Genomic DNA, 144,179 nt, shown 5'->3' on the forward strand with positions numbered 1-144,179 from the left:
CTCCTTCCCCATTCTCACAGCTCAGGGAGCCAAGCACTGCAAACTCCCCTGAGCATCAAGCTCCAGACTCCAGCAAGCCCCTTGAATCCTCATCTTCTTAAGGCAATTCCCTAGCAAGTGACCTACTCTTTCAACGCTTTACCTTTGTGGTTCTCAAAGCCCTTTATGAATGTTCATCAAGCTTATGTTATAACACCTATGGTGGGTTAAAACATTGCTACTTTCCCAAGGGTGGAAAACATCCAGAACTACCAGCTTCTGGTACACATAACTTGTGACCCAAAATAAGCACTATTAAAAATGCAGTGGTGGGCTTGCTTTTGTTTACCGCCTAGTAAAAAAAGAGTATAGAAGTAAAAACATTTTCAAGTGTGCCACCACAGCTATGAGAGCAAGAAACTTTTTACTTGCTTGTGCTTGTTTGCCTGAAGGGAGCTGAGACAACTTCACTAAAGATGCAATTCAGGCAGTTTGGTCTGTAAGTAAAACAAAGTACACACCATATTGGATGACTCATAGTGAAATTGCAAGAGCAGATGAAATCAGTGGGAGCCATGAGCTTTTCCGTAAACAATTTCAGAGTCACTGACACCAAAGCACAAGGCAGTTCAGTGTTAGGCACCTGTTGGGGAAGATACAATTAAAATACATGACATTGTGAGACAATGTGTTGAACAGGCAAACAGCAGTGTGGGGACCAGCACAAAACAGCATTCGTAACATCTTTAGATCAATGTGAACAACAGCATGTTAATATAAAGGCACATTTCATTCCCTCTGGATTGGATACTTCCCAGGAATTCCCCTCCCGGGGGTATTTCAGTGGAGAGGACCCAATGACTAGGAGGTTTGGGACAGGAATGAGGAGAATGCAACCACTCCCCGTTATCATTTTTCCCACCCACCCTCCCACGGTGAGGAGCTTTTCTTCCTCCCAAGGCTTTCACAGGAGCTCTGAAGCAGCTGGCAAGGGGAGGCATGCCAGCTACAGCTGTGCTGGAGGGGGCCCTTAAGGGGGGCTGCAAAGGCAACTGACCTCAAGCTCTGACCTTCTGCAGGGGTCCCTGTGGTCTGCTGGCAAACTTCTAAGGTAAATTAAACTGTTCTTCAGGGTGAGGGCAGAGGAAATTGTGTTTTCCTGAGCGATCTGCAAAAGGACTATCATGACCTACCAGTATCAATACAAAGTAAATTAGCTGTGATTAAGTTTGCCTACACAATTTGTCCTGTCAGCTAGGGACCTCACCCATCAAATTTTAAATCCCATGACAGCAGGTTACTGCAGTGTTGAGTCTACAGAAAGTCAAAGTGTAGGTGATTTCAAACCTAGAACAGACATGGTTGTTAGTATTGGGTCAAATAACTAATTTATTGGACTGCTACTTTTTCATATGGCAGCTGGACAGCGCTGTTCCTCCTGTCTGGTGTGCATTCACAGCCATGTCAAGCAATCTCCACTCAGGAGAGGTTTGACATTGAAAGAGATGCAATATTTTAAACTGGAATTTGAGGAACCATGCAGACCTTTGGTTTGGATTAGACTATTTCTTGCTGAGTAGAAATTGGTCCTGTATTTGGCCAACGTCACTGACTCACGTGTTCATCCAAAATGCTCTAATGCATATGTCCATCTATGTTCATAGAGTACAGATAAACATGTACTGACTTTGGTGAGCCTGAAAAAAGTGTTTGGCAAATGAGTTTCAAAACCACAAAACCACTGATCCTCCCAAAATTTGTTGAAGAAAAAATAGCACCTGGTATATTTCAGTTGGGTACTGGATTTGTCAGCTAAATCAGGACTTGATTTTGCTGCTGCAAGCTGTAATGCTAAAATATACCACTTGTATAGGATGCCCTCTGTGCTTTACATCTACAAATTATCAACCCAGTGAACTATTACTGTAATCATATTAAATCAAGGAATACTAAATTATCAAAGCTTTCCTGACTAAGCCAAAGCTATACAGCACTTGGGTGACAGTGACAGTTGAAAAACAAAGACTAAGAACACTGACTTCCAAATTATTATTCCTGTCTCTAGACAATTCTTGTATGTAATGGAGATCAGGTAAAAGAATGGTAGTGATGCAGATCCGTGTTTGCATATGCTCAGACAGTTGTTATTGCTATGCTGCTGTCTTTGCAATAGCAGCTTAAAAAAGGGATGGGATTGCTTTAAAAAGCCCCACCCAAAACCAAGACACCCCTAATTGTGTTGTGAAACCTGGCTATTTTTTCATAGCTCCTTTGTCATTACTAAAAAGTTTGTTCCTTAAAATAATGAATTGTGATACAAACAATATTTAAAATAAATTTTTATTTATTTCAGTTAACAACCCATAGTTATGATCTTATATAGTTAAAAATTTTCTTCATCTCTAATTTAAGAATTCAGTGTATCCAGATTTTTAATGTAATATTTGTATTTGACCACTGATTTTTATAATGCTGTCTGGTATTCAGTTTTTCTGGTATGTATAATCATTCAGCAATTTCAATTGTGACTGATGGAGTCAGGAAAATTTCACTTTCAACCATATTAGGTTCTTCACACTATTTTTCTCCCAGCTAATTGTAATTTTAATTAGATTGAGCAGCAATTGATTGCACTGATGTACTATTCAATTAATTCCACAGCAATGACTGAGGTTATTTGCTGAGTGACAGCACCAGAGTACACCAAATTTCATAATAATTACGTACCAGTTCTATTAGAAACAGTAGTCCATCATCTTGTATACCCAAATTCTGATTTTAAAGTCACACCTATTTAGGTATTCTTAACCTATTTCCTATTAGAAAATGAGGATAACTTCATTTGTGAAGTGTAGAGATCATAAGCTCTGCAACATTAAGAAGGAACTTTAAAAACTGACTACACAAAACATCTCAAATTTAAATTTTTCATCAGAGGCAGGTGGAGTCTTGGTTTATTGTTGTGTGCCTATTGTGTTTTGCCTCCCATTATTGTAGATCATGTAGATACAGGGAAAATCATCTAGTGATCACACTACTTATGGTCTTGTCTTTTAGTTCTGGATTGAAAAAGAAATAGAGACTACACTTCTGTATTTTCTGAACCAGAAAAAAACAGACTATGACCATTGTAGATGATGTTTGATCTGCATGGATTGTGCATCTGTCTAGACTGTAGACTAAAATCTTGTGCACTGATCAGTAAGAGTCTGCATTACCCATTCAAATAGGAAATGTTGCATGAAGGCAAAATTCATGCCAGCATATAACAACAGAAAATGACTTACACTGTCTGACCTAATTCAGAATCATCAACCTCAAACATTCAAAAATCCAATCACGACACCAATCATGGAACTAATGTAAAATCCTGATATAAAAGCACATTGATTTTTCTTTCAAAGGTTTCTAAGTTCACAGAGAGCAGGATTCCAGACTTTCCCTAGCAGTCATGAAGGATGAAAACATTGTTTTGAAGGTTGCACTTCTTGCATGGTCTTATGCTTCTTGGGATCAGTGCTCTGACACATACATTCTGTAAAACAATTAAAATAATTGGCAAAACAGCTTTCAAAGGCAGGGCCTGTGATTAGTCACCAGTTATTAGAAAATAATTGGAAGGCTAATGAGGAGCATTTGTTGCCTTCTCTGCAGTTAACTAGAGCATTGTCACTCTGTGAAATTGACACCAGTCAGACCTCTAAAGGGTGAAGTCAGCTCTTTGATATGAAGTTGATAATTAGGCTGTAGACATAGTAGAGAGCCAAGAAAGTTAAGTCAGTGTGATGTCACAGGATTGTTGTGTTGCCTTCAGTCACAACCTGCAGCTGCTTTTTCAACCTCTTGGCCCAACTCAGTCCCACCCCCCCCTGCTCCATTTGCCCAGGCTCATGGTAAGGTAACGTGTCTGTGGATCTGCAGCACATCACTTGCTGCTTTTTCAGACCATGGCTGGTGTACCAAGCTGGGATGGGCAGAGGAGACATCCTGTCCAGGCACACAAAAGCTGCAAGGTTGTGGCTGTGGGTCCTCAAGGAAGCTGCCATGGAACTTGGCCCATGGAGTTTGAGGGCCCATGGAATGAGCTTCCCTGCATCAGTAAACATACACTTGGAAAATGTTCCTCCCAAGCAAAGAAAGCACTGGTCCCTGGCCTTATACAACTCATAAATTGGTAATGCAGCCTACTGAATCTCCAGGTAAGATAACCTCCTCTGTTTCTCGTCTGTTGCCTCTCCCTACACATTTTTCACTCATGAGAGGGGAGTAGCAGTCCTGAGCAAAGTCCAATGTGGGCAATACCATTTTGCTGACATAACTTACCACAGCTGTGGAATGCCATATCTGCACCACTGGGTCTGCACAGCTGTGGCACATGTCAGGGGGCTGTGCCCCTCCCTTGAAATGGCTGCACTTCATGGCTGGAAGATGCAATGACTGTGTCTCTGCACTGTGCAAAACAGCCAACACTAGATGGAATTTGGTATTTAAGTGCAAAATGGAGATTACACAGCAGAGTCAAAACATTTAACAGAAATATTTTGAATTTCAAAACTGTATGAAAGATCAGTTTTAACCTTTGAATAGAGTTCAAAAGATGTCCCTCAGCACACATCCACTTTTAAATAAACAGAAGAATCAAGGGCCCTGACATTTCCAAAGCCCAAAACACCGGTTTGTTTTCCTTACATAAATACTTTGAATCTCAGCAACTGTCTACAAAAGATAACGATAGAATTTGTCATAGTTAAATGTGATCTGCTGATAAATTTAGCTTGCAGTTTTACAGCACCTTTGGGGAGCTTTGGTCCATTGAATAGAAGAATTTGGATGTATTGTGAGCTCTAAGGACACGCTCTTCCCCTCAACGTTTTTCATAAATGTCATTGAAGATGCAGCAGCCATGCAGTAAGTGAGAAAAGCAGCTGCCTTACCGCCAGGTTGAATCAGAATCATAGTGCAAATATACTTAAGTGACTCAGCAGTAACTAAGTGAGTATTTGGGATTTACTCTCCCCTGATAGTGGTCATGTAATTCCCCTTCATCTACATGGGAATTGAACATATGTTTTAAGCAGAAACTAAATATTTAGTGATGTAAACCCTTCAAGATTTTTTTTTTTGAGAGAAAATATACTGACAGAAGTTTTCTGTTATTTTCTGTTATTGTTGTTTGTGTCATTAAAATTAGCATTTTTTCAGGTTAAGGAGAATTTAAAATCCCCTTTTTTCTTCCCCAGAATGCCCAAAGATTTTTATCTTTCCATTTGTTATTGATACAGTATCAACAATCACACATGTATAAATGGAGTTTATTAGACTATTGTTATCTTTAAAAGGCAGTTTTGAAAATCAGGAGTAGGGGCTTTTGAAAGAGGTTAATCACAGAATCGTAGAATAAATTGTTTTGGAAAGACTTCTCAGATCATGGAGTCCAACCTATATTAACTTAGATTAGGTATATTTTCATCCCAATAGACTAACACAGAGTGACAAAACACCTTTTGCTGTCTACCTCTGAACTGGACAATGTTGTTTTCCAGATTTTCAACTTACCAGTCCCTCTGTCTCACATCCCTGCTAAAGTGTATCCCTATGGGAGTAGGTATTAGTTCAGACTCTAGATAGAGCAGCTGGTGAGAAAACCTGATGCATCTGGAGAAAAGATCAGGTATTTGTGCAGAAGGAGCCACATCTGGGAGGTGGTTGTTCTCTCCTGCCGCATTGTGTGTAAACACATTAGTGTGGTTTGGATCTGCATGGCTGGGATCCACATGTTCGCATGCCCATCCTGTGGAAGCCACCGCTCTGCCGGGCCGGTGGTAAAGCCCAAGCAGCAGCACACAGGGGAAAGAAAATGGGTAGTCATGAAAAAAGAAAGGCAAAAAAAAAGTAAAGAACTATAAGCCAAAAGACATGCTATTATTTTTTTTTTAGTGCCTTGTGCAAAACATGAACATCAAGATGAATTGACTGCCATTATATAATTGCAAAATAGGTCTATCACACAACCTCTGGGTCTGGGGTTTGCATGTAGCCCTATTTGAAACAGTGGTATGAGGCATGCTGTTTCTTTGCCAAAGACATAGATACATATTTCTATTATTCACCCATTTTTTTCTCTTTTTAGTATATAGTTATGGCCTTAGGCTGGGAAAAATATTTATGCTCTTCTCTACGGTGTATATGTTTTGTAAGGACAGCACCACTCTTATGCATATGCAAAAGTGCATGCTTTACATATTTACTTTCTTTATACAAAAGTGTGCCTGCCACATCATGTACTGCTTTCACTTCTGTGCATATTCCCCCCAATTTATCATCTTCTCATATTTAGAATGTAATTCTCACTCAAATCACAAGCAGCCAGCTCTTCTTAATAACAGTTATTTCAGAGATAACAGCTAATTATGACATTTTAAAAGGCATACATTAATATTTCAGTAGGCTCAATGTTTTGAAATACTACTCAGGGCAACATCTTGGTTGTTTTTGTGGGGAAACCTAAGGATTCATTCAGCAAATAGGCAGTTAAAACATCCTTCAACATATAAACCCTTGCAAACACTTTTTACAGTGTATTCTGTTTGTCATAAGCCACACTTTGGAAAAAACCCCAGCTTTAATGGATCTCTTCTTAATGCAATTAAGTATATTTAACAACAGTATGCTTCAGAGTCCTTAAATTAGTCCTTTGCCTCAAGACAATGTATTCATCCAAATCCCTCCCTAAAACATTCTTATTCTGCAAATCCTATTAGCATTAATCTGCTAAAGTTAGGTGTGTTTTATCATTTTTTTTCAGATACCTGGAAAGCTTTGAGAGCTACCGCTCATTCAGCAGCTAATGGTCCCTTCTAGAGGTCTTAGCCCAGAAACTTCGAAGGGTCCATGCCACCTTGCCTTGGACATCCTCAATTCAACAGCGAATAGGGAAAAAACCAGAGGAGGATTTATTGTGGGATGGCATTAGCAAAGGTGTGGTAAGAGGGACAAAACTTGAGACCAAAACCTAACTGTATAGTATAAATGCAAAGGATGGAAGGGATAATTCACCTCTCTTTTATCTCTTCCACAGTGCATTTTGTTCTAGAAACAACAGAGACTTTTATCTGAAAGTCCTTGGATGACCGATCCCATTTAAATTCAGCCTAAGCCTGTGCAGGCTGGAGTGATGCCTAACCATGCTGTGAGGTGGAGCCAGCAGGGACCCCAAATATTTTCCAGCTCTAAAAAAGCATGGTCAGATTATTGTTTCAAAAGGAAGATTAATACCTCTCTGAAGTGAAATTAAATGCATGCACAAAAACACAGGAAAGGGGATTTCTGTTCCTCCCCGAGGTGCATACAAAGTCTTTCTTGGAAGAAAGAGGTGGCTGCATTTTCCTTTCAGGTTTATCTCACAGGCAAGTGAAAGGCACTTGGAACTTCCCAAACCACCAATTAAGTGCTGTAAGAATTTGTAAAAGTTAACAAGGGGAAGAGGGAGTTATTTGAGGATTTCTAAACCATTTTAAGCAGGAGCATGGAAAGATGGCCGAGCACACATCTTTGTCTCAAGATCTCACTACTATATTAAGCTTGGTCACAGAAAACAAGGTGGCAGGGTTGCTGACTTTAATTTGGATTCAGAGTGGTGTTTCCTAGTCTTGCCTCCAAAGCCAGGAATTGTCTCCTGAGAAGAACCAGTATGGATAACACTCCAGCCTCCTCGCCCTCGGAGCTGCCATATTTCATATGTAAAGATGTATGTATTCGTATGTAAATACGGCATGTAAACATGCCAAAGGTTTACAATATTTTAGAGTGGCTTCCCCCTTCCTTCCTGCCCACCCCGAGGGATAATATTTCCCCATAGCCTAGGGACACTACTGGGGGGAGTGTGCCAAGGGGAAAGCACTGGAGCTGGCAGGTTGGCTATTCCCACTAGAGACCAGGGCCACGATGGGATGCTTCTGTCCTCTGCCTTTAATCACTCGTGGAGATCTTTCCCGTGAGTGGAGAGGCACAGCAGGTAGCACGGGCTGGACATACACCCAGCCACGGGGCTTTGTTTCAGAATTGGCTTACTCCAGAGACTGGCCTGAAGTGTGTCAGGGGAGGTTTAGGCTGCATATTAGAAAAAGTTTCTTCACCAATACGGTGCTTGGGCACTGGAAAAGGCGCCCCAGCACCAAGCTTCACAGAGTTCAAGAAGCATTTGGACAGTGCTCTCAGCACATGGTGGAGTTACTGAAGTGTCCTGTGCTTGGCAAAGAGTTGGGCACGATGAACCCCGTGGGTCTCCTCCAACACAGGATATTCTCAGAATCTGTGGCTTGGGGTGGCTGCCGTGCCCACACGCTCTGCCGAGGGCACAGCACCTACCAATTACCGCCCGACCGGCTGATGTACTGGGCACCGAGGCTGAAACTTCGCCCCGGGCCGGCAGGGAAAAGAAGGGCCGGGAAGAGAAGAGCTACGGCTGCGGCCGCCCCGCGGCTAATGGGCGGCGGCGGGAGCGCCCGGTATCGCGGCTGGAAATTCCCCGGCGGCAGCGGCGCCGCGCTCCCGGCCCGCGAAGCGCCCGGCCCGTGGCAGCCCCGGGGCGAACCCCGGCGCGGCGCATCCCCCGGCCCAGCCCCGAAGCGCGCACATCTCCCCCATCCCCGGGTCTTTCAGCGTTCGCCAGTACTTTTCCCGGGCGCTTCCGCTCCCAGCGGGGCAGCTTCCCCGGGTCTCATGGGGATGGAAGGGGAAGGAGGTGTCAGGGCGCTCGTCACGGGCAGGGGCCCCTTTGCCCCGCCCCGCGGTCCCGGAGAGGTCCTCCCGCAGAGGGGAGGGAGCCACCCAGGCTGTCCCTGCCCGTCCTTCCTGCGCTGGGGCGGGGGAGCAGCGGCCCTCCCGGCGGGCAAGGGGGAGCCCGGAGAGCTCCTCCCGCGCGATCCCGGCAGCGGCAGCGGCAGGAAGGGCAGGGCGGGGGCGGGGGCTGTGCCTGTGCCGGGGGGGGGCGGTTCGCGGAGGAGGGGCCGCCGCCGCCGCCGGGCGCAGCAGGCAGAGGGAAGGCAGGGAGCGGAGCTGCCGCCGCCGTTGCCGCCGCCGAGGGCCGGGGCCTTGGACGCGTCCGGTGAAGAGCGCGGGAGGAGAAGGAAGGGGAAGCGGGGGGAGCCAGCCGGCCCCTCTCGGAGGACGCGGCCCGCATCCGCCCGGGGAAGGACAGAGGGAAGCGGAGGGGGAGCGAGCGGGCGCCGCCGCCGAGGAGACAAAGAAGCGGAGCCCGCCTGGGCTGGGAGCCTCCCCGCCGCTGCTGCCCGCCCCGCTCCGCTCCCCGCCGGCCGGCCGGAGGTGAGCGCGGCCGCGGGCGGGACGGGGATGGGGCCGGGGCGGCGGCTGGGGCCCGCCGCAAACTTGTGTCGGCCGCGGGGGACGACGCGGGGAAGGGGCGTCGGGAGCGGGGGAAAGGCGGGTGTCACCTGTGCGGCCGAGGCTCCGCGGCCGCCCCGCGCAGGAGGGGCCGGTACCTGCCGGGGGCGGCCCGGGGGGCCCGGAGCGGGAGGAGTGTTCGTTGTGCCACGTCCAGTTGGGGGGGGGGGGGCTGGGGGCGGCTCCTCTTCATCCTCCCGAGTTGCCGCTCGTGTGTGTGCGTGCGTGTGACAGCCGCTGCTTTGTGCCGCCCGGCCGGGGGGTAGCGCCGGGCCGGGACGCCACCCCCGCACCCCTCGCGGGGCTCCGGTGAACAGGGGCGGTGGATCCGGCGGCCGGGGCAGCGCCGGGGGAGGCGGGCAGCGCCTCCCGGCCGGAGCGCGGCGCACCCCGAAAGTTTCCCGGGCGGGAGCGGGAGCGCCGCCGCCCCGCGCGGGGACCGGCGAGCGAGCACGCCGGGCTGCGGCGGGGACATCGCCCTCGGTCCGCTCAGTTCGTTGTTTTTCCGTCACCGACTTTCGACTTCATAGGGCTGAGGCCGCGGATTTTCTCAAGGAGCGCGGTGCGCTATGGCCTCGGTCGATGCCAGTATAGGTAAAGGACATAAAGGTAAAATTACACCTCACGTAATGAGTGTTCAGTGAAGCGCATCCCTGCGTGTTTTGGGAAGAAAATTACTGAAGTTTATAAGTCTTCTCGCCCTGTTTTTAATTAAAAATCTGCCCAGCCTAACAGCTGCCCCTTGCTGGCAGGGTAGGCACTTTGGCCTATCTAAGATCAGGTTGCCAGATCGGGATTCAGTTTTGTAGTTCAGGTCTGACCTGCAGCTGGCTGATCATGAGAGCTCTCAGCTCTAGTTTCTATGTTAATATCTTCCACTATTTTTTAACAGTGAATGTGATTCTCTGTGTGCATAAGGGTTTTTCCGTGGATTCTGTGTAGTATTTCACTCTGAACTACCGTGTTTTTGTAAAACAAAGAGAAACCTTTTGTTGTTTTAAAAGTTGTACAGTGACTGAAAGTCGGCAACAATTTAAAGCGTTCTTCAGCTTGAACAGCGTTTCTTCCCATGAAGCTTTTTTCTTCTGAGGAACGTACTGCTGCTGTTCTAGCAGCTTAACGTGGGAGAATTAGACTTATCTTTCATGAAATGTGGTAGTGGCCCTTTGTAAAAACAAATTTTCATGGCCTAACCATGCGTGGTTTGTATCATCGGGAGTTTGGACTGGTAACTTAATATGGAGGAATTTGAAAGGACTCACTGGGTAGGAGATTATGAAGTATTTCTGTTTGAAAGTACTTGTTTTGTCGTTGCTTTTTAGGAATCTGAAGCAGCACCACATAGATGATGTTAATGGTACTGTGTTTTCATTTTTAGGATTATAATTTCTGATGTAATGTTGCTTCTCTGAAATATTGATTTCACAACTCTGGAAATCGAAAGCCTCTGTCTCACCCAAGTGTGTTTAAGAAGTTAAGCAGATTGCTTTGTCTTTGTAACTGACTTTCTTCTTGTGACTTTGACAGAAGATGTCACTTTTGGGAACAGTGAATAAATGTAGCAATAGAAGGCACCCGTACCATGAAGATCAAGACTGTAATTAGCAAATATTTTTATATAGGCCATGAAACGGAGACAGATTCATTATAATGTTAGCTCTTGTTGCTGTTGTTCTGTCGTCGCAACATTAGCTGTTGCATTTGCCTCCTACTTCTACCAGATTACAGTTCGATTGCTTTTGTGAAAAAAAAAAATTATACACAAAATCTCTTTTGCATTATTTTCCCAAAACTAATAGCGGAGTTAGCCCTTGATAGTGTGGATGATCCTTTTTACTACATCCAGACTACTGAACATATGATAAATTCAGAAGTTCAGCCTTTGCCTTGTTGCCTTACAGACAGGGAACTTACCTCCCTTTCCTCTCTTCTCTGTTTTCTTGGTTAGCTGTCTGAAAGCTTAAGGAAAGGTGTTTGCACTCTTCCATGTCACCTCACATCTTCTGCTATATAAAGAAGAGGGACAAGGTCAGCCGTGTCTGCTGCTTTTCCAGCCTTTGTTTTATCTGTGCCTTGTGTTGCTGTTGGTATGTTAATCCTTTGCAGTTCTCATGGCTTTCCTCAGTAGAAACTATAACAGTAGCAACTTGAAAAGTGATACCCAGATAGCTCTGTTTGCTGGTCGTGGTCTTGAGCAGCAGCAAAACTACCCAGAGTATCTGCATTTCTCATGCTCCTTGAGCATTAAAGCTGCTTCCAGACTCATGGAGACAGGTGCTGTATCAATTTACTTGCAGCAGGTTTGAAATCAAAACCAAGGCATCTTTGAATGTAAAGCATACGTTCTAGAAAAATATTTTCTGTTTGTATTGAGGGACTGATGGTTTCTAGGCTGTGGGTATTCCCAAACCCCACTCCTGCTGTGTTTTGAGGAAGGGGAATTGCTGATGTGGATTCATTAGAGATGTTTGAGGGAGTTTGAAAACTGAAACCAGGCACTGCTGTGTTTTGGTTAGTTCAGTCAGCCTAGGGGTGAGGTGCTGGGTGCTCGTTGCTGGACACCCTGCTCCCCCAAAGTAGGTCATCTGGTGTGTCAAAAAGACAGAGAATTGAGGCACTCTGCAGGAGAGCTGCTTTCTCCTTTTCATCAAATAATAAACTTAAAGGTCCTTTGTCCTTGTATTTACTAGGTATACAGAAATGTTGTAGAACAATAGTTTCCAGGGAGTGAAAGTCAGGCATTCTTACTAGTTCCTGAAGTGAACGATGTTTAGAGAGCTGGGATGGTGTTTGCAGTGTGGGAAATAGCATTGTTTTGTCATCCTGAGGTGAAGAAGTGAGGCCTGCGCTAATCATTGCACCCTGTTGCACCATTGTCAATTCTTTACTACATGAGATCCTGGTACACCTTTTGAGAAATGACTTTTCTGTTTGTTTTGCTTTGCAGATTTCTGCATGTTGGCCCAGGAATCCAAAAGTTATTTCCATTTTAGGTAGTTCCAATTTAAATTTTTCCTGCAAATTAATTAGGCCGATTAGTTTTCTCATAATAATGTAGTCAATAGTGTTCTGCCCAATTAAACTGTTGCTCTGTTCTGTAGTGTGTAAAGTAATTCTTCAAAATGGTAAGTTTTCGTTTTATTTTATTTTCCTTAAAGTAATCTTCTTTTCCCCCTCATAAGGATTCTTAATTTTCATAAATGCTAATGACATGAGTAAGTTGAAAGTGCATTGCAATATGAAATATATATTTTTATATTCAGTTAAGTGTCTGTGACACAACAAATCAGTTTGCTTCTTGCTATTAAGGAAGTTTATAGTTTAAACCCAGCATAAATAATACATTTGTGTGCCTGACAGTGTACATTTTTAAGCTTTCATAGAGTATTGAGAATTTTAAGAATTCGGGTGCAGAGGAATAAATCTTAGAGATTAGAGAATAGCAACTGATTGCATTTTAAATTACTGCAGCTATACATAAAACCCTGGTGTCAAGTAAAGTTTTAGAAATACTCATACTACAAAAAACATTTGTTAGAGTAGAAGCTCTGGCATGCTGGTATAGTCTGTACTTGTTCACAATTGTAGAAACAAACTTTGTGGCTTTGAGGCTTTTTTACACTGTAGGTTTGCTTATGCTGGTTTTGGTCCTGATCTCCTTCGCCAGTATTAATATGGTGACATATAACTAGTGATTGATTATTTGGTGGAGCAGACAATGTGGTAAACATGGGGCACTTGGCAGATCCCAAATTCTCAGAAGTGTTGCTTCTCTCTTAAAATCGTGACAAAATGCAGGTGCAAGATCAAATTGTATATGGGTATATTTTTACCTTACCCAGTTTTCCTCAACTCATATCAGTTACTGTATGCAGAGTACACACAGCCATAGAAACAGACGTGAAAACAGGTAGTGAGATAAACCACAGATAGAATATAGTAGAAATTTTACGGGACAAAAAAGGTAGTATTTTACAGAATCAGGTAGCAATTGTCTTAGGCTATCTCCTTTTAAAAATATATTTTATAATTAATTAAATTAAATACAAACTTTGTTTCAAATGAGATGTTTAATCAGAAATGGAAATATAGTTAGGGAGCCTGTTATTTTCAGCAGTTGTGCTGTTTGGATAGGTGGGGTAGGTGGGGCATTAATAATCAAAAATAAATGAGCAGGCCTTCAGTTTATTACCTATTTGATAGAAAGGCAGATTATAGCCTTCTGAAGTGTTTGAAGTTTTTACATTCCAGAAATGATCAGAGTATTTGAGGGCCTTAATGAAGAGAAGCGACACGAGTGTGAAAGCAGGTACTGAAGTATGGAGAAGCTGGAGACTGTGGATACTCTTCCTGATGCAGTCCTCTGAGTCGGGGTCACATCCTCTTACAGTGTCAGAAGCTGCTTTTAGCCAAGTCCTGTCTCTTGCCTGTCTTTCCCTATGGGTTACACTGGGTCAGCTCTGTGTAAATACAGAGGAGCCATCAGATGCTGCTGGAGAACAGGAAGAGGGTCAGCAAAGGCAGGTGCTTTTTGCTTATGCTGGGGTGAGATTATTGGTTCTGCTAGCAGTGCATAATTTAAAAAGTATGTGTTCTGTTTAAATAGAAGCAAGCTCTTGGAAAAAAAAAATTGTCAATTTCACTTTGAATTTAACTGTATTGTTCTTTTTTATATTATTTTCAAAAAGTCCTTAAACCTTTCTTTCAAAATAAGATTAGATCCTTGCAAGGGTGGGAAGGTTTAGAAAGGAATAATGGTATTCGTTAAGCATATAGCTATAAATGAAAGATAGTAGGATTTTCTAACTCATCCTTGTCAAATTTAGGTTGGCTGAAATAATGCTTTTTTTGTATACCAATTAAGTATTAGTTAACTATACAGTAAAATATAACACTAAATTCCTTCAGTCTTTTCATAGGTTTGGGAGAGAAGAGGGATACTATGTCCTGTTAAAACCTAATCTGTATATGGTGAGTTAAACTGCTCTAAATTTTCTAGAGCATTCTGGACTAATAAACGTTTCAAGGAACAGCAATAAATGAAGCCTCCTGTTGAGCAAAACCTGGCACTAATACCAAAGCAGAGTCCCAAGCATTGATCATACTGATCTCTTGGTTTTAATGCAGTGAGAACACCCTCAGCATGCCACGGCTGCAAGGTTTTTCCTTCCTGGTATTACAATTGCAGTGTACCCATCACACTTGTTTTCTCCCACATCCGTTGTGTGTTGGACTTGGCTCCCAGTGCCATCCTGGGCCACTGCTGTTTCAGGGGAGCTGACTTGTTAGTTGACATCCTAATGATGTTTAGGATGACGACAAGGAAAGTATTTTTCAACCTTTTAGTGCAGAAGGAGAGATACGTGGCTCTATGATATGGTCTCAGGCTGAATTTTGATAGCTGTCATGACAACAAATGACACGTTCGTTTCTCTGAAAGGATGGTGTCCTTCCAGACACACACTGAGTGTTATCAAATTTGACAGGTCTTGAATGATGGCATGTCAAGGATTTTGGATTCCCCCACAGGAGACTTGGGCTGCTGCAAATGCACACTGCCACCTGGCTTAGCAAAACTTACTTTAGGTTTTTTCTTGGTTTGAGTTCAAGGTTTTTTTAGTTTGTTTTTACAAGTATCCTTTGAGTTTTCATTTTAAGTAGATTTAATGTTGGTTGAAAATTTAGTTGGTAATTTTAGATTGAAAATTTGTTTGCTAAATAGTAGGAGAGAAAAAAAAGGTAGTTGAACTTCATCCAGTCACTTCAAAAACGCATGTGTTTTAAATGCCTTTAGTATTTTTAGTAAAAATTTCAGCAAAACCAGAATGATAGGGTTTGAGTATTTGTTAGGTTGGAAACAAGCACTCTGTTCATTGATTTTTTTTTTCATTTTATGTTAATGCTGTCAGTCATTGATGATGCAAACACTCCATGGTAGTTCAGTTGCAGAGTGCAGGGCCAGGAGCTGACACCTGTGTAGATGGGCTACAAACAGGGCCAGTCAGTGACACAGATGGCTTATTTATAGGTTTGGCTGTTGTTTATTTGTAAGGTTGCAGTCTCAGTTGGCCTGGTGTTTCTGGTTTAACTGGACTGAAGGAGTCCTGAAAGTTGGGTAAAACCATATAAATGCTGTTTTTTGTGTGTTTTGTATTGGAATGTTAAGATGGATTATGGTCTGTCAGTATCTAGTGCTCTGGTAACTGACTCAAATGACCTGCAAACAGCAGCTTTTCTTGTGTGGTGGTGTAGTTATTTATTTATAGTTATGAATTAGTTTTGTTAGCAATACTGTCTGGCTATACCTGTAATATAAGTGAAATGATAAGTGGTACTATTTAGATGCTAGGAAGAAAGTACCATGTTTGCATCTTTAATTAGTCCTTTCTACCAGAACTTGGAACTCTGTGTTTGTAGCAACTTTGGAAATGTAAGTGAAAACATAGCATTTCTCCCAGTGAGTATTGAAATTTTGTAAAAATCCCTGCTATTTTTTCAGCTTTGTGGTTTTAATTAAGAATGTTTTTGTTCCAGTCATAAAAGAAGTTGGTTATGGTATATCTTGTTTAATTGTGCTTTCCATTAATCATTGCATGTTGAATGCAAAAAATGTAGGTGGCATTTATAGGTATAAAGATGGTATTTTTACATCATAAAAAAGAGTGAAGCCATTTAGAGTATAAACATCCTGAGCTTTACCTTTCCCGCCTTTCAGAAAAAAGGTGAAAAGGAAAATTGATGATCAGTCTCCTTCCTTTACATTTTCAGGTCTGTTGGCAGTCTTTCTGCTAGTGCTGCATGGATAATATAGAAATAATTATATTGTGGACTATTCATAAATTCACACTGTTTTGAATTCCATTTAATTCAAATAGAGAAAGAAATAATGCTAATATCCCAAATAATTAATGCCATAATAAAGGATCTGCCTTCCACTTGACACTAAAGGACTTATGTTCTGTTACATCAAAAGACCTAAATCATTTTGAGCATTCAATATTAAAATTCTAGTTCATGAATATTAGAAATTTAATCAGATATTTCCGTAAGGATGGTGTGGATTGTGTTGAGTTTAAACACTGGTAATCACAAAGCTTGTGTTTAGCACAAGTATCAAAATATGACACATCATTTTTATGAGCTTTGACGCTCTTAAGGGATGCATGGGGAATCATAATGAAGTGAAATGTTATAGACTTCCTGTGGTACATAACTGTTAGTCTGGATAATGTCATTACTGTGACAATGTTTGTCTTCCTCCGTTATTCTTGTCTTATAATACTCTTGGTTGTAATCCTTTAGGATCTTTTCTGATTTTATTGACAGGAGATTCTGGATATTTATTTTATTCTATTCAGGTATTTCTTTCACCTCTCTGAAAGACACAGTGTCAAAGCTTTACAAAGTTTCATTGTTTGTTTTGTATCCCAACTTCTCCCTCCATTTCTGTGGCTCTGTGAGAATGCAAGCATGTGCTCAGTACTAGTAGTGTTCCTATTGGAGTGAACGTCTCTTATTTACAAAACACAAAGCTGAGCCATATGCACATCTTTTTCAAGACAAGAACCACTGCTACGTTGCAGGTCAATTCTTTCCTAGTTACACATTCTTTACTTGTCACAACATGTATACTGAATTATGGAACTTCTGCTGTAGTGTCACACAGCCAGCTTATTTTCAGAGACAGAGTTTGCACCTATACATTGTGTATGACATTACTTTTCCAGCAGTCCCATAAAGCCAGTGTGGCTCCTAGTACTTTAGGATTGTTTAATGAATAATAATACTGAACTCTTATAGAACATGTGTGGATCAGGCAGTGCTTGATATAATGCCTGCTTAACTTGATGGAAAAGGAAGTTACTCCTTTGAGGGGAAACAAGGAATTAGTTAGTTTGGCATTTTATTTAAAAACGTGGAAACCTAGAATTTAAAACCGAAAGCAAAAATGAATGAAAACAGGAAAAAATGGGAAAACTAAAATGTGATGCAAGAAAGGCTCTTGAATGCATTGAGGATTGTAATGCCTATTCTGGAGGAACCCAGGTTTGGCAGATCATGGAAATTCATAACTTTTAAAATGCTTCCCCCCCCCACCCATGTTTTAACTGTATTAGATTGTTTAATGGTGCAGCTAGACCTGATTTCAATATTCTGTTATAAAAGTATTTTCAGCTTGCCCTTGTGTTTTTTCTGTTCTGTTCTTTGATATTTTTTTTCCTTCTTTCCAGATAGATAATTTTAGTGGTTAAGTAGTTGGTCATTTGGATTCCTTTGAGCTAATATAAGTGATATACTTGTGGTTAAAAGAAGATACCATACATTACTGCAATCTGAATTAATGGCCATTGACTTACTCTTCTGTAGCAATGGCATACATACCATTACTGAGTGTACATAGCATTTGAAGCAGTTTGGTATTTAGTAGAGTATACTGTGCTTGCTAAGCAGGTAGTAAAATTTTAAATGCTTCATTCTTCAAAAGTAGCAAGAATCTGATGCCTGAATCTGATGCGAGTCATGAATGCAGGTGAGTCAAGGTGGAGTTGTGCTAGGAAGAGGTCATTTTTCCAATGCTGCTCCCTAGTCTGCCTGCCTGTTGCCCACCTGACTGGTAGCAGCCCCTGGCTCTTGTTCCTGTGCCATTTTCCTGCCTTTCCTGCCACAGGCTTTTTTTGAATGTGAGGGATGTGCCTAGGATGTGCCTATCAGGATGTCATACCTGATATTAAGCAGCTGGATTTCAGTGGATTTTTAAATTGTTGATACTATTGTTCTAAAATTGTGGCACCTACTAGATATTTAGAAGACCTCCACAAAACCCAACAGCAATCAAAACTCCAAATCTCAATATTAGTATTTGCACTTGGTATCAATATAATTCATAGTTTTGGCACTTGTGTACATGCACTTTAGATTTTCTTAGGGAAGTGCCATTTTATTTTATGAATCTGTAAATACTTAATTCAAGAAAATCTCTGATTTAGTTTGTGCACACCTTGATTATTTTGCTGTCTAAACTGATGGTGATCATCTTTGTCTTTGCTTTGTTAATCTTTTCCCTCCACCTTTTCCATTACACAGTATTTTGTAGATAATTAGGGTTGGGAATAGCCTTGATTGTAAGTGGACATGTTTTTGGATTGTCTGTAATCCCTTCATGTGGCAGAAATATTTAAGCAAAGAAAATAAAATATTAGATAAAACGAGAAAAAAAATGTAATCTGTCTAGCATGTGGGAATGAGTAAGATTTGACTGTAACATTGCAGGTACATGATGTGCAGAAGTAGAGTTGATGAACTTTCTGAAACAAGGATATTCTTGAACCTGTGCTTACAGTATTTCTGTATTATTGTTTTTAACTTCCTTCTTCTGTGAATATATTCTGGAATTGTGTTAAGAGTATTGGGGTGAGCTCCCCCAATGGGTCAGTGTATATATAAATCTTTCCTTAAATAAGAAGAAACATTTTTACATTGAGAAATGTAATAAATAAATATTCTGCATTGTTTTTCTGGAATTTTTGGTGGCATTGATTTGAAGTTCTGTAAATTTATGGAAGGCTGAAAAGACTGTGTGTAACTGTTTTGTGGAGAAATCTGTTTTCCTGCAGCTGCTGTGTGCGATATGTTGTCTTGCATCATGCAGCCCTTTGCCCTAATAGCTCTTTCAAAGCATCCAAATCTGCGTCCTTACCCCATCTTCCTTCTGTTCCCTTTGCAGTACCGAGCAGCAGCAGTCACTGCCTCAGAAAGCCACATCCTGTGGTTAATGCACTCTTTCCAAGCAGCACAGGGGCTGTCAGGTAGCTGAATGGCGTCCAGCTGCTGTGCTGTGGAGCCCTTTGTCTAACGATCTGCTGTTAAAGTTCCCGTGGAGGCTGTTACTCATGTATTCTTCATGCCGGAAGAGTCTTTCCATTAAATTAACAGCTGTGAATAGGATTTGGATGAAGATATTTTTGTTAGTGTTTTGTTGGCTCTCTATTCTAACGAAATATTTAGTTGCATACAGTTATAGAAATGAGGTTGTCTGATGACTTATATCTGCTCAGGGTAGGAGAAAGTGTAGGGTGCTTTACAGGTTATTCTGCAGAATATCATATTCTCATTTTCTACCTTCATAGGTATATGCTTGCAACTTGGTATTTGGGAATGATTAATTAAATCTGAACTTAATGTGGTCCAAATTGGGGTAGGATTTACCAGTATGAACTGTCTTCAGGCTAAGATGAATTGTATAAAAATTATACTGGACTTTCACTATACATCCTTCTCCTCCTGCTTGTCCACTCTGTAGTGTGGGAGAGCTGCTATAGAGGGAATTGTGTGATGAGGTTCAGCACTGGATCCCGGTGTCATAGGGTTTTGGGGGAATGGTGGAAGCAGTATTATTTCAGTTTTTTCTGTTTTCCAATAGCTGGATATTCTTTTTTGTAATATTTCTTCAGATCATTGCTGTTCTAAAAAGTCTGTGTTGTTCTGTACTGAAATGAAATGTAGCCTGGGGTTTTCAGCTTGTAGATGTGCTGTAATATACTTACTGACAGCTGCTGATTCTGAGGACTTTATATGCAACAATGATCTGAAATGTATAGATTTTAAGGGCAGGTAAAGGAAAGAGAGTTGGAAAATAGAAATCTTGAGTTCAGGAAGGGTCAGACAAAGGATATGTGATTCACAGTTAGTAGCCTCAAATGTATATGTACATTTTAAAAAGTTTTGTGTGGACATACTTCCAAGATTGTTTTTTAAAGCAGTTGTTTTGTGCTTATCAGCTTTCGCTGCAAAGTGAACATAATATAGATTGCTGAGTCATTGACCCTTGTAACTAGCAATTTGTATATCTCCACCTTGTTTAGCTTCATACCAAGAAGCAGTAGAAATGTGATTTCTATATGAAATCGCTAGGTGAATATACTTGTTCACAAAGGAAAGACTTAAATTTTTCTCAAGTATGTCTAATTTTTTATCATTATGTATGGACTTACAGAATGTGCTCAGCTGGGATTGATCACTGGTGTGTGAAATGACCAAATTATAACAATGGAGGGTTTTCTGAGGTGGGTAATATATTTTCATATGTAGCTTCCAGCAATGACTTTAATACACTGAAGGCCACACTTTCAGTGCTTCTGTTATTGAAATGTAGTGCTCTGATCGTTTTTCTGCTGAACTTCAATTTAGAACTTCATCTGGAAAACATCCAAGGAAAAAGCATCAAAGCAAAATAATAATTGTCTTGGAATGCAGGAAGATCTGTAAGTATAGAATTGCAATAGGTAGCAAGAGCTTGAAAAAGTGCACAGGACACCTTAAAGGCTCAATCTGTAAATAAGAAAGGGAAAGGCTGGCATGTACCTTGATGTTGTAATAGTTTGCTAACCTTGCATACAGGAAGTAAACTTCTGCATTCTTACTGTTTATAGCTTCATTTCCCATCTTGAATCTTTTGGCTTTGTTTTACCTACAGGATTGTTACCACTTTACTGGTAGATGAAGTATATTGCCACTTGCAGAGCCCTGAATTGGTCCTCTGCTGCACTTCAAAGCCACCAGGTGAACTCTTCCAAATATTTAATCAACTGAGTTGTGCTACTCAAGCCACTTATGAATGTGTTTAGTTAACTTTACTGAGTTTTGGATTTGGAACTTTGTAAAGAAAAGCACATATAGGAAGAAGAAAATGATGATTAAAAGAAGTGAATGCGCAGTTGAGAATTGGTTCTGGCTCTTCAGCATTTTATATGTGCCAGTGTAAGAATGGTTTCTCTAGTTTTCTGTCAGTTTAGTAATGGCTGTGGGAGGATAGTGAAGTGTGTGAGGCTTCAGTAGCTGACAGCTTTTTTGTTTCCTACAACTACGATTAAAAGTACCATAGAAGTTGAATTTCACACTGCTTTTATTGGAAGAATGATTAAAGAAGAAATGTAATCTGTATTATCGAGGAGCACGTCTATGTATCATGCTGAAGTCATTCAGATTTTCCTTTCTTTACAGTAGGTCTGGACCTGTCAAACACAGATTTTGGTGGTTCTTGAATTGTCCTGGCAGCGTCAGCAGATGGTTTCAATGCCATCTGCAAAATATATGGAAAGTTCTGTAAAGTGCAGATTTTCTAGGGTTTTATTTGGTTTTACTATGCTTTGCAGTGAATATTAAAATGTTCAGGAAATTTAGTATACTTTATTTGTCTGCTGGGCAGAGTAAAATTTCACTGTAGCATGTGGAAGGCACTTTTCATCCCACCCACAAGCTCAGTGTACCTGAAAAACCCAATTATTGGCTGTGGAATGTGTTGGGGAGTGATTTGCTCTTCAGCCTAAATCTTAGCAGACATGGGGATTTTCTTCACCTCTTGTATTACAGAGAACTCTTCTGCTTGCTTTAGTTTCTACATTGTCTTTTCAGTTCAGCCCACGCATTTTTCTTGCTTTTCTAGGAATAGCTTCCCTAGACGGCAACACCAGCGACTGGCAGCTCTGTGCTTGTTATGCCGGGGGAAAAAGCCCTGGCTTTCTCAGAGCACACTGCCTCTAGCAGCAATGAGCAGATACACTCAGCGTTAGGAGACGTATGTGGCAGGTGTGTGGTAGTCTTGTCTCTGCATGGCTGAAACCCTCCTCAGCTGCAGCAGTGGATCCTGGTCTGAGATGAACTTGTTGGATTAGTGTAGTGGAAGAGTGTCTGTGCTATGTTACATATCCCAGTCGATGCTGCTGTGAATTGTTCTAGGTGCTTGCAAATATACTCTTCCCAGCTATGGTTGAAATGCTCCTGATTTTCTTCTTTATCCATAGAAATGTTGTGGTAGGTCTGGATAGGACTCTGATAATAGAATCACCTGTATCTCCTTGCTATTTTTTTTCTAAGTCACCTCTGCATATTTGGAGAAATAGAGCACATACACTGTCTCTAAAACAGGTATTTCCATGGAATATGCACATGGAAAGTTTGTTACAGATTATAAGATCCACCCCTCTGGAGTGAGATTATTTTCTTGATTTCTGTGTCTGTTTGAAAACTTAGTATAACCCCTAAAGCACGTCTTGTCAACAGTTACTACTCTCTGTTAATTTTCATCTTAGGGGTAAAAAGATGTGTGTTGGGATAACTTAGTTTCAAGATGCAATATGAGGTTTAAAGAGAGGAACTGTGTGTGCCTGCCAAAAGGGGAATGATTCTCTGTTTCTTTGTATCTGTTATTACATCCTTGGAAGAAAAAAGCAAGGAGGAAAGTTGTTGTGATCATGTAGTGTTACTTGATTTCAGCTTGCTAGTCTGCATTCTCTTTCTCGGAAAAGAAAGATAATTTAATCAGAAATTGCAAATAGTGGAAATTGGACACCCCTGGAAAGTAGAAATGATAGTAGAAGGATGAATTAGTTGATTTCTACCTACAGCACAGGATTCACTCATTTTGGCAACAGCGAGATGTTTAGTTCAGCTCTGCCAATTTTTTTGGAAATCTTAGTCTAATTTGCTGAGCTTGGAGACCATGTGATTATTTCAGCCAGCAGGAGAGCCTTATTTCTTTTGTCAGGTTTTTTTTTTTTAAATCTGTTTCCTAACTCTTTAGGATTTTGTTTGGGAGGTTTTTGTGGGTTTTTTTTAATGTTACTTCATCATGTGCACCATTAAACATTTTATGTAGGAATGAGAAGTAATTATTTCTTCTTCAGTTGGTTCACACTGGAATAGCCATAAAACCCTTGATCCTGCTTCTCCACTATTCTGCAGCTTGTAAATCATTTACTTCGTGCTCCAAGTGCAATGTGTTTGTATAAATCTACTATTGATGTTGATCTATCATTTCTACTTCAGTCTCACTTAAGGCAAGTGCAAATAACCTTACAGAGTTGCAAAACAGTAGGGAAATAAGCTGCCACAAGCTAAGGCATCAGATTTATTTTCTGGGGCAAATGAAGAGATTCTTTGAAGCCTGATCAAAGCCCAGGCTCTCCAGTTATGCATAGTATAAAGCTGGTGGCGTTTGAGCAGAATTTGTTGGCTTCAGGAGTTTTGGTATTGTTTTCTTTTTTTTTTTATTGGGTCTTTATATCTCTGGAACACATATTCAACATATTTCTGGAAATGACAAGTGTACTGCCATATGGCATACCAGATTTCAAGCCACTCTGAGGTGCATGTGTGAATTTTAGAGTGCCTGGAAGAAATGAATGAAAACCACATTCTCAATTTTATCTATTGCTGAGCTCTGTAGGCAGAGAAATGGGAAGGCTTTGAAGTAAATTCTGCTGGAGGGATTGTGTGCTTATTTCTGAGCCACCATCCTAATGCAGCAAGGTGTAATGTAATTTATGTTTCAAAATATGCACTAATTTCAGCAGGGCTGCCAGTTTGTGTGCTGCTGTGCTATTCTGGGAGATTGTAAGGAATACTGAGCATTTTTTTGCTACTGGCAACTGTTACCATTTTCAATTTTTCATTTCCAACCCTTTTTTTGTGCCTAAACCTCTCTTTAATGCCTGAACTTAATTCTTCAGTATTGTTGAACTGTTAATTCTGCATATGCTCTGCTTCCTTAAAAGGTTCCGTATTGATTATACTTTGATTAGATTTCATAAGATTTTGTTGGTTAGTAAAAGCTGAGGCAGCATTATAAAAGGTATTTTTACCAGGTTTACTTTTCATTCTGGGGACTTTACGTAAACTTTTTAAATGCAAAAAAGATGTTTAGGGAACTTGTGTCAGGTTTTGGTTATAAAAGGCAACTCTTCTTTGCAGAGGGCAAGATATTAAGGTAGTTCCTTATGATCAGTTGTGCAGTCAGCTTACACAGTTCTGTGAATTTTCTTCAGAATCAAAGACAATTAATTTTGAAGTTTTTTAAATGTAGAAAGGGGGAAGAAATGTACTTGTGAGATAGGTAATTTGAGTGATTAATATTTTGCCACAGTAGTTGCTTAGCTGTTAGAATTTGGTAAAATTAATTATTTCTTGCTCTAACAATCAGTGAATGTTCACAGGGGAAATCATATGCTACTAAATCCTTTCCTCCAAGTTTTTCTTTTAAAAAGTGTACCTTGATACAGTAACTGTTCATGACCACTTCCAACACACCGCCTCATGCTCTTTGATTTGTGTGAAATCCTAAGGCTTTTCATAAAATTGAGTTTCCTCCATGTTAGGTCATCTCCATGATTCAATTTAACTTGCTGTGTGCCAGTTAATTGATGTTTCTGACATTGAATGGAAGAGTATGTTGTGTGTTCCAGTTGTTTCAAAAAGGTGATGGCTAAGGAATAATCTTGCAGGGATATAAAGCAGGGGTTTTACAGGTGTTTATAATTACCAATGTTTCTGATGTTCTCACACAAGGTGGAAAAATGTTTTCCTTCTTCCTAGGAAATACTGATTGTTAGGTCTGTGACATTTAACAAATCATTTTGCTGAGGTTGGCTGTTCTGATGAGTTGAGAAGCAGGAAGCTGTGGTTCTTGCCAGTGGCAGCAGGAGGGCCAGGAGCTGCCCTTGGGATCTGTGTGTGTGCAGTGCTCCTCCAGCCCTTGGGACAGCCCTCCCTGCTAGGAGGCCACACTCAGGAGCCTGAACAGGCACAGAGTGGGGGGTTCCTAATGCTGGGAGCATGTCCTCTTGGTGATGTCCTCTAATGTCCTCTTGGGTGACAGTGGGCAACTATTGAAAATTTATGGAATTTTCAAGGAGAAAACAATATCCCTTCTTTCTTTCTGAATGTTTTTTGTTTTTGTTTGTTTTCTTCCCTGATGTGTGATATGTTTTCAAATGATCTACCTCTTTCTGACATGACAGATTTTTAAAAATTATTTAAGCAAACTCTTTTTTAAATACAAAATCTTAGTTCATATCTGTATTCCACTTAAACACTTCTGGAGTACAGAAATCTCCCAATAGCAATAAATCATTGTTCTTTGCTTTTGAAATTCTGTGAAACCATGTGTAGCACTAAGGATATAATCAGTGAAAATTTTTGATTTTAAATCAAGAATTTGGAATTTTTTAAATGCAATTTCTGTGTGTTTTGGTAGGAATAAAATAAAGGACATTTTAGAGTTTTTAACTTTACCTGCTTTATGCACAAACAATTTTGAAACTTAAAGTTTTGTGTCAGAATGGCAATACACTTCACAAATTGCCATCCATATAGAAACTGCTTTTAGATTAGTTTAAGAGAGGGATTAGTACACTGTGAATTTGTTAGGTAGTCCTCTTTCTTCATACATTTGTTTCAAAACTATTTCCAACTTTTCTGGAAATTCTGTGTATATTCATATCTTTTTTAAAGATTCATTTCTTTAGAAAAATTCACCAAATGGAACACGTAGTCAGCCATTTGAAGAATCCCTTATGATGAACTTTTCATTATGTGTCTCTGACTTGGATCAGAATTAGCAACAAACATCTCCTCAGTTCTTCCCTCTCTGAAAGACTGACTTGAATTTGATAGCATTTTGTTTTATCTTTCAGGATTAGAGTTTAAGTTGTCAAATACAAAACCCTAGCTAAAGCCTGAGCTCTTCTGGTGTGCTGGTCATTGCAGGTGGTTTTTCCGTTATTGTGCATAATTGTTCTTGAATGTATTATCTCTCAAATTTCACTGTATCAAAATCAGTGTTTGTTCCAAGGCTATTACCAGCCAACCCTTATTTTCTAATTGTTCTGTAATAACTGGGGGTTGTTTGTCATCAGGTAAAGTTAAAACTAAGCTCTGCATAGGTCTTCTGTGTATATTTTTCCTTACCTTTGTCTTTTTCCTTTTCTTTTCCTTCCCTGTCTTTGTTCCTCTTAAAATTTTGGCTGTTCTTGTCTTGTGTCTTCATCTTGTTTTTCACTGCTTGATCTTCTCATGTGAGTTATCTTTACCAACCACTTACTAAAAGACTATATATGCTATCTATATTCTTGTTTTGAAAACACCAGCAAAGAGCAATTCTGAAATAAGATTGTGATTGCATGCCCATCCAAGCTTTATTGCTTGGTAGATATTGCAGGTAATGGCACTAAGGAAGATATGATAGCATGTGTTAGCAATCAAAATGTAGCACTGGTAGATTTGTAATCTCATTTATGTGTTGGTACTGTTCAAAGAAGCTCTGTAGACCTGAACCAGAATTCTTGCTGCACTTAGGCCATCAATTTACACATATTTCTGGTTCTTCAAATTTTCTTTGAAATGATAGATGTGTGTGGTTGGCTTGTTTTGTTTTGTTTTGGGTTGGGTTTTTTCAGTGAAGAATTGTTTCATAACATTTGGTGGTAATTAGCCTGCGTCAGTCATTTGAGATGGGAGGGGGAAATCCTGCCCTGCTGAGAATCACAGAAATTGTGTGATTCTGATTTTTGAGGACCTCATGATCTCATTCCATTTTTTGTTAAAGCTTTTGTATAGATACACAAGATGCCATTCAAAGTTTGTGGATGTGTGTGTGTTAATCTAATGGCTTATTCTTTAATTTGACATTATAAATTTGAGTGGTTAACATGTGCCAATAACTATCTTCTCTTCTGCTCACCAGTGTAGGTTGTGTTCAAGTAGCAGGTCCATGCAGTCCTCCTGCCTCTCTGCTCCAGGGAGAGCACTGATAGGAAATAAGTTTTTTTGCCTGTGGGAACATTGGAAGGCTGGACAAAGAAATAGTACATCCTCCTTTGAGCTGATTCTTCCTTCAGGCTTTATTCAAACAGGAGGCATTTTTGTCATGTGACAATTTTGAGTTTGGTTCTCAGATGCAAAGTGCTCATTTTGAAGATCCCTTCAGGTTGTATTGTGCAGAAAAGAGGAGTCATGTTTCTGTGGTGAACCCAGCTAGCTTTTTTAGGTGGCAAAGCTAAAACTGGCTTCTGAAACACAAGCTAAGCAAAATGTGTAACATTTATCCTTACAGTTTATAATTGTGGCAGTATCTACTTCAAAAATTTGTTACATAGGTATAGAATCCCATGCTAGAAATTTTGATTAGTATGTCCTCTGTACGGTTGCTCTTTTTTCTGTCTTCTGTTTCCTTTGCATCTCACAAAGTAAAATAGTAAATAAACTGCCTTGAGATGATTTGTTTAGAATATTTTTTGAAATGTTGAATATTGATTGACTCTTCTTGAGCTCATTAATGCCTATCATCAGCAGGAAATATAAGAACTCTGATAGAAAAAAGATTGCACATGTAAAGTTACTACAAGCTAATAAAATACAAGGTGAGAATTTTTTTTTGCAAAGGAATGAATGAATGTTATATCCCATTTATGGTGTCAGAACCAGTAGTAGATGATGCATCATGCTTTTTCTTCTTGATATTGTATTGTCATGGTAGGTTTATTTCTATTTCCTGGAGTATCACCAAAATTTTGAGTCCTGTTCACACAGCATGTCTGTTCCTGGGCTGGTTTTTTTTTTTGGTTTTTGTTTTTTTTGTTCACCACCATATGTCAAATGTGCTAAGAACATGAAGCTTATTATACTGCTTTCTTAAGGTACCTAGTGCTTCTAAAAATTCAGTAGCTATAATTTGAGCACTTGATATGTTTGCAGTCTGTAGGTAGGTTCTAGTTTTGAAAAGACTTAATTTTTACTGGGAACTGTTACTTTATGTTTCTCAAGCAAGAAAGCAATTGTGGCAAATGTGATACTGCTAATTTAAATAAAAGATGTGTATGCTTTAGCAATTAACAATGAGTTTTTGAGACTGTTCCTCTTAGGGTTCATGTAATAGACTTTGTGTTCTGAAGCATGTGGGATGCTTGTGCTCTTTGTAGTTTGAGATGTGTAACTTCCCTAAAGGATACGTTCTTGTTATAGGATCCATATTTGCCATCATAGTCTGAGAGGAATGGTAAATTACAAAGAAAACCAGTATAATTAAAATCATGCAGAAAGGAGAAGAAATTGTTCTGACTCATTTAATGGCAACCAGAATTTTCCAAATTATTTAAGTATACAAGTAAAATTTAGTGTTTTCACATCTTTATTCATTCTAAAATATCAGAGATTATATTCTTTTTAGGCAAAAGATGTTTGGATCGTGAAGCCAGTGTCTTTGTATTTCTCTTAGTGAAGCTTCTGTTGCTGCAGGTCAATAAAGCGATTTTAAAGTGTATGCAGAAAACCCCATGGAAATACACTAGAAAAGCCCATGTGATTGAGTAATATGCATGGAAAAATGCCTCCGCCTTCTTTTTCCTTTTGTCACAGAAAGAAAAAAAGCAAACCCCAACCTCATGTTATTGTCTTTTAATCTCTCCTGCACCTAGAAAGCTCTGGCCCAGATCTTCCCATTTTAATTGTGGAATTTGAGTTCCAACCTTGAAATTACTTAATTACCCTCTCTCCCCCATCAGCATCCTCTCTCTCCAAGTCTGGAATTTATCTGTTTCTCAGGTTGTCAGTAGGCATGTAAAGGACAAAATTTAATAAAACTGTAACTAGAATTGTTTATAATAAAATGACTGAAATATTTAGAAATCTGTTCTTTGAGCCTTTCTGCCCTAGAAACAAAGCATTTGTCATGTGTGTTTGAAAGTGGACAGCATATGTTTTCTTGGCTTTTGTTTTTTAGCAACAGATCATGTGTTTAAATGGCAGCATGACATTTTGGTTTCTAGCCTGCATGAGGAAGATGATTTAGTCAGGTTAGCAATTGAGAAAGAGCTATTCAACAAGGCTCTTGTATACTCTTTAGAGAGAGCTTTGACTGTTTTGATTGCCTACTACAAATGAGGGATTTTTTATTTGTTTTCCTTCTGGTTTTTTTTTGTGTTCCCAAAAGAAAGGACATACTTGGACATCTATAAATGTTTGGGTTTAGGTAGCTGAATGAACTTGGGAAATACTGTATGCAGAGAGATACACATGATTATTATGTGTCTGTAAATAAACTGCACTGAAGTGATGAAGCATTCAGAGCTTCTGAAAGTTGTCTAAATTTACTTTGAAATATTTAGCAATGATAGTTTTTAAAACCCAGATAGGATAAGAGCTTATTTTTAAAAACTTCATCTTTTCAGTACCCTTGAGGTTGGTGAGGTTTTGCTTTGATCTCCCCTTCCTATTTTCCAGCATGAAGTAGCCCTGTGTCAAAAGGTTCCTTACCCAGGAAATCTTTAAAAAACAGCAGACAGGCAAAATCAAACAACCCTTAGCAAACAAGAAAATGAGAACTGGGACACCCATTGGAGTAAACATTGAATTCACCTGGTGGTTGTTGTTATGGTTTACATACATTTTGAGCATTGGCACAGGAAAAATTTCTCTACTACAAGCAGAAGGGACAGTTGCTTGAGAACTATGAAATAGCAACTGGCTTCTTCAAGGGATGGTGAGAAGAAGAGGCATTTCCCAAGTCTTTCTAAAATGCTTGGCAGAGAAGGGTAGCTCTGAATTTTCTTTCTTGTAAATGAAATTTTATTAAGCTATGATTGCCATCTATGTCATACTATAAAGATGGTTGAAAAATGTGCTGATTCTCATTTCATTCAGTTTATTGTCATACCGTATGGGATTTAAATGAGACCTAATGGAGTAGTAATTGGATTTGATTGGATTTGCAGTGCCTGTGTGACATGAAGGAGGATTCATGGTACTGTGCTCAGTCTGTTGTAGAGACCAAATGCAAAAATCAAATCTCATACAAAACTGGAAACAAATGGATTGATTGAATATATCCTTTAAAAAAAAAAGGAAAGTTGAGGAAAATTGTAGCTGAAGAATTGCATTCGAGGCTTTGTCAAAATGCTTCTGATAGGCTGATTGCATGATTCAGTTGGGAGATATTTTTATTTAACTGTATATTTTCATATATATATTTTAACTGTATATTTTCAATGTATTAACTGCATACTGTATGTAAATACAATAAAGTTACTATTAGTTTAGAAGTTTAGTTAAAATTATTGTGTCTGATATTCTGTTATGCTTTAACAGCAGAAAACATATGGGTTACTGAATTGAATTTGGTTCAAACTGGTAACATCCAAAATTGCTGCCTTACAAAGAGGTGTCTATGAATACCTCTGAAAAAGGCTTTTGAGACCAAGTACCCTAAGAAAATATAGCTGCTCTTCATTGGCACTGCTTCTGAATTAAGGCTATCTTGAGTTCTGGAGTGCAACCCTGCATTTGTGTATTAGGTGTTTCTTGGAATTTCTTTTTGAATTAGCTCTATACTCTAGAGTGTACCAGATTTTGACCAAGATAGTTTCATGTTTTTAGATTTCTCTGAGTATTGCTAATGACTGTATTCTGTTTGGAAAAAAACAACCAGAAACAAAAAATGCACACTTCTAATTTTGTGAGCCTTAGTGTAAGAAGCACAGGTTTAGTATATGCAATCCTAAATATAGCCACATTAATAATGAATGCTTTACTCCCTCCTGAATTTTGTGCTGTCTTGATACCAGAAGCACTTGCAATATATATATAGTGAGTTAGATCTTCACCGCTGAAAATGTTCTGGACAGATCAGATTTAGATACTTTGTCTAAACCAGTCTCCTATTTTTGATCATCATACTTGTATTTAAAGGTTTATTCATCTATTCATAATAGAGATAAGGCTTTCTAGGTAGCATGCATTTACTAACCAACATAAATTGCTTCAGTTATTTGGCACACACAATTTTTTCTTTAGTTTCATAGCAGTCTCTTGAATAGCTTCATTTAGAAAACAGGTAAACTTACATTTTAATATGTCTGCAAAGAAAGTATTTTAATTCAACAAAGAAATAATAAGGAATTTTTTTCTATTTCCCATTCTCCTTGATCTTTGTCTGTTTTAAAATAACAAAAAACAGAATCCTATTGCAGGGTTACTAAATAGAATTTGCCACATAATTAGGCAGCAACACATACTTCCAAAGAAAAAGGGAAATCAGCAGTTAAAATGGTTTAAGTAAAGCACCAAGAAGTCATACTATTAAATGAAAATGCCCTTTGTCAATGAATGCCATTTGTCAAAATGAGGGAGAATATTCTTTTCTTTTAGGTAAACTTCAGATAAATTTATTTTGTGCTTCTGGGAAGTCAGCATGTTATATGACTACTGTTAATGTTTTTTTGGGAAAAAGAAGTTTTGGAAAAACCAAAATGGTAGTTGAGGATGGAGAGGTAAGCAGATATCTTTATAATTACTTGAGTCAATATGTCTTTTTTCAAAGAAGTGGACCTGGAAGCTATTATCTTGAGGGCAAATTTGGACAAGGTAATTGGCTTTGACCTTTTGCCAGATGTCTAGCAGTTCCTTTTCCCCTCTCCCTTGCATCCAGATAAATGTCATGCCTTTAGGTTTTTGTTCCCTTGTTCTGGTTTCAAGAGTGGAGCTGCTTATGTAGCTAATCTGCGCTTAAAATTATTTCCACTTCCAACCCCAGTAGGACTCTTTTGGGGTATTCAGACAGAATTGACATAATTGGATTTCTGCCCAGATACTGTATTTAGATAGCTTTGGAGATGTCATTAATTTGACAGCTGCCATAGGAAATCTTTGTTTTGACTATTGTTACAGGGTCTGCAATGTTTCTATTGCATTTTCATTTGTAGTCTGCCACTGAACCGCTGTGATTAAAATGAGTATAATAAGACACCATCGAATGTGTACAAGACATGAAAGGGAAAAAATACATGCTAAAAACCTCAGAAGGTAGGCTTTTGCCAAATTTTATTTGGGTATGATGAGATTCTGGAATACGTAGTTATCTTCCAAACACCAGTAACAGCACAGCCTGCAGCTAGAGCTGCTGTGTGCTGTGATGGAACCAAAGCTGCATTAACACTTCTCTTGTTACCAACCTAAAGCAAAGTTTCTGTCTGATTCAGACAAAAACTGCTTCAGCTGCTTTTCTGATGGTTAACTTGGAAGAAAAAACAGGTTTTTTGGGGGACTGTGTTCTTAGGAAGTGGAGGTCCTAGCAACTCAGCAAAGTCATTTCCAAAACGCAACATGGATCTAAGGATCTTTGTCCTGCACACTGAAAGTGGAGATTTTGGGAACTGCTATTCTACTATGTTCAAAGAGGATGGTCACTGTACCAGCTACCAACCTGTATAAGTGGCAAAGCTGCTTCAAAAGTCTTGGACTTCTTTCTGCTATCCTGTCCAAGCCCAGTGGCTCGTTCATGCGGACAGTACTTCACATGCGGTTTGTCTTAACAGAATAGGGCAGAACTTGGAAGATCTTCAGTGTCAGATACTCTGCTTGGACAGTAATGCCTAGAGCATCCTTATTCTTGGTGGTTGAGCATCTGGAAGAAGGATAAAACCCAGATACCTTCAGTGAACAGGCTTAGGCGTGGGGAGCAATGGCTCTTGGTGATGGCAGCTTTTGCTGGGGAGTGCCCAACCATGCCTTGTTCTGTCAGCGTAAATTAATCACTTGCCACTTTGCAGTTTGAGTTATCAAGAAGTTTCTGATGGTGCTTTCCTTTAAGACATCAGTCCGAATCTGCTCTATGCATTTCCTCTAGTTCTCTGTATCTGCCTGGTGGCTTCAAACACAAACACTGACCTTGACCTATCCCTCTTAAAATCACCATTGCCATATATTTTTGCAGCAAGCCAGTGGTGGCAGTATTCTTTTAAATTCAGACAGTGCTGTGTTGAATGTACACATAGGAAAGTGTTTCTTCAGACTAAGAAAGAATGAATAATTTACCGGAATAGAAACTCTAATAAGGATTTCAGCCTTTAACTTTAAATTGCCAGAAGGCTAAGTCTGTCTTACTTGACTCTCTGTGGCCCCTGGTACAGTCCATTGTCTGTTACATCTCACCCCAAAGCAAATAATCTCAAACCATGTAACTGTGAGATTTGCTTATTTCAAGTGTTAGTCATCTTAGCCATGAGTGGTAACCAGTTGTGTCTGCCTAGTGTTTCTCTGATACTGAGTTAATGTTACATTCTTCTGTGGTAGCCAATTCACTGGAATATGTGGCTTTCAGTTCTCTAAAAGGCATCTGTGAATCTTTTTCCAGTGGAGGTGTTAATTTTCAGTAATCTACATGTGCAGATTACTAGATTACTCTAAAGAGTATATTAACATGCTGTTTGTAGTCATCTTCCACAGCCCTGAAATCCACAAGTATTGAGTTAAAAGCTCTGACTCTACTATAGAGGTTTGGAAGAACTGGTATAATTCAGTGGGTTGTATATGTCTTTGCATTTAAAATGTTTTACATAAAGATGCAATAGGAAGAACAGAAGGAACTATTTGGGGTTGGTAAATTGCTAACCACTGGGGTCATCCTCAAAAATTCTGAGCTGATTTTATATTTAATGGAAAAGACTGTTGTCATACCGTTTTTACAAACAAAGCATTAAATTGTTGATAAGAAAAAGGCTGAAGCTCAAATGGAACCAGTTATTAAACTGCTTATGTTTAAAGAACTAGTTTATGAAATTCTTACTAATGATAGATGCTAAGATGTTTCTAAAAGTCATATCTGTAATTTGAATAATAAAGCATCCTATTAAGGAAACCAAAATAATTCTTATGCTCAAACCACAGCCTGAGAAGCTCACTTAGTGAAGTATTGCCTGGGGCTCCAGTCCAATCCTTTCCTTTCCCTAGAGGCACTGTGAGACAAAGTTTAAGAACAGTCTTGGTGCATACAGTTCAGTTTCTGCTTATCTATAAGCAGTTATAACTGGCAATGCAGATCTTTTCACGTATATTTGTAAGGGTTCTTGAAGTGGTTAGAGCTGTCCTAAGCATGAATCAAGACCTTTTGTTTCTTTTCCTGTGTGGGCTTTAGGGATATTTATCCATATCCTTACACAGCCAGCTTGTAAACCCTTAAAGAAAGAAAATAAGAAAAGTTGTGAGCTCTGTTTTCTTACTGCAGATAAAGAAAAAAAAATAGGGTATTGATATAAAATGGAGTTTAAATACTTCACTTTTTACTGATAGTTCTTGAATAGGAATGCTGAAAAAAACTGGAGCTATGATGGTGGCACAGCATCTTTATTGTGAGGTTCCTTTAGCTTACAGAGTGACTGGTCACAGCGTGCATTTATTTTGGTGCTTCATTTTTGGTTTGAACAACAGATGTGTGGGGTTATGGTCAATGGGGGTTTTGAGACTGCAATATTGCATGTCTTCTCAAAGAGTTTATAGCCTTCCTGTCAGGGGAAACTTTCTGGTCACTCATTCATTAATTTTTGACTGTGCTTTATGGGGTTTTTTTTTGTGTTTTTTTTTGGTTTTTTTTTTTTTCATGCAGGGGCTGCCACGGAAGTTTGCAGCTTGGCATAATCAAATATGAATTAGATCATTATCAGCAGATATCAAGATAGAAAATCCTGCTTAATCCAGGAATTTTAAAAATTGCATATTACAACAGGTTTAGGTAGTAATTTGTTATCAGTATTTGGATTTTTTAATAGCTCAGACTTTTGGGGGAAAGCTAGAGAATGTAAAAAGCATATGATTTCTCTTAAAATAATGTGAATTTGTACAATATATGTTGCAGAAGTCTCAGCAGATACATCCATTAACAGATGTAAGCCTCGTCATTTCTTTCTAGTTTAAAAAGATGCTGGTCATCCAAATGATTGGAAGATATGCATACAATAAATAGGAATCTTGCAATAGGAGTTAGGTTTTGAAAGAAAATATTTATTAATTTTAAGTATTGATATTATTTAAACTACCAACTACTTGTGCATCATGAGTAGATCAGGTGGTTGTACAAATATATATAAGAATTATTCTTATTTTTTGGCAACATGTGTGTACTCCAGAGAATATGCATTTTACTGCAGGAGTTAAATGAGAATGCGGGTCAGCACAGATTCTTTAATTTTGTGTGATTTAAGTGTGAGCCGTGCATGTTTTCTCTAACTGCATTTCTCTTCCTATTCCCCCCACCAAGGATATGTTTATTTAAAGAAGAAAGAGTTGTTTGAAGGGCCAGTGATATGTGTCTAACTGCTTCCTCTTCGATACAGACCACATGGCCAGAGGTGCACGACAGCTCTTGCATCCAGACAGGAGCACAGAGAACATGCACAACCTCCTGCCTGTGTGCTGTTCAGCAGAGACATTAATTTCTTGGGGTAACCTGTGCAACCTCTGGTGATGGCTCCAAATCTGGACTGCTTAAAAAGGGCAATTTAAACACAGAAATTTGTCTTTGCTTCAAGGGCTGGTCTCATTTTTATAGCTGGCATACAAGCTCAAGTCTTTTCCAGTGTTTCAAGTATCTCACAGTCTTTTCTGCACGCGAGGCAGTGAACCTATTCTTGTGCCTCATTTCACTTGCTTCCTCGCTGTTAGGTAACCACAATCTTAAGAGAAGAAAAGCTTAGTTGTATAGACTATGTAGTATGAAAGGATTTAAACTCTTTTATTTGTTTTTAAAATTTTCTACATGTTGTAATGCAGTGTTTTAATTTGCTGTCTTTTTGAAACCTTAAATATGATGTAAATCCACTTTTCCTTTTTCTTTTCTCCCTGTGCTTCATACTGACTCTGAAAGTGTATTGTTGGACTAGGAAGTTTAGTATATTAAGCATATACTAGAGCATTAAAAAACTTGTTTGGTTTATTTTCCCTTTAAGCAAATTCAGGCATTGGGCTTTTGAGTGCTTAGGCTGATCTGTCTGCTTCTCCATGGAACGGGATTGTGCTTGCCCAATTGTCTGCATACTTAAAATATTTTGAGCATAGCCTATTCTAATGTAACTTCTTTTGAAATATGTGCCTAATGGAGAAGTCTTAATGGAATACTTTAATAGCCCAAAGTGGTTACCTGCAATTGTTCCAGTGTATTTCAGTCAATTACAAAGGAAGGCAATATTTAATGTTGGAGTGAAGCTAGATGGTGTAATGAACTGGCAGATTGCCAACTTGATCTTCTCCACAGGAGAATTTGTATTAATGTGATGCTTTTCATTTGTTCTCCAGAAGGTCACCAGTAATATGTCAATTGGAGTTAAAATTCCCACACTGTGCAGTACAGGTTTATGGTCAGATCATTCTTGTGTATTAGCATATTAAGTATCAAAGAAATTATTTTAGCTATTTCATGTCAGAATTTAAATAGGAGGTGGTTGGGTATTGGGAAGAGAGCCTAAGAGAATTGTCATAGAAATCATTGCTGTAAGGCTGAATCTGGATTTTAGCCATGGAGATAAAGAAAATGGGGCACATTAGAGCTATTAGTGAAAGAAGAGGTGGTTAATAACTGTGGATATTACTTGTAATGTAGTCATTATAAGACCACCAATTTATTCTGTGAGGTAGTAACCTTTATAATAATCTTCTTATATTAGATGTTATTGGTATTTACTTTCTGGTGCTCATCTGCAAGCATAAAGTTCAAAATTTATTTCTGACTATTGACAGAGGCTTTTTACTATGGAACTTTTATAGTCCTTGTGTTTGGAAGACATTGATTTAGAAAGTAAATGAGTGACTGAAGTTATTGTTGAAGACTAGATAAATCTGTCTTTTTGCTTTGTATGTTTGTAATCCCATGTTCATCCAATTTCTGTACTCTGCTGTTCCTATTTTTTGTCACAGTCTTATTTTCTTTTGCTCTGGGCCTCAAGGGAAGTGTAAGGTATGAAGAGACTCATGAGTGGTAAGGAGCCATGGCACCTTATATGTGGCAGGGCTGACATTACTCCAGTATGATGCCTTGAGTGAGGTATGGCAAATGACACTGTGCTAAATGGTACAGAAGTGGTGGGCACTTGGGATACCTTGGAAGAGGACTACTCACCCCTGTGCCTCCATTTGCTTTGCTGGCTTCCTTGTTGACTTGATTTCCTGAGTTTTCCAATGTTGCTTCAATTTGTCTTTTGGGTGAACACTAAGTCCTGTGTGCTGCAAGGCTTTTGAAGGTGATTGAAAATAATTTTGGACTCTCAAAATTTGACAATTCATTCCCCAGGATGTCTGTGCTATCAAATATTTCTTTCTAGTCCTGGCTAGTAGGACACAGCAGGAGGACCAGAAAGCTCTGTGATGCAAGCTCTGCTTGGGGGCAGATAGTCCCAAACCCTAACTTCTGTTATAATTTTTTGACCCTTGAAAAAAAAGGTCCTGAATTTCTGTAACTTAAAATTGTTTCAAGGAACACATTCTAAAGGAGCATTTTAAATATAATTGAAATATTTGAGGTCTGGGTTTCCATCCTGAGTTTGTGTCACTTGGCAAATCAGTGTTTTGGGTGAAGCTTTGGATTGTGTGGGGGGTGTGATGGAAATCGGCTGCCCCTCTGGGGATGTGACTGTTGGTGTGACTCGTAGCAGAAAACTTCTCTGGCTCTTCCAAAGCAGAGTGAAGATTTTTATCGTGAGAAAAATAGAAAATGGGGTCACAGTGCAACAGGATTGAACCCAAGGAGAACAGAGACCAGTCTGCATCTTGTGCTTGTGTGTCTGTTAGGTTAACAGAATTTTATTTCAATCTAAGTGTTGTTAGGAATCATGGTCATCATTTTCCTTTGACTATTTGCACTATCACCATTAACATTTCAAACTACTTTCAGTGTGTGTTAATTGAGCTGCCAAAATCAAACCATTCTTGCTCTACAGAAGGAAGTTAACATTGTTATGTTAAGATAAACACGACTCATTCTTTTCTTATGCATTTAGATGAAATTTTGACTCACTTTTCCCAACTGTATTTCGTCTCTATTTGACTAATAAATACAGGGCTAGTTTTTCAGGTATTGATGATGAATAATGCTGTTTTCTAGCTCACTTTGAAACACGTGTTCTGTTTGGAAGTATGCATTTGTGAAGGTGGAAGCAATAATTGAGGGAGGTATTGTGCTTTTCTTTAAGGAAAACAAAAACACCCTAACAAAATCAGAGGCTGGTACAGCACTTCAGTGATAGATGGCAATGAGCAGTAGATGATTTGTGAGGTAGGACAAGCAAAGGTAGTACTATTGAGAAGATCTTGCACCAAAAAATGAGGAGATTTTTATTTTCTCTTTTTTTTACCTCTTAATATTAAAAATGCCCTTGTATTATTGACAGGAGAAAAACATATACTACAAAACATTCAGCCAGCAAGAAAATAGATCTGCTCTGCCTCAGGATTTTAATGTTGCTTCATTTATTAAAGCATTTCTCTCATTTATTTGTATCTGTACTACAATTTCAATAGAGCAGTTTTCAGTGGGAACACAGTTAAGGTCTGTAATTAGTTAGAAAAAATGATACAGCAAGATGTTGTTGCCTGTAGTCTGAGTCTGCAGAATACTGAAAACCAGGCGGGGCAGCAGCTATTCCAACCACCTCCTGGAAGAGGAGATGGGATTTATCACCCTCCAGTCCCATCTGTTTTCTACTGTCACTGGCAAATCCTCATTCAGGTGGTGAACTGGATCAGGGGCCTCTTCTGTTGGAATAACATTTTCTCATAATTTTCCATCCTCCATTATTCATTTTTTTTTTTTTAATCTTGTGTGTTTTTCAGGAGGGTTGGCAACAGTTTGTCTCCCCTTGCAGTTGCTGGGGACCAAAGGGTGGGCTTCCAGAGCTGAGGGTCAGGGAGTCTCCTGTTCTTTACCCCCTAACAATATGTTTAGGTTTAAATATTTGTCAGACTGTGACTTTAGTAGTTTGTTACTCCATCTTTTAATGACTGGGAGAGTAAATCTCACTTTGAAACATTTGTATAAGGTATTTATAATACCTTTGTTAATACTTTTTATTCTCCCCTCACTTCATTATCAGGCATGGGATCACTGGGTGACTTGCTCCTTTGAAGTTAATTTCTTCATAGGAGGCTTTTGTAGAGTCACAACTGCTTGGAATCTGTTCAGAAAAGACTTTGAACAGAAACATTTTTGCATGAGTGGCCTGGAGTTGCGTAGGAGTTTTAATTCATCGTCCTTATGAGGTAGAAGCTGCAGCACAAGAAGTTGCTGAGAATTTTTTGCTTCTTATTGAATTGGATCTTAATGGGTTGACAGACATCCTGTGTTGTTGTCAGATATCCTGTGAGTTAGAAGGGTCATTAAAAAACAGAAACAAGTGTTTAAATATTCTGACCTCTCTTCTGAACAGTTACTTTTGCGGCTAGAAATACTTAACAGCACAGTGTAGGCCAGGAGGGACCCATGGACAAGCCATGCACATTCTGTCAAGGCTGAGGTTGCACCTGAGTCTCAAGTTCAGTAGAATTTGAGACTCTCCCAGAAAGAAGGCAAGTCACAGGGGGTATGTGGCTGTGCTTGGCCACCCTTATGACTTCTTTACATCCAGCTAGAATTTCCCTGAATGTGGTTCTATGACCCTTTGACAAGCTTCAGAACTCTTGTTGGGTCACCATCTCTTGTGCCAGAAGTCTTCAAGCCACATGTGGTAGTAATCCAGTTGAATTAGACATCTGTATGTGTGTGAGGCCTTTCTAGATGGAAGTACTCCAGTGCCCCACGAAACTCTTGGCTATGCTTTTGTTGCTGAACCTCTTTTCCACATGTAGAGACACTTTCTTATAAAGTACAGTCAAGTTAAACTGAGTAATGCAAGAGTGAAGGAAACTGTAAATAATGGTGCTTTGTAAAATACAGTATTTCTAAAACTAGGCTGAATTTTTAATTCCATTTCTTGATTGATTTTTCTCTGTATTGTGAAGGCTTAACTTGTATGTGGTTTGGATTGTTTGGGGTTAAAATCACCTTGTATTAATTGAGAGAAATTAAATATGAAGATGGGGTCTGTTGGATCATTCTGCCTGTTCTTCAAGCATCTCATAGGAGGTTTTGACAGTCTGAAAGCTAAATTACCTATTTGGAAGTGTTCTAAGTTTAGTGCTAGAACTAAAATATATGTTTGTTATTTCAGGCGGTGGTGTATATAACTTTGTTGGAGAGTCCTGCCTTTCACTGCCTGGATCCTTTTAACAGTGTGTCAAAGGTGAGTGGTTCCAGTTCAGTCATTATTTTTGTAACTTAAGATAACAAGTGAACTGGATGTATTGCTTGTTTTTGGCTTTTATGTAATAGTAGTGTAGTTGTCTTTTTCTGTCAGTGATATGGGGCAAATCAGTTCTAGCTCTTACTTTCAGAAAAAAAAGAATCCAAGAAAAAGTGATAGGCCCAGACTATTAATTGAGAACTAGGTATTGCTTCCACTGTTTTATGACTGCTGTCTCTTGCTACCTGCTATTCTGACTTGAGACATTTTCCCCTGAAGATGCTGACTGAAAGCATGACATGTTGATGTGGGAAGTATGGAGGAGAAGCAGTCATCCATAAACCAGGGTGGGGCAGGCTTAGTTTTATTCTTTGGTTGAATTCTAAAAACTAAGGAATAGCTTTGAAAGTGTTGAAAGTATTGGGTGTAAAGAAGGTTTTTGTGTTTTCTGCGAGAGCAGAAGAGAATTGCATTCAATGTATAGAGAGCATCTTCCTAGGCTGACTCTGAAGGCCTGAAATAATCTAATGAGTCTGATGTTCCTGTAGAACATCTTTTTGTGGTAGAGTTTGGCTAGCTTTTTTCTTTTAATTTTAGTGACACCCTATTGTCACTTTCTAGTGGCTGTAGTTGGTCTCTGTGGCTTAGTAGGAATTTATTAACATTACTGCTGTACCAAAAAATAGAAGCAAAATGGCAGAACACTGAATAAGCATTCAGCATTGTAGTAGCACAGCATGGAATTTTGGCTTTATTCAGTGCTTTACCATGTGATTTTGTTTCTTCTTACTCAAATTCTTTGTTTAAAAATAATGTTGCCTTCTTCAGGGGGAAGTTGTGAAGTCAAATTATTGACATTTTGGAACCTTCAAATGGAAAGCAATAAATTAAGTTGTATGCCTTGATATTTGGTGTGAGTTCTATGAAATACTTAATTAATTGTTATGAGATGTTGAAATTAGATTTATTTATTCAATAAAATGAAGGTGAACCACTAGAATTAAAAATGAAATCCAGTCTTAACTATAATGTCTCTGTGGCTGCCACATGTCTCTATATGCTTTTGCAAATGATTGATTTTCCTTTAAACTGGAAAAGAAATTCTGAAGCAATACTGATATAGTGGGCTTTGCACTATATTTTCAAATTATCTGACATATGTCTTTAAATATTCTGACAAAAATTTGTAACCCTGGCCTTTCTAACAGATCAGTGTAACCTTGAACACTTAGCTGTTTAAAGACTGATAGTAAGAAACTTTTTGTATTAGTTTTATGTAATATTTTTTCAATTATGTATAAGTAGCAAAATCAAAATATTCTTGAAAAAGCTGTAAATGTGAAAATAAAATAAATACACAATCATAAAGCAAATGATTCATTAAGCTGTTGACTTAGTAATTGTAAAATTATTTTTTTGCAATAATTTCTTCTCAAAATTAAGCTGGTATTTTATTGACTGTGGGCTAAATTATTTATTTCAAATATGTAATATAAAACACATTAGAGCTTTATCTTTGGAATCTCTTTCTTGTCCTTTTTTATAATAGTTTTAAGTTAAATACTTAAAACTATGTGAAAAGATTTTTTAAATAGTCCACTGCTCACTTAAAGGAAATAGGTGTCTAAAGTCTTGGTTATGTACTTAGTCATCTTTATTTCTTGAGCTAGTTGCTGTGATATATGGCATATTGAGCAATTTTTCTTTTACTCTTTTATCCAATAATGTGAAGAGAACTGAACATGCCCAAATTGGAGTTCTTTATATCAGGTGAAGGTTTTATGTATTTTGTCAAGAGGCAGTAAATAGATAACAGCTCACTGAAAGAAGTTGAGGAAGAACTACCTGGACATGTCATTTGGTGGGGTGTGTAAGGAGTATCTCTCTTTTTGTATCCTTTTTTCCTCCTTTTTTATTGAAGAATGAGTATCAGGATATTTTCTGTGTATAATTGGACCACACTCAATTTCAGTAACAAAATTCAATCTAACTTTATTAATATTTTGTGCCTTTTTCTTTACTTTGTGTGTTTGTTTCTGATGGACTATGGTAAATATATGGATCTGGAAAAACTGGAGCATTCTCATGCTGTTCCCAAAGGGAAATGAATGCATATGTGTAAGTTCAGTAAAGCCTACATTTGTAATACTTTGTTGAACCAGGACATAGTAAACCTTTTGACCTTTGAAAAGGAAATTAAATTGGCAACAAAGTAAATTTTCAGAAATTACACTCCAAGTCCTTAAACTTCACTAAACTGCAGGCAATCATGTATCCTTAAAGGATTTTGTGGTTATCAGGGTTTGCCAGGCCTTCTTTTATGTAGCTGGGCAAACTGACTTTTTCCGTTGTTTCCTTTCCTCTCCCTCTCCTCTAACATCATATTTTATATAGTGGTATTCTGTACTTTTCAACTGTTCCCTCATTCACTTGCAGTAATTGAATCAAAACCGAGATCTCATGCTGTATTTTAACAACAAAATATTTTGACAAGTGATTGCAGTATTGATGTGTGCATTGAGCATTTTGTATTTTAGATTTAAATATTTTGGGAAATGTTCTGTGATTTTTTGATACTTGATACACTTGTGTGGAATGATTTGTTCTTTAGGGCTACCTCTGTACACAGGAAGGAGATTGTTAGATGAGATCAGAAGCAAACCAGTACGAGCAAAGTTATCAATGTCTTCATACTCAGCAGATTTGTCAAAGGCTGCAGTACCACAGCATGGAACAGAAATCTTTATCTGAAAATATTCTCGGAGCAGCCATGATAGAGATGAGCTCCTCACATTTTGAGACTGGGGACCTGCACACAGCTTCTGACCAACTGATCCTCCTCCTGTGTTCAAGAGCAAAAAGCACCACAGACATTTCAACTTGCTGGAACTGTTTGTGATACTGTATCAGAATATTTATTGGTATTTTTCTGTGATTCAGCATGTTTGTAGTTGTTGATTTTTGGGTATCTTTTAACCCAAGGTAAATGATACCGGTTCTCAGTGTTTCATATGAGTTAGTTGTGGGAAACTTTGTTTCTGACAGTTAAGTAGAGAATGAAAGGTATGTGCTGAGTGGATGTCTGGATTCCTTTCTCTTTAAAAAATATTACTGTAATTGGACCAATTATCAAAGGTGCCCAAAGTGATTATAAGACTTTGAATGCAACTTCAGTGTTAGTTAAATATATTTACAGACATTTAGTATAATGAATGAATTTATAGAATACTGCCTGTTATGTTATGGTAGTGGCGTAGTACTTTATAACCTATAATTGAGGACAGTGGGGAAGACCACTTTAAGCTCACTCTTACATTTCCCTTACCACAGATATGCACCTTGAATAAATTGATCTTCCCTAAATTACATTACTTTAGTATTTCTTTTTTAGATTTTTTCCTGCATTTTTTCTGTTTCTCTTTGTAGTAATTGTAGCTCTTTGCTTGAACTATAGGAATGTTTTAATAATATAATATTAATAATAATATGAAAGTTAAGAATCAGTTTTCTAATTTTTTCCAGTTTTGGTAGTTTCAGGTGCAACTCATGTGTGAGTTATCAGCAGTACCTGTTACAGCTCACAAATGTCCTTTGCAGTGTGCTTTAATTGCAGTCCATATGGATTCTTCATCAGAGAACACTGTACAGATTTCATCAATGCAGGAAAATTAATTTCAGTAAAAATATAACAATGACCACATTTCTTTCATGATGGAAGTAGTTTTGGCATATGAGAGCCAATGTGGAATTTTGTCTTATCATCCACTTTGTCAATTTTTCTGAGCCAAATAGTTTGGTGTATTATCTGAATGTTGAAGTTGGTGAATTTCACAGAAGGGAGGAATATTTAAAAGTTAGTGTGGTATATTTCTTGTGGAATTCCATTTCTAATAATTTGGCTAATTAATCTTGGATTACAATTACTGTTTGCACTATAGTAACAAAGCTTCAATTGTACTAAGCAGAGAGAACTGAGAAAATGAGCTTGTCCTGTTGTTTATTTTTTAAGCCAGTAGTAATGCAAAGCACAAAATACCATGTGTACAGATGCAAACCTTTTACACTTTTTTTTTCTTTTCCCTGATTTTAAGTTTAAGAGCCTTATTTTAAGACATCATGGGTTCCTTGCCATCTTGTGGATTGAAGCCCCACTTTCCTTTGTACTTTCTTTTTGCATCCTTTTGTTTCAGGGATTTCCTGCAGCTCTCATCCCTCCTTATTTTGGAGGCTGTTGTTTGTGTCAGCTGCTCTTAGTTGTTCCTGGCAGTAGAGCCTTGGTGTAGCCTATTTTGTACCTGCTCCATCCTCTCTTTTATCCCCCCCACCTTTTAAATGATCCTTCTCCTGATTTTTGATTCAGCAGCTTTATGTGTAATCCTTCCAGGTACTGTTGTTGCCACTTAGACTGTTTTTTTCCTCACTGGTTTGGGTCCTTGGATTTTTGTAGAACACCTTTTCCTTATGACTGCTTGTTCCACTTTTTCCTACTAATATTTAAAATTTACTGATAGCCATATTTTTTTTTTTTTAATATTCAATATCATCAGACGTGTTCATGTATATGAGCTAGAAATATGCTTTATGCAAGCAGCTACAGTGGGTGATGTCAGAGAGATATTTCTCTGAAGCAGCAGGTTGTTGGGGGATCCAAATTTTCCCAAGAGGCTGATTTTATATTCTCTATTTTGTATTCTCTATCTTGCACCAAAATCCATAGCTCTTAGCACATTCTCTGATAAGCTCAGTTGTCTCATACCATTAATTCTCAGGTTATCACATACCAGCCCCAAAAATGTTGTTGAATGAGGGTTAGATTGCTCTTTATATTTGATCTCTGAATTTGTTTTTCAAGATTAAACAGTCAGAGTATTAATTTTCCTTGCTTAGTCCTCCCTGAAGATTACTGAATGGTATTTTCTGCCAGCCTTAGATTTGCATAGGATCTGCAAATGTCTGTTCCATTATTGCTGGAGAGAGGGCTGGTTTATAATGGTAAAGGTAACGTGGATGTAAGGTAACGTGAAACATTTATCTCAAAATGAAAGGATGTTGACATCCATGAGTTTACTTGAATGTTTGCACTAGAACTACAAAATGTGTGTGTATTTATGTTTATAAAATTGGTTTTGAAACTACCTTGTAAGCAAGGTAGTTTCTATGGAGCACAATTGTGCTCCACAGAATTTGAATTTACTGTCAATGGAATGATGGAAGCTAGCATTCTCAGCTACTGACCTGCACTTCAGGCACTCTTTGGATGCATGGCTGCTGTACCTTTCTGACTGAAGTGAATTTCTGCAACTTCAGGAAGTCTTGAGCTGTGAGCTGTAAGTCTTCTTCCATGTGACTGCTCACACATTATTATGTGGCCAAAATGGGGATGTCCCATTTGTGTGCTGGGCTTATGTCCATTGTGTGAAGAGCAGCTGCTGCTTTGTATTCTTCAGGAGAAAAGTGGTGGCAGAGAGATCAGAAGCCTGCTGGTTGTTGCAACCTGCTTCCTGCCTGTGGTTTAGGAAGAGGGGAGAAAAGTGACAGCACAAAGTAGGTCACCGGTCAGCTAAAGATTCTGGCCTTTAGGAGGCTGGCTGGGCATTTTGGCATTTCCACATTGTGAGTCATTACCCTAACTAATCCTGAAAAAAATCCTGAAAATAAGAGAAAACTGAGGGCAATATTTAATGAAATTACATAGTGCTGCTTAGCTTTACAGACTATAGCTTGATTTCAGGGTGGAGTTTTTTGACTCATAACAGTTCAGACCAAGACCTGTTCCTCAGAGTTTATTTTGCAAGAAGCTAAAGAACAAATAAAGTAAAAATGCTTGAAACAGAGATTCTGTGAAGGGATGTCTCTATAAGTTCTCCTTGGGGTCCTGAGAAGGAGGGCATGAGTGTATCTTCCTACTTGTCCCTATTCCCTTTTTTCTCTATTTTCTCTAGATTCTATTTTATTCTGTTACCTTGAGGTGATTTGCAAAATTTTGCATGCTGGCTCCTATTTCTGTTTAGTCATGTAACTTGCTGCTTTTTTAATACACTGCACTACAGCTTCCAGGATTTGTATGTCGGTTTTCATCAGAACACCTTTCATGGAGGCTTGGTCCAGATTTGGTAACACTGTTGTCTTGCTTGAGTAAGGTCTGAGTTAGATAATGAAGAAATTGTCTACTTCTGTTGTAACATTACTTTTAACAGGGCTGTGGTGTGTCGCTTTTGGATTTTGACTAGAAGTAATGCTTAGTACTTGACAGCGTCTTGTAGTACCGTAGTATTTTGTATGGCTTCCAGCTGAACTGGTATTTGAGAGCAATTGCATAGTCATTTTTATTGAAAATCAGTAGCAGGATAAATTTTGAAATTTGTATTAATCTAGAAGGAACAAGAACACTGTGGTTAAAGGTCCACATTTCAGACCTGTGTTTTTGAACCTGTTTACCTTTATTTAATCTTTGCTCTTGTACAGATTTTAATCTCTGTTCATGTTTGGAAATTATTTGGCTGCTATTTTTTCCCTTTCATTTTTGTTGATGCATTTTATTGTTATCTGGTGAGAGTAAGGAATAAAATGTGTCCGTGAGTGTGTGAGGGTAGAATGTCTCATCAGTGCAAGAATACGTAACATTTCTGAAAAAAAAAAGGAATGTGATATAGCAGCCAAAACCGAATGTTTAATTTTGAACTAAGTTATTGCAGGGAGGTTTTATTAAGGAAAAGAAAACTTTGGAGAAATTTGACAGAAGATAAAAATAATAGGAGGAGATTTAAATGCATTTGGAAGTACTCCATTTTGTTCAAGCACTGAAAGTGAGAGTAGGAATGAAGGAGGATGAGCGTCCAGCATCACGAGGCAATGTTGGTCTCTCTTGAATGTATATTTTCCTTTTAGAAATGTAGACTTTTGTAATTGCTTATTTTTGGTTTTGAGTAACTGTTTCTGTGGAAAAAGACAGATATTCCTATTCCAGTGAAAATTTACTTTCAGAAGCTTATCCTTTTGAGCAGCACATCTGGTGCAGTAGAAAATTGTGTTGGGATAATAGCAGTGGAACAACTTTTGAGATTGTCTGTGTAAGCCGTCTTAGAGCAGCTGGCACCTGAACTGCAACATAAGAGCTCAGAATAAGGAGCATTTTCCTAACATACTTACAGAAACGTGTTCTCTGGAGCACTCCTGGGGTTTTAGAAGGAGGGTTTTAGAAAATCCCCTTTCATCCTTTTCATCTTCTGTGAGAGGTGCTTCTCTCTTGGCTTTGTGTCCCTCTCCATCAGCTGAGGAATTAGCAATTGCTAGCTGCTGTAATTGTGTAGCAAAGCACTCACAAGTACAATTTTTTGGAAGAGGTCCTCATTTATACTGGCGGAAGACATGTAAGAAATAATTGGATTGAAATGAATGAATGCTACCAACAATCCAGACCAAAAATGTGGTCTTGGTATTAAATTTAAAGCATTCTTTTAAAGTTATAGGACAAGTAATTTTGAAACCTTTGTTTAGGAAAGTTTGAGGGATAGTGTTTCCTCTGCATTTTGTTTTGGGAGTAGTAAGAGAGGATTCCTTGTATTGACTCTGAAGTGCTGTTAGATGGAAGAATAAGTAATTTTAAGGGGAGACTGGGATTGCCATTTCTTGCCTAGGCTTATACTTTCTTGGTTAGCACAGCAGTCAGCATGAGTGACAAAAGACTTGTGAAGCTGCAGCATTCACTCGCATCTCATAAAAGAGCCAAGAGTGTTTCTTTATTTAAATTGTTCTTTCACTGGGTGCATGTCCTATCAGGAAATTAAAAGCATAGCTTTCTGAGTTACTATCTCGTGTTCCAGTCATTTTCAGGAAGATGTACAGATTTATACAGGAATAAATTTAATACTATTAGCTGTCTCTTAATGAAATCTAACACTGCATCTTTCAAGCTGCCTCTTTGGTTACATGCATAAGCACAGAATCAAGAATGGTATCTTATGTCCAGTGATTATTTTTACTTGTAGACCCTGCTTCTAGAAAGTAGATTTTTGTCTGAGAAACTTTCCTAGATATGAGAAATAGGTTTTCATTAACCACAATTCAGCTTTGGAACTTTGCCTTGAGATTTAAATGGGGGAGTATCTTTGGTTTTTTCCCCAGTGCTACATGCACCCTTTCACATTGAATAAAAATTTTGGTCCAGGTAACTAAGAATTTATTCAGCATTCAAAATGACAATAAACTGCAAAGTTTACAGGAACAGAGTCTGAACAGGACCTTTAAATTAATTAGTACTCTGTGGACTAGAACATTTAAAATTATTATAACCATTAAAATTGTTTTCTAATTTTCCTGCTGTTATGAGATAAGTTGATGGGGCAAATTTTGGAAAAGCAAGTGATAAATTGCTTAAGACTATAGAGTGAATGGGTAGCTGTTTCTGTGGAAGCAGTTGTAATGGGCCAGTATATATATATTGGCAAATATATTTTTTTTTCCCTTAAAAACTTTGGAAATAAATGGGTTTTTGAACTGAGCAAACATCTCTTCCTCTTTCTAGTTAAAAAGTGAATATATGATTTTTCCATTGAGGAACAGAAGGTCAGCAGTTCAGTTTTATTTTCAGCATTTTATAGACAGTTTAAAGTGAAATCCCTTGAAAAGTAGGTAGCGGTGTTTCAAGGGATTAGCAGTAAAACATAGCAATCCACAGTGATTCTGAGCTTTGTCCTTCTGTGTGAGATCAAGGTTAAACTTATGTCTGAGGACTGTTCTTTGTTTATATAATACATAAATGTACTAATACTTCCAGTGAAGTGTAACTCCTGCAGGCCATTGAATGTTTGAGCTATGGGAGAAGAAGCAGCAGTGGAAGCAAATCTTTCAAACAGTTTATTATTTGGAATCTTGAAAGAAATTCAATGATGTCTCCTTTAGGAAATCTCATGGTGTTCACCGTGTCCTGAGTGGCTGGCTTGGTTTCATATCGAGAAGGAAGGTTTACTGATAGTAAGGATGAAAGTCTATGAACAATTTTGGCAGAAGTATTCTGGTATAGGAGAAATCAAGTTCCCTTAGCACGATGCTCACACATAACCCATTTCAGTAAAGTAGTCCAGGTCTTACTAAATGTTTAGTGGCACAAGCTTTCTTTCCCAAGTGGAGACAGGATTTAGAGTCAAAATGCATAATGCAATTGCAGCTAAACATTTCTTCTTTCACAGAGCATGGATCACCACTCTGTCTTATAGCTCTGTCATATTGCTAAGTTTACCTAAATGTTCTCTCAGTAGAGCGTCTGTTTTTTTTTTCCCTGACCTTGTGTTCTTGGCTCCCTCCTATGCTGTTTTTGTAAAGAGCCGTGGAGAGGTTAAGTGTGAAATGGTTTGTAATTTTGTCTTATGTAGACACCTAAGGTATGTTTTATTCTTCCTGGACTTTCCATTCTCTTTTATCTTGTTTGCTTTTTGTTTCATGTGTTTCTGAATAGAGAGGTAAACTTAAATGCTGTCTGCTGGGAAAAGTGGAGAGAGAGCCATCCAGAGCAACAGTAACAAACATTAAGCTTATCTGTGTCTCTGACTTTGTAGAAACACCAGAACACCCATAAACCAATGCAGAGATACCGTCACTAATCATTGCTGCTGTTTTAGAGGTGAGATGAGGTCTCCTTTCCAAAAGTTTTCTTTAGGGCTGCAGAGTTTATTAACTGCATCATTTTTTAAACTGCTTTTAAAATAATTCAGGAAAAGGTAAGCCAATGATCTTTTCTCGCCCTCTTGCTATATCTAAATGTGAGGCAGTTTGAGATTCTGTTGTGTTTACTCTGCAGCCAAGAAAAATGGGCCAAAAAAGCTGCCACCTTTCTGTTTGTCTCATGCTGTTTGTAGTCAAAAGGTCTGAAGATATTCTTTCTGCACATTCTGGGTATTCCCACTGCTGTCTAGAATGTACCATTGCTCTTGGTTGCCTTCAAAATAAAACAAGAAGACTTTTTGCACTAATAGTGGAAAAAGTCACCACAGGTTGTGTCGTTCACAGTCGCTGCATCTGCATTAAGCTGCTGATGGAGGCAGAAAAAACCTTGCAGCTGCTGCATGTACTTGCCTGAGCCCTGCCTGCTGCTGGGGATTGCAGCAGCAGGTGCAGGAAAGAGGTTGAGGGCAGATGGCAGAAGCACAGGGAGGGTAAAGGCTGGAGGAAGGGCTGGCCAAGAAGAGGGATGTTAACCAACTGTCTGTTGTTAGAGTTGTTTTATAATCAGTCCTTTTTTGTTTTTTTCTTCTCATCTTTCAACAAATTAAAATGAGCAAAGGTGACAGTTTGACATTCCCTGTGTTTTCTGGTAAATGTATGATAAAAGGGCATGGAAAGATATATAGCCTTCAAGATACAGGGAAATACCTTCTTCCAAAAATATGGTCTGAGATGAAACAGTAAAAATCATCTAACTGCAAAAATCCTCTTAGTGTTGTTTTTTGCTTGGTCTCTAGAAGGTTGCCAGTACTGTCTGTTAATCTTTGCCCTGTTTTCTGAATGGCATACAGATATGCATTTCTTAAAAACATCACACATCCCAAACAAACTAAAACATGTTTGTTTGGTTTTCTTAATCCCTTAAGGCTGTCATTCCATATTTATGGGAAAATTTGAGCTAGGTTTTTCTTACAAGCCTTTGCCTTGTCTGTTGGTGGCTATACTAAGCTTAGTTAAAGACATGAGAAAGTGTTTTCTCTAATTTCTATTACTATTGTTATGTATCTCCTAAGCATAAGTAAGTTATAAGGCTTGTAGCTAGTACTATGTAACTGTAACATGAGCTGCTATATTTCCAACTTGTTCCTGTAGAATACCAGCTTTTTTGTCCTTTGAAATAGATGATTTAAATTTAAATCATCTTTCAGAAGCTGAAAACTAACACTGCCTACTTTGTAACAGTCATACTGTCCTGAAAAAGGCTATATAAATATCCTTTTCAAGTAAAACATCAAAAGACTTTTAAAAACTCAGCATCCTGAAACAGCAGAGTGCTTATCATGTAAATAGGAAAGATTGTACTTAGTGTTTATGTGTCTTAAAGTCTGCTGCATTGATTAAGCATTTGTATCTTGAACTGCACCAGATGAGGAAATTTAGGGTATAGCAGTATTACTAATGGAAATCTTAAAAAAATATCGAACTGGGAGGGTTAGCTTGTGTGAAAGTCATGATATAAAACAAGAGTGCATAAAATTAGAGTGGTATTGCATGACTAGTAAGCCAGAACTCAGATTTGCATCCTTCTGATGTTGTAGCAGCCTACCTTATAACAGCCTGGATGGCTTTCTCTTTGTACTGCCAGAGAGTGAGCAGTCCAAAGTATCTGCTACTTTTCATAGAATCATAGAATATTTAGTGAGGAGGGACATCTTCATGTTGACCAGGTTGCTCAGGGTCTTTTCTAATCTGACCATGAATATTTCTAGGGATGGAGCATCTTCCACATCTCTGGGAAACCTGTTCCAGTGTTTCACCACTCTCACTGTAACAAAAAAAAAAAAAAAAAAAAAAAAAAAAAAAAAAAAAAAAAAAAAAAATATATATATATATATATATATCTTTCTTATATCTAGTCTAAATCTACTGTCTTTTAGTTTAAAACCATTGCCCCTTGTCCTATCTCAATAGGCCCTGCTAAAAAGTCTGTCCCCATCTTTCTCTAGAAAGGCCCCCTTTATGCACTGGAAGATTGTATAAGGTCGTCTCTTGTCTGGGCTGAACAACCCCAACTCTCCAAGCCTGTCTTCATAGAAGAGGTGCTTGAGCCCACTGAGCATCTTGGTGGCCCTCCTTTGGATCTGCTTCAACAGGTCCGTGTCTTTTTGTGCTGAGGACCCCAGATCTGGATGCAGTATTCTGGATGGGGTCACACCAGAACAGAGTAAAGGGGCAGAATCACCTTTAACCGACTGGCTGTGCTGCTTTTGATACAGCCTAAGATGCAGTTGGATTTTTGGGCTGCAAGTAGACATTGCTGGGTCATGTCCAGGATTTTATCTACCAATGCTCCAGAGTCCTTCTCTATAGGGTTGCTCTCAGTCCCTGCATCCCTGAGCCTGTACTGATACAGAGTTGTCCTGACCCAGGGACAGTACCTTGTACTTGGCCCTTTTGAGCCTCCTGGGGTGAGCATTGGCCCAGTTCTTGAGCTTGTCTGTGTCCCTCTGGATGGCAGCCCATCCTTCAGTTTTGATACTGCAGTTTGGTGTTATATGTAGACTTGCTGAGGATGTGCTCAATTCCCCCATCTGTGTCACTGATGAAGACATAGAACAGTGCTGATCCCAGTATGGACTCCACTATGGACTCCACTTGCCTCTGATCTCCATCCAGACACTGAGCCATTGATCAATGTCCAGATACCTTCTGGATGTGACTATCCAGCCAATTCCTCATCCACTGAGTAATCTATGCATCAAATCCATATCTCTGCAATGTAGAGAGATGTTCTGGGGGATGGTGTCAAAGGCTTTACTGGAGTCCAGACAGAAAACATCTGTATGCTTTCCCTTATCCACAGTTGTAGTCACTCCATCATAGAAGGCCACTAAGTTGGTCAGGTTAGGCTTACATTTGGTGAAGCCACTTTCTCACATAACCATTAGCAATTTTATTCCTATTTGGTATTTTCCAAAACCTTATGTTGTGTTTCTTCTTGCAGCTTTCGGCATTGTATGCCTCAAATTATGAATCTTTATTAGCCTGAATAATGGGCAGCTGTGACTGTGAGGTGACTTTGGCTTTCAAGAATGGAAGAAAAATGTGAACTGGAAAATTGCCCTCACTGCATTCATTGTGCATGGCAGCCTCTTCTTTTGAGGGCATCCCCATGGGTCTTGTGCAACAGGCACTTTTGCTACACCTTCCTGCTGAAGTGGAGCTTGGAGAGCTGGAAAAACCTACAGCCATCAGATACTGACATCAATAAGAATCTGAGCTGCAAGCAAAACATAAGTCTTGCTTAGGAGATACGGCCTTTTTGTTTAAAACTATTCCTTTTCCTTAAATGTTGAGTTTACATTTGAAGCAGCCCCTGTTTGAGTATTTCACCTGAACAGATTCATTTGTGTGATAGACATCATGAAAACTTTGGAGGAGAAAATTTTTTACTAACATATTTTTATAAATTATCTAAGGATAAACACACAAAAGATTTTGTTTTTGTTGAATGGTAAAATGCTTAGCAGGAAAGATGTATTTCTAGGTGTTTCTAACATACTTTCTCCTTTATTTCTTTGTCTGCCTTTTTAAAAGACCTAAGCCACTTAAAAGATAAAAAAATTGTTTAAGCTCTGTGCTCTATTGGAGCTATGCAGAAATTCGTTACCACTAAACTATTCTTGAGGTTTCCTGTTTTCAGTTGTTCTGCAATGTGAGATACAAGGTGCCAGCATGTAGATGCAGCTGTATTAGAGATTGGGTTATCAGATATGTTGTGGGGCCAACTTTGCCTGGCAGCTGTCAAAGGCATTTGGCTGCAGACACAAACTCCAGCCCTCGCACCACTGTGCCCGTAAACAGTGGCAGGCCACACCAAGGGGACAGGATCTCAAGTGTGCAGGTAGCAAGGTCAAGTTAGTACAGCTCTAAACTACTGGTTAATTATGAGTGATTCTTCACCTTTTTTGGAGATATACCACCTGATTATGTTAACAAGAAGTATCATCTAAGAGCCTCATCCTTTCTGTGCCTGTAGAAGGGGACTGTGGCAGGGCTGTCCTGCCTGCATGCACAGGCTATAGTGCCTCTGGTGCCATTAAGTGTTGCATCAGCCTGGATTACCATCATCCTTTCATTTATAATTATGTCTTTCTGGTTGTTTTAATTTTTTTTCTTCACCCCAAGCGACTCAAAAGGAAACCAGGTGCTTTTTGTGCTTTAGAACAAATGTCTCAGTGCTGCCAAAAAAGCTCATGGCACCTACTGAGCCTGCCTTTGAGTTGCTCCTGCATTGTGGCTGTCCCTCAGCTCATTGTTAAATCTCTCCAGCTTGGGTGGATGGCTAGACCTAAACCAGGATCTCAAAAGAAGTGGAAAAAACCCAAATTTAATGAGTAGCTAAAACTGTAATAGCTTTGTGGACATTTCTGATATCTTGGGGTGCATTTGAACATGAATGGTGTTTTAGTTTTTCATATTACTTTTATATGCTAGTTAATGACAAAGAAGAAAATGATTGTCTTTGAAAAAATAATCCTATATGTAGAAATAAGTATTAAACTTTTTTCCTGCATCATGTGCAGTCAGCTTAATATTCTCTCTAATTCTGTACTTATTCTTTTGCTAATATTTAAATTATTCCAATGCAGTTTTAATACCTTTTTTTATAGTTCTTGATGAGCTGAATTTTACTTATTTCAGTACTTTCAGTTTGCACTTCGGTACTTTCAGTTTGCACTTCAGGACTCAAGCTTATTGCTGTCAGTTTTCCCTATTCATGGAAAGGACCAGGGAGAGGGGACACAGAAAACCTCTAGAGCTTTTTACTTCACTTTTTTAACAGGTTATTTTTTAATCAGTTCTTCTTTTTGTGCGAGTAGGATGCAAATTGTAATAAAACATTCCTCCTTTGCAGTGGATGAATTTGTTCACATCTTTGTTCACATTTAGTTTTACACCTTCCACTCATCTTTGCTTTCAACTTTGGAAAACTGATCCCCTAAAATACAGACAGCAGCACCTATTGATCATGACTGTGTCTTCAGTTTGCACATCAAAGTAAATTAGATAATAATTACTTGCACTTACTCAGCTATCACTTTTAGTTCTGTAATCAATGCATCCTAATGAGACCTAATAGTGAAATCCCACAAATTAATTGTCAAGCTTGTGCTGAAATGGTCAACTATTTTAGGTGCCTGGGTGTGGGGGCCTTTTTTGCTCAGGTATGGGTTTGATACCTCAGAACCACGTAGCTGGGTGATGAATGCTTGTTCACTACAGCCATTTAGTTAACTTCCTTTAAAAGAGAGAGAGAGTAGTCTGATGCAGTGACCTCTTTCTGAAGAAATGTGTCTCTTGGGGTGGGTTGACACACATTATATGAAGAATTAAAGTGTTAAACTGCAAAAGCACCTAGACTACAAAGTGGCCTTTATGTGTTCCATCTCTATTTGTCCAAGCACCAGCAAATAGCTCAAGTAACAAATCATGGAAAGGGTTTTACTAGTTAAAACAAAGGTTATAATTATAACATTTGGTTATAATTTGGGTCAGTTTGTTTACTTTTTTTAAACCTCTGCATTTTGAGATTTTCTTATAACAATCATTAGAAATATGTCGTCCTTGGTTTAGGTTAACTTTGGCCTTTGAATGAAGGAGGTGATCTTTTCCTATTTCTACTGGAGATAGCTAAAATTATATCCAAAAGGTGTATTCTTTTTCCACAAGTGTTTATTTTAATTCACATTACTGGTTCTTTTTAATGCTTTCTGAGTTCTGTATTTGTGTTAGTGTTTTACTGGTCCTTGAGAAACTGAACAAAACAATTTCAAATGTAAAGATGTGTTTTTCTGAAATCTTTTTATATGTCAAAACTATTCATCTAGGCTGCTGTAAGAAAACTAACCACACACCCACTCATGCAACAAAGAAAAAACTCTAGGTGAAAACAGAACTTCAAATTTCCTGAAACTGTAGGCAGGCTTACCAGAGATTTCATCACCATCAACAAGAAAGCTTCAGATTTAGAGCGTACTTCAGATGAAGTGATCTAATAGAAGTTATTAATTGCAGAATACAGTAAGCACAGCCAGGTACTATGAAACTAGTCTGTATGAACACAGACTTTTAAAATTTATTTTCTATAACTATATTACCTTAGAGGACTGAATATTACCTATTTGCCATAGCTTCTGAAAAATTAACCAGGTGGGCACTAGATAGTTGGCCTGTCAGCAACAAATGCTGCATGGTTCAAAACACATTTTGATTTTTCAGGGTTTGGGGACAGGAGGAGAAGTTGTTCAGCCTTCAAATCTTACAGAAAACCGTGATACATCATTAGTTAGTTTTCCATTCTTCCCATGTAATTAACTAAATATCATATAGAAATTGTTTTACTTAATATTGTATAGCAATTAGATGGTTTATGTATATCAGTGTAATGTAAAAGCTTCTGTATCAATTCTGTCCCTTTCTTTCTGTGGGTCTTAAGACCTCCAATTCCAGAACAGTGTGTTATATCAATAGGCACTGCCTATTATTAGAATTTTTGCTTGTTCCCTTGGTGAGGGATTACATTTCAAGCACTACTGTCAGTCATTTTTCAGTGATGTTCCTTTTTGTAAAACAAATCGTGAACAAGGAGAGCAACTGCTTCCTAACTGCATCTTAACCTTCTGTTTGTGCTTTCCTAACTAATCCTAACATAACGTGAGCCTTCCTCTTGAGACCAAGAAAGGATGCTGCTTTTCTACCCATTGGACTAGGGCATTAAACTAGTTGTATTGTTAACTTGTGTCAGTCCATAGGAGAAGATTGCAGTTTGGGTGGCATGCTGAGTCCTTTCCTATTGGTCATCGAGGGAGAAATACATTGTGGGAGTTCTATATGGGGTGGGGGAGAGAGTGAGGATTGGAATCCCAGCCTGGTAAAAATAGAATGGGATCTGCATAACAATTCTTTGTATTTTGGTATTTAGAATGACACCAACTGAATAAATCTTTCATATGAAGAATCACTAATAGATTTACATGGTTGTTGGATGAAATTCTCTTAAGTTCCTCTATCTTTAAATTTCCAGTGTCTCCAATATTACTTATATGACTCAGTTTTAAGGATGGCTTCAAAATGGCATAGGTGTTTCTTTGTTTAGTTTGTTTTTCCTGTCAGTGCTAAGTTGTTGGATTGTTGATAGCTTATTGAACATAACATTTTCCTTTCTGGGCTTTCTTGCTATAAAGTCATATAGAAATTACAGTACTAGATACTCCACCACGGTCTGCATTTATTCTTCCATATGGTTAGTTAATATTCCTCACCTATCTGAGCAGACTTTCAGTACAGCTGTAACTGTCTTGAGTTTAGCTGAGTTTTTGTTCATTGCCTTCTTGACTGAGCAATTTTTCAGTTTTTGCCCTCTCTCCCAAGGATAATTTTCTGTAGAAAAAATTTCATGTGTGCTTCTGCAGTAGGGCAGCTTTCATTGAAGACAGGACTCCTCTCCTAAGAAAACCTAAGCTGAAGGGAAATAATGAAGTGGCTGAAAATACATGAGCTCAATCAAAGCTATATTAGTTTTAACATTTCAGCAAAAACACCATGTTGGTAAAATAAATTCGTTTTTTGAGACTGGTAGCAGGGAAAGAATTTCTGGATTAAAAGAAGCTGCAGTTGTGTATTGATATTACAAGAATTAACTTTTGAAGGTTTGGTTTGTGGAATTCTGTTCTCAGTGTGGTGTGTCTTCATTTCAGGTTGTTTTTGGTTTCTGAGGTTGGAAGTTGGATTGCCATAGAAATAAAGCAAATGACCACTTGATGTGGTAAGGTAAAGGCCCAGGTCATGTGAAACAATATTGTATGAAGGAAAGACTGTTACAGTTCCTTGAAGAACTCTATTATATCTATATTTCAAAGCTTTCACTGGTGCTTTCAGTGTGGAATGTTGTTCTGTCAGGTAGGAGAAGACAACTCAGTATTTCAGCACTGGGACTTCTGAGATTTTTGAGAAGGAACTTTCTGAAATGTTGTACACTTTTAGCAGTAATGGATCTTCATTTTCTTGATGTGAAGGAAGCTTATGTTGCCATTAAAATCTTTGGGAACCGTGGATGAAATTTCATGCTTTCAAGTCTGTGTCAAGTTTTTACAGTACTCTCAGATGCTTTGGGAGGCTGTGTTACTGTGTTTTCTTTTCATTTTCCCCCAAATCTTGTTATGTTGTCTGCTTATAATCTTTTATTTGGCACATGGCTGTGTTGCAGAAGCATTTCAAAACTATTACTTCTACAGCCTCTCTTCTGGGAAACAAATATGTCCTTATGTACATACTAGGAAATCTTAGCTCTGCAGATGTCACAGAAGAGCCATATTGTTCTTGATGGAGACAGTCTAATGATGTAATCATAAGAAAATAATTTGAAGAACTCTAATGTATTTCTCCACATTAAAAACAAACAAAAGAGGACAAAACAAACAAACAACCCCAAAATACAAAACAAAATTTGCTCCCCTAGAAAGAACAAACCTAAAACTAAAATAATAACCCAACACGACTGAATTGTACACACATGTACACAGCTTTAAATGGACAAATGTTTAGCTGCAATTGCATTATGCATTTTGACTCTAAATCCTCTCTCCACTTGGGAAAGAAAGCTTGTGCCACTAAACATTTAGTAAAACCTGGACTACTTTACTGAAATGGGTTATGTGTGAGCATGGTGCTCAGGGAACTTGGCTTCTCCTATACCAGAATACTTCTGCCAAAATTGCATCATGCAAGAGGTCTGCTTGTGAAATGACAGCATTTCTCAGGCGTAGTGACAGTTTTACATGTCTACACTACTGGGAATTTAAGAAATCAAGTAGGTTTGAGCACCATGTCCTGGGTGGTTTCAGAGCACTACAGTTGATGTCAGTCCTAGTAAGTAGTTTCTTCCTGTGCTTCTGTCCTTGCCCAGTGCCATGGGGAAATACTTGATGACTTTTACAATAGGGGTCAATTAAAATTGTTTTTTCTTCTTTAGAGGTATAGGAAAAGTATAAGAGTTTTCCATTAGTTGCTACTCAAATATTATTCCTAATGTGGGGTTTTTTATTATTAATATGCTGTAATATTGAGAATTTAAACTTGCCTGTGTCGTGCAAATAACCTTTTTTAGAAGGGGAGCTCACGTAATGGTAACTTTAACCAACTGCACTGATGATGTCCTATTTCTTCATGTTCTCCATTTCCCTAGTAATAGTAAGAATTGACCATTTCACAATTGCTGAGATAAAATAAACCAACCTAAATTGGAGAGATAGATTATATTGACAACACCAGCCTTCAGAACATGTTTGATTGCAGTCCCCTGTGGCTACGTCAACTTATCGACCTGTAGGCTTTCCATCCATTTTATGTCAGTCAGAAAGCAGGACAGTTTATTGGAAACTGAGGTCCTAAGTTCAGGCTCTTCTCTATCATTGTCAGATGGGATTATTATTTTATGGGGAAAAAATGGTTGAATGGTTACTGACTTATTTCCTGTAAAACTGTCAGTTCCACTGCATAAGTCGCAGACTGTTTGAGCTGTAAGGATTGTGCTTCTCAAGCTAGTCAAAGCATCATAGCTCCTTGTTAAATTTTTCTTGGGGACCTCAGCCATGCAAATGCATATTTTAATAATGTTTTAATTGTTGTATGTTCTGTTTGGTTTTTGATTGGAAAGTGAGAACTTAAACCTGTTCAACTCAGCTTCAGATTTTCAAAAATCATGTCCTGCCTTGGCCATGAGGGGTAATTTTGCTGATGTTTGCCAGCAAATGGCAAGCACAGCTTTTTGCTGTCAAATGGTTTAGCAGTTGTTGCTCAGACCTATATGATGTTCTCCTGGAAACAAAATTCATTATAAGAAGAGGCTCTTAATTTATAATTATAATTTTATGTTTTAGGATTATAGGTTAAATAAGTAAAGCACTTATTTTTCCTAGAGTAGATAAGCTGGGTTGTCTGGCATGCAGTTTTCACAGTTTGTATTGTAGCTAAAGGGGGAAGTGTGTGCATGTTTGTGTGAGTATTTACAGACTGCAGAAGGAACCCTTACAGAGTATAGGTGATATCATTTACATGCTGAACAGAATTTCTGAATGAAGTTTGGTTTTTGATTACCTTTCTATCACATAAACCACTAGGTATCAGAGAAGATAGAGTTGTGGACTTCCAAGACCTAGGCTATAAAGTCAAATATTACAGAAGTCTTTGGACATTAATAGTTTGAAGTACCTTTACACCTTTTTCTACTAATCTGTAGTTTAAATGAAATCTACACCTTTTATTTAAAAAAACCAAAAATCAGATACATTGATTTTCAAATATATTCTCACCTCCTACTCTCTCTGCCCTCCTCCACTTTCCTCTCCCCCAACCTCCATGGCAGCAATTAGTATATTTTAGGTGACTTCTCAGAATTTAAAAGGTAAAATCAACATGTCTCGGTTGGCATTATAACATATTTGAATGTCATTGGTACTAGTATTGGACTTTTCCTTGCCACATTATTGTGCTGCCTCACACTGTTCCTGGTAATTGCTGGGATGCGTAGGAAAACGTGGAGGCATGCAGCTGTCTTTGTGCAGCTGACAAATAGCTTTGAAAAACATCATTGTTCTTACAGGTAAGTGAAAGAAAGACAAATCATTCAGTCTTAATGGACTCTGGATATGTTTCAGGTAGGGAAGAAGTGAAATCCAGTGGGTGCTCTTTTCCACCCTGCTGACTAATGCCTGGTGCAGGACTGTGCTGAGCTGGGATCTTCCTGGGAACAAAGGGGGAGTGAAGACTCTTAAAGGCAGTTTTGTGCTGCCTGCACAAAATGGTGAACAAAGGCTTGCTAAAGACCATACCCTCTTATTGATGGCAGATTTCCCTGCTGGGTTGCATTGCTTCTTGAATTATTTCTTAACTTTCTACCAAATAAAGATGGACAACTTTGTCTAAATGCAGAAAATTTATATGTTTGAAATTAGTATAAGGATGTGAAACTAGTGCAGAGGGAAAATACATTTTTGGAATGCTGCTATTTTATTTTTTTTTCTCAGATCAGAACTTGGAATGCCACATGTGGGATACTTTTATAATGCTATATGCAAAAATGAAACAGATTTTATAAATAAGCTTCTGTTAATATAGATCCATGTAATATTTTATATGCATTAGAGGAAGTGAATGTAATACATTATGACTAGAATTTGCTATCAGAAAGTTGCCATATTTTAGTGACTGAAAAAACAAGAAAAGTCATTATGGATTCCATTATTTTTAAAAGAGGATTCGCCCTATATGGTGTTCTCATTTTCTCCCTAGCCTTTTTCTTACTTATTTTAAAAGAATTCAAAGGAAAAAAATGAGTAAGAATTGTATGACAAAATTTACTGAGGATAATGTTTTATTATTTTGTTGCAGAAGGACTCCATGAAAGATGACAGAAGAAGTTATTGTTATTGCAAAGTGGGATTACACTGCACAGCAGGACCAAGAACTTGACATCAAGAAAAATGAGCGTCTTTGGCTATTAGATGATTCTAAGACATGGTGGAGGGTAAGAAACGCGGCCAACAAAACGGGATATGTGCCATCAAATTATGTGGAGCGAAAAAACAGCTTGAAGAAAGGTTCTCTGGTTAAAAATCTAAAAGACACATTGGGTAAGTCCTTTTGTATTTTGGAATAAATTTAGTAGACTTGATGAGTTTCAGGTTGGGAATGTAACGTGGAAATAAGTATTTTTTAACGTGTGTTTGCATTGTCTTTATGCTTAGTTTGATGTGACATGATGGATAGATGATTGAGGAAGAAGCAGAGAGAGTGGGTGTGGGTAGAGAATCACATATAAAAATCTGTAATACGTTTCCTTGCATCACATCCAGAAGAAAAAGATGTTACTTTTGTTCCACTTTTTAAAGGTTCTGTATTTTCAGTGGCTGAAAAACTGTGAGTTTAATACACATATCAACTTCTGAATACTCTCCTTTCATGCTAACGCCTCTCACTTGAAAGATGAATGATGTAAACTGGATTGTTCAGCATAGGTATCATAGCCAAAGCTAAATCACTTTATGAATGGGATTTTACAGTGTGGCTTTGTACAGTTAAGTATCTGTGGTCAGAGATGTTCTGTTAACTTTCAAGTCCATAATTATCTATTTTTAACTTGCACATAAAGTCTTCACAACTGTATCTCATACACATAAAATAATGTAGCTTTGAAAAATTTTGTGGTATTTTAAAGAAATCTATTTGAAAGTCAAGTGAAATATTTTTTTTTTCCTCTTTTATTCTTAAAGACTGATTAAAAAGGGCTTTGCATACAGCTGGAAAAGGTTATAAGCATAGTGATAAATTATTGTTTTATGCCAGGAAAACCTACTAGTGATATTTTAGGATGTTATGAATAAAACAGGAACAGGCACATTAAAAGTCTTTTGAGGGCTTTTCTTTTGCTTTTGTTTTGGTTTTTGGCCTGTGTTTTATCAAGTCTTACATGGAGAAAATTTGTGCTGTTGCAGACTGCTGTACAAAATGACTCTTCAACAGAAAAATTAGGATTCAGGGATTGGACTTATTAGAAAGTTAAAAGGTTCACATTAAAATAATATGGCAATAGCTTATGCGGGATTATCCTGTGCCAGTGTTGTTTTTAACAGGCTTTGTTTCTTAGTCACTCCTTCATTACCATGTCTTCCACTACTGAGTTGGTATAAAGTACATGGAAATTGGGGACTAGAGAATGGATGGCAGGCAAGCAAGGTTATCATAAAATTTACCATGGTAATATTTAGTACCACAGTCCTTTCTACAGATACTTTTGGAATATACTGATTACAGTGCCAGGAAATGTGATTATGCCTTTTCAAAGCTTAAAGTCACAGTTGTGACATTAAGCTCCTTTTAGATAGATTTATGTTGTTTAAAACATAAATATTGTGTATGTATTTTGTCTAAAAGGTACCTTAGGAAAGGACTGCAGTCCAGTTGTTATAGTATTTCAAGTGCTCATTTAAAATATGGGTAATATTTTCTTGATGCAAACACATTTTTATTTATGTCCAACAGAAATCTATTTAAATGACGGAAAAAAGGTGTGTCCTAACCTATATGTGTGCTTATATTCAGTCTTAGCAAAGCTGCATGGTGCAGGGTGCTTCCCTTCACTCTGATGATGAATAATGAAAAGCTGTGAGAAAAAGCTTGGTGGTTTCATGGCTGAGCCATCCCTAGGGGTCACATCTCCCAAGCCTCAGCCCTTTATGCACACCTGAATGGGTTTTTAAGTTCTGAAACACTCTTATGACAAGTTACAAGTTCCTTGTTCCCTTTCTAATGGTTTTCCCTGTGTATTTGTTCAGCTGAGGCAGAAGGTGCCTCATGATGGAGTCTGGTCTTTGTGTGCTGTGACCACACTTACCTGGTGACCAGCCAGAGTGTAAAGCACCTCTCATGCTCTTTTTAAAAGTTTAGGTGCTGTGAACTCCTTACCATAATGAAACATGTATATGCTGTGCACCACATACCTGTACAACTTTTTTTACCTCTCCTGAATCAGTGTCCTCAACTAAACTATAATATTTAAGCCTTTCCTGTCTTTCTGTACAGTAATTTCCCATTCAGAACAAGCAGAGCATGTGTCCTTCCTTAGAGGATCCGTTGTTTTGAGAGGCCATGAAAAATTCACTCCTCCTTTTTAAACAAAGGTCTGCAAATTGCAAGACTGATGCTTCATCTAGTAAAACAGCTTTTGAAAGTTTTGCTTTACCCAGTGAAGCAAGTTCTTAAGTTCTTTTTATACAAATATGCCCAATGTATCATCACTCCGGTGTCTCCAAGGATCACAACAAAATTCTCATTAAAATATCTCCTAACCCAGCACAGTTGGGAATGGTGGTCCTGAGTATTAGTCCTTAAACCAAATCTGTTTCTGACTTCACTTTTTAAGCAACTGCCAAAATATCAGGTACTGAACTCAAAAAAAAAGCCCAACAAAGTGTCACTTAATAGTCTGTCAATAATTAATAATTAATCTTGTGAAATCTCAGGAGAGAAACAGCAGACTCATAGCTGTTTCCAGTGACATATCTGCACAACCCCCTTTCGTACTTGTGTCGCTCAAGCAAATGGTTGTTCCCATGGAGATGCACTTTTCCCTGCCTCTTAATAGATTATATTTCCTTGTGTTAAAAAAATAATTCATCCGAAAGCACTGTTATCATGCAAATGATGTCATGTGTTGTCTATTTGATTACCTGTAGCTATCTGCCACTCTTATGCTTATCCACAGTAATTACTGGTACTTGATTTATATTTTTATATTCGACAAATATGAAACGTGCCAGCCATAGCTCAAACTGTGGCAGACCCCATAGGAGCTATAACTATTTAATTAATAGTTCCCCTCGTTTGCTGTTGAAGATGCATTATGTGAATAGTTGTTCATCTTTGGCAGTCTGTGTTCTAATGAAACTTTATGCCACCAGCTATGTTGGTCTTTTGTACACAAAAATTTATAATCTCATCAGAGAATTAAGTCATGCCTATTTGATGCTAAAAACTATTTTTTCCAGAGCTGTTGACTGTCATCAATTATATCTCAGCCCTTGACTATTTTATTAATAGAGTCCTGTCAGCTTTACCATTTCAGGGTTGGTGGAAGGTTAATGGACATATGGGTACCTAGAATAGGCAGCTTGATGTTTTAAAATATCAGCTCGTTTTTAGCAATGTCTTAAGGCTTCTTAAATTTCCATTCTATTTTGGCAGTTTTTGAAAAAAAAATTAAGTAAAATGTCTTCAGAGACAGCTCTCCTAAACATGTTGGGTAGTTACTAAAATGCTGATTAACACTTGTTTAGCATATGTTCATTAAATCAGTTCCTTGTCGACTGAAAAACAGCTCACCCAAAATCTCAAATGACCCCCAGTAATTTCTGAAGAGATACTTTAGAATCATCCTATGCCTTTTTACAAAACAATAGCCTTTTTTACATGGTTCACTTTGTCTTTACCTTTCTAAGGGCTTGCTCTATTCTATTGTATCTTCTTTTAGTCCTGGCATCAGGGAATTTTCCATAACTTTTAATTTTCCTTAAATTACTTGGAGAAATTGAGTCTTGTAATTCTTCAATTGATGGATGTCTGGTTACGTCATTTTTTATTTGATATATGCTACTTGTGTATTCTTAAATCTTTCTTGAGTGAGTTCTAATGAATACTCAGCTACAATGGTCTAGTTTTAATCGTGGAAATATAGTGTATAGGGCACTTGTTGAGTATTTTAAAGGATTCATCTTCTCATTCCCTTTTTTATCTTAACTGAGTGATACTGCAAGTAGAATGTTAGTGGTAATTTGGCCATTTCAAATTCCTGGTTTCTGTTTGCTCATATTGAATGAAATCTGGTAATTATTACTGTTCTTAAGGCAAAAGCCAGCTTCCATGCCTGTGATTAAAATTTTATCTTCATTCATTATAATGAAGTTTAAAATAGTTTCCTTTTACAGTATTTCTTTTGCGGGGAGGGTATTTTCTATACATTTTGAATAAGTCTTACTAAGCAAGAGACCTCCAGCATGCATCTTTTAAACTGTAATTTTCTGTAATATAATTCTTCCCATGTGCTGGGGGGTGGAAAGGAATTCCCATATCCATTTGGTTGGAGTGGGTGTTTGCCAGCACCACCCCCAGAGCTGCCTCTGAATGCGACTCCACGGGTTTCCCCGTCTGCAGCAAAGATGATCTATGCCTGCTGGCTCATCTCTGTCATGCCAAACAGAAACCTTATCTGAAGGAAGCCAAAATAATTGAGAAGTCAGTTGTTTGTGTACTCAAAATAAAACTTCTACATTTTTTCCATCCCTTTGCAAGTCATTTTCCTGGCAGCAGCACAAGTCCCCAGGCAGCAGCGTGCCATTAGTGACTGAAGCGTGTGATCCTACAGCAGGGTGCCATTTTCATGGGAATCCATGATTTTCTGAATGTTTTTGCTGTTTCTGCTGCTTTTGCTTCACAACCAGCATTGCATATGGGCTTTTCCTACAGGTTTCTGGTCTTGGTCTCTTTAGTGAGCAACCACATAAGAAACTTGAGGCCACTTCTACTTTGCTCTTGGTGTGGGTATTTGAACAGATGCCCTGCAAAAGCAAAAGGTTTAATAAAATGTGTATTGGAAAGGAGATTGGACACCAAGAACAGAGGAAAGATGTTTGCAAATCCGTAGGAACAATAGAAATGGATGGGCTTTGGTGATAATGGCAAGTAACAGTAACCTTGATAACATATCACAGACACATTTGAATTGCATGAGAGACTTTTTAAATGCTCCTTTATTGAGCTTCTGGAAGTCTGCAAAGCTTTTCAGTAACTTTGCACTCAGTATGCCAGATTTGGAAAGTAAGAATTCCCAAGCAAGATATAATGTAGAAAAGCCAATTCTTGCTTGCATCAATGTTCCTAGCAAGTTATTTCACAAGTGTTATGAGCATCCAGAAGTGTTTCCTGTGTTTTTCAACCCCTGTGGTGGTGTGTGTCTACCTGGGTCAGTCTGTAGATCTGCAGGAGTCCCTGAAGGTCATATTTACTGGTGCTTCAAGGAATCAATAGTTTTATATCTCTCTCTTCTCCCCAGTTATTTTTATGAAAATGCTGGGGATTTTTCAAATTTATAACTTCATATTTTCTCATTTGAGGGCTACTTAGTACTATTTTCTCAGTGCTCGTTTAGAAATTGACAGGGAAGTTAGCCCTTTTTTCTTTGCAGAGTCACTGCCTAGTAAGAAGCAGAAATGAGCAATTGCTCATTCTTCAGCGCAATAGTTTTTTTAGCAATGGAAAACTGTTCCTCGTTACTGTTGGTTAAGAGGCTTGGTGTACTTCCTTTTTATATATAAATATTTCAGCTCAGATTTAAACAATTACCATCACAGTTCTGTATAACGTGGTTATGAAATCTCCTTCTCCAGTTATCAGCCTTTAAGTTCTGGTGTGTGTGTTACTGGCCTTTATTTTGGTAGCTCTCATGTGATGTTTGTGGCAGATTTAATTGTATAAGGTGGTATTTTGACATTCATCAGATTGGTTCTAAATCTTGTTTTAAGTATTGAAATTTGATTACTTAGTCTTTCACTGGTGAGATTTATTTATATGACTCTAACGTTGCAGGTTTCAGCTAAATATTTTCCAGTTCTTCCACACTAATTTTTAAAAGTGTAATCATAAGTATGCTCAGTATTTTTGGCACAGTCAGAGTCTTAAACTGAGTCTTCAGTACGCTTTGCTTGATGAATTTATTTGTTTACCAGTGACCTGTCTGAGCCTCAGATGCAAGATCACAGAAAACAGATTAAATTTTTAACAGAAACAAGTACCAGTTTGAAAATATTTGTTAGTTCTTAATTAGTTATTTCCAGTTCTAGTCTTCTCTGGACCATAAGGGTATATACCATTTTATTATGCAGTGATTTTATACTATAAGGGTATAAAATCACTGTATAATAAGTATATTGTTGTATAGCACAGCCTCTTAAGCCTTATACAACTCATGTTAATAAAAACAGGTCAACTTTACAAGACAGAGTTATTTTAATAACCTGGAGTTTTCGAGAACTCCAAGCTTCCAATGTTTTTGGCCTTCCTTGTCACAGACCTGTAAGAAATGCTAATCTTTCTGTTCAGAAACCAGCATTTAATAAAGTTGATTTCAAAAAATAAATAACTTAAAGTATATAGCTACTTATCAAATTATTTATCACATATAAAAATTCCTAAGAAGGAATTACATGAAGTTTTTGTTTAGCCAAACATTTCTAGCTGAAATTAGCAATAAAATCAATCCCCTTGTAATAATTTAGTAAAAATAGAAGTATTTTTTCCATTGCAAATAAATAGGAAGTGTTTTTCAAAGCACTTATTGTTGCTTTGAAGCTTTTTAGCTTGTGAGAAAATATGGGCATGACAGTAGTGGCATGTCCGTTGTGCTTCTTGGAGAATTGGATGTGAGTGAGGGTAAGTCATCTCTCTTTGCACTTTAAAGGAGTTGGCACACAGGACTTTAAGTTCAAATTTAGGGAGAGGAAGCAGTGGAAGTGTTTATATACAGCACAAATTCTTGCTCAATTTCCTAGAATCTTAGAATAGCTCATTTCATGGTTGAATTTGTTTAACAGCAGCACTTTATTGCTGTGCTTTATCCTGCTTTGTAGTTGTATTGCTCAGAGTAAGCATGTTTGTTTGTGAGACAATGTGGCAACGGTGGTGACTCCTCACCAGTGATGAAATTGAGGAGAACATTGTTTTGTGGTAGTGAGAGAAGTGATGGGAACTCCTTTTAGGTGTGGTGTCTTTAGTTTTGGAGGAGAAGTAAGCTGGAACAATTGCATTTCTTGTTCACAGTAATAATAGATGATTGTGGTTACATAGATTGCTGAGAAAAGAGGAATGGGAGATGTTCACAATGATTTCAGATAGAGAAGAGATTTCGTCTAGATTCCCATCTAGAGCATGTGGAGTTAGATGCTGGCAGTGCTAATGTCACTGGAGTGGTAGCAGATGATTTGTATAATATGTAAATTAAATACTTTGCTGCTTTTGAAAAATATATCTGCCTCACAATCATCATTAAAACCTAGACTTGGTTGAAGTAGTAAGTTTCACTTTATTGATCTTTGAAGATATGGAGACACACCCAATAGCAGTAGTTTTACATATGGAAAATGACTGATGGCAGGGTAGGGTCTGCCTTCTGGCTACCAATTAGGTATATAATTGCAAAAAATACATTAATTTTGAATTAGTGCTACTATAAAATGTTTAAATATTTATTTAGAATGCAAAACAAACTCACGAATTGATGGGTTTGGACCTATTGTACACCCATCAACCTTTAAATAATTTTAATATGCATATCAACTCTGTCCACTGAAAGTAACATTAAAGGAATTTGGTGGAAATAAATCAGACTTTCTAAAAGATACTGTGATGCAATTTCTAAAGAAACATCTGCTTGAGAAGGAAAAAAACTGAAGTTGCAGAGCAGACTAATGCAAAACAAACAAACAAAACCACAGCAAAAATCCCCAATGAAAATTAAACACAAACTTCATGCCTTTTAAAGAGCTGAAAGCAAAGCATTTTGGTGAATATTGTGGAGAACTCATGGTACAGAATAGTGTGTCTTTTATTGCTTGATAAGGGTTTCTCTGCTGGGTGTATGCAACAGGCCCTTTATCTGCTCCAAAGTGAAAAGCCAAAAGTGAATGCAGAACCTGAAGCTTGTTGCAGTGCTAGCTTGTAATGGTTCAGAAGTTTGATTTTTTCAGTTTACAATTGTCTATATTGTGTTCTGCTGAAGTTTTAACTTTATTCGGATAGATTATTTATTGGGGTAGATAATTTAAAGCGTGTGCTGCTTCAAGAATTCAAAATAAATATATAGTGATGTGTGAAACCATGATGTGTGCTACCTTTCAGCAGATTTTTCTGCTGTGACAGTTGCAGTAAAATGTTGCATGGCTGAAGGCATAAAGAAATCCTCCTATTTTTAGTTTATATTGAGTAAATAAATTTGCTTGTTGTATTAGAAGTTTTATCTAATAGGTATACTTTTTTTCTCCCTTTCCCATGCATAATGTCTGTGTGCTTGGAGGTACACTGACATTTACAGATCAAAGAATAAGCCTTTATTTTATTCATAATTATATGTGAAAAGATAAAAGGATCACCTTAACTCAACTGTGGCTGTGTGTACTGATGTCTTTGGTATTATTTCCCTCAATTGTCACCTTGGAGGACCCTTGGTTTTGCCCCTTTCTGAGCCATTTATGTTTCAGCCTGTAATGTCTGGCCTTAGAGTAGGCCCAAAAATTAGCTCCCAAGGTAGTTTCACAGCTCACTATTAAAGAGAGTCACTCCATTGCTGGTAGATCTTCCTATGCCCTGTTTCAGCTGTGGAGGCAGTCTTTTCTCTTCTTAGCATTAAAAGTTTGTGTCTGAACTAACCCTCAACTCTTTTGATGTTTCATTTTTACATAGACTGTAATACTTAAAGCATTCTGCTAATTATGTCTCTTCTTCTGCACCAGTGAAAATAGAGTGTGGTTTTTTTCCCAAGTACTGTCTTGTACTGCATTCACTGCCTAGTGTTCCCTTCTGTCTTCCTTTCCCTCAGGTTCCTGGGAGAACTGAGGTTGGCTGAGGCAGCAGAACTGGGGCTGCAGTGAGGGTCACTGCATTGCACCTATCTGCCTGGCTTGGACTTTTTCCATAAGCACATGTTTTTGGGGGTACATGTATTTGTGTGCTCTGGACACTGTCATCCCCTTTGGCTTCCTAGCACATGAAGGTGGTAGCAGAGAGAAGAAGCAAATAACAGCAGCTGAGGTATTAGAGGTACTGTGTGCCTTGTTTGGTGTGTGGAGCTGGGTCACTCTTCTAAAGACCGAGCGAAGGGAGTCAATAGCCTCTGTATGTACTCTGAGGGAACACCATTTTCCAAGGAATTACAGTGACTCAAAGAACAAGAGATTTTTCAATACATAGGTGACAGTGGCTGTTCTTTCTCCCACCTTAGAATCATTGAGGAATTCTTCTGCTTCAGATGTGGCTATTTCCTTCAATATGCAACCTTAAGTAATTATTTAATTATTTCAGTATTACTGAATGGATCTTTTTTTTTTTTTCTTTTTTTTTTTTTTTGTGGTCTTGGGATGTCTTGAGGTTTAATATTTCAGGGATTTTTAAGTATTAATTTGTTTATTTTTCTCTACATGTTTCCACTTGGATTCCATTCCTTTCTGTTCCTCAGGTTTTTCGAAGACCTGAACAATAGGTTCAGTGACACATTCTCATATCATGCAAACAGAATCTGTAAATTAGCATTCATGCCAAAAGAAAACTGGGGTTTGTCTTAGCATATGTAAAGGAAAGGTTTCCTTCCATTTCTGAGTCTCAAAAGTGTTTTGTGAAGTCTGTCCATAAAACAAGAATTGACATGTACGGAGTGTATGTAGACATAAAGCACAAAGCTGCAGTGCTGGAGAGAATGCCCACTTCTGTTGTTTTAAGGGGAAAGGTTCCAGCACAGATGTCTTTTTTGAGAGTTGCTTCAGTGGTGAATGTGATTGTTTACTGATTTTTGTGCTCTCAGCAAATTCATTTGGACAGATACCTCTCTTAATGGATAGTCAGCTTGAACAGGTGGACATTTAATTCTCCTCTTTCTAATAGATGACTATTTGTAGCTGTATTTTGCACTAGAAATTGATTTAGGAATTCGGCTGTAGACTGTCTAAATTGTATGCAGTCAGTGCCATAATGCCTGTTTGCAGTCTTTGGGATTTTGTAAATTAAAGGACATGGAAAAATGAAAGAAAACAGAAAGGAAAAATGTATTCTGGTGTGGTGGAAGGGTCATTCTTCTTGTATATGGGCTCTACCAGTTTCCTAACCAACCTGTAAGATATTTTTTAATTGTTCATTCTGGAAATTGTTCTCCAGAACAGGAGATAAATGTATTACTTAATTATTACTCTATAGTTACTAATGTACAGAAGAAATTGTTCTGGTTTGTGTGTGAGTCCTGGAGTTTTGTGTTTTGGCTGTGAGGACTAAACCTCAGAGGAGGTGGGCTGTTTTCTTAAGTGAGCCATTTCATCCTGTTACATCCCCTTGAGAGACAGAGAGGTCTGATTTTGTGTATGTGATTGCAAATAACCTGAGAGCCCTTGATTAACAAAGCTATGTGCATTGAAATTCAGAGAGGAAGTTAGTTTGCTTTCCCCTTCCTAAAAGGAGTTTGCAAGAAAACTGCAGTATCAATGAGAGGCTTCTGAAGATTTTTGAGGTTTCTAAAGAGAAAATGTAATAAACATCTTGTATTTGCTTTTAAGACTTATTTAATGTTGGAAAACGTTAGTATAGTATAACATGAGCATTCGGGCCTTATGGCAGAATTAGTAAGGCTTTACATCTTCCTTGGTGTTGGTATGGGTCAACTGGAGTAAAACACTGTAAGCTCAAAAGATAGATGACTGTTGTACTTTCAGGAGGGACTGTCTCCAGCTTTTTGATGCTGAGATACTGCCCTTTAGTCAGTATTTGAATCATTGTCTTCTAAAACATATATTTGAGTTGAGGGGCTCTATAATTGCTGCTTTGTAGTTTCTCTGTTCAGGTTGGGCCTGGTGATCCAAATTTCATTCCCTATCTGTAACATCTATTACATCTTTGCATCAGGTACAGAATGGAGATTAAATTTGAGCATACAAGAAGTGAAATGACTTAAGTTAGCTCTATAGTTACATGTGTCTAAAATATAATAATTCCAGCTTGGTTATTTGGAAGATAAATCTTTAAATTGGAGAGTTGATATCTTGCATGCAGGATAACCTGCTTTGTACTTGCTGTATTTTTTCCCCCAATTGCTTTTTGATAGAGTGGGTTAGAATTGGGAAGTCAAATTTGTATCCTGAACTGTCCTGTGCACCTCTTTTACTTCATATAAATGTGAAATAGCTAAATATAAATCATCTTTCCACCAAGTGCTGGAAGAGGAGAGAGAACATAAGCTATGATATACTTCCTGAAGGACAGGAGGGTGCATTGAGGTAGACACTTCAGAGCATCTCATGCATATTAGTGATTTCTTTTGTCAATATCTGCTGTTAGTGTTTGTGAAGGAGAGGCAAAACAGTGTAGCTTTTCTTCTCTACATTAAGGGAACAGAAAGCCATGGGAAGTCCTACATGGCTACTGTGCCTTCTCCCCACACTTTATAGATATGTTCTTAGATTTATAGGACTGCCTTAGATTTAAGGTGTTTCTGGATATATTTTCTTATCAGGATATCTTTCAAAGTCAAGTTAGCATAATTTATAAGATTACAAATTAGGTAGAAATACTTTTATTTGTGTTTGAAAGCAGAGACTGCATATTTGAAGCAAGCAAGCTTCAATTTAAATATGTAGAGGGAAATGGGAATGGTAGGTCTTGAGAAACCCCATTCATTTTATATACCTTCTATTTGAGACCAAGACAACTGTTTTCCTGTTATATAAAGGATTTAAAATCCCAAGACCATTTAAATTTGCCTAATGAGTCTTCCACTTCACTTTGCCACTGGGGTAAGAATATACGTGAGACAGTTTTTGGAAGCCTGCAGACTGTGCATTTGTCTGTGTTTGCGTATGTCCCTATATTGAATCTTTGTAATTTTAGCCTTTTGCTCTAAAATTGGGTACAGAAAACTCAGTCCCTGATACTGGAATTTGACTATACCTTTCCTAATGACAAATAGGCATGTGTAGCACAGTGTAAATTACAGGAATTCATGCAATTGTTGTTCTCAATGAAGTTGTTGAGTTGATTTCTTTGCAGAAGCTTCCTGACCGAATAGTGTTTGATGCATGGAAAACTTTTTGTGTATTTGAAAAGCACTGATAAAGAAGCCTGGCTGTTGAAATGTCAGAGTTTCACTTTGACATTTAGAGAAGAGTTTCCTTTTTCTGATTTGTTCAAGTATGGCTTTTTTTTTTTTTTATATTGAGCTTCTTAGAGAAGATACAAAAAGTCATTAATTGAGCTGTAAAGCTTTATTTCAGTATTACAAGTGCAGTTGAAGGTTTATGAAATTTTTAGCAGTGTCCTTTAAAGAGTGCTGTTGATGGATATGTTGCTTCTAAAACACTAACTATCCCATATGGATCTTAGCCTTTGAACATTTTCTTGGAAACTGGACATGTAGGTGGAGGGGGAGGAGTGGGAGATTGCAGTCTGAAAATGTGCAGAAATGTTTGGGGGTTTTTTTCTGTGTAACAGAAGAAACTTTGGTCTGCTGAATTCTTTAGTAATAAAGAAGCAAAGGCAAGTTAATTTGAAATTATAAAAATAATAATAACAAAACTACATGAATGTCTGATTTGAATATTCCAGTTGACAAGAAGCTGTGTTTAGCCCTGTACTGAGTGGATGGATTACTTAATTTACATTGCATTGTGGTGGTTTTTTTCCTGAAGAATTTTCCTGAAAAGTTAATTGCTTCTTAATGCATTTTTTAGTTTATTTCAAAACAGACACTGTACACTTTGCACTCTTATTAAATGTATGCATTAATATGCAATATAATTCATTGCTGTAATATTCAGAGATGAATAACTTATTTGTTAGACAAGAAAGGATCATTGTTTTTAACTGCATCTGTTTGAAGTCAGATGGAATTTCAATTTTGTTAGAATATACAGGAAAAATAATTTTAGGTATCTTAAAAATGGCTAAAATTTTGAAGAAATATTACTTCTAAATTAAAAATTAATTTTGAATAATTTGCTTGTTTCTGTTGCATCTAACAGAAAACAATGTATTAGTAAATTGAATGAAAATTCCTGGTTGTCTTGCCTTCGAAGATTTTTAAAATAAGGGGAGCTGTTCTGTAAAATTTGATTTAATGTTTAAGGGAACGAAAACATATCTCAATTTCAACTGAAATCTATTTCTTTTTATAGAACTCTGAAATTAGCAGATTATGTTAAATTTTTTTTTTTTTTTTTTTCCCCCCCTCTGGGTATTTATACTGGGAGTTCTCCTAGTTCATTTGTTTGACTTCCTGAAATTTATCATCCTCAAACTTGTTTATCTTGAATCTTTCAGCTCTTTAATAGAAGTTGTTGTTTTAAAATATAATAAGGTTAAATTCCACCCCTCTGGAGTGCTTTGTTTCAGTTTGAATTGTAATGGGGTGACCATGGGTCTATAGCAAAACCCATTGCTATAAAAATGGTCAAAATGAAAATATTTCCATTAAATTGTACTGTGCTCATGTTCTTTGTGTGGCTTCTATGATTTTATGGAGTTCTTTGGGGATGTTTTATAACCATAAAGCAAGTGGTGCTGTTAAAAGTATATAGCTCTACAGGGAGGGTGCCTAAATTAAAATGCATTAAAATTAGTATGAAAAATTTTACAAGTAGTTGCTTTGTTGTTTTGGGGGAGTTTTGTTGTGTTTGATTTTTTTTTTTTGTTGTTTTTGTTGGGGGTTTTGTTTGTTTTTAATTAAGAGGGTAATGGTCAGTAATATTTTTAAAAATTGAGCTGCTGGTTAATTCATGTCTCCCATGAAAGATATTTTATTTATTTTTTTTCCCCATAAATAAATTTTCAAATATTCAGATGAAGTTTAAAGCCCATACTTTGACAGCCCATGTGAGAGTTGTGGGTGTACATGTGTCCTTTTCAGCTCTATTATCAGTTTCTGTGTTTTGCTTAGGTGATACAGCATATTTTCATTTTTTAATTGAGAAAAAAAGCTTGTTGTGTTTGTAAATAGACTGTGAAAGAGAGTACCTGTTGGTATTTGATGCACTATTAATTCAAGCTATCTCTTTGACTCTTTTCTTGCTCAAGTTATTTTTTTGCCAGCTTATGGCTTTGTAGTAATATATAATAACTGATCAAAAACTAAATTCAAACATAAAGGGTAGAATACATTGTAGAAAAATTATTTCTGACTTGTCATTATAAAAAAAAAATCTATTAAGATATGTAAATACAGCAATAGATGAAAATGCACAAATAGTTGTCTCTCTAATTGCCATGGGGAGAACTAACAGCTTTACTCAGCAGCACCCATTTTATATTTCCAGTTGCATATTTAGACTTAAAACTGGCTTCTCCAACACTGATATGGGATATCTGAAGAGCACCATTTCAATAGAATCCTAGTCCCTTAAAGAGGAAGTAGTTTTCAAAACTCAGTTGTATTGAGACACTTTCGCTGGTTTTGCAGTGTATTCTGTAGTTTGAAGGTCACTTTTGGAGGAGAGTGTCCTTCCTTAATTTTTCTTAATATTTGAATAAGAAGCTATTGGAGGATTCTTAAGGAGTTTTATCTATTGTATTTAGTAGCATTTGGGTTTTTTCACTGAATTCTGAATTGAGGAATTCTGTTTTGGAAATTTGGTATCTCGCAATTTCTCAAAGCAATAGTTTTCTTGTGTTGCAATGTTTTTCTGAAAGAGGTTTTTTGGTTTTTTGTCCTGTGATTTTGATTCAATATGCAGGTGAGCTGCAAGAAGTATCTTTGCTCATCATTTGTATATTAAAATTATGTGTTAAAATCAGAGACAGTTTCACAGATCAATTTCTCAGAAATTGTCATTTGGTACTGAATAATGGTTTTTGTATACAGAAGAGGGAAAAATAGAAAAGACAGTAATATCAAATCAAGAGACAGTAATAGCAAATCAAGTCTAGAAAAAGTCAGGTATCAAATCAACTTAAAATTCCTTCAAAAAAGAAATGCAACTGTATTTAGTCTAAAGTTAAGCTATATACAAGATTTTACCAATTTAGTGAGCGGTCTGGGAAAGGGGACGCTAGAGAATTTTGACTGCAGATACTTTTAATGTTTGGTTCGTGTTATTCTTAAGCAGAAGTTAATAACCGTGAGTATAGATAAGCCTGTGGAGATGTTCTTTCATCTCTGGGGATGATCAAATGTGTTTTAAATACAAAATGTATTTTTGAATTTTCTGTCTGAAACTGTCACTCATCAGTTTCAAACAAGGATACTAGCTTGCAAGAACATGGAAAGACTGGTCAAATAAATATTTGTAAAATTAGGTGTAAATAGGCTTTTGTAAATAGGTTTTTCCTAGTAAAGGTAGTATGAGATATTAAACCATAATTAACAAATTAATACAAACCTATACTAGTGGGAAGAATCCCTTTCTATGCAAATGTTATGTATCTGTTTGATAAGGTATGTTTTAAGATCATGTTTTCAATAGAATTAAACTTGTTTATCCTATGAACCAGTTTTCCTAGAGGTTGTAGCTCTGCAGCCTTGTTTCAGTGCCATCACTGAAGGCAGAAGAGAGAGAGATCCTTTTGTTTTCGGAGCACTTGGGCAGCTGGGGCATCCGTGCTGACAGGCAGCCAAGCTTTGGCCCAGGAGTGTGGCCAGCATGGCAGGAGACACAGGGGTGGGGGAAATGGCACTGTCCCAGCATCGGGCCAGGGATCCACCACAGGGCAATTCCACCACTGAGCTTTGGGGCTGGAGGGAGCTCAAGACATTTCCTAGGGAAGTCTAAGGAGGATGAGGTGGGAAGGCTGGAAATGCTGTGGGGAGAGGGAATTGGAGGTGCAAGCTTGAGGACCTTATAGATAAAGTGGAAAGACTGTCTCAAGGGGAAGCTGGTAATGAAGGGGTGCTTGCACAATGGAAACTTAAGTGACAGGAAGCAAATTCATAGGAAACTGGTCTTCAGCCTGCTGCTCAAAAAACAAGCTATTCTTTAGAGCCACAGCTGAGCTAGGAAAGGAAGACAGCGTGTAGTAATGTGACAGGCACTTTTCTGAGTTCCCCTAGGACTAATCCTGGGGCAAGAGTTTTCTTTCAATGCAGAGAGAAGAAGGCTTTGCCGTGGGTCCCTTCTTCAGAAACATTGCTAACCAGTTGATTCTTTTTTTTTTTTGTCTCAGTAATATATCCTAAGAATTATGCCAGCTCACATCACTTGGCAATGTACTTATATGAGTGAAAATGAAGTGATTTACTGTGGGTTATTGTAGATTGTGAATAGTAATACTTCCTACAAATTGCAGTAGCAAAACAAGCTCTCTGCTACTTTGCAATGCTTCTTTTCCTTCCACTTTTTTCCTCTCACTTGAAAGCTAACTTCTTGCTTTAGATTACTCCTTACGACAACTATTAGTGTTACAAAGGAGTATGACTTCCAGAGGTTACAGATGAACTTTAACCAGTGAGTCAGAATAGGAAAAGCACAGTTGGAGTAGAAAGGTAGGTAGATCAGTAGATAGGTTTTCATTAGAACAAAGACAGTAAAACATACCAGAACTATGACTGCAATTGCAAGTATATTCAACTTTTCTACATGTGACTCCCAAAGTGCTGGAATGTTTTGTTTTCCATTAAATCCTTTGTATGTGTTTCTTTCCATTCAGACATAAGAATAGGGATCCCTTTATGAACAGTAGTAAGTGAACATTTCTGTTAATAGAATAGTAGTGTTTACTCTTCCAGAGATTACTCATGCAGATTGTCTTTTTTTAATGGAGTTGTGTTTTTTGTTATAGATGCATATACAAAGTTATAATTGACCTAACTTTATGCTTGCTTAGCTGTGATGAGCCATCCCACTAAACTGTATTTTTAGACTTTCCTAAGGAAATGAAGCTTACACTAGTCACGCTGTCACTGTCAGCTGTCATAGTCCATCCATCTGTCCATCCTTGATAACTCAGCCAATTTTAGGCAAACTTGACAAACTGGCAGAGATAAACTAACTAGTTTTCTCCAAGTCATTGCTGATGTCCCTCACTGGAGGAGAAACCAGAGCAACCCCAGCTCTTTGCTCAGTCCAGGGCTGAGAGGCAGCAGGGCACCAGGCACTGTGCTTGGCTGGCCAGCCCAACAAAGGTAGGGAGGAGGGCAGCACCAGGAGAGATTTGAAGGTATTTTGGAGATAGCAGAGGGGACCTGGAGATATGAGAAGGACCTGGGGATGTGAAAGCAGTCATACAGTAGGGGGACTTATTTTGAATTCTGCAGGAGATGGGGGAGGAAGAGGAGGAACAGCTTAGCTGGAGGTACAAAAAGAAAAACAGGAACAGATTTCCTTCATTCTGCTCATGGAACATCTTGTTTCCTCTTCAGTCATGGACACAGTTATGAATGTTGCAACCTGACATTAAAAATTATTCTTAGATAATGTGCATGCCCTTTGCTGTGCCTGATTGCAGATAGGTTCCTGCATAGTTTGTTCCTTTGGTCAAACCAACTGGAAAGCCTTTGGTGCCCATTGCTGCTATTGCAAAATATTAATCATTACCATGCCATCACCCTTAAAAAGTTTGTTCACAAGAAATGTTAAGCTTAAACTGAAGAACTCCAGTTGTCTTTATTGATAAAAATTAGAAACTTTACTATGTTTATTTTTTATTATTATTTTCCCAAATTTGTAATGATCTATGTTTAATGGGCACAATAGGAAGTAACATTTTAAATATCAGATGCACCATTGCAAGGTCTGTGAAAAAGGAGGGAATTTATGCAACTCCAAATAAAGGAAGGTGCTTGAATGATAACTTTTTCCTAAATGTTTAGATACCTTTATCAGATTTCAGAGAGTTTTTGAGAAATTTTGGGGTTTTACCTGTTTGTCAACAATTTTTTCTCTAGATACTTAAGTTTATGGCATTTTCTCGTCACACTACATCCTCATTTCTCACAGTTATCTCTGTGCTCTGAGTTTCAACTAGCTAGGCCAGGTACTTCACCATCCACTGTTTTTTTTCATTAGTTCTTTTGCTGTAATTCCAATAAGTGGACTGTGTATCTTCATTAGTGAGCAAATAAAAGCCTAAGTTTTTCATCTGGAAAGTTTCATCTCAGTGGAGGGCTTTATGTAGAGTGAATCTATTGAAATACAGTTGCTTGTTTTCCATGAATTTATAAAAGTAATTTCCCCCTTTTCTTAAGAGAATGACCTTTAAATTGTGTTTGTTTATATCACTGTAATTTAATGCTCATTAGCTCTGTAACATCCTTGTCTTTTTGGTTAAAAATGATCTCTAAACTGATGAAAATTTCCAGTCTTGGCAGAGATCAGAGCCTGACCAGCTTCTGATTAGTACTCGCTTGTACACTCTTTTCCTGTGATTGTCTCCCCTAGCACAATAAGCTGCCTCCCTCATTTTGCCTGAAAGTGCAGCCACTGGCTCTTGGCTAAAGTGATGTAGTTAGAATGACAATAGGATGTAGCAGGCTCCAGCAGGAAGCAAGGCCCTGCTGGGGAAGGTCAGGAAACACTTTAGGATCATCAGAATTTTCTGCCATCTTCTGAGATCATAAGACCACATATTAATTAATATATTTTTAACCCTTTTAGATGGAAATCCTAGCATAGTTATGTGCGCACTGTTAGTCTGTGCTGTACAGATAACTATGAAGTAAGCATGAAGTTTTGTGGTGAACAAACAGCTTTGCTGAAGATGCCCATTTTATATGCAAGTACATATATATCTAAATATATTAAAGCACACTTTTTGGCAGCGGAGTGGCTGGATTGAATAGGACTGAATAATTAAAAACGAAATAGCATGCATCTCCTTATCTCAGATTATTTGAAGAAACAAAAACAAAGTACCTTTATTTATTCTCCTGCCATTAAGTATTCTATAATCAGCATGTGTGCTCTTGTATCTCAACTAAATCTCTCACCTGCCACCCAGACTCTATGTGTGTGGAGAAAAGTACAAATGCTCCTATTTCTGTGATGGTTTTGCCTTCTGTCCCTTGCATGACATTTTGGGTGTTGCTTGGTTGTGCTATACTGCGATATAATATTTTGGTTGCAGAAATTTTATAAGTGAATTTCACAAGAGATGGCTCCTTATTCCCTTTATTTATTATTTTGTTTATATATAAACTTAAGCAGGGGTTGCTGCAAAAGTTGGAAAAGTGCACCAAGTGTGTTCTGCAGTTTTTCTGTATTGAAACAGACATTAGTATGGTTTCTCTAATTAAAAAAAAAAGTGATCAATGTTATTGTTTCTTCTGTACATTGTATTTAACACTATAAATAAAGCCATGACATGACACCAGAATTTACAGATTATAGGAAAACAAATGCAAATGGTCTTCCTTACCATCAGGTTTCTGCTGTTACATGATGAAATGTAGGTGAAGAGGTCTGGGTTTTGGAAGGGTGATTGCAGTTGGAAGGAATTGCAACAGTGCCTGCCTAGGTACTTCTGGAACAAAGAGAGCAATACAGTCTGCAGAGAAACTTTAGCTTTTATTTCTCTGCTCCTTAATTTTTGTAGGTTTTCTTTCACTTTTTGTTTAAGCCAAATTGAAGTCATCTCCAAAACTAAAAGGCATGATGATTTGACTGGAATTTAAAGATACATAATAGCAAGTTCAGAAACATTTCAGTGATTTAGCTGTTCTCCCAGTGAAGAAATCACTGTGTTTAAGTGTTTTTAAACTCTTCTACTTCTGAGAAGTTATTATAACACAAATTGTGCTTTACCTAATGGTGCATCAGCTGGATGTTAACGAGAATCTCCTAAAGGTGTTGCTATTTCCTGACTATGTAGTGTTACAGAAGAGATCTCCATTTAGCAGTGTTGTTGAAGTGAGAGTACAGCGTGTCACCACATCCAGCTTTTGCAGTCTGGCGACAAGCATTCCAAGTGACCACTTTACATTTCTGTCTTTAACAGGCCTGGGAAAAACCAAGAGAAAGACGAGTGCGAGAGACGCCTCCCCCACTCCCAGCACAGACGCAGAATACCCTTCCAACGGCAGCAGCGCCGACCGGATTTACGATCTTAACATTCCCGCCTACGTGAAATTTGCCTATGTTGCGGAGAGGGAGGATGAGCTGTCCCTGGTTAAAGGGTCCCGAGTGATTGTCATGGAGAAGTGCAGCGACGGCTGGTGGAGAGGTAGCTACAATGGACAGATCGGCTGGTTCCCTTCGAACTATGTGGTAGAGGAGGTTGAGGAGGCAACTGCAGATTCACCCAGCTTTCTCAGCCTAAGGAAAGGCGCTTCCATGAGTAACGGCCAGGGCACCAAAGTACTCCACATCGTTCAGACACTGTACCCATTCAGCTCGGTCACAGATGAAGAGCTCAATTTTGAAAAAGGGGAAACGATGGAAGTCATTGAAAAACCAGAAAATGACCCAGAATGGTGGAAATGTAAAAATTCCAGAGGTCAAATTGGTCTTGTCCCCAAAAACTATGTAGTTATCATTAGTGATGGTCCTTCCATGAACACTTCCCATCCACCTCAGATAAGCTACACGGGACCATCTTCTACTGGACGATTTGCTGGAAGAGAGTGGTATTATGGGAACGTTACCCGGCACCAAGCAGAATGTGCCCTGAACGAAAGGGGAGTGGAAGGAGATTTCCTTGTTAGAGACAGTGAATCTTCGGTAAGTGGTGCTCAGCCCGCAGGTTTGTAACTCCCCCGTGCATGGGTTAGCAAGCACGGCACTTCACAGATTCCCTGTCTTTTCACCCTTAGAAAAGTGAACAGGGTTTCAGCATTACCAACCAATGCCTGCCCTGTTTGTGAGAATTGGTCTCTCAGTGAAATGCAGTGACATTTACAGTGAAATTTAGCAGCTGTGGTCTGTATTTTCTAGGAGGTTTTTAAATTTGAGGACAATCAGGTAAATACTTCAGGCCCCCATTTGGCTTTTCATGTGTTTCTCATGCAATCTTCAAATTTAAAGCACTACAAGCAAGATAAAATAATTCTAGGTGATTGAAAATTTGGTCGTTGATTTGATCTTAAAGCTATTTTCAAATAGAATCTTTGCATTGCTCAGTTTTGTTCTGCTTCTAATTTAATAATTGCTTTGTTTCTTTATTAGTTAAAATTCCATTTTAAATGTATTTTTGATCTACTTAGATAATTTGTAGTAAGGTGCAGTTATTATTGTATTTGGTTGTTATATACAACAGAGAGGGTCAAGTCAGCAACTCATATGCCTTGTAAATTGAGCCTTGATGACATTAGAGGGATCTGAGTAATGCTGGTTATGGTTCATGTAATTCTAAAAGTTCAGATTTAAAATTCAGCTGAAAGGGCTTTTATGTATGCTGAGGCTAGAGAATTCACAGTTAAAGCACTAAAATTTAATTATCCTTTGACTGTGGTTTTGAAAAGGTGACAGATTTTAATCTTACATCATACATAACATTGAGAAAATTGACAAAGTACAACTTTGTAACTGTCCCAGATATTTTTATCTGAAGACAATATTGTCTGATTAAATTTCAGGCACCCCTCCTTGATGGAAAAAACATGATAGCTATCGAGCTACCCTTTCTTTGAAGCTCTGTGTCATTGAATTCCTATTTCTGCTTAATTGTAATCACTAAACAAAGGCAAATGCAAATAAACCACAGGAGAGCAGGAAGAAATTTAGAGATTAAAAAAAAAATAAACTAGACGAGGACAGGAAGAAAAGTAGGAATTTGGAAATCATGGCCTATTTACAGAGGCTGAGAGGAATCAAGTTTGTTTAGTCAACAAAAGACAAGACTGTTGTGGGGCACACAGTCTTGTAAAATGTAGAAAGCCACTGAATGATTATGATAACATCATAACTTTTTGCCTGCATTGTTGCTGGAGAAATCATTGCTTTGGAGTACAAAAAGATTCATTCAGAATGTGGTCTTCAAACTAGTTCTAGCATCTAATACTTAGTGGGATAACAGAAAATTTATTCAGTTCATATCAGAGAAATTTTTTTGCACACCTGCAGGAAAAAAAAAAGCACTGAATTGAGGAACTTGGCTTTTTCCCTTCTTTTTGTACTCTTTATCTGGTCTTGCAAACCCTATATGTGAGACTTTTTTAGCAATGAGAAAACTAGTTATGCACGTAAATGCCTCTGTGTATTAGTACTGCATGTGAGTTTTAGTTTTTATTAGGTTTAAAGAAATAATTTACTGCATCTCAAACTTTCATCTACCCTAATCTTTATATATCATTCCATCATATAGTGTGTTTATGTATGTGAATTATAAAACACTGGGGATTGCTAGTTTTTTCCCTGGAGTGCCACAAGTGATATAATAAGTGAATGGGCATACTTGCTAGAATTGAGAAAAGGTTCATAAAAATATATTTCAAACTTATTACGTATGGAATAAAGAAAGAGTTTAGCAATGACTCATGAATTTCTGACGGCTGCTGTATTTCACACATGTGACTACAGAGGTTGTTCATGCTGTGGCTAAAAGTCACCAGGAGTGTCTTCACAATCTGAGCAGATGGTCTTGATTAGAGAGAACAGGCTGAGCAGAGCCAAGTTGTCAGCTCTCTGATTTGCTCATCTGACCACCAGACCAGCATTTCTCACTACACTGTGTTGTTAACTTACCTTTAATGCTAGGGATACAGGGGTTATTGCTTTCTAGAAAGGTGCATAGATAAAACTGAGTCATGCTCCTAATCCTGTGACTGATTTTTGACCCGTTTTAGAGATTTCTGTAGCCTTCCGTCACCATAGTTACAAAAATTGGTCTGCATAAAAGTTTTCCTTAGATTTCAATTTTGCTCTTGTTACTGAGCTATGAAAAGCTTTCCTTGGATAGATGGTTTGTATTATTCTGTATTCACTTAATGATACTGTCATGTTTTTGCATTTCAAGTGTTAGTAGTTGCAAGATTTTACAATATTTCTCTAGGTTTAACTTTTAGGAGATGTTTATCTCACAGCTAGATTCCTTTAGCCAAAAATACTATGTTACTATGCATTATCTTCAGTAACACTTAGGTGTAGAGGGTGCTACCATAGAGGAGAATAACCTGAGATGAACTCTATAAGGTAGCTAGGAGGCTGATTATCTTAATTAATTACGAAATACTATTATTAGAACCATAAACTTGTTTGAACCATTTAAGCCCATAGTTTATGTAACAGGCACAGTTCCCTACTGATAACATTTTTGCCAACTGTGTTATACCTAGGTAATGTCACCTTAGTTTTGGAGATCTAAAAGAACTGGGCACATGCCGAGTTAAAAATACTGCTAACTAGTTGTTCTTTCTGTTGCAGGCTGCTAGGTTGATGAAACCTGCAGTTTGTCTCAAGTAATGAGACAATAAAAAAAAAAAAGTATATTTAACCTATGCAGTCTCTGTAGAGCCACTTTTTAGATTGCAGGCTCTTCAGCAGTCAGATTTTTACTCTCTTTGTGTAGTACCTAACCCAAGACAAACAGGTCTTGGCTGATACTAGTGGTCTTGGTTGGGTGGGTGATTGTCATGCTTTGAATATCTCAAATTTCACTGAGTACAGAACCAAATTTGGGTGAGAAAGGGTTGTTTTGTTCAGATTCACACCAGCACACAAGTGTGCTAACTAGTACTGCAGTTAACAGGAAGCAGTAGTGTATCACCTCCAGCTTCTGAGCAGACCCTTTTCTGCAGACACCTTTAAACTTCAAAGGGAGTTTCTCTCAGAACTTGTGGGCCCCTTGCAGTCCTCTGCAGGTGGGTGTGAAACTGGTCATCAGGCAGACACCAGTGCTTTGTAGTCCTATGAAGTCTTCTCGTGAAGCAGAGAAGGTGTTATTTTTCTCAGACTGTGAGTGAGCTATGCAAATTTTTGGATGATTTCAGGAGCAGTTATTTATTAGGAAGTAATGGCTACCTTCTGCTGGTACTGTTACAGCATTCAAATTGCAGTAACCCATCCTAAACAGAGTTGCAGAGTATAGTTTTAAGATGATTTTAGGCGTATTAAAATGATACTGAGGATTTGTAGGTATGATTAGATTTGTCCATTTTTGAGATCATATTTAGCTTCTCCATTCTTTGTCTAGCAATAATGACAATAGAAGGAGGAGGAAGAGGTTCATAGTTTGTATGGTTGTTGAGGTGCTAATTCTGTAGCATTCGGTGTCCCATGTTTTTCTGGAGTTTTAATCCTTCAGCTGTTAGCGAGATGCAATGAAATGTGGCAGCTGTTTAAAAAGTGAACATTGCTCATGTTCTGTGACATGCAGTAATTGCAAGTACAGCAGACATCAGGAGAAAGTTTTTCTTTGAAAACAGGCATCAGGAAATACCCTAGTGGCTTATTTTAAATGGAAGAGCAGAAATCTTATTAGAGCTGTAGTTGAAGATCAGTGAAATCAATTCATATTTGTGACCTGTGTAATTTTGGAACATGACCATTACATAGGGAGAAGAATGGTATTTGCTTATATGCAAATGAAACAGAAGGGGTAGAAAAAGGAATTAACTCTCCCAGAGTCAGGCTGGAAAGAGCTATCTGGGAGAGTTAATAGTTTGAAGAATGAACGTGTGAGAATATCTTTCTTGGAGAAAGGGCATTGGCAAACGGGATTGGATTGAAAGGGAAAATGTGAAATAAGTTACAGGATCAGTAAAAGATTTTTCAGAGGGAACTGTTTTTCACAACCTTGCTATTTATAAATGATAAAATTATCATTTAATTCTCAAATTGAGAATGTGAAGAGGGAACTCTGTTTTTCCAGATTCTCTTTGTTTTTCTTTATATTGCTTTATCACTTGTTTTCGTGGTAGTTTTCAATTTTATTTTTTTTTTAAATATCATCCAATTCCTCACCAAAGAAATAAAGAAATACCTTCTTACCTTTTGTTTTCCACATGTCGTAGGCACCAGCTAGCTCATGGTCATCTCTAGATATAAGCAGGTGTTAAAGGAATTGAAAACAATTCAAAGTACTACTACACCTGGACTGTTGATTCATTTAAGCTAATCTTTAATTTTCTGATTTAGGAATTGATTTAACTTCAGGTTAGGTTTTTCAGGTTTAGGTCTTTCCACTTATGGTGGTGCAGAAATACTCAGTTTCCCTGCCACAAAGCTATGCTCTGTAACTCTATTGCAGAATCATCAACTGTTCTATTCACTTAAGGGGTTAAAGCTTACTTCTGATGTGCCTTTATTTGGTGTATGTGAGTCTTTTATTCCTGGAAAAGTTAGTGTGTAAACATCCAAATGTAGCAATTAATTTAAGAGGGAGAAGAGAGAAAAATTGGCCAGCAGTTAGAACAAAATAGCTTAAACAGTAAATAAAATAAACAGACTTGGAGCAAATCCAAGGAGGACAGCAGGGAACCAATTCAAACTGCATTGAACACAGCATACTTTGAAATTAAAGTGTTAAGAGCAATAGTTTATTTCAATTTTTTATAAATAGTATTTTTAATGAATTTGTGTTTGTTAGGGCAAGAAGGAAGCAAAATAAAAACAAGTCCAATTGCTTTTGCTTTTCATTCTTGAGTCCTATAGAAGTTACTACTCTGAGACCAATAAAGGGTTTCAGGATTTTTGCAACAGCTGTTTGAGCTTTTCCATCTCCTTGCACCAGATGATGACTCTCAAAAGAGTTAGATCAGCCTTTCCACTTTTTACATTTTTTTAAATTAAATCAGATAATGAAAAGAGTAAGCTTTGTAACATATTCTGCAGAAAATATGATAAAGTCTTCTACTTATGTATCAGTCTAACTAGCCAGCTCCAAGGCTGCGAAGAACAGACAATAGTTCATGAGAAATGTTCATTCACTAGGGTTATACTCAAACTGGCAGAAAGAGTATTTAATGTATTGTGTGGATCAGCCCACAGAGATAGAAGTCAAGCCAATGCCTGGGTCATAGGACAGTAGGTCAGAGGTCCAGCACCTCTCTGCGTGCCATTAAGCACATCCTTTATGGCCTAGAAATGTTTCTTATCAGATACAAGGAGCTTTGAAAACTCCTAATTTTGACATGGTAAAAACAACTGTGCTTTGTCAGAAAATATTAAAACTTTTTTGACAGCAAAGTGAATATTTCATTTATTTTTAAACTATTTCCATAACATTGTTTCCTGTTCCTAAAACAAGCAAACAAAAATGTTTAGTTCAGTTTATGAACTTCCCATTTGTCAGTTCTTCTGTTTTAATTGAGAGCCTTTTGGTTACTGGTTTTTGTTTGGTGTAGGTATCACCCATGGAAGCAGCAGCACTTAGCAACATTTTTTATTGTTTTTTGAGACCTAACTGGCTACTCTGTACTTGCTTCCTCAATCTGTCCTTGGTGAGGCCCTACAGACCTGCCTGTGTTCAGGGCACAGCAATCAGCACGCTGCCCATGCCCATAATTTCTCTTCCATGAGGCCAGGGTCCCAGAGCTTCTGGAGAACTTTGTGCAGCCCTCTGCTTTGTGACTGTTTAATTACTGCTGCTTGGAACTGTGGAGAATGCACTGGAACCAGGTCCCAGACTATGGCTGCTGGAGGGTTTGTCCACACTGCATTCAGGGCTTTAACCACAGCAAAGTGTTTGTACAGCCAGGTTAGCTTTAACCCAGTGGGATAGGTGCTGAAAATAAGCCAGTCTTGGTGTGAGTTCTGTGCAGCCTTCTTTATGGTGCTACTGAGGCAGGGGCTTAATATCAGAGATAGCTGGCTTAAAATAGCAGTTTTTTCATACTTGGAGTTAAGGATGGATGACAGGGCACAAAATGTATCTTGGGTGGGGCACTGCAAATCCCAAAGATACACTCTTCTGCACATTTATTTTCATCACTTTCTTCCACCCTTTCCAGTCTCCTCTTGGCAGTCACAGAGAGTGTTCCATGTATTTTGAGCCAGTGGCTGCTCAGTGCCTTCCTGATGGAGCCTGCACTGACCTGGTCAAGGCCCAGTGATCCTGGTTTATAGATGGAACAAGTAATTATCCTATGGGTGTAACATAAAATAATTTCTAAAGAAGTGATGCCTGTTGATCTGGAATTTAGTGGCTTGCGGTAGAAAAGGGTTAGGCCAAGGGCGTGGGGAGGTTGCTGCTGCCTTGAGCAGTACAAAAGCAGAAGAGCTGCTGCCCAAAGCCAAGCCTTGAGTCTGAAGAGTTGGACCAGAGCCAGATCAACAGGCATGGCGGGAGCTTTGCTGTGGGCAGGGTGCATTGACTCAGAGAGAAGACAGAGAAAGCATTCGTGCTAAAACTGGTGGGGAGCTGATGCAAGAGATGAGATTTTGGGATAGGCAGGACATGAGGGATGTGGGGGCAGAGACCCGTTTTATTGCAGGAATAAATACAGCATATCTGAAAAAATGCTGTCCTCCAGCTTATTTGGGTATGTGCTTGGTGTGTGTTTGACCCCTCACAAATGCAGCGTAGAGGACTCAGGGTGTGGTTTCATGGACTGAAGTCTGGTGTCAGCTGTAACATGTGAGGGCTCCTGACCCCTCCACTTGTGCTGTGCCATGGCTGTGCTCAGGATTGTTCCTAAGGCAGTGCTGTGAACCAGGTGAATTTTGTTTAACCTGGGCAAGCACAGGTTTGCAGTGCTGGCCCAGCCAAAGCAGCGGCGTGGTGGGGAGAGACCAAGGGACACAGTAAGGTTGTGTCAGAAGCCTGGCATGTACCTTTGGCGGTTTGTGCTTGAAGCCATGCCTTCAGTGGGCTGAGACACTGCAGCAGTACCTCCAGAATAGCACCAGGCATTACTTAACGCCATTAAGTGCTTGTGACAAACTCCAGTGCGTTCTTTTTATTCATTTTCTTCTTGGCTGGTGGCATAACTTCCATGCACCTCTCACAGGGCAAACCCATGCTCCCATCTGTCATATCCCACTCTTACATGGAAGGGAGCACTAAAGATTCATCCAAGATTGACAAAAACCACAAGGGTTCAAAAGAGAAGCTCATTAAGTTTTATTAGCAAACTACACAGCTGGCATAGAAATTAATGTTTTACCCCTACTCTCTAATAGTAAGAGCAATAATAAAAGAAAGAGGGAAGAAAGAGAAAGTGAAAGGGAGATGAGATGAGATGAGATGAGATTGCAAAGGAAAGGAGATCTGCAGTCCTGGATCCAGGATCAATCCAGCCAACAGGGTATCCAAGGCCTGGGCAGCACATCACCAAAGCTTTGTGGGGCTACTTGGTTATAGGTAAGTTTTTCTGTCCCTGAGATTAGGTTTCTTGCTCTTCATGTAAATGAATCAGCATGGGGACTCTTCTATACCTTTATGGAAATTGGGGGGAGCTTTAAGGATCTTTTGGTAGTCTTGATCCCCCTCTACTGGATTTGCCTGTTCCTTAACCCCATTTCTATGCCTGCATTTATTTTGTATTGTGTGGTCTCCATGGACCAGAAGAGGAAAATTGACCCCAGAAGGGTGCTGCCCTACCTCTGCACATCCCGCCCTTTCCAGCCACATCCTTTTCTAACTTGCCTGCTTGAATGGTCATTGGTATTCAAGGCATCGATAGCAGCGCATTAAATCCGTATTGCCAGGCTTCTACACCGTCTCTGTGGCCAGCCAGCAGCAGTAGGTGGCTGGAGACAAAGTTCAGCTGGAAGCAAGGGACACTGTGTCCTTTCTACCCTGCTATGGTTGCATGTGGTGAAGAAAGTGGAATGGTCTCATTGTGGATGTTTGGATGACAGCACTCTCCTTGTTAAAGCAACTGATTGCCAGGATGAAGAGATTTATCATTAGAAATTGTTATGTCCTGAGTAACTTAATTAGTGCATAAATTCTGTGTTTTGTGGGTAGAGTGGTGTGATGGTGAGATTTGTGCGGTGTTTTTCTTCTTCTATAGCTTTATCTTTTTTTACAAAGAAAGTGTACTCAATGGGAGAAATTATTCCCCATACATGTGGTAATGAAGATAAAAGGTGCATGCGTTTTTGTCTTTTGTAATGCAAAGCAGGAATGGCCCTCTAGTGGTCATGGCTTTAAAAAAAAGTGAAATGGGGAATTTTCTTCATCTGCCCAAGCAATATTGCAATCATTTTTTTTCTCCAGGCCCCTCTAGTGAAGAAGACATGCATGATAAAAATTCTTCCCTTCTCCTTGACATTCTTGTGCTTCTAGATTGAGTAACTAAGATAATACTTGCAGTTTAGTCATGTAATTGGCAACTTCAGACTGTGCATCTGGGGAGCTTTCACTTAACTGACTTAACTGCTCACGTTAATAACAATGGTAATTATTTATTGAATAATAGGCTATTGGGTTTTTTAAGTAGCTAAAGTACTGAGCTGTGGCTAATGTAAATTATTGTCAACTATATGACACAGTTTGTTCCTGAAACTGCAAAATTATGCTGTCATTTTGTTCTCTTCTATGTAATTTTTTCTTTCTTTCTAAATTCTTCTCAACAGCCCAGTGACTTCTCAGTATCTCTAAAGGCATCGGGGAAGAACAAACATTTCAAGGTGCAGCTCGTGGACAATGTCTATTGTATTGGGCAGCGACGATTTAATACGATGGATGAGTTGGTGGAACACTACAAAAAGGCTCCCATCTTCACCAGTGAACACGGGGAAAAGCTATATCTTGTGAAAGCACTTCAGTGACGTTGAAGATGGACTTGGCCACCTGGGCCTCTTATAACTTACAAGCCTTAGGTCCTAAATTCACTTTTATAGAGCAGAGCAATATCTGAAGCAAGCTTAAGGAATAGGCTCTTTCTAAAGTGTTTGCTCTGTCAGTTGCTGTTTGTCTTTTTTTTTTTTGTTTGCCTCTCTTTGTGTTCCAGTTTTGTTAACCTCTGACCACCTCTCTTCAGGTTGAGAGTTTCCCTTGGGTGGCCATGGCGAGCACTCACCTTCCCGGCAGAGTTCAAAACGCCCCTCTCCTGTGTACGTTTACATAGTTAGCTCAGATCAAGGAGGGGCGTTTTCAATTCAAACCAGTGTTAATCTGTTCAGACTGCTCATGCAGGCAGAACTCTCCATTCAGAGACATTGGGCACAGTTTGAATGCACTGAAGCTGCAGCTGCTTAAGTGAGAGAGAGTAGACATAACAGTTGTGGCTGTGAGTTCTGTAGCTATATCGCTTACCGAGTAGGATAATACAAAATCTCCTAGTTCCTAGAAGCACTCTTTACACTGTACTCTGCTGTTACATTGCCTCTCTGACTCTTCGTAAAGAGTACACTAATTAAAAGCATTTTGTAATAGTACTTCTTAAACTACTATGGTAAGATTGTAGTAAAAGAAAACTAGTGTATTTTGGTCTGTAATTGCAACAAAGAGAAATTTTATTTGAAAGTTGATTACTAGAGAAAGAATAATTGAATTGTAAAGGCTGAATGTTTTGGTAATCTACAACCAAATGTGCCATCCACATAATGCTTTTTCCTCTTGCCCTTCTGCTTGTTTGAATTAAACGATTATGTATTTAATTCTCAAAGTAATATGTATCTGTAGCTGATTGTTGACACTAATACAGAAGATTAATAAAAACTGATCTTGGGACAGGGTGGGGCGGGCTACCAACACTATATATATATTTGCTTTACGGAAAGAAATCTTCGGGTTTTACAGAGGATGGTGTGGTTGGTAGGAAGAGACGCACAGAATGTTTATGAAGAAAATGCATTTTTCTCTTTTCTTTACATTTAAACTCCTTTATGGTTTAAATATACAGTCTTTAGATGGCACATTCCTGAGATTGAAGAACGGATCATGAGATCTCAAAATCTTGCATACTCAGTTTTTTGGATATTGTAATAAAAAAGGTATTATGTCATGATGGAGTACTGGATTTATCCTTGGGTGGTAGTCCTGGTGTTATTTTAGCAAGGTGAAATAGAGTGAATAATGAATTTGTTTGTCTTGGAATTTTTGTGGTCTAAAAAGAAATCATCTGCGACTGCAGAGGACAGTTTTAATATGAGGCAGTGTCTAATGAGCTCTGTGTGTCTTGCTGTGATAATTAAGTCCATTCATAGCTTTAATGAAATCTGCAAGATGGACCTATTTCCTGGTACCTCTTTGCTATTAAAACACATTTCTTACCAATTCTGTGTTTCAGCCAGTAGTAGTGCAACTACCTCTGTGTATAACTCTAGAGTAGGTTAAGCAGATACTGCTCTGTCTGACCTGCTTTGAGGTAAATCATGCCACTGCCAGGAGAGTGCACTGGCACCTTTGCCAGTGAACTGCAGTCTTGCTCAGATCCAAGAGGCAGGTACAATTTCTGAAGTTCTATGCATGCACTATTTTTCCACCACTCTTGAAATCTTATTTCTGTGAGGTTTTCTGAATTGACAGCTTATATTGGAACTGAAAAATGTATTTTTCTGTATGTGCATTAACTGAAAATTGGGCAGTGATACTTACACTTGGTAAAGCTTAATGAAAGAAAGCAGTGATACAGAGCAACCCGAAATGTTCGTGCATTATCCTGAAGAGCACCTACCCACAGCTGTCTTCTAAGAAGATAGAAGTTTTCCTTAGGAAGTTGGTGAGAAGCACCAGTTGTTTACAACTTACCTACAGAAGGACTCCACACTGGGCTTCTTAAAACTTATGAGTGAATTCTGCGGAGAATGTAGGGATTTGCCTTCTAATACCTAGTTTTTTCTTTAGGTGAATCAAAGCATGTACTGGGTATGGCAATAATATTAAGAAAACTATATGTTGTATGAGCATTTTCAGGTTTGAGTGAATTGCTTTTCAGTCTTGTCTCTTGGTAGTATTTGCAAAAATTATATATGGGAATGGTTTACCTTTTCAGTAAACAGATTAATTACTGTTTCACGCCCTGTGTTCATTTTTTATGAAATATTCCCTACGTTTCTTGTTTCAGGAACCTTCATATGCCTCTTGCAATCTTTTTTCACTTTTTTCTAGAGTCCATTTTTACAAGCTCTCTTAGTTCCTAACTCCTTTCTAATCTTAGTAGCTTAGAACTAAATCAAATAGACATCTGAATGGTTTTACAATATACTTTATATTTTAATGGATTTATCAAATTTTCTTTGCTTGTTTTTGTTACCTCATCCTCTGTAAACAGCTTTTGTGTCTTGAGGTGTAAATTATAAAGTGCTTTGTTTTGGAAGCAGTTAGTTTATGACCTTTAAATTACTAGCTCGAGTAATTTATTTTCTTTTTTTTCAGGTGGGTCTTACTTTGGTTTTTTCCATGCTGTATTTTATCAGCATGCTTTGTGTTCAAAGGGCTCATTAATAGCTCTTCAGTTGTTCCCATCATTATTGAGATATGTTCATACAAATTTTGCCACCTTTTCCTGCCCTTTTGATCTCATTTGTTGGACTTGGCTTAAGCATTAATAATCTTCAGAACTATATGCTTCATAAAGAGCCAATAGATGTGAATTTATTGTTATTTTCCTATTTTATACTAGCCTTTCAATTATTTGACAAAAATCTCACCTTTATTTTTTGGCTACTTAGAGCCTCTTTGTCAAAGCTTGTGGTGGGGGTGGGATTTTTTTTTTTTAAATATGAGCCGAGTCATGGTGACTTGAATTTCTTTTCTTACACTATTCATTAAAGGCTCAAATAATTTCTGATGGAGTAGAAGTTGTGATTTTTCTTTATGGTGGTTAGTCTGGCTTTTGCCATCCTACCTGATCCATACAGGTGCATAAGTTGTACTTTTAAGTCCTATTCCTGTAAAGCTGTTTTCTTGCCTTGCTGGTGTCTTTGGAGAAATGTTAATGACTTGTGAATCCATAACAGTTGCTGTACTCTCCACACATTGGCATAAATTTTAGCTCTGGGAGCTTGATGACAAGCTCCCACTTATGTTATCTCGACTGTTTGTGGTATCACATATCAGGTGGGGACAAATTAGTAAAGGATTAAGATAAGAGAGCACTGAGAACATGCCAGGTAAACTCTCATGGACCTACTGTGTTATAAAGGGAAAGGATTTGCTTACTCTTTGCTTTTGAGGACAAAAAAGGCAATAAAGACATGCAATTGACTATTTAACGTCATTGACTGCATGAACAAACTCTGAAGTCCCACACTTGAATGGTTCTGCTTAGTGTTCTCCATTCAGATCTTCATGTTTCATTAATGTATATTAAATCCTAAAAGTTTACATCTGTTCCTCCAAACCTTTGTTGCAGCTTTTCTGTACTGTAAAGTTTGGTGTCTGGTTTTATGGTTTCACTATGGGGACATAGAGATCTTCCACACTTAGAACATAACTTCTGTTATAACACAAAGTTGAAGTACTTTCAAAATGCCACCGTACAATTTCACTTATAAAAATGAGTCAGATTTTTGCCTAAATTGTAAATAAAAAACTAGAAAATGGATTACAGGTCCTTTGAACTAGGTCTGACAATTTACTTGGCAGAAGCTACAAAATAACTAAGTTTTAATTTCTTCTTGGTCTTAAGATAGTTTAATTCAGTGCTTCAAAGGTAAATGAAACGTGGGCAATCTACAATCCGAATATGACAGGTTTTCTTTTCTTACTCCAGTGGGATGGGATGACTCATTTTTAAATGGAAACTTGTTAACATATAATAAGCTGTGAAAATGGTATTGCTGAAGTAACACTGATCTCTTAAAGTGCTCTAGGAACTGTGAACTTTCCTATTAATTTCTTTTTAGTACATTCAAAATTCACGGCCTTTTTTATGAAGTGGAAAAGTGCAAGCCAGCAAAAGCACAGCATGCACTGTCCTGAACAGCATTACCTGTGCCATGTGAATGAAAGGATGCAAGAAAATGCTGCCATTCATTCCCTGTTTTGACTAACAAGTAAATCAGTTGTGCAGTACTCTTCTAGAAAGTATACTGCAATTGCAGCCCAAATGTGCAACAGCTTTAGTATGTGATAACAAGGCCTAATGTATTTTCTTGTGCCAGTGTCTTGCAAGAGCACTGTGTTTTTTTTAGGTGGGCTTCCATGTTGTTCAATGCAGTTATAATTTGTTGGAGAAATCAACACATAATGCTTTTTGACTTAAATTGACTTAATGTGAAAAATAATTTATATACACTACACTTAAAACTGTAGTATTTTCTGGTCTTTTGTGTGCTGCTGGAACCCTATGCTGTTTTTTATTTTAAAATGTAATTTTTTTTTCTGGCATATTCTTAGTGTGTCTTTTCTTGTTAGAAAATAGAGTGTTGTTACTTGAACTATCTACCCAGGCTGATACAGAAGCTGACTAATAGAAGTGGTATGTAGCCATTGACACATTAGACAAGTATTTCCTTGCATTTTCTTTCCCATGTGGTAATATTAAATGGTTTAAGAGTGGGAGGTTAAACAAAAAGAAAGAAGAAAGAAGGCTAACTTGACAGATTATCTTAAGCAGTGGGAGTCCACAGTTTTGAGGAAAGAGCAACAGGTAAGAAATGTTCTTTTCTGTTTTCTTAAATGGATTTTGTTTGAAATTTAGCTTGACATCGTATGGCATTGAGTGCATGAAGTAATACAAAGATTAACAAATTAATGCTGATTTAGTACATTTTATTGAAGGAATGGGTGGATAAAGTTGCTGATATCAGTGTCAGTATAGAAAATAGTCATCTTAAAAAGGAGAGAACTTGGATTTTGGCGACTGCTGTTGGTAGTGGGGCAACAGGTAAGAAATGTTCTTTTCTGTTTTCTTAAATGGATTTTGTTTGAAATTTAGCTTGACATCATATGGCATTGAGTGCATGAAGTAATACAAAGATTAACAAATTAATGCTGATTTAGTACATTTTATTGAAGGAATGGGTGGATAAAGTTGTTGATATCAGTGTCAGTATAGAAAATAGTCATCTTAAAAAGGAGAGAACTTGGATTTTGGCGACTGCTGTTGGTAGTGGGGCTTTTTGTTTTGATTTTTGAGGTAAGATTTCAAAAGAGGTGCCTTACTCCAGTTTTCAAGCCAGATTTTGCTTCTAAGCTTCTTCCCAAAAAACATCTCTTGAGTGTGGGCCAGGCCACAGGGAATGTGTTAAGTGTTATTATTCTCCCACCTGTAATTGAATCTGGTGGTGAATGATGGACTACCTTTTTTTTTTTTAAATTTTGATCTCCATTAGATTGGATCATACATCTATATGGTAATTAATTAGTGGGTTCTGTGGGTTACTGACTGAGTTTTTCACCTGGGTTCAACTCTCTCAAGTTGAAATAAGCTTGATGAGTTTTTTTTTTTTAATTCCTTTTTATGTCACAGAACCAGTAGTGCATTCAGTGCAATTATAATTGGTAATGCAAAGAAGCCCTTCAGTTGTGGGCAGCTGGTATGTTTGGAATACTAAGTCCAGAGATGATGGTGATGATAATACAGCCATAAAGAATTGCAGGTAAGGGCACCAGCAGACAGAGAGAACAGGCTTTGGCATCATTAACCAAGTGTTTTCACTTTGTAGAATTAGGATGTTTATTTTAATTTGAATATATATAGCTAATTTATAGAAGTTAAGCTTAACCCTTTTTTTGGTGTACAGTGTGTTTCTATGTAAGTAAATTCGCAGGAATTAGTACTGCAGGAGAGGATGTGAATGTTGAGGCCCCAGGAAAATAAAGTGCTCTGGTGTTTATGACAGCTTTCCTAATGAAAATCCTTGCAGATTTATGTCCTGGTGAAAAGTGGGGTATTACTTCATGTTCTTTGATTTTGCACTGGCATTGGCCTGTCTTTGTGCTGCCACAACCTGTTTCCACCAGAGACAGGGCAACTGTGATTATATTAGAAGATATTTCCATAGTGTCAGGGCTCTTGTGCAGCTGGCTTGGGCTAAGCACAGAGTGCAGTAAGAGAAGCACAAGGTATTGACAAACCCACCAGGAATGGGTGGGTGCCACAGAGAACTCACTAAACCTAGTTATGTTTGTCCTTTGCCCTTACTAATTCAGCAGTTAATGCTGACATTATCAGTGTTGGATTTTTTGTGTTAATATATCTCAGGGTTTTTTACTTTGCTAACAGAGATCAGATGTGTCACTTCTCTGGCTTGTCTCTGTGTAATCATTCTGTTACAAAGTTCAGAGTGGTTTAAGAGAAATTATATCTTCATTTTAGCTGGCATTTCTGGTGCGGTGTGTAACTATACCTATGTCGTCAGCCTTCTGATGCTCTTTAATTAAAAATTAGAAGCCTGAGCATGTTTCAGAGGTTACCATTCTCAACTCAGTCCTTTGCCATTTGATGGACATTAGATTAGCAGTCATGGGCATTCCATATTGTTTAACAGTGGTGTTGGAGACTTGTCTCCTTAAACTAATATCAGATTTGTCTTTTTTTTTTTTTTTTTCCTCCAGTATTTTTCCTTAGAAACACATGTGCATCTGTCTTTACAGTCTTTTTAGTTCCTGGAAAGTCTTCTGATCCTTGGCTGCTGTTCTGGAACTTTGTGGATCATTTGGAACAATGGCCTTTCCATCCAGTGCTCGCTTCTTGGGAAATAATATTCTTTATGATGAATTGCATTATCTTGTGTTGGGGAAATAAGAGCCAAAGGTGCTTTCCTACTTCATGAGAGTTCTGGAAAGCACTTTGTCCTAATAGAATGAACTCTGGCCATTCTTTAGAAAAGAAACAAAACAAAACAAAACAAAACAAAACAAAAAAAAAAAAAAAAAAGAAAAAAAAAAAAAAAAGAGGGAACAGGTTACCCTTCCGGTTTCAATCAAATGCTCCAAATGCTCTGTAAAAGCTTGTGAATCATTCTAAAACAAATAATGAGGAGCTCATTATATAATGCAATGTCAGGAACTACTTTGGTTACTTATGGAAGAAAGAGAAAGCTACTGCTTTCTTCAGCAATAGCAGAATGTTAATTCTGCAATAGTCTTAGAATTTCTGAAGAACAAACCTAACCACCTTGAGGAATATATCAAAAATCAAGCTATGCATATTACAGATCTGAATCTGAATCCCTACCTGAGGGTAGGGCACCACACAGTCATCTAGCTTGAATTTTTATTATTTTACTGTTAACTGCAATGATTTTACTTTTATGATGACTCAGATGAATAATTTTTCTTGTGTTTTTCATAGTGCAGTTGCATGTGGTCTGGCATAATTTTCATTGAAGCTGATTGAGCTTCCAGGAATCCTGCTTGTCCTTGCTTTATTCATCTGCATTGTCTTCTTGCCTCATTTGTGCTTGATCTACTCTGCTTTTTTGCTTTTCTCACCTCTTTTCTCTTGTGCCCTAGAGCTGCTTCAGGTTTTCATCTCCTTCTTCTTGTGTTCAAGTATTTCTACTCTCCCTTCATTTACAACCTTTAATATTGAGAGCCTGTCTAATGAAGAGGAATGATTGCTTTGTTCCACACTTCTCCCTTACACCCTCAGATTGCAGAGGAGCAGGCCCACTTCCCTGCATGGAGCTGTATTTTGCTGTGGGAACATCAGGGAACAGATAATCAAGCAAATAACTATATAGCCTGAGCAAACCTGTTCTTGCAGAAGTGGTTGTTGGACGGTGCAATGCCCACTTGAATCAGCAGCTTGACTTTGGAGCTTCAGTGCATGTGTTCTCACTGTGAAAGGTGCTCAAACATGCCAAGCATCTGCAATTCTGAAATGGGGAGTGGGAAAATACATGGCCAGTATTTCTGCATATTTACCACAAATGCCTCACAGCATGCTCATCAAAACGGGCAGTGAAATTCTTATGTTGGTATTTGGGAGTGTTGGCCCATCCCTTCTTTCTTCCTTGCTGAAGTTTCTTCTTGACCTGCTGGCTGGTATTTTCCAGCACTGAACAGAGAGAATAGCAAGGAATCCTCCAAGAGAGTTGCAATTCAGCAGTAGCAGCTTTTGAGATGTGATTTGCTTGGATGCATCGATCCATGTTTAGGCCGATAGATTGGAGTTGTTACACTGGCATATAACTATAACACGCTGTTCTAGCTGTAAATGCCAGTTTGTGCTGTTTATTGGGACTGTTACAATTATGGTGTGTGCTATAAAATCTTCATTCAAAACCTGATATCATAAACAAAGCCCTTTAATTGAAAAGAAAAAATAGCCTCCAGCCCACGTACAAAAGGAAGGAACAGCTCAAACTGAAAAGAGGAGCCAGAGTAATTGTTATGCACTGTACAGTGATGATGGAGAGCAGACAAAGAGCATACACCAAGGAGCCATGGAAATGAAGCAGCATGAAAGGACTGGTGACAGCACCACTGGGAGTGTGCTCACCCACACGAATGGAGTGATGTATGTGTTTGCACCAGTGAGCTGGAGTGGAGTTCAAAATGATTGCACAAGGCATTTGTTAAGGGACTGGGCTCAGCAGGCCCAGGCCAAAGGAACTTCAGTTTCACTCTAAAGAAGTTTGTGCTTTTTCTCTCAAGATACAGAGGCAGGATATAAATAGCAGTGGGCTTGAATAAGCAGTCGGCCTCTGCAGCAGGAAATGAAGACATCTAAGAAATCCCCTTTGTCCCAGATAGATGTTTACTTTCTCTCCATTAAAAGACTGCTTCAGATTTTAAGTGTTTTAGAACTAACTCAGTTCTCCATTCAGAATCTGTGCAAGCCTTTCCATAGCAGACTGGTCACCAGGGAAAGGGGTTTGATTACCCTTGAGCATGAGTGTAATTCACATTGTCCCAGACTGCACATGGTTGCCTCAATCCTTAGTGGTAAGGTATCCTTAATACCTTAGGAAGGGAGAACCAATGCTTCAACAATTTTAGTAGGGTACTAAATTGCATTAAAACTCCTCTGCTCTTCCTCCTTCCCCACCATACCTATGGCTTGGGGACACATGCTCTTTTGTCTTCTATGTTTTGCAGCCCTGATACTTGAGCAAGTCGTTGTAAGTCTGATACTTGGGAAAAAAAAAAAAAAACCACCTTGAACTTCTCACACCAGCCTTTCCCACTGAACATGGAAAACATCTACACTTATGTAGTCATGCCAGGGAATCTCATTACCCACTGCCATAAGAAGAATGAGAGCAATGTGTTGCATGCCATCAGTACACAGAAAATACAGGATTGCTCCATCCCCGGTAGAACAGCAGTATGAGGCTATCTGTCAGTGCTAAGTCATTTCACATCAGCATGGATATGAGTTGAATTGGGAGCTGCTGATGCATAAAACTTGATGAGGAGAGGTAACATATAGTGTATGTCAATTCTGAATCATCTCTTTTTCAATGAGGAGGTCTTAATGTCTGTGCTGGCCCTCCTATTAATACAGTTGTAACAGTAGACTTACCAGTACACATACCTGAGGGGGATGCAAGGCCTTAAAAACACTGACTGACTGTGATGCTTGTTTTTAAAGCAAGAGAACATAATTGTTGCAAAAGCAGTGAATCTGAGCTAAAATACACTTTTCTAGTTAGTGATAATGGCTGACCTGGTCTCCTTGCTGGCTGCTCATCAGTCCTTGTGAGGCTTTGTGCTTTTGAATGGGATCCACCTCCTCCCAGTCAGTATGGGTGCAAGTGAGTTATGAACTCTTAACAGGGTGCTCTGAACTAATCCTCCCCTGGGCTTTCAGCTGCTGTGCTTCCCAGTCATGAAAGCCATCTTTTACTGGCCTGAGAAAGAAAACAGAGAGATTTTTCCAGAAGGTTTTATCTCTGTTGGCAGACATTAGAAAGAGCAGTCTTGAAATTAAGTCATGGTAAATTGTGATCTAGAGAGCTATAGATTTTTATGGTCATCTAAGATGATAGACAGGTACTGAAAAAAAGAGGAGAAGTTAATGAAGATGTTATTTTTCTCTGAATGTCATTGATCCTTCCTGTAATCCTTACCCTTTCCTTTCTTCCCCTAGAACTCAGGAAACTGGCCAGTCTTGCTACTATCTTCTGGTAAATGATTACACTCGCCACAAGTTTTGAATATATATATTTGTTAAGCAAGTATGACATACAGGCATATTTCAGCAAGATTTGTCTGTCATTATGTGAGCACAGGCAAAAATCACTGCTCCTCAGTGATGCTGCCTACACTGAGAAGTAATGTACACACATGTACATTATCTGGCACCCTGCTTGTTAGTTTGAGAATGCTTTTGTTTTTAATGGACAGTGGCCACAAACTGAGATGCAGAAAAAGGAAATTATTTTCAAAGAACCTCGCAACATTATGCAATAACCACAAAGAGCATCAATATTTACTTTACATGTTCTCTGAGGGCTTATACCAAGGCAGGCTGAATTTTAATGGAAAGATCAAAATGACTGGACTTGGCTTTGGATCAAACTCTAATACAATTCATTTCTTCCTGACTTCTGTTTGATATCAGGAGGTATTAAGGCACTTACACTTAAGATTTTAAGAGGCCTAATTTTAGAAGATATAGGGGATCAGAAATGTTAACTTGTATTCCAAAGCAGCTGAATAAATTATATATTTGTGTTTTCTAAACTATCTTGGGTGACGCATATTTACTTTACCAATCTTGCAAAAAATATAAAGAGTGAAGATAATGCCAAACCTGCAAAGAGAATACTATATGAAAGGGGATTTCATGCTTACTTCAGTATGAACTATTGCACTGTTCTTTATCTGAATCTGACTTCCTAAGTTTTCTGTTGTAGAATTACTGTGGCTTTTCTCAGATTTTCTGGTTATTAAAATTCAGCCCTCCAACCTCAGAGCTCCCTTGTCTAATGTTATTTGATCCTACCTAGGGAAATGTGTTTTAAGTGTTAAATATTTTTAATGGATAAAACCTTAATAGTAAGAATTTAAAGAATATTATAAGAATATTATACTTTGGAACTTAAAAACCTCAAGTTGGAGAAAAAAAATAATGTTATTTGTTTTCTCAGTTTATTTCACCTTTCAAATAATGTTCCAGTTCAAGGATTACTATGATACACTGTGTGTATGCACTTGGACCTTACATTCCTGTCCTATAGAGATTTTGCAAGTTTTCTTCATCTATAATAATCCAATATTAAAAATAAATTGTGGGTATCTCACAGAATTATGTAATCATTTTGTTTGGAAGGGACCTTAAATTTCATCTAGTTCCAACTCCCCTGCCATGGGCAGGGCCACCTTCTTTAGACCAGTTTGCACAAAACCCCATCCAACCTGGTTTTAGATAATTGCAGGGATGAGACATCCACAACTTCTCTGGGGAAACCTGTTGCAGTGCCTCACCACCTTCACAAGTAAATAATTTCTTCCTAATATCTAATCTAAATCTACCATCTTTCAGTTGATAGGCATTTCCCCCTTGTCCTGTCACTACATGCCCTTGTGAGAAGACCCTCTGCAGCTCTCTTGTAGCTCCCTTTAGGTACTGGAGGGAGCTATAATGTAGCTCCCCAGAGCCTTCTCTTCTTTCTCCAGGCTGAACAACCCAGATTCTCTCAGCCTGTTTGCCTAGGAGAGGTGTTGCAGCCCTCTGATTGTGTTTGCAGCCCTCCTCTGAACTCCGGTAGCTCCGCGTCTTTCCTGTGCTGGATGCAGCACTCCCGGCAGGGTCTCACTGGAGCAGAGTAGAGAGGCAGATCCCCTCCCTTGCCCTGCTGCCTACCCTGCTTTTGATACAGCCCAGAATCATCAGCTTTCTGAGCTGCAATGTGCATGTCACCCAGCCTGTGTTTGTGGAGAAGCATATATTCCTCCAGTCTTTTGGAATTACAGAGGAGACAGTGTCACATATCCCCAGTTTCAGGACTTTCCTTTGAGATCGTCACTTGTTGCACCATTGTAGTGAAAAATTTTTTCAGTCTATGAAAGAGCTTAAAAAATAGATTAGGAATGATTGCTTTCAATTCCTTTATCTCATGGATCTTCATGTTTATCTTTGTGGTGGTATAGCAATACAACACAACTGTAGCTGAAGTTTGACAGTTTGTTCCTCTTGAGCTCTCTTTCAGCTTCTCTGTAAGAAGAAGCTTTAAGCTTGCTGCTTAATGATGTTCCTTTCTTCTCTATTGCTTGGAACTGTCTAGCTTCACAAGCTTCATATTGCAGTCATCATTACAAAACGTTTAGTATTGGAGCTTGGGTACTTAAAAGAGCAGCGAGTTTCCAGGCAGAGATCAGATCCCGACAAGTGCTTTAGTTTGACAAGGATTTTAGTAGACAAGGATTCAGTGAGGTTACACCTGTTTATCTGCTGGTCCTTTCTTTTCTTTCTCTTGCTGCCATTTTCCCATGTCTTCAGTGATTCACAGCCTCCTACACTGCAGCCCGCTGGGACTGCCAGAGATGACTTTGTTATGAGTTGATGTTTCTTGAATGACCCAAGTTTTCCTTGTAATCTGATCCCATCAAGGGGATGCTGTTAGGCCTCTGGGATTTTCAGGAATGATTTGCATTGCACACACTTAAAGGAAGCTTGTTCAAAGTGACCTAAAAACTTTAAAGTCTCAAAGGAATCACCGTTTTTCAGTTCTGGGCTCAAAAACATGACTTCCTCAAATGCCTGTGCTCTTTTGCATGAGTGTGCTTGCTCCATGCTGAACTCTCCTTTTTGCTTTCCTCTAATCCTAAACTCCTCTGTGAAAGCAGGGTTACAGTCCTGCTTGGATGTGAGGCACCCATGTCAAATGGCCTCCTACAACCCCAATGCTTTCACTGTTGTGCCCTCCTCTTGTATCTTTGTGCTCAGTATGTGAGATTTTTCAGTCACATAGAAAGCAGAAAGCTCAGCCTTGGGCCCTACTTATGGAACACTGTTTTAAAAACCTCTACAAACTTCAGCTTGTCTTGAATGTGTAAAGGTCAATCCATCTCCTTAACAGATGGTATGTTTCCATTTTCTATTTATGAGAATAATGAATCACAAATATCATAAAATTACTTCTGTACACTGTATATATGCTTTGTAGATGCCCTCAAAAATAGAATTAAATAAGGAATTAGAAAAATTAAATGGTACTGTGCAAAACTTAAATGGTACTGTGCATTTTCTGCCATTGGCTTAGAGCTCCTGTTCTTCACATGCTTTGCAGCACTGAGAAGTATAAACACAGCTAGTCTCTCCTTTTTCAGCACTGCTTAGACAGTGTATCCCTCTGCTACTTGAATTTATTGCCAGAGTTGCCAAGTGGCAAATCAAATGGATTCATCACATGAATGGACCTTTGTTCATGTGGAATTGCTTTGGTGCTGCAAAACAGTTTCCTATAGGTCAGTGATTTGCTGTCATTCAGGTGCTCAGCAGTGTTATTCATCTTTTCTTTTTGCTGTTGATCAAGCCACACTTTAGGCTGTGAAGAAGGGTACAGAGGATATTCAATATAAATCTGAACTGTGCAATTCTCTCTGAAGGTACATGTTGTAAAGAAGGTGGGGAAATAATTCCCCTGCTGCTTCTGCCACAAGTGGAATTTAAGGTAAGCCAAGAAACTTCAGCTGATGCTCCATATTTTATTGTGTGTCAGGCAAGCCCAAAAAATTTCTTCATGAGGTCTGTGCACGCTCTTGACTGATGAAATATTTCACCCACTTTGGCAGTGGGAGGTTGTTTAATTAAAGGGAATAAGTAGCATGTACTGTATCAAACACTTTAATTTTGAAAACTTGGAAATGAGAATTAATAGATTCATGCAGAAGTGTGCTTACAGGGGATTAATGACTGTTGTTAAGCTGGTGATTATTCATTTCCATTTTGAATACGTTGGTCTGAGAATATTCTTGGGATCCAAAACATTTAAAAATGGAGACATGGGGCCTTGGGGGCAGGAACTCTGGGGCTGAAGTGTATTTCCCTTCAGTGCCACAGTGTTGAAACCCACTGGCTGATGCTTCAGATAGCTGTGACTGTCATTTCCATCCTTTGTATGGACTTGAAACTTTCTGCGCAGTTTTCAATAATGCCATAATCCTGAGGGTAAGGTTTAAAGGGAGCAGTGAAAATAAAGGTGTGGAATACTAGTAAAAGCCCAGTTTCATGCCACTGGTCGAGGGGAACCACAGGGGAGGTTTGTGAGATGTTCACATGGGATGTGTGCTATCACTGGCATCCACAGTCCCCCAACAATCTTTGAGGCTTGAATCAGACCTAGTTTGGCCTGGGTTATCAGTGCAACCTGTTTTCTCCCATCTTGCTCCATCCAGAATAAAAGAAACTGCTTCACAGTTCTAGGACTGGGATTTAAAACAAATGGGCAGTATTAAGAGTAAGTATTAGGAGTAAGCCCTTTTTCAAAAGGTGTCATGTGGCATGGTATTTAAATAAAAACTGATCATAGGGAAGAACAAGAGAAAGTGGAGGTACATAAGTGTGAGTATTTCATACAGCAAGCATGGGGTGGGGGATGAGTAAGAGAAATCAGGATGAGGAATGCATCTCCACATATTCACACAGAAAGGGAAGAGCATTAAATCAGGTCTATTGATTGGCACTGATACAAAAATAATGCTTTTCTCTTAAGCAAAACTCTGCTGTCACAGCTTTTTGGTTACTGATGTGTGCTCCCAACAAAAGACATTACCTTAATACAGAGAGGTCGCTGTGAGCTGTAGGCACAACTGAGGCTGTGGCATATTCTCAAGCATGGTTACACAGATTTTTTTTTTCTAGTGCATTTTTACATCTGTCTTTTTCTCTCCTGAATGCTTCTGTTGATAGACTTTCTCAATTGTTATTGCTCAGATTAAGTGGTAGGAGGAGGGAAGAGTGAAAACCTGAATGTTTATAATGTCCCCTCACTGTTGCAATATCATTATTGACAAGTGACATCAACACAGGATTAGAGAAGCACAGAAATAGTACATGAGGGGTTAAAAAGACAATGTAAATGGCTGTGAAACATCATCTTCCCTTTCTCAAATAAAATGCTCTCATCCACTAACTCATCTATCTCAGTCCTCATTAAAGGTAGTGGGAGCCCTTCCATTAACTTAAAAGGATATTGGATCAACCCCAGATCCTCCGTGCTGGGTGCAACGGGCACAGTTGTTAAGCTCGGAGGTGAGCAGAGGGAATTTTATGACTGAAGAGACAGTGTGAAATTTCAGCCCTCTTGAATCCACTGGTGATACTCCCATTAACTTCATTAGTGCTGGGATTTTGCCACTACACTCAGCACAGAGTGAAATCAGTGTGTCAAGAGACAGCAGGATGTTTGACAACAGAGATGCTAGCTGTGTTTTATCTGTGGCTGGAATGCTGAACTGCTTTCTCTGTTAAAGTTTTATGCTGCCATTTTAGTGGCAGTAGGAGAATTGAGCCTGACTGCAGCTGCCAGTCTTGTATGGAGGGAAATTCCAGCATGGCACCTGGCATGGGCTTTCCTTCAGAAATGTTCCCTTGGGAGATTTCCAGTTTATCCAGAGGTGGCTGTATCTTATATGCAGCAGATAACTGGAATATAGTACACTTCCATCTAGCAGCAGAGACCAAACCCATAATCCCTTCCCAGGCAGAAGAAAGCATAAAGCTAGGGTTCAAATAAAAATTGGGAATTTGGAAGAAAAGAAGCTTCTTGGAAAGTAATGATCTGTACCCATCCAGCTGTGCTGTCTGCAGGAAAATTATATATTTTTGAATTAGAAAGAGATGCATGTGTGTAAGAAGGAGGAAAAAATGATTGAAAACACGTGAGAATGGGAAGGATTTTCACCCCACTCTCCCTGAATCTGAAAAGAAAGATGTCCATTATAATAATTGCAGTGTAAGCCTCAGAAATATGCTGCAGTGTGAGGCCAGATCCATCCCTGGAGGGCTTGCAGGCAGAGATTAATATAAAAAAGTCACAGCAGTTCAGGGATAGGTCAATACAATGATTTCAGTTTTTAAGCAGCTAGTACAGGGTTTCTAGAAAAGGCCAGAAATCTTATTTCCCTTCAGCAATTGTAGTTGAACTCAAAGGCTCTTGAAACACCGGTTGCTTTCCAAGATGTTGGTGGTTATCAGTATCTAATTGTAGCTTGTTTCCCAACCTGGGGCTGCCTTTGAAGTATCACCACTGAGAACTGCTCTGTGCTCCTCTCTGCCCTAGCCTATTCCCTGAGCAGGCTCTGAATGAAAGGGTTTGTTGTAGGCATGTGCTTCACCTTTTACTTCTACGTGCTGTTGACTGGTATTAGCAGTACCTTCCTCAAAAGAGATGAGGATGATAACAAGGTGGTGCTTAACTGAGGCCCCTGAAAGGACCTCACTGGCTTTAGGCTCTGTCTGCAGCCACCAAAGGTCTGTCCCTGGGGAGAACACGTAGGTGCTGCATTGTAGTGCCTGCATTTAGATGTGCAGCCTGTAAGTCTGACTCCTCCTGGGATTAAATGGTTCATTCTTTCAAATACTATCTTGTTGGTAATGCCAGCATGTCATTACTGTAGTGAATCATTAAATGGGGAACATTTTTCCTGACTACTTTTCTGTGTGGTAATGTTAAGTGGTCCCCCATTCCTGCCTCCAACACCCACCCTCCACTCCCCCCACATCCATTTCTCTTTCTGGAGCATTCAGGGTGCATGACTTCATCTGCTTGATTATCTCCAGCCTTGGGAATGCTGGCTTTGTCTCTGAAACCCCCAGAATGTGCTGAGCAAACACCGCTCCCAGTCAGGCTGCATCAGGGCTGGCAGTTAAAGCCTCCCATGCAAGAAAACTTGCTAGGAGCTGCTTTCCGATGAGATCATCTTTAATGATAGGGGGTTGTCTTATTCTGGTGAGCTGGATTGTACACGAGGGCAGTATCAGGGCCAAATAAAAGAGCTGTTGTTTCTGAATGTTTTTGTAGCTTTCTAGGATTGCATTTTTGCACAAAAGTAGGCATTCATTCTTAGTTACGTTGCAGTTTCATCTTTCTTACTGACAATGTGGTTTCTGTCATTGGCAGCAGTGCCAGTAAAATCTGTGCCAGTAAAACCTACAATAGATTTTTAAATTGTAATTGGGGAGGGAGTGTTTTTTCTCTGAGAGGCATGAAGAGCTGTATTCTGATGATGCAAACTTCTTGAGAACTGTGCTGTTCACTCAAGTCTGTCTGGCTATAGAGCATTGCTTTCCTTGTGCATTAAGCAGTGGGGGTAGGCTGAAGCAATGGAAAGGGAAGGATTGCTGTCAGGTATCTAATGGGAGCCATTTCATGGGAACTCCCATGACTGGAGTGCAGGATCTCTCTGTGCAGCATCTCCAACTTCTGAAGGGGTGTATTTACTGACAGATGCTCTGATGTGAAGAACAGGAAATTAGGATGGGTCAGATATTACTTGGATACAAGGAAGAATATTATGTTTCCATGTTAGCTGATAATATCTAAGCTATTCAAATGCAGTCTTTTTATGGTCTGCAGATATCTCCTGCCCTCCATGAGAAAGATAAGTTTTTAGAGCTTGCTCAGAACTCAAGCTGCAGCATTACATTGTCAGAAGTGATCCAAAGGAGGGGAGGTAGTGTGTGAAAAGAAATGGACAATGTGAGTTGCATGCCCTGACCTGGCAGTCTGGGAAGGCGCATCTTGACATCTTGCATTTCCTCCTTGAATATTCAAGAAATGTGCGCCTGCCAGTGTTTTTACACAGCAGAGGCAAATAATGCAGATGGCAATTGCAACCACTGTTCAAATCTTAGTCAAGCATGTGCTTATTAGTTTGAACAGTGTCAAGGTCCCAGCTTTCTCCCTGTCAGGCAGTACAACCCCCGCAGGTTTAGGAGCTGCCAGTGCATGTGAGGACATTTGCTGTTTTCTGTCACTGTTCTTGCATGTATATGAAGTTGAGTGTTACCCTGGTGTTACAGTGATTGCTTCCAGCACAGTTTTTTGGGGGAAATAAATAATGCCAGTCAAATTAGGAAGTGATCCAATATCTTGCTCATAACCCAAATTAAGCAAAACAAAGCTTGTATTTTATTCTGGTTTAGAAGAGGTTTAACTCTTTGGCATGAAGCCCTCTATACTCTCTTCTAGTCCATCACACAAGCATCAAAAAAATTGTTATAGTTTGGTTAGAAATGCTTAAAGATGTTCTAGAAAAGTGCTTATTCTCACTAAGCTGAGAAGATAACTTGTTCAGAGCTGAAACCAGCTTTCAGAAGCTTTGCAAGTGGAAGCTTTGACTGTCCAGCCAAGAAGCAGACTCAGTTTTGATTGTTTCTATTAAGATTAATTCTCAAGACAGTGTTAGTATTAATATACAGTTTTGCATGGCCTAACAAATAGAAGATATAGCTTTATCACAGATGATGAAATTGAAGTCTTTTCCATTGAGATAGAAGCTAAAAAAGTTTACTGTGGACTGCTGACTCTGAACATTTTAGAATTCTTAAATCCAACAAATTTGTATCCATGAAATTTTAAAGACCTGGTGATAGTAGCTTAGTTGATCTCTGTATGTGGATTTTTAGTCTGTAAGTGGAAAAAGGTGTGCAGCTAACAGGCCATGAAAATTGAGGGCTGGTGCTAAGTATAGGTCTATCAGCTTGACATTGATCCAAAGCAAAAAAATGGAACTACTGAAATTGGAGTTCTTTATTAACAAATAAAGGGAACAGCACTTCGTTAGCATATCTACCTGAGTCTAAGGAAAATGGATCTTATCAAATCAGCCCAATGTATTTTACTTTACCAAGAGTACAGGCTTGCCTGACAAAAGTTGTGGCAGTCACCCAAGTAGGCCTTCTTCACATCTTGAACAGAGAGAAAATGAGGAGTGTCCAACAGAAAGTGGTTTTGATCCTGATGGATCTCCAGGTGGAGATGGATGGAGGGAATCATCTCTGAGCTGTTGCTGTATATCATAGGTCTCCTTATGGGTCATTTGCTGGCTTTTTACTATTTAACACTTGTGTCAGTAGCTTGCTAGAATACATGAAATGATTGCTGCCACTGTTTGTAGATGTGCAGGCAGGCCAGACACAACTGAAGGAACAACTAAGTCAGCTCACTGTTAAGAGCCACCCACATTATTTGATAAACTGTGACAACATAAGAAGCACTCATGTATTATTTGCCTGTACAGGGTCTAACTCCAGACCGCAGGTCTTGAAGGGGTCTGAGGCTTTGGTCCAGCAGAGCAGCGACCAGGAGGCCCTGGGGGATGGAAAAGGGAGCATAAATCCCAACACCCTGCCAGGCTGTGGAGTTTGATAAGGCACCATTGTGGATGTGGAAGGAAACATTAGAAAACTAAACTCAGTACTGGTAAAAAGGAAGTGGGTTGTTTACAAAGTCACTGTACGTTGGATAAAATCCACTTTTGTACAGAGGGCTAGCACAGATGATATCAGGGCTTGGAATGAGATTTTCATCTTGGTCTGCCTTTCAGTGCAGAGGTGGAGTTTACCCTCAGTGTGTTATTGTGCTACATCAGGATTTAAATTCCTTTTTTGCTTTTTTCTGGCAAACATTTAGGTAAATGTTGCATTAAGTAGACACTTCTTTTTAATAACATTGACATTTATCTCGCTTTTCTCCTGACATTTTTAGCATCCTCACAGATACCTGAATAGCTATTCCTGTTCTAAAATTTGCAGCAATTAATTGCTTTTCTGCTTATCTGTGGGAGCAGCTATCAGCAAAGAGAAAGGGAGGCACTCTAGTTTCACATCCTTTGATTAAAAGTAAATTGAAATAATTAAAGGTGTGGTATTTAATGTAGAGGCGTTAGGGCTGAAAACCAGCATCTTGATACCTGCTGAGAAATACCTTACTCCACAAATAATCTCTGTTCTAGTAACTCCTGCCATGGCTGAGGCTAGCATTGGAATGGAGCCCACAGTAATTACTGTTTTGAGACAAAGGGGACGTTTTCTGTTCACCCAGAAATAAATCACTTTGATTGCTTTTCTCCTATGGCAGAGTGCTGTATGTATAATTTAAGATGTACAGTGCAGCAGTGGAGCCTTTTAGAGCTGGATCATCCCCCTGGTCAGCAGTAAGAAAGCTGATGCAAGTGATGGGTGAGCAGATAAACACTAACAGTTTTGGGAGCTGGCAAGTGCCAAGGATGCTACACATACAGCTAAGAGCACTGCATGTGTTTCAGTCTCTGGTATCAGCCTGTCTGGAGGTGAGACCCAGCTTGCCCATGTGTGGCTGAGCTGCAGGAATGTCTCAGGATTGTTCCTGGGGGATTGTCTGAGTGGAATTGCAGTCACGTCAAGAAAACCAGTCCATCGTGTCAAGTGCTAATAATTAAGTAGTTCTGTAAACACATTTTATGAACAAGTATAATCAGTTTGGTTCTCTTAACAGGCTGGTATATGATGACTCTGGAGAGCCTTGGAACAGCTTTAGGAAGGGGAGGCAAGGCAGAGCATCATCCCCTCTGAGAGAGTATTTGCTGAAAGTGTGGGGCTTTCTTGTAGCTGCTCCATGCACAGCTGGGGGCTGACCTCACAAACACAGGGTTGTTTGTTGTTGTAGTAACCAGCCACCTGGGAAAGGCTTCTAAAACCAGTTCTTTTTTATTACTTGGTGAGCACTCAAAACAATTATAACTATGGCAGAAATTGTGATGGGCTTGTATCAATTTCCTTTTGACAGTTGTCCTTTCTTTACTTTGGGGTCTGAGATGTTTTTGGAATACCAGGATCTTTGTCCCTCTCTTCCATGGCTCCAGCTCATCTCCAGGCTGTGAAATCAGCTTCAGTCTCTCTGTGTGAGAGACACATACTGTCTCATCCTGGTGAAGTTGTTGAACTTTTAGCCAGTTCTGTAGTCAAACAGTCCCTTCTCACAGTGCCATGAAAGCACATCTTGCTCTACATGTCCCCAGTTTGTGTACTGGAGGCACAGCAAGAACTGGAGGAATTGCCTCTGCCAGCAGCCACCCACCTCTTCCAGAACTTTCCACCTGAGCAGGCAGTTCTTGGTGCTTGATGTCATCCCTGCTCTGGCTGAGAGGAGAGATGAACAGTGAACATCAAGGTTCTGTGTCACAGAGCATCTGGCAAAGTCAGTGAACCTGGAGTTGATACCATGCTTTGTCTTCAGGCTCAGCTGAAAGGCTGACACAGAAATTTTAGTAAAACATGTTAAATAGGCACCCAGAACCTGCTACAGACAAGATCACTTGATTGTCTTGCATGTGTTCATCTGAAAAAGCAAATATATGTAGTTTGCATGTCTAATGCAACTAGAAGAGACAGAAAAAGATCAGAGAAGAGATTGTTCTATTTCATTTCTAGTCATTCTACTTCTGTGTAAAATCATTGTGATTGTGATTGAGGCATTCTTATTATAATTTTGCAGACACTTGTTTGTAATGGGAGACATTGCCATGTGGTATTCTTACACCCCCGTTTTGTTTCATCCTTTATGAAATCTTGTGTTTTCAGTTCTGAGTAAATTAAAGGAGTTGGACTGGCAGTTCCAGATGTAGATGCTGTCTGTTCATAAAGCAGATCATGTACAATAGCAGAATTAAACTGCCAGTGTAGGTGTGCTTGAGCACCTCTGATTTGCTCTGAAGAAACCTCCATGCCAGCAGAGAAAGTGAACAATTTTGTTTTCAACACAAGCATGAACTTTCATGATGCAGAAGTTATGCAGCTGACTCAAGTAAACTGACTGGTGGTATTGCTGCTCTTCCATCCATGTCACTAATTACTGATTATGAAACCCCGCCTCTTTACTCCTGTTGATAGCAGGTTTCACACCTTCTGCTTCAGCAACCTGTTTGCTGAGAAAATGTCCTATTGTCTAATCTCGAGCCTGGTGGTTTTTCCCTACATTTTCTTTTTAATTGCATTTAAAAGAAAAAATAGTAGATGGGGGAGAACTTGGATCCTAACAATGTTATTTAAGCAATGAATCCAACTTGGAGGCTAAACCAGACCTTTTGCTTTTGAATCACTCCATGGGTGGTGCTGCTTCTGTAAAAGCACAAGGTGCCCTTACTACATTTGTGATTCAAAATAATTTCCAGCAATATGAGTGCAGATGGAGCCAATAATTGGTGCTTGTTTCTAGGCTCTTTCTACCTTCTCATGGAGGAAAAAAAGGTCATTCTGATGCTCTTTTGAAGCTGAACGCAATGCAAAAATCAGGCAGACCTTTCATCTTCCTCTCTCCTGATGCTTACCATCTTCTCTGTTGAAGCATGGTGGCAGTGGCATGTGTCTGGCATATGAATCAAGTCTCCTGCACACAGGGCTGGAGACAGACCATGGCTTTCTCTGTGGAAGGTGCCAACAAGTACTTGTCCCAGCCCCAAACTGGGGAACAACCAGTTTCCATGAGGTCTGCACCTATTCCTTTTGCAGGCCTGGATCCCCATCTCTCTCTGGTCCCAGGCAGAATTTGGGGTGGGCTGTGTTCACACAGGGACAACAGCACCAGGGCGAATGGCCCTTGCCTGCACCAGTTGCTATTAAAACACAGGGGAGGCTCCTTTTGCAGAGCCTAACAGGAGATGTTTCAATCTCTTCTAACTGAGCAGTGCTGCAATACAAAATGCTGTTTGAAAATCAGCGTTCCTTTGTATGCAGCTCTTCTCTTCACCTCTCTCACCATGACCAAGGCAAGGAGCTGAATAACAAGCTCTGCAGCATCTGGGTAATGCCTGACAGCAGGCCACGCTCACAAAGGGCCAAAGTTTGGTCTAGACTGGGGAGCGGGCGTGGGGAAAACCATCTCCTTTCAGGAAACCTGGCAGCTCCAACAGACTGACACAGTTCCTCTGCCCCTCATCAGACCATGGTTAGCCACTGGTCTGGCACACCAGCAGCATGCTCTCCACACCCACCCTCTCTCTGCCAGGCACAGTCTGTCCCTCTGTGCTGACCGCTGGAAAAGCTTGTAGGGGTTATGGAACAAAGGTTTGCCTGTCCAGCTGGTGAAGCAAGAAGTGCTCGCTCTTGGATAGAAATGACAACAGTTTTTTTTTTTAAACCAAATTATTTATTTGAATAGATGAAGCAATAACTGTGCCCTGTATTCAGAGTAATTTAAAACCAAATTAATGCCATGCACTCATAAACCAAGGCATAGGGAGGCAAGTAAATCCTTCTTCCTAGTCTCAGTGGAGTTGCTTTTGCCCTGCAGCACAGGAGAAGGGCTCATGCATGCTTAAAATGCCACGTATGGGTTACAGAGCCTGTGCTGCTGTTCAGATGACACCACTGGCAAGCATAGTTTTCTTCTCTCTCAACCTAGTAATGTGTGTGCCCTCTCATTATCATACCCATTTTATTTTAATAGGGAGCAGGCTACACCAGCAGCATATCAATTTGTTTCACAGGGTTCTTCCTCATCTCAGGATGATCATTAGGAAAAAAGCTGGGGTTGGATTGACACATGGGAAGTTGTTATACTAAAACTGGAGTGCATGAGGAGTATGGCCTAGCCCATCTCCATTCAAAGGTAATGATGCTCTTGGTTTTCTAGGATTTTTGGGATGGAAAAAGTCAAGGCTGGAAGCAGCAATGCTGCTCTTTGCAGCTGGAGGTGCAGGGAGGGGTTTTCTGCTCCATTACGTACCATCTGCTGTTGGGCTGCTGGAGAAGCTGGCAAGTAGCTCCAGATAACCACCTGGGTAGGGCATTTTTCAGAAACTACCTCTGGGATTGTCCTCAACCCAAAGACCCATTAAAATCAGTGTTAGACTGATGAACAGGGATTTTTGCTCATTGCCATAAAGGCTGAAATGACTGGATAGAGAAAGTTATCTGTTTCCAGTGCTCCTTGAGCAGATATTTCTGCCCAGGATAACACCTCTCTGGGGGCGGAGAATGAATGGAAAATAGTTATAGGCAGCTCCAAGGGAAGGCAAAAATGAAAGCAATTTAATCATAAGGTAAGTGTTTATGTTGCAGAAATAACTAATCAGTATTTAGTAATAAAGGTCTTAGGATATGAAACAGAAAAGTGAAATATTTTATGTGTGGAAGTACTTTTGGTAGATTCTGAATACTAGATTGTATACAGGAGTAAATTTATACCATTAGTTCTGTGCAGAAAAAAAGAGATTTTTGTAAGGGAAACAGTAGCAGGACATTGTCTCGTAGAAAGAGAAGGGCTTTCTCTCATCTTATATTTAGATCCAGAAAGTTTTAGGTTTTTTTCTGTTAGTATCTTGACCAAAACCCCCAACATTTTTTTTTAATGCATACTCTGAATGCTTCTTTGCACTGTACTGCAAAGAGTAGGGGCAAGTGAATGAAGCAGACCGTTAGGGAAAGCACAAAAATTATTGTACAAAGAGAGATTGTTTAGATATCTTTATTTAGCAAGAGAAGCACATTGCCAATAGGAAGGAGGAAAATGGAGACTCAGCTGTGTTTACCAAGGCAACAGAAATTTTCCTGAAGTGAGGCCAACTTTGATATAAGCTATTAATTTTGCTTGATTTTTGCAGGGCTACTTCTGAATAGGACTTGAATGTCATGTTTTTATGTGAGGGCATAAACATCTTTCTTTCATTTTATGTTAGTTTTGCATCTACGTTTCTAAAAACTGATGGCTGGTCTGGCACTAGAAGGCTCGTAGCTGAGCTTGTAGCATGACCTGAAACAAATTTTACCCTGTGTACTTCTGGGAAAGGCTGGGATCCTTGTGGCACCAAAACAGGCTCTTGAAACAAAGCCAAGTGCATTGTGTTAATCCTGTATTTTTTGCCCTTCTTCCATCTCAGCAAGGTTTTTCCTTGTGGCCCCGATCCAACAAGCCGTTTAACTGTGTGCAGGTGCAGCCCAGGATGGGACCTCCTGGCACGTCTCACTGTATGCTGAGCTGTATTTTCTATGAAAAAAAACAAGGCAACTGCTGGGGTCACCTGCCCCTGCCAGCCCCAGTCTTTGTTAGTGCTGAGGCATCTTCCCAGAGCACCAAGGTCAAGGGTGACAAGCCAGGAAATACCAAGTGAAGGTACAAATCCCTACATTTCACTGCTGACCTTCAAAGATGGGTGCAGCTGCCAGGATTTACCTGCAGCATTCTGGCTTTGTCCATGAGAGCAGCTTTTCTGGGCAGCACAGCAGGCTGTGTCTGGGGCTCACTGCTCCCTGAGCACACTTGTCTGAGCACAGGTTGGCTCGTCATGCAGGGCCACCTGCAGCTCTTGCACCACTAGTGATCCACGTTGTGCCAATTGTCAGTGGCAGTGCAGGTGGTGATGTCCTGGAGATTGCCATCTGTGAAACACTAAAGGAGGGTGGACATTTTTCTACAGGGTTTCCTATGGATCACATTTTTTTAGTGTTCCTTAGGCACAGCTATTACTTGGTGGTTTTGATACCAGCAAACCTATGAGCTGTCAAGTCTATTCCTGCCTTCATCCTGCCTCAGATAAGTGCCAGGCATGAGTGCCAGTACATGAATGTCCTTTCTCATCCCACTAGGCCACTCACACTCCTGACCCACAGACCATAAGCCAAGTTTTGTTCTTTGGCCCCTTTTCTACTGCAGATGTGAGAAGGAGCTCTGAGTGATCTCCTGTATCTCACACCTGCACTGATAACTACCTTTCCCCATTAACAGGAGCCCTCAGCCTTCTCTTCCCCACTGATACTTTCCTCACAATTTCACCCTATTATTCCCTCATTTTCCCATTGTTTCTGCCAAGAATAATTTCTTTAAGTATTTTTTAGATTTCTCACTGGACTCAAGTTGCAGTGCTTCAGAGTGAGCTTGCCCCTCCCCATCACCTTCTTAGCAGACCCAGGTTGTAAGAGCATACCATTACTTTACTTCCTTCCACTCTCTGAGTGGAAAGTACATATTGTAGGTATTTTTTCAGGTTTGGGGCATAATGAACTGTCCCACTGATTCTGTTGAGTAAAAGGGAAGAATTGAAGGCTGGAAATTTTCTTGACCTACCCAAGCATGTGTACTGTGACCCATTTGCCTGAGCTCTTGCACGTGTGACTGCCCCCCAAAGAGCTTGATTGTTTTGTCAATACAGTGTTGAATTGGCCATATCCCAGTAGGGAAATACTTGTTGCTACTTAAGTGGAAATGTCAACAGGCTTGCAAGCATGAAATTATAACCAGAATTTATCTATGAGCAAGTTCTGGTAGACTTCTATGCACTTCAAGAAAACTATGTATTTGTCTGTGGATCATATCCCCTGGCTTGCACAACTGAGCAGAGTCAACCTCATGGAGTTATTTTTGGGACCTCATATCAATAATATTTTCCTCCTTTTGAGTGTTGTGAACAATCATTTTGTACAGCCAAGTTTGTGAGATTTGGGAGTTTTATTTCAAAGGATTTCTAGGTAACATCTAAAATAAGGTTTGATTTTAACCCTGAGGAGGAAAGTAAAAAAAAAATGAGCATGACCAAATTCCCACTTAGAAAACAAAATCTATGAATATCCTTTAACAAATGGACTTGAGTGAGGCTTAAGCAAGGACCCTAGGCCATGGGACCAGATGAAGAGATTCCCAGAGAAGTCTTTATGCAGTTTGTTCTTTCCTTTGGCAATCCCAGACTTCCTCGGCAAATGAGAGCTCAAAACTTTTGTTCCTTTCTCAACCCAAACCCTAACCCTAGGCACAGACTAGACCCTTTTCCAAGGACCACAAGCTATAGCAGAAATCAAAAAGCTATCATGGGAGAAATATTTTTACATTCTCCCTTGTCAGCTACAACACAACTGGAGTTCAAGGATTTTCCCTCTCCTAACCCTAAATATTGGCCTTGGCTGGATTATCACAAGCCACACCAGTGATGAAATTTTCAGAGATAAAATCCTAATGAATCCAGTCCCTCCATCTTTGGGAACTCCTTAGTAGCTCCACATCACACACAGTTCTAGGCTTTGACATTGCCCTGAACTAACCTTAGACCTAAACCTTCTGTGTGAACTGAGCATTTGCCAAAGAGACTAAGCCTTGGCCAAGATAACAAACTTGTGAGGGGAGAAAGCTCTTTGCAGCCTCTCCTTTGCCTTTGGCAGTGCATTAACAACCCCATGCCAGCTGGAGCTGTAGGACTTCTAAGTGCTCAAACTGTAAGCCTAAGCTCAGGCGTGGGCTGCTTCACAGGTAAGAACACTCAGCTGTGGCTGAGATGGAACGTGTAGCAGGGGGTTATTTTTTACTGCTCATTCCAGCCTTTTCCAAACCCTTTGCAGACCTTTGCTATCTGGAGTGCTAGGCTTTGTCCCTCTTCCATCCTTAGCCCTAAAGGTTGAGGACTGCTGATCGCAAGCGCACAAAGCAATCATCCAGGTGAAAAAGCAATCAGAGGAGAAATATTTGTGACCTGCACTTCCCTTCAGAAGTCCCTCACCAGTGCCATGCTAATTGTACTGTAGGCTTTTTCCCTTTCCCAGCGTTGAGCTCAACTCTAAGGCTGTGCATGGGGTAATCCTTTGCTGAGGAAGCAAAGCCGAAATCAAGCAATTATCAAAGGAATGATCTTCTAGGAGACTGCTGCTTCTCCTGGCAGCCTGTGGGAAATGCAGCATCCACTGAAGCTTCAGGATATCTTGCTCCTAAAGCAAAAGCCTGACCTTATTATTTTATTTATAATTAGGGATAACCTGCTGTGGTTCCCAATGAAGATGTCAGAGGAGCAATCTTTCAGGAAACCCAAACCTTAATCCTAACACTAAATCTGAAATGAGCTCTGGGCCATCATTTAACTGAAAAAGGTGTAGGGAGGAAACATTTTTCTTTCCTCCTCCTTACTTTGGAATCCCTTTATGGCGGCTCCATACCAAAAGAGCTCCTGTTTCTGTCCCAAACCTAACCCTGCCCCAGACTCTTAATCAGCTTACCCAGAGCCCAGGGAAAAAGGTTATCCAGGGGTAATTTTTTTTCAGCCTATACATTGCTTTGGCAGTCCAATGCCAGCTGGGGCTTTAGGCTTTGTCCCATTCCTAAACAATGTTACTGTAACCTGAGTTTTATCCCTATCACTAAACTGGGCTCTTCAAGAGATAATCACATAACTCCAGAGTTGAAATGCTGACAGTCTCCAGCCTTCCTTCCAGCTACAGTGACTCACTTTTACAGTTTAAGCCCTGTGCTCCTTTTGACTCTTAACGCCACAGCCAGGCTCAGCACAATTAAAGATTAGTAACAGACATGTATTGCTAGTGTGTTTGTGAGCCCCATTTAGGGTTGTTCTTCTCTAATGGAAAAAAACCAAACCAAACCCAAATACCTCTGCCAGGTAGCATTGTTGGGTCTAATTACGGGGAATTTAATTATGGGGAGGATTGAAGACCAGATGACACCCATGTGAGATGAGCACATTTGTCCACTAACCTGTGTGGACTGTGTGATGAAGTCATGGGGACAGGAGCTTCAGACACCAGCTATCTTCCTGCCTGTTCTGGTACAGGCCATGCACTCTTTGCCCCCATGCTGAAGACTCTCCCCTGGCATCCAGCTGGAAGAACAGACGGATCAAACCAGCTCCCTGTTCTTTTGCATCCAGCTCTTGCTGTTCCTGTCAACAGTTCCCAGAGAAAGACCACATGTTTAATTTCATGTAGTCCCCCACCCATCTGCTGGAGCAAGCCATGGATCTAAATCCTGCAGGCATTTCCCTCTCCTTCCACCCCCTTCAAATCTGTGCCCATTTGGAAAGTCACTAATAAAATAAAAAGTTTCCCATATTAGCAAAGATTATTTCTGTAACTTCTGTTATGTGTTCCAATATTCTCAAGAACCTCTGCATCCTTCCATATTGTGTTTTAATGCTGGGAAGGATGGGGCAATCCCCCCCAATAAATGTTTTCCTTCAGAAAAAGGAATGACCCACGTGTGTCTGTAAAACAGAAAAGTGAATGTTAACAGGTCCTCACCCTGAGGTGTGCTCTCTGGCAATTATTGTTTCAGATGGCTCTGGGTGAGGGTTATCTCCTGTAGCTTCTCAGATCTTTAGCAAAAGAATAAAATCTGCTCCCTGAGATCAACCTAACTGCATCTAAAGCTGTGACTGTACCACAACTCAGAGCTGTAGGATTGAATTTAGGCTGGTACAATGGAAATCAAGGTAAATCTGCAACGTGTGTGTTGCTTTTTCAGCGAGCTTGGGGGTTTGAGGGCAGAAAGGGAGGATAACTCTGAAAGTTGTAAGGAAAAATGGAAAGAGCCACTGATAGGAAAGAAAATTTATGTAGTAAAGATTTCTGTAGGCAAATACCAGGTCGAGTGCTGATGAATGGTAACTGCCCAAGCATAACTCATGAGTTATTTTGTGGTGGGAAGTAATATACTACACTGAGCATCCTCATTCAGCAGAAAGAGCCCTGCTGCACGTTCATGTGATACACAAAAGCTTACCTACACATTTCGGTAGTGCTGTAACTCCATCTGTAGCAATTAAATCAGGACATCCCTCTGGCATGGGTTCAGTTAGACTGATGGGACCCAATTCCCACACATTTAACAGAGAAGGCTGTGTGGATGTGAAAAACTCCAAGCTGATAGAGCCACCACGTGTGCAAGTGTCTGTAGCATTGTGATGACACTGCCACTCAGTCACAACTCTATCCAAAGACAAAGTAAATCACTAAAAACCCAAACCAAACCCATGTAGCAAAATTTTGAAAAATAAAAACTGTGTTTTTCTGCATGTTGATCTCCCCAGCTCCTTGACACTGAAGACCAGAGGGATGCATGGATCTGCAGGCAGAAGAGGTGAAAGGCCAGGTGAGCCAGGGTGGAAGGGCTGTCCTGGCACAGCACACTGACCCCGAGCTGCCAGCATCTCCCAGCTCCTGCTGTGCAGGGGAACAGCCAGCAGAGCAGGGTCTAAGGGAGGCTTTGAGGAGGCTTCAATTGCAAAGGGCTCTCCAGCCATGGGGAAGGTGCCTAGGGGAGGAATGAATGGTGGAACAGGTGCAAGGGTAAAGACATTGGTAAACTCGTGAATCTTCAGCCCTGGTGCTTATCTGGCCATTTCATGTGCTGGCTAGGTCAGTGATGAAAGACTTATTCATCGAATCATTGTATCGTGAAATGTGTTGCAATTTAGTAGAAATAACACTGTGAAGCAAAACAAGATATATTATTTATTCCTGACCCTTTCACCTTAGCCAGAACACTTTTTTGTGTGATTTTACTGAATTAACAAGTAGACTGTGATCTGATAAAGCAGTGAATTCTGCAGTGGTGCTGCAGGAAAGAGGTCCCCTGGGCATGGGGCTGTGACACAGAGCAGAGCAGCAACTAGGGGAAAAAAATAAAAAAATAAAAATAACTTAATTTTTTTTTTTTTTTAATTGGGTGTTAAGGTGGTGTGAATGGGCAGGCTGGAATGAGGTCTTCAGCTTGTCTTGGCATCATGTTTTCAAGCCTGAGTCAGTGGCTATGCAAAACAGAGGGAGCAGCAGAAATAACAATTTGCCAGTATTTGTTGTGATGTATTTTGGTTAATTGTGGTCACAATATGCTCTTGGGACCAAATTAAGCTGAGGAATATTTTTTTAGATTTGAAAAGGCACTGAAAGAAACAAGTTCATTCTCGTTCTAGAAATCAGGAAGTTCATTTCCAGCAGGAGGCATGAAGGACATTCATGACCACCACTCATTTAACTAGCTGAAAATGTACTTTTAAATTATGGTCCTCTCTGGTCACAGCATTTGGGATGACATTATAGAAAGCCTAAGGAAACCTCTGGGCCTCTAAAATGACTAGCTGCATGGAGGTGATTTTATTCTTCCAGGAGTAAGTGATTATTGCTTCCTATGGTTACTCTGAGTGGGGGTTGTGTTTGGTGTCAGGGCAGTGCCTGGTTGCACACTCAGTTCCTCAGCTCAGGGTCTTTTGCAGTGCCTGAGGGGGATGCATTGGATGAAATGTGTTTACAAGTTTTCCTCAAGAGGAAGAAGAGCACCCCTTTCCTTAGAAAGTGCCAGGATTAGTCCAGAATGTGGATTAGCTTCCTCCTTTTTCCCTTAGGCTCCTTGGGATCATCTCTCACACTTTCCTGTTGAAACTGCTTCCCTTTGTTTCAGTAGTCACTTGGTTAGAGAAAAAAAGAGCAAAGACAGGGAAATTGCAATAATAATATTAGTGGTGGTAGTAGTAGTAATAATAGTAATAGTAATAACAATTTAATCTTGACAACTGCAAGAATCACATTGGGTTCTGACAATTATTCTGATTAGTTACTTGTACCTCTGAGAGGACAAGAGACAGGAGATTTGTTTGCCCTGCTTTCCATATGTAAGGCAAAAAGACACTAAGGAAGCAATCCTTAGTATCCCTTCCAAACCCTTCTTACTCTCCAAAATAGCCAGAAATATAGGGTTACTGTCTGTTCAGCTCTGCCTGGGAGAGAGCACAGCTGATCCTCAGAAATCAGGGTGAATAATTTCTTTTGCATAACAAAAAATTAAAGTGTAAGGAAATTACAAGAAGGAAAGAATATACAAAATTGCTGAAATTACTAGTATTAGCAGATGCAGAATTTGCCTAATCAGGAAGGTAAATTACTGGGCAAAAGCAGAGCCTGAGCTTGAATGTGAATATTTTTGAAGCTTTGCACATTGCCACTCTGTATTTAAGGAGGGATCAGTCAGGGAAGAACTTGCAGTAGTGATTATCATGTCTGAAAGCAAAGCCAAAAGAACCCTCTTACAAAAATTTAATCTTGATCCCCATCCTGCCTTTAATCTCCCTATCAAATCACTAACCATTGGTTGCAGCTTCTCCAGGCTCAAAAGAGAAATTGCTGAACTATTATTGCTGGACAACTCTTCCTCCTCCAGGACATTTATTAAACTAACATCTTTATTATTCAAAATATTTGAAAAAGTGATAGCATGGTTACCTCACTCTTTCAAAGGTCTGCTGATGCCAGCCCCAACACAGAGAACAAAGCAGAGGCTTTTGCTCAGCACACCATTTCTCCTCTCCCCTGTTCTCCCTGCACACAGTGACCCCTGAGGAAGGACAGGCAGAGGCCTGAGCTTTAGGAGAGATTATTTTGTTCAACCTTGGGATTGAAAGCAAACACTCCCAAGTCTCCTTTGATGCTAGCTGACCTGAATCAAAGCTTGCAGACCCCTGGCTGATAATGTTTACCAGATGCAACAGTGAAGAAGGGTTTCCAATCTAGCTTCTTTGTTTCTAGGCATCCATACACAAAAATTAAGTGCCTGGGTAGGAGTTTGGCATCTGACTGCTGTGAGGGAAGTGTCGTTGCAGAAGAGAAAAAGCAAACAGAAAATTAATTTTCTGCATAGCCCAGTACATTCAAGTACTTGACTAATAGCTTCTAATATTCCAGATAAATGCAAAAGGCCTGTTACAGGTTCTGCAGTGGTGGGGGTTGCTGGCAGCTGGATCTCTATTAACATTTGGGGGAGTAAGGGGAGTACTGTGTGGCAAACACCTTGGCAGGAGGGCAGAAGTGAGTGAAGGGAAGGAACAACAAAACCAACATTTTTGCTGACAGAAGCAGAAGAAAATGGGAAGTGTCACTTGAGGGACTCTCAGCAGCAGATACAGACACTGGCAGGGCCTGATGGTGCTGGGGACACAGATAGCTCGGTCACCTGCCACAGGGACAAAGAGAGATGGTGACAGCTGCCTGATCACTACGTGTAGAAGAAAATAGTGATGGAAGGAAGATATTACTTCATAACCTGCAGTCATTGTGTCAGAGAGTCCAGTCCTGCCAGCAGCTCAGTGATGACAAAGCAAAGACACAGAGGGAGGAATGAGGTGGTCACACAAGAAACCCACACAGGCTTGACTGCCAGAGGCTCGATCTATTATGCAAAGACTCCAGCTGAGCCTGTTGGGAATGGGAGAAGGAGAAGGAAAAGGGAAAATGTAAGCATTCATATTTTGGAGGCCCAGCTGCTCAAAGCAAATCCAAACAAAAGGCACTGTTGTCCCACTGCTGGAAATAAGCCTGCAAGATCAGGATTTGGGGCAGCAGGAGAGAGTTAAGCATTGCATGACAGGACATGTCCACCCTTGTGACAGCTGTTGTGCTGTATATTCAGCTCTGTATATGATACAGAAAAATATTAAACAAAGGAAGAATATCCAGGCCCCACAACTCCCTGTGTGTCCTTGTACACAAGGATTGTGCCTGTACTCCCAGGACATGACAGCTTGCCAACCCTGCAGTCACATCAGTTCCCTGGGGCTCCTGGGAATGTGCTGGCCATCCTCAGGGATGGACCCTCCTTTCAGAAACTGCCTTAAAAAGCAGCAGCAGGATGGGCGGAGGGAAAGCAGCCAGAGGATGTAAACCTCGTGCAAAAGTCTGTGAAACAAAGGCTGATGAGAGTGGCCTGCACGGGGGAGGGAGCACAGCTTCTCTAGGGCTTGGGGCAGTGGCACGAGATGTGCCATGGCTGCAAGTCCTGCACACAGGGAGGGAGAACAGAAAACAGAGATAGATATGAGTTCACAGGAATGCTCTCCTCTTCCTCTGTGTGTGTGTGCCAATTGCTGAATAATCACCATCCTTGACAGACTATGTTAGGGTAGCTTGACCTGGGACCTCTCATCTGTCTTTTTAAAGAATTGGGGCATAATCACCTCCTGTGGGCAATGAGCTTCACACTGCCCTTCTTCACTTGAGGCTTCACTTCTGAAAAACCATTAACTTGCTCTCAGCTCCATGAGCTCTCACACACTGATAGCTGTGACAGCCAGAAGGCCAAAGAGCATGGCATGGGATGCATACATCCCCTCCAGGGACTGAAGCAGCTGCTGCACAGTATCTGGTCTCTCCATCACCTGCCAGACCTGCACCAGCTGTGTTACAGCTGCTGGGGTGCTCCCACACCCCTGTTCTTCTTAGATTATTGACACACAGGAGCCTTTTCTCCTTTACTAGTCCCAGACAAGTCCTACAGCCTTGTCCCAAATATGTTTTTCCCTCTGTTGTTCTGTAGTGTCTTTGCCTGAGCAAGACCCTGACATTTCATGATTCGAGCAGTAAATGACACATAATTAAAATACATACATGACCTATCATATGCTATATGATGGGAATCATATGCTATGATATGGGAATTAACCCATTCTTCTCAGGGAGTGGCAGCTCTCCTCAACAGATCTCATCCCTTGTGTCCCTTGTCTTGCCTTCTTCAATCCCCACCTTATTTTAGAGCTGCTAAAGCATCAGTGGGATGTCTGAGCCAAAGCCCTAGACAAGACCAGATTTTTATTCCTCAACTCCTTTGATGCATCCCACTGCAGCCATTCACATGCAAGATGCAAGTAAAAGGATGGAGTAAAATGGACCCTCTGCACAGTCTGGTCCCCCATGGGCAGGGGAGAAAGAAGGTCAGGGCTCTCCCATGTCTGATCCCAAATCCTGGGATGAAGCCTGCCTGGCCTGCCTGTATTTTACTGTATTCTCATTCAGTATATGCTTAGTCATACTGGGAATTTCAGTCTCAAACCCACTATTAATTAACCTGGCCTGATTCTGCTCCCCCAACCCCTCCCAGTCTGTCCAGTATGTTTATTTCAGTCCTGGACTGGAGTCTGAAGTGATGTAACAGGTCTCCTGGACAGGAAACTCAGGCTCAGGGCTGGCAGAAGCTGTAGGTCTGGGCAGATTTGGGGCTGCACCCCCTGGCCCTTCCTCTGTGTGCCAGCAGCGCCAGCAGCGCTGTGCCTGCAGCCTTTCCTTCCCTCTGTCCTCCCAAAGCACTTCAGGGATGGCACCCTGGCACAGACTGCCCACAGGGGTGCTTAAGATGACAGGTATATAAATATTATTTAGCATGTGGTTTGCATGCTGTCTAGTCTTTGCTTGAAAGAGCAGTATATAGGGAAAGAACCAACAAGTGATGCTTTTTTAGTCCTGGAAGAGCAACAAACCCAACACCTCCAAAGTAACACAAGCCACTGATGAAAGGAAAATCCATGTGTTGGTACCACAGGTGAGCAGCCAGGCATCTGCTTTAAAAAGGAGTGTTAAAACACCTCCAGGGAGTACACACTTACTCAAGTTCCTACCAAATGAAGATTCAATCTCAGGAGGATTAATTTTTCTTTTTTCCTTTAGATGTTTTCCAGCCATATGGTGCCAGTCTCAAAAATTAATGTCTGAATCATTTATTTTTAATAGGTAAATATCTTCCTTCTGTCTCTTATTTATTCAGGTTTCCTTGGTAGGACAATGACTATTTTTTTTTCTTTTTTAATAGAGAATGAGCCTTCTTGTTTTGCTCCTTCAGATTTGTGGAAGTCTTTCCTTGAGAAGTGTTGCCAGAAGGGGAAGGTGGCCATGCTTGTCCCATTCCATCGTGTGGCTCAAGGAAATGCCACTCTCAACTCACATGCAACACAGGACTATGGACAAATGTCCCTGCTGTGGTGGGAAAGTCCCTCAGAAACTGTGTTTATGTGATAACATACTGTTTTACGATATGTGTCCAGCTCCTCTTACAGGCTTCGCCGTGATTTTCTTTCTGCTGCTGTATTCCAGCACCTTCAAACAAACCTCAAAATCACTTCAGTAGCCCTATTATTCTCCAGGCTGTTTGCCATCATCTCTTGCAAGCTGGAAATGAAACCTTTTATCTCTGAAGGCAATACACAGATGATGTGTGTGCCTGGATGGGTGTGGGTTTAAGTGGGTCCCCTGTTTGGGTGCTTTAAACTCATGAGCTATGCAAGAAAACCAGCGCTGCAACTTCCCTCCCCTGGCTCCTCTCACTGAGCTTCCCTGTTTTAGTGCTAAAATATCACCCCAAAAGTAGGCTGACAGCAATGGTGGGAAGGTGCTTCCATGTCCAGCCTGATGCACTCAGTCTGGGCTATGAAAGGACCTGGATTACACCTTGCAGCTGGGTTGTTAGCTGCAGCAATTAGATATGCACTAGCATGTGTAAGCAAATGGATGTATCCAACTCTGGGAGAGATTTTAAATAGGCAGCTCTGGTAGTCCGCTCAGTTTCTCTCAACATGAGGATTTTCTGCTTTACTGGTTTATTTTTGGATATCCAGGCTGCAGAAAAAGGAATTTTGTTAATAGAGACATGCAGTCTCATTTGTGAAAATAACTCCATAAGTATGGGAGAACATTGTGTGGTTTTACTTAAATCTGTACATGTTTTGCTGACTTAGAAGCTGCATTTCAAAGACTAACTCACTAAGCCTGATTGGTGTCCTTTATCTTTTGATGTTTAAGAAGTTTTTCTTTCCAAAGTCTTCTTTTCTTTCAGGCACTTCAATGAAGTCTTCTTTCGCCAACCTTCAGAACAGCACGTAACATCCTTCAATTCTCCCTGATTTATCTTCTGTATTCTCTTGACTCAAGGCAGATCATAAATTTACTCTAATTTATGATCTGGTACTCCTTTTTTTTTTTTTTTTCCCATTAATTTTTATTCTGCATTTTCTGAGACATTTATTTCATCCTAATGAAAATAATGTACCTACTTGGGTATGCTTGTCCAGTATACTGTGGTGTCCTACCATGGCAATAGGGACAATAAATGCATCAGCTGGAGACAGAATCAACTTATTCCTTGCTGATATTTCATGAAGTATCTGGACATTTTTATTTTTCCCTTGAACTACTACTACTTATATGTTCAAATGCAAAAAAGTGTGTTTAAAAATAAAGTGAAGGGTCAAGATCTGACCTTGTCTTCTGTGGGAACTGCACTGATGTGGTGCTCAAGACCGTGTTCTGCTCAGAATTCCAGCGTAGAAAGAAGAATCTTTTTTATTTTCTTTTGACTTTTTTTTGGTGCAGCAATAGACCCACTTTTGTCTTGTTTGAAGGCTTTAAAACAAACCACAGTTTTCTGTGACAGTTCTAGGACTCGTATATTACTTCATTTTTCTACTTTTCTTCTAGCTTTTTATCACCAAAGGTTTTTGCAGGAAAAGAGGATTATTATTATTAACTTTAAAGAGGTCATCTGCTCCTGCTTCATATCTCTCTCTCCTTAAACCATTATTTTCTATTTGTGACATCAAATTATTGCTGTGGAAGCATCACAAAAATAGAAGAACATGACATCATGTCAAATAACAGCATATCTGGGAACTTTTAAAGGTGTCCTCATTTTCACATTTTGTTTTCCCAAACCCTGATTTTAATCTGTTTGCCTGAAAAAATAATTTTGCAGACAATAAGCCTCCTACCTACTTACTTACTTACCTATCATGTCCCTTGCTAACATGTATGGCTACCCAGAGGTTTCTTGTTTCAATATGAGATATTCAAACATTGGCTAAATATTTACACTTCTAAATCAGGGTTTATCACAAAAATACAACTAGATCCTCAGCCACAGATTCCCTGGCAAAATGCTCCATTAACCTGGACTTCTGCCAGGGTGGGATAAAGGTTAGTTAATTCCATGCTCCTGATGATCCTTTGAAGGACCCAGGGCACATCCTGTCGTCCTGTCATGCTCAGTTTATCCGAATAGGGGCAATAGGGAAGGTTTGGACAAGATGTGGTTCTTGATGTCTCTCCCCCTTCTAGAGGTCAGAGACTGGCTACAGCAGGAGGGGAGAAGGTGAAAAGAGAAAAAGCTTCTCCATGTAGGACCAAGCAACCTCATGAGTGATGAGTCATTTCTCTGATCCTCAAACTCAGAATTGAGATGATCGCCAGGTTATAAACAAGAATCGAATCAAGAACCGATGAGTTGCCTCTAAAGATACCATCTGGGCATTTTCTACTGACATGCCCTTATTGCTACCTTTCTGTGGTCCTTTGGGGTGGCTGTTGCATACTTAAATAAAGTATGCACCAAATATCTTGATTTTCTCATGGATTAATGAAGTGTTTTGTGGCAAAGCAAGGAAAAGGTGTGGGTCCTTCCTTTATATGGCTGCCTGTGACTGCCAAAGACTGGATTTAATCACTCAAAGGCTTCTTCCAGTTGTATTACTGATACTAGTAGTTCAGGCTGAGCTTGTAGGAGAATTTGGATTATTGCCCTAACTGTGCTTTACTTTGCACTCAGGTCTGTGTTGGGAGCAGGACTCTTGTAATTGGTTCTGAAAGTCCCAAGTGACCCAGAGGAAGGAGCTGAAGGGAGGAGTTTACTGCCTGAAGTCCACAGATGTAAAATATTTGAAATCTTTTGACTTTTGCATCCCAAACTCTTCTTCTGAATTTGATTTTTTAGACAAAGACTTTCTCATTCCCCATGCATCAATGGAGTCTCTTTGCATATCACAGTCTTAAACCTGCCTGAGGCCTCTCGACACCTTAATCATGAAACAGAAATTCAAGAATCAACAGGAAGGACTTTTGGCAGCCACCACAATCCTGCAGATACAGTCCTTCCTTATTTTCTCTATGAGTTTGCTGCAGAATTTGGCTGGATTGGCTGTGGGACTATTCCTTCACTGCCTGCTTCTCTGTTGGGGTTTTGGAGACCTCATCACAGTTCTTCTTATCACCCCCTCCATGCTCCTTTGTTTGTCATGTCTCTTTCATCGTCTTTCATCAGGCAGGATCATGCAGTCTCTCAGACACTGTACAGGTAGAGACATCCTCACCCCACAGATGTTTAACAAATCTGCAAGGCTACATTAGTATTCTGGCCAGGAGGCGTTGCCCTGGCATGGGAACTGGAGAGCAAAAAACCAGGGCACATGGAGGGGCTGAGGGAGAGTTGCCAAAGGTGCTCTTCAGTGCTTCCTCATGGATTCACATGGCCAATGGGTCTGAATGCCACATCAGCTGTGACAGACTAGAGGTACCTCCTGCACTGCACCCTCAGTGCCTCTGGGCAGCTCAGTGGCTTTTCTGAAAGGGAAAGCACAGGGGGCTGTGCTGCAGTCTTCTCAAGGCAGCCCCATGGAAGGTCTAGGGGAGATGGGAAGATCCATGCTGGTCCCATGGTAATGAGCCCTGCAGAGCTTCTGGAATGACTTACAATGAAGGAAGCCACCTCTGTTTACAAAGAAGAGAAGAAAATATGAGTCAAAATGTTGCCACAGCAATTTTAAAGATACATTACAGATCTATTGATAGAAAATCAGAAACTAAAACACACAGTATAATGGGAAATAGAAAGTTTAGAAAACATCTATTGTGCTGCAGAGATAAAGAGATGCCAGTGAATGTGTTTTTAAAATGGAAGCCTCATCTTTTTTTATTTAATAGAAAAGCTGATTGCATTCCCTTTTATATGAAAAATCATAAAATCATAGAATGGTTCAGGTTGGAAGCAGCATTAAAAAATATCTCATTCCAACCCCCTCCTCCCCCCACCTTGGGCAGGGACTCCTTCCTCTAGCCCAGGTTGCTCAGAGCCCCATCCAACCTGGTTTTAAACACTTCCAGGAATGGGGCATCTGCAGTTTCTCTGGGCAACCTGTTCCAGTGCCTCACCACCTTCACAGTAAATAATTTATTCCTAATACCTAACCTAAACCTGTCCTCTTTCAGTTTGAAGCCATTACCCCTTGTCCTATCACTACATGCCCTTGTAAGAAGTCCCTCTCCACCTTTCCCTTCAGGAACTGGAAGGCTGTTATAAAGTCTCCCTGGAGGCTTCTTTTTCTCAAGGCTGAACAACCCCAATCTCAGCATGTCTAAACAGGAGAGATGTTCCAGTAATCATCTTTGTGGTCCTTCTTTGCACTCATATCAAGAGGTCCACACACTTCCTCTGCCCCCAGAAGTGGATGCAGCACTCCATATGGGGTCTTACCAGAGTGTAGCAGTGAGGCAGAATCCCCTCCCTTGCCAGCTGGTCACTGACATAGAGAGCAGCACCACGTCCTTCATGTCCCCTGCCTGTCCCTCCTGAAGAGCTGTATCCTCCCATTCCAACACCCCAGTCACAGGAGCCATGTCTCCAAGATGCTGATAAGACTGTAGCTCTGCAGGCACACACACAACCCTAACTTCTCTCATTTAGTCCCCATGCTGTGTGTTTGAGCAGAGGTTTTTAAGCTGGGCCCCCTGATAAGATGGGGTGCCACTGGCAGGGGTGGCAGGAGTTCCTTTGTGCTGCCCTTCAGGCACTCTCCTGATGACCTGTGATCCTTCTCAGGCTCTAGGCATCTCATGCTGGCCCTGGCATCAAACTGAAAGGGATGATTGAGGCTCTCCTCCCTGAGAAACTTTATTTTAACAAACTTTACAAACTTTGTTAAGCTTCAAGTTTAATAAACTCTTTAGTTTATATGAAACAAACAAGTGAAAAGGAGGGAGCGGTAAATTGTTAGCTGCCTATCTAAAAACAAGGGAGCTGCAAACAGTTATTCCAAAGGCATTTTCTTCATCCTGCTCACTAACTTGTAACTCAAGTGGAATAATTAATTAATTTGAGGCACTCTGAATGTGCAAATGTGTTTTTCAGCATCTCCTGTAATCAATCACTCTACAGGGAGACAATTAATTTATCAAAATTAGGAATAACTGATAGGGTTGTTTCACAGTTCCTGTACCTGTAGAGAGGAAAAAAACCCAATTAATTAAATAAAAGGGAGAATTTCTCCAAATCAATGACTCCCCAGCCAAATAAAATTCAACCTCTTGTGGTAATGAATTTATTTTGAGCTTGGTGAGGAATGTGGTGATCTCCAAAGGTAAGCAGCTTCCACAGACACCAGTGCCCAGAAGCTGTATGAGCTCTCACACTGCAGTGCTGTTGCCAGGTGTCAGCACTTTCTCCTAAGCCATTCAGCAACATTTGAACACCAGTTTAATTTTAAACTCATTGGCTCAGTGATTAACTGCTGAGGTGCAGTTTCATCAATCGTGTGGCCACAGGTACAGCAGTGTGGGCAGCTGCTCCCTCCGCCCGCTGGTGTCACCCCCAGGATGTGCCGGAGGTCACAGCAGCCCTTGTGGAAGACTTGACTTTTTTCCAGGCCCTGGCAGAGGGGGAGCTCCCAGGCCTGAGGCTGCTGAGGATGGCCACAGGGCTCTGCCCTTTCACAGGCTGCAGCAGCTGTTAGGTGCACGTTCACTTACAAAATTTGATGTCTTGATGCTTATCTTGAGCTAAGCTCAATGGAACCCCAAGTCTGGGCCTTTTGAGTGGTCCTACAATGCAAATATTAGATAATAATTTATATAAGTAAGTGTGAAATAACCAAAAGTTAGTCTCAAACTCTGTTGAGGCTTTTCATTTGAAGACATTAGGATTTAGATTTGGTTCTTGAGAAAAATCTTTTTCTTCCATGAAAGAAACACTAGAAGTATGTTGTTCCTGCATTCAAGTATGGGATTCTTCCACATTTTCTCTGCATAATGAAGAATTATAGACTTATTCCTAATCAGCAGCAAGGAGTGAAGAACAGATCCTACACACTAGGTTTTATCAGAGAGATAATGAAACCCATATGACATTTCAGGGCAAGCTTTGAAAGTCTTTTTCTTAGATAAGCTATCAGTCGTTCTGTAAGCAAAATTCTTGTGATTATGGGTTACCCCCCACCCTTGATTTTTATTAACATAACCATTTGCATAAGAAGCAAGATTCTTGTTTCTGAAAAGTCCATATTCTCCTGCTTGTTTCCCCCCACGACCCCAAAGTTTTCATTCTCTGTTGGCAACTTGATAAATCACTTCCACTAACTCAATTACGGTATCACCAACACAGCTTTATCACTTCAGGTGATAAGGAATGAGCAGCAAGCACAGCCACAAAACCTGCAGGAATACAGATTATGTTTCCATGTCATTTGCTCCATTAACAGCTTGTATGGAGTGTTTGAAAAAAATAGAAGGAACAAAAAGGAGACATGATAGAAAGCGATTATATTCTTTACATATCTCAGATGCTTACAGCTGAGGTAATGCATAAATTATGAGCCTCAGGTAGGGCCTTCTGAGAGCAGTGGAAGAACTTTCATCAGCTCCAGTGAGCTTCAGATAGAACAATGCATTTGGAGTTAAGGAGAGTACCATTATATAATGACAAAAAATTAGAGGAGAAAAAAAAAGAAGCAAGTGAGAAGAGAAAAAAGGCTGCATACATTTTTTGCTGACTTGGATATGAAGGTTCATAGCATAAAGCTAAAAGAGATCCATATCTAAATGGAAATGAGAAAACCACTACATCTGAATGAGATTTTGTTGATCCAGTCTAATTAACCTGGTAAATGTTCAGATACTTTAGTAATTAAACTTTAACTTTAGAAGCTAAATTGCTTCTAAATAAGCATGCTTCTAAATTTTTTGCATGGAGATCAACAGTATTTTCTTCTACAATACAAGAGAATTCTGGAGCAGAATTCTGGCAGTCATCATTATAGTCCAAGCCACCACCAGAGACAGATTTCTAGAGGAATAGATCCATATTTAATTATAGTGAAGAAGACCTGTGAAAAAAGAAAATCATTAAAGAATTGTAACTAGCAAAATTTATTCTAGTATTTAAATCACTAAGTGCTACAATCAACTTGTGCTATAAAATAAAATGCATTGTGGGAAAGTTAGGGGGTGAAACCACAGTGATAATGACAGGTTACTGAGAAAGAATAATGTCTGGTTAATAGTCACCATCCAAAACATATTTAAATATTTCTAAAATAGAGGCACATTGCCGCTTGGAAAATATAAGGAGTACCTGTAAGACAGGAGAATCTGTCCCAGGCAGGCCATGAGAGTGATTATGAATAGCCTCCTCAGCAAACTTCCCAGGGCAATGTTGCACAAGAAGAGGTGCACCAAACAGAAGCACACGTTGCTATTTGTCTGTGCAGTGTGCAGAAGATCACTCTGGAGAGAGATGCCCAGGTATGGGGTCCATGCTGCATGAAGAACAAGGAAATACTGGGGAGAGCCACAGGAAAGCAGTCCAGGTGACCCTCAGGCTGGAGAGCAAGCTTTCCCAGGTGTGACTTGAGGCAGAAAGGTTGTCATTCTCACCTAGGAGAAATCTTAGCAGCCTTATGTTCATGCAGACATAAAAATCTATCTGATAAGGGAAAGGTGGAGCGGTATAAAGTTACAGACAAGGGGATAACAAGATCCAGTGGGTAGAAATTTAAGTCAGGTGAACTCAACCTTAACACAAGAACTAATCTCCTACTGCTAAAGTTAATGGGATGTTGCAGAGCCTGAAGAGGGAAGAAGGTGGGTGCCTCTGCCAGTTTGTGTCAACCCATGACCTTTACAACACACTGCTCTCTTTGGATCACCTGCACATAATCCATACAGAGCCACAGAGTGGTGAGCAGGCAGGAGAGCCAAGGCACAGGGGGTCAGGTGCAGAGGGGATATTGAGGCAGATTAGATCTGGTACAGGCACATACTTCTGGAGGTAGCTGTGTGGATGAAAGTGCAGTGATTCCTCTCTCTGGTGCCTCCTTGCTGCAGAGATGAAAATACAGTGATTCCTCTCTTTGATGCCTCCTTGCTCCACAGAGAGGCTGGGGAATGCTACAGGACCAGGCAGTGCCAGCACGTGTTGATAAGGCCATTAGTGCAATGAAAGTCCCCGCATCCAGGCTTTGTGGAGCGGCCTGGAAGGTTCTGGGAGGATATTTTTATCCTGCCAATGTTTGCCTACTGTATATGTATTTCAGAAAAAGGCAGAAAGAGGAAATTTAACTCCAATGGGGCAGAGTAAATCCAAACAGGATGGATCATAGTGCACCAAGGCAATTGTTTGGTGCTCAGAGGTGATATCAACACCTTTTGCATTTTATTTAGCTCATTGACAGATACAGAACTGGGCCAGAAGAAACCTTTGAGCAACATCTGCTGATGTCCACCACTCTGAGGAGAGGCCACCATGGGTGTGCTGACTCCTGCTGCCCACTCCTGTCTGACACCCCCACAGCCTCCTCAGCTGATGGACCCCAGGCTTTGCTTCTGTCTCCAAAGAGGAGAGTACCAATGGGATGCAGTGCCATGGAGGGAGTTAGCTTAGATCTCCTGAGCTTTGGGTATCTAAATGCTGAGCAGAGATGAAGAGATTTCAGCTGGGAGCTGGACTTCTCCAGCTTCCTGATGAGCCTGGGTGCAGCCCTTTATTTAATGGGAAATAATTGCATTTGACAGAGGAAGAGGCTGTCAAGTAATATGAGAAAAATTACTTTTGATTTAGCAGAAATCGTTTTAACCTGAGGTGTCCTGTAGGAAGTAGATGTAGATATGAAGCCAGCATTTCTAATAGCAGGATATGTTATCTTTTCAGAAACATTCCCCCTTCACTGGAGACATGTCCTATTTGGAGAGGAGATGAAAGGCTGCTGAGCCTGATGCTTCCTACCAGCTGGAACCACTCCACCTTCCTGCTGCATCAGAGGGATGGCAGCAGCCAGTGGTGTGAGATCTGCCAGGGCACATTTAGGCAGGAGCTGGACCTGAAGAAGGCTTAGGGTGTGCCAAACTTCTTGACTTATTTGCTTATCAAAGGATTTGGGTATAGCTTTCTAGAAGAAGCTGGCACAGACTGAGCTCAGCTCAGCCCCAAAGCAGGAGGAACTGGGCTCCTCAGTTCCTGGACCTCTTTGAAAATCCCAAACTTCCTCTCCCCTCCTGCCCCTGGGGCATGGGCCATCTCAGGATGCTTACTTGTGACTTATTTCATAATGCAGTGAAATAATAATGTTATGGGAGATCTTAAACTCACTAAACTCCAACAACTAGTGTAATGTGGAGTTTGAAGAGCTGGTGATCATAAGTGGTTAACTAACAAGTGTTTACAGTGCCTCATGATAGTCTCTGGCACTAAGACAAGGGCAGTAAAAAGTGGATTAGATGAAGATAAATGTGAGACACAGGCAGAAACAAGCACTCTAGCAGATGTGTGTGGAAATTAATGGGGTGGTGATAATAACAAATTCTGATTTGCCACACAGTAAATGTGTCTCTTGATAATTGGTTTCCAGCAGAATACCAACCGGGTATGCAGAAGACAGAAACCGAAATGTGACATCTCCACACTGCCAAAGCATTGGATGGACACAGAAAAGCTCAAAAAAGATAGCTGGAAAAGCTGCGTTTGTTTTGTCCCCAGAAGTCCTCAAGATTTTATTTTCTGGATCTGTGACCAAGTCTCTCGACAAATAAATCCCCAGGGATACCAGGGAAAGATTTCTCCCAACTTGAGCTGAGATCTTGGCCATGTTCCAACCACTGCTGCAGATATCCTGTCTGATGTGGGACGGGCAGCCACCACTGACCCCACATGTCTGCTCATCTGCCAAACTGGGATGTGAAAGCTCCCACACAGCACAATGCTTTGCCAGATGTGTTATTGAACTTCATGTGTTTATGTTTGTGAAGAGAACATAGGATGAAAGGAATTGCAGAAATGCAAGATATGATTTGTTATGATTTAAAAGCCATTCTGGTTTAGCAATGTTATGTTCAAATATTTGCATCCTGCAGGCATTTCCAGATAAAGACTCAAGCCCAGCTTTTCTTTTCCGGTACCAATTCTTTAAAAAATCAGAGTGGTTTCCAAACCCTTCGGAAATGGAACTTTGAGCATGCCTGCTGGAGCCTGAATTAGCACATGGGCCAGGCTGTGGCTTCACAGGCATGGAGGCATGGAAAGCAGTCCTGTTCTTGCCTCTGTTCCCCATGAGAACAGACCCAGCTTCACCCTGCACACCCATCCTTGCAGGCATTGCGATGAAGGGAGAACAAACCGAGCAGGGATGTTTTGCCAATGTGTGTGGTGCTGGGGTTGTGGCAGGGCAGGGAGGGCAGGAAGCCCCAAGACTGGTGTCACTGGAGGTAACTGTAAAAAGACCCACCTCAGCACTGGTAACCAGAATTTCTTCCCACTTACCTGAACTGAGGAATGTGAGAATAAATCCTGTGGGATGTCTCTGAGCCCCTGCTAAAATCCAATAATTTGAATAAGTATAGGGGACTAAAGACAAAGAAAATGGAATTTACAGATTTCCATCTTACATCCTAAAATAAACGTCATTTTCCATTCCCAGTGGAGGTAGCAAGCACCTCCCTGATTAAAGTTTTCCTGCTGAGAACACTCTGGCCACATGTGATGGTGCTGCTCATATACTCTGGCCCATGGCCCCTTTCTCCTGGCCTCCCCATGTTCAGCCACAGCAGTCCTGGGCCTCATTGCCTCGGGCTTGGGTAGTGAGGGGTCAGCACTGAGTGCAGAGCCCAAAAAATCCCCAAAAGGACTGGGTGGGGACCTGCTGACTTCAGGCTACCAACAATGCAGCCCAGTCAAATGCATCTAATTTCCCAGTCACTGCTTCTTGCACACATGACCTGTTAAAAGGATTAAATTAAAAGAATTCCCAGAGCTAATCTAGTGATGATATGATGAGAGACAGGAGCTCAAGCATATCCCAGAGGTGACTGATCAGGTTTCCTAGGATGTATTATTTATGGGGCCATCTGCTTTAGACAAGTGTTGAAGTCTGAAGGGGAGAAGGATTTTGATGGAATTCACTCATTTAACTGGGACAGGGTGATGGTGTAAGAGACACTGTGGTTTCTCACCACTCTTGCCACCTCTCTCCAAAAAATGATGCTGTAGTTATTTATGGAATAAAGCTGGCAGCAGAGTACCTCTGTGTCAATGCCCTCAACAAAATGCTGCTGAGCTCTGGGAGCTCACGTGTGTCCTCACAGAAGGGGCCATTCATAGCAAGGTCCATTAGCATAAGGGAGAGAGGTGCAAATATGTTCCAGTCTGAGCTACTGGTACTGTGAAAAATAGAGGAATACAAACAGAGCCATGACTGGAATGTGGGGAGGTACTGGGGGTGACCAAAAGAGGCAGAGTCATCAGGAGAACAGGAAGAATTTCTCCAAGATAGATGATTTAGTTACTATATAGCTCAGTAACTGCAGGATCTGTTTACAGCAATTACAGACAACACAAAGCAAAATAACAAATGTAAAAAAGGACACTGTCTTTCTTTCTGATTTAGACTGATGCACTATTTAAATAATATGGATCAAGCAATCTGAAAGATCTTAATGAACAGAATTCCCTGCTGTCCATCTCCCACAGTGCTAAAAGTAGCCACATTCTGCTGACATTTCCCCATCACATGTGCATTATCAGATTTCTAAATATTGAAGCTTCCTTGGGGTAATGTCTAAGCCTTTCTTAGTGATCAGGAGTGAAAGTCCTGAAAGTCTCAAATCTTTGGTTGGGAAAGTTCTACTAAATCTTTATACAGAAATTTGCTGGAAGCTACCTGTCAGTTTGCTGCCCACTTTCCAGTAATTCAGACTAATGACTCGTCAACACCCCCTTTTTTTTGCCTTTTATATCTGTCTAGAAGGAGATTTCTGCTCCAGTTACTGGTTTAATAACAACAAGGCTATGTACTGAGGCAAAATTCTCACCCAGTCTTACTTGATTTGTCTCATGACTGTTTTCTTAATCCTTATTTTTAAGTTTTTGAAAAACATCTGAACAACTAGTTCTAAAGATTTATAATTCTGAATCGAGGTATTGCTTCAGAGCTGTTCTTCTGGACACTGGTTTTATGCAGGAAAGTTTTGACTGCAAAAAATGCAGTCTTAGAGTCACAGGCTATAAGAAAGGTGAATGTGAACATCAGAAACCTTTTATGCAATTTTTGCTTAGCTGAAATTTCAGCTTAAATTTAATTTCCTGTGTTATGGAAGGTGTGTCCCAGAGTTGCTACCTATGAGTGTTTTACCAGACAGACAGACTTCTGTCTGATAGGTGATTTGCTGTAACATCCGTGTGCTGAATGTTCAGGCTGGAAACAGCCTGCAGAAGGAACCTGGATTAAGCCATTTGGCAGGATTGTTCTTGCTCATGAGAGCTTCATTGAGGTGCCTTTCTGGTGTAGCTGCAATCTCACTTCACCCTTGGCAGTGGCACTCTGGGGCATCATCGGGCTCTTCTGGCTGGAGGACAGTCATGGACCATCATGGACGGTCATGGATTGTGACAGCCAGGAAGAGGGAGCAGCAAAGCTCCCCCATGAGCAGCCTTCAGCCACAAGTGTAACATCAGCTACCCTTCCATGGGGCCTGTGGCAAAGGGCTGGGTGTCCTCAGCAGCCCCTGCTCTGTGGCACCTGGACAATGAGGGTGCTACGAGCTGCATGTGTGCAGTAGAGGGAATCACTTGAAACCCCCTCCATGGGGCAATGCAGGCTTGTGTCCCTTGCATACTGCCAAACATCCATGAAGGCCACATTTTGGCACATGTTTCAGTCTCTAAATAGCCAGCAAGGTGTATGCAGACAGAAACCTGAGTGAAGATGAATGCCTGGGGACAAGCGAGGACATGCACTCTCTTCTTGCTGCAAAAGTTGGAGTCAGCAAAGTGATAAAAAGCAATCAAGCCACTGGAGTACCTTTTTGTTCCTGTTACTGTAAAAATAATACTTGTGACAGATTTGTCTCTACCTCCCAGCCCAAAATTGTCCCAAGGACTGGATTTCTCATCCAGATCACTCTGATGGGCAGCCCTTTGCCTACTTCAGGGAAATGACTCACAAAAGACAAGACCTTTGGGCCAGATGGAGGGACAGGGATTTTAAAGCCCTTACAGGACAAAAAACTGCAGTGGCTTGTCATCTGGGTGGCTTTTGAGCAGGTATCTCTGGAGAGACTTCTTCATTTTCCAGAAAAACAGGCTGAAATATTATGAGAGCTTCTTAAGGAATACCTACAGCAAGCACACCTCCCTGCGTGTTGGTACAGCCCTTATCACAAAGTGACTTGCTGCTGCCACTGTGCAGTTAAAGCAGGGGTGAATCCTCCATTACTGCTGGGTTAGTTTTTGCTGGATTCTTCTGCCAGATTTTTCTTCGGGTAGCCTAGTGAGTTAAACTGTGCATGTGAAGCCATGATGTTGTCAAGTCAAGGTGGTACAGGCAGTGACAGTACCTCCTGGAAGGGATGAAGAGAGAAGAGAGGCTCTTCTTGGTGGTGAGATGTCCCAGTGTGTCTCAGTCTCATCTGACTTGGCTCCCAACATTGCATGGTGTTTTCCTGGTCCCTGTGCTGTGTCTCATTCAGTCAGTAGAAGGGTGAATCAGGAGATCAACTGAAATGATGGGAAGGCTGTTTCTCTCTTTTCTCCTGGGGTATTTGCTGCCAAAGCTGCTTCCTTGATCTGGACCACTGCACAGCTCTGTGAAGGGTTGTGTGGGCAGACAGAGCAATGTGGGGAAAAGCAGGCCAGAGTTTGCTTAACCCACCTTTGCTGTTAAAAAAGCATTCACCACATTGGAGCTTCACACAGAGCAGACCTGAAGCTAGATTTTATTTTTCTAAGAAGAAATCTCTCGAGTAAGCACTGATGTCTTCTGGGGAGTCAGCAAATTTAAAAGAAAGGCTTTTGGCAGCTTCCAGGTGCTGTTCCTTTAGGATTAAAAATCTGTGCCAAGTAGACTGGGTTTTACTGAGTCAACAGCAAGCCCCAGTGGTGGTGCTTTTGAAGTCTTCATGATCATGTTATTTCCTAGTGGTGGCAGTAAGTAAAGCTTCTCCTCCCAGTACTGCTACATGAAGGTGGACATGTGGCTGGCTGCCTGGAGGTGAGCCCCATGTGCAGTGTCTGGGGATGGATTACTTACAGCTGCTTTGCCACATACTGTCCAGGTATGTCCCATGAGCAGGAATATTCACCCTGATGTGGCCAGACATCCTGAAATATGATCCAAAGGGTACATCAATTTCCACTGAATGTCTGGATAGGTATCTTAGCCATTCTGGCACTAAAAATGTGCCTACAAAATACAGCTGTAACTGCATCAAGCATTTCTTTAAATTTATTTCGATTCCCTTAGGCCATTTGCAACATTACTGGGATATTCCACTGAAAAAAAGAGCTTTTTAATATACAGATGCCACACTCTTTGTCTATTCTTCATTAACTACATATTCAGATAAATTAATTTGATATTATTTATGTCCATCTTGTTTATTCCTCCTGGATCATCCGTAACAAGAAGTTGAAACCACTGCACTTGTGGTAAAACACAGTTTTGCTGGCATAACCTTGTGAGGTTTTGAGCACAATGGATGTTTACCAGGAAAATGGGACTTTATGTACCCCAGCCTTGTTTCCTGCAGTAAGGGAAGCCTGCTGGTCATGCCTTTGGCCTCTGGCCCTCCTGCTGACCCCAGGTGTGCTGTCCCTCCTGTGTCTCAGCTCTGCTGTACCAACACATACTGGCTCCCAGCACCTGCAAGGAATTAAAGAGCTCTAAAGTGCTCCCTGGAGCTGGGCGCTCATCGTACAGTACAGCTGACACAAAAGTTGGAATTCCTTTCACATGAGAACATGGGTACATCTGCTTGCAATCATCCTCCTCCAGGCAGCCGGCCTGATCAAGGAGAAATGTGATTCTCCACACTTGGTCAAGGAGTGCTGGGTAGATGCCTACAGCCAAGGGGCTGGGATTTGGGAGAGGCAGGATAAACGCGCCTTTCACGCCCGGCATCCCCACCAGTCCCACAGCTCCTGCGCTCTCAGCCTTGGTCTCTTCTTGCCCTGCTTGCAGGAGGCAAAGCATGCTGAAATAAAGAGAAACTTTTTTTTGTGGCAGGAAAGGTCATTTCTTCTGGCCAGGCATTCCCATCCTGGGAAGGAGACAGAAAGCGTATTGGATTCAAGGTAAACTGATAAAATATTTGTCTGCTGGAAGACGGGGAGGAATGTCAAAAACATGTCAGTGTTCTTTAGAAAAAATTATTGTGGCATCTTACTCCGTCCCTGATAACACCTGATGGGTGTAATAAAGAAATGTTTTAGCCTTCAGTGATCTGTGGCCTCAACCAGGGCATTTTCCTTGCTGGAAGTATGCTCTTTGTTCGCCTGTGCATGCCTGTGTGTGTACATACCGGGGTGTGAATGCGTGCTCTGCAGTGGAGCAAATGACTGAAAGTATTAGAAGTGAGTGGACATAGAGGGGATATTAGCAGAGTGTCTGGGAAATCTAATGTTTGTTTGTTATTACTTTCTTTGTTGCAGCTGACCAATGAGAAAACAACTTAAAAATCACTTTTTTGATGAAATCTGCAGTTTGTAACACAGATGTCTTATGGTTTGTGTACTTCTGTAGATTTGTCACATTCCATGTTAAAACTTACTTTTTATGCTGCTACACAAGGGGACTAAAGAAGTAATTTATAGGTACAATTAAGAATGCCATGTTTTGGAGAATAAAGGGAGAGTGTTTGCAACAAAAGCAAGCTTAATAAATGAGTGGCTCAGCTTCACTGTGATTCCTGAAAGCAAGCTGAAGGCAGCAGCCAGAGTGTACTTTTAGTCTTCAAATCTGATCACCAGTTAATGTGTTTGTTAATATGTTTGCCCCACCTCCTCAGGCTGGGCTTTACTCATAGTCCAGGTGTCCTGAAGAGTTGAGCCATGTTTGCAGAAGACATTAAAAACTCAGTGATGCAGTTGTAACTGCAGTGCTCCAAGGGCATATGCATCCCAACCCAGCCACAGCATCCCTACAGCTGGACTGATTAAAATGGTCAGAAGTGACAGCTCACCACAATCCTGCAGGAAAATGCTGTGCTACAGGCTGGGCAAGAGGACCTGGGGCAAGGCGGCCTGCTCTGTGTAGGTTTCTTGGAGGCATGTGGTTAAATCAGACACGGGCTGCTTCTAAACTCTTTGAACTGAACTGTTGCTAAGACCTCCTAAGGTCTTGGTTTTAGCCAAGCTATATTCTTGCCCTCAGACAAGTGCCTAATAAAGAAGGCAGTTCTCATGAATAAATCTTATTTTGGATTTTTTAAGAATATGTCTTGTTTAGGGAAGTTTTGGTAGGGTGGAAGAACACCATCCCTTAACAAGTGCAGAGAACAATGATGGACAGATAATGTTTAAAAAAAAATTGGTATACAGAGGTTCTGCATATTTTACTATTGCAGTTTATTCATATACATTCATGTACACCTGTAGAGTCTGAAGGTGACTGTAGAATGATCTGTGCTAGAGCATGAAAATTCAAAGGGGAACATCTGTCATTAAAAAACAATAGGTAAAATCACTTATTTAGCACATGCTGAAATACAGAAATGTTTGCATGTTGTGTTTGGCTTTATTTACTATAGGGAAGACTTAATGATATAAAGAAGCACTGTCTGTAAGACACTGTGTGGGGTCTGCTGTTTTCTGGGGATTCTCACATGAATGTTCATCTGGGTGTTCCAACACACTGACACAAAATCCACCACGGCATTTTTAGAGGCCTCATACTCAATGTATTTTTTAAATATGGCTTCATTCCCCGTGAATACTAATGTGGATGTATAGAGATGAGAAGCTTTCCAATGACAGACAGATGGGCTGCCTTCAAGGCTGTGTCAGTGGCCTCTGAAAATATTGATTGCCAAGTGTGATTACTGAGAAAAGATGCTGAAACCTTTGGAATTGAACAGTTATCAGAGTGTGCATCAAACCTGGATTTTCAGTTACAGGAAGGATAAGCCCTTATGTCAGTCCTTCTCTGTGGCAGCCATTAAATCCAATGGTTTGGTCTCAGTATAGCTATGGGAAAATGCAGATCTGTGTTCCTTTGCTTTGTGAAGTCTGTGCTTACAGAGAATATTCTTACCATTCACCATACAGATTTCATCTGCAGCAGGAGGATGAGTTTTCATTCTAGGCAGGAGGCACAAGCACAAGTCTTTAACTTTGGGGAGTAAATGGAATTTGTCAAGGTCTTGTAAAATCACTCTTGCCCGTTGGCCTTTCTAATGTTACACCATTGCCCTTTGCCTCCTCTGTCTCTTACTTGCAGCCTCTCTGTTCCTTGTAGTGCTGTCATCAGCCACCAACCTTTTTCAGCTATTGCCTGAAGCCACTGCTGGGCAATTGATGGGAAAACAATATTGGTTAGGTTGGAAGAAAGTTGGCTTCGGCTGACATTTTTGTATAAATTTGGAGAAATCCATTTTATAGGTGACTTGTGAATGTACAAACTCTACACTACCACCTGTCTCCTCCTTCCTTTCACATCCAAGAGAGATGCATTGATTTTAAGGCTAGATGACACCACTCTGAGCTGACCACATGCATAATTCAGGTCCTCTGACATGCCTGTATAAAGTCATATTTCAGGATCAAGAAGAGTACCTGTGACAGAGACTGTCTTTAGACAAGGAGAAGAAAACTTCTCCTTGATTAAGAAAGATCCACAGAGTCCAAGACAATTCTTTAGAAGTTGTTCCAGTATTGTTAACATCCATCTGATGTTTCCCCTTAGACTCTGAGCCCATTACACATTCAATTATGTTAAAAGTGCTTCAGAAGG

At 39.6% G+C, this 144,179-nt stretch overlaps 1 protein-coding gene across 1 annotated transcript; it reads left to right on the top strand.

Annotated features, from left to right (window-relative positions):
* Positions 1–8,975: 8,975 nt before the first annotated feature.
* NCK2 (NCK adaptor protein 2) lies at positions 8,976–92,022 on the top strand. The gene is made up of 5 exons (XM_021538106.3): positions 8,976–9,303; positions 40,176–40,247; positions 61,359–61,600; positions 81,189–81,910; positions 90,650–92,022. The coding sequence occupies exons 3-5, from the start codon at positions 61,375–61,377 to the stop codon at positions 90,842–90,844; spliced, it is 1,143 nt and encodes a 380-aa protein (XP_021393781.1). The 5' UTR covers positions 8,976–9,303; positions 40,176–40,247; positions 61,359–61,374; the 3' UTR covers positions 90,845–92,022.
* The last annotated feature ends 52,157 nt before the right edge of the window (positions 92,023–144,179 follow it).

The sequence above is a fragment of the Lonchura striata genome, chromosome 2, assembly GCF_046129695.1.
Source record: "Lonchura striata isolate bLonStr1 chromosome 2, bLonStr1.mat, whole genome shotgun sequence".
Lineage (NCBI taxonomy): Eukaryota > Metazoa > Chordata > Aves > Passeriformes > Estrildidae > Lonchura > Lonchura striata.

Bases quoted from the DNA above. Each gene is read 5' to 3' on its own strand.
- NCK2 (XM_021538106.3), top strand. From the start codon at position 61,375: ATGACAGAAGAAGTTATTGTTATTGCAAAGTGGGATTACACTGCACAG. The intron at 61,601-81,188 runs GTAAGTCCTTTT...TGTCTTTAACAG, and splicing joins AAATCTAAAAGACACATTGG to GCCTGGGAAAAACCAAGAGA. The intron at 81,911-90,649 runs GTAAGTGGTGCT...TCTTCTCAACAG, and splicing joins TTAGAGACAGTGAATCTTCG to CCCAGTGACTTCTCAGTATC.